This window comes from Chiloscyllium punctatum, chromosome 25 (assembly GCF_047496795.1).
Source record: "Chiloscyllium punctatum isolate Juve2018m chromosome 25, sChiPun1.3, whole genome shotgun sequence".
NCBI lineage: Eukaryota > Metazoa > Chordata > Chondrichthyes > Orectolobiformes > Hemiscylliidae > Chiloscyllium > Chiloscyllium punctatum.
Genome location: NC_092763.1, coordinates 52,335,346 through 52,479,524, shown reverse-complemented (window position 1 = coordinate 52,479,524; position 144,179 = coordinate 52,335,346). Strand labels below are relative to the sequence as shown.

General features: G+C 40.1%; 1 protein-coding gene across 3 annotated transcripts; it reads right to left on the bottom strand.

Annotated features, from left to right (window-relative positions):
- Positions 1-31,928: 31,928 nt before the first annotated feature.
- On the bottom strand, positions 31,929-137,091 carry smarca1 (SNF2 related chromatin remodeling ATPase 1). 3 transcript variants are annotated; one of them, XM_072595286.1, is made up of 25 exons: positions 136,848-137,091; positions 134,565-134,618; positions 122,348-122,434; positions 121,214-121,380; positions 100,893-100,993; positions 99,871-99,971; positions 93,055-93,234; positions 90,158-90,313; positions 76,679-76,810; positions 72,321-72,389; positions 71,779-71,888; positions 70,798-71,024; positions 69,137-69,258; positions 66,647-66,799; positions 64,423-64,555; positions 54,213-54,361; positions 53,401-53,517; positions 50,132-50,242; positions 45,199-45,312; positions 43,977-44,099; positions 42,745-42,877; positions 41,334-41,452; positions 40,456-40,668; positions 39,236-39,346; positions 31,929-32,958 (listed from the first exon to the last, which is right to left on the bottom strand). In XM_072595286.1, exons 1-25 carry the CDS (start codon positions 136,923-136,925, stop codon positions 32,887-32,889), a joined length of 3,132 nt encoding a protein of 1,043 aa, XP_072451387.1. In that variant the 5' UTR covers positions 136,926-137,091; the 3' UTR covers positions 31,929-32,886. The 3 variants fall into 3 exon arrangements, with proteins under 3 accessions (XP_072451387.1, XP_072451389.1, XP_072451390.1); XM_072595288.1 differs by having other exon boundaries at positions 134,565-134,615; positions 136,848-137,090; XM_072595289.1 differs by lacking the exon at positions 136,848-137,091 and adding an exon at positions 136,328-136,345.
- Between the last annotated feature and the right edge of the window lie 7,088 nt (positions 137,092-144,179).

The window sequence follows — 144,179 nt, the reverse complement described above, 5'->3', positions numbered from 1 at the left end:
CAGAGGACGAAGCGGTTCTCAAATCTGTTGGTATGTGTTTTCAGATTTTTGCATCTTCTGCTCGATGGAAGAGGGTGGAAGAGAGTATAACCAGGGTGGGAGAGGGTCTTGGATTATTTTGGCTGTTTTCCCAAGGCAAAAGAAGTATAGATGGAGTCGACAGAAGGAAGCTGGCTGTGTTCACAACTCTGTGATTTCTTGCAGTCTTAGGTAGAGCAGTTGCTGAACCAAGCTGTGATGTATCCGGGTAGGACGCTTTCTTTGGTGCATCTATAAAAATTGGTAAGAGTTATTGTAGACATGCCGAATTTCCTTAGCCTTGGCAAAACAGCAGAGATACATCATTTTTCTTCCAGTTGAAATTGAATCATAACTGATTTACAATCAAGTTACTTCAAAACTTCAGAACATATGAATTCTATCAATTGTCTGTGACAATTATAGGATTACAAAAGCAATTACACTCATTTAGCACTGTTAACATAGTAAAATATTGCAAGGTCCTTTATATTATCATTATGAAGAAAAGTTAGTCACTGAACCCCCACAGGGCGATATTAAGATATTTGATCAAAACTTTTGTGAAAGAGATGTTTTTAGGCATGTGTGAAAAGAGGAGAGACTGGCAAAGAAGTGGGAAGGCTTAAGGAGGGAATTTCAGAGCTTACAGCCTAAGCAGCTTAAGCTGTAGCTGCTAATGGTGGAGCAATTAAAATCAGGGAGAGCTCAAGAAAATCAAAATTGAAGGAACACAGATTTGTGAGAGGGTATGAGACTGTGGATTTTTATAGGAATAGAGAAAGATTAAGCCATGGATATGTTTCAAAAATGTTGAGAACTTTAACATTAAAATGTTGCCGGCCAAATTCCATTGAAGATCAGTGAGCACTCAGTGATGGACGTATAGAACTTGATACAAATTAGCGTATGTGTGGCTGAGATTTGGATGAACTCAAGCTTAAAGAGGGAATAATGCATGTGGCAGGCCAAGAGATCACTTGGATTGTAAAGTCTCATGATAATGAAAGCATGCATGGGATTTTCAGCAGCAGTATACTGAGAGGGGTCTTAGTGAGAGGAAGAGAGGCAACTTTACAAGAAGGAAAGTGGGCAAACTTGGTACTGGACAGGATATAGAGTCTAAAGCTCAGCTAAGAGTCAGACAATATGCCACAATTGCACGACGTCTGGTTCAGTCTCGGACAATAACCAGGAAAAGGGTTGGTATTTGTGGTAAAGGAACAAGATTCTGCCAAAATGCTTTGCTGCTTATTTCCATAACTCCACTTGCCCACACAAGTTTCTCATATCTATGGCAGCAATGTGTTGGCACCAATGTGGCAGCCACAGTGTTTCCATGTGCCCAATTGTATCTGTCTGCTGTCCAAGAGCAAAATGGGCAACTGGTAATTGAAAAATCATCCTGGTGACTTGGGAGGGATTTGACATCCCAGTATTAGTGCACTTAGGAATGAAATGAGAACCTGATGCATAATTTCATTCCATGTAATTACACATTTTAAACTGTTTAGTAATGTTGCAAAAGTGACATTGTAACTAAATATAAGATACTTGAACTGATTGTGATGCATTAATAGTTGAGAATATTAAACAGTTGAAATATTTAACACTATAGACATATTATAAACTCAATGCATTAAAAATGTTCATGTGAAAAACATTATACGGCTGTGCATAAATAATTTTTTCAAATGCTTCCACTAAAAAATTGTGTAAGTTACAGAAGAAGATTGTATCCATTGAACCAAATGGTTGTACGTGAAACTTTCTGATTTTTAGAGCTCTCAGAAACTCTGCATTGCTGGGATTTTGTAAGTGAAAGCTGAAGATGCAAAAAGTACCAACCATCCTGATCTCCTTCATAATTTACATGGCCAAAAATCACAATCTTTCTTGCTTAACTCTAGCAAAGTATCCCCAGCCAAGAATCACTTATATAACCTGTTAAACACATGGTATGCTATGTGTGAAAATAGACCATGAGATCCACTATGATTGAAACTATGTGAACCATGACACTCAATCAATGGATAAAACAGACTATGGGACCTATTATTTCTTCATTAAAAAAGAAATGCATTGCCTAGCTGGTATTTGCTTGCTATTAACAAACTCAAATACTTAATTGTACTTTGATTCATTTTGCTGCAATAAACAAACTCAATTCAATATTGGTTTAGATCTCATTTAAATCCTGAACGTAATGATTGTTTCCAACTTTATGGGGCAAATTTAAATGCTGTTCCATACCATTAACTTTAGTAGTCAGTGTAATTTGTTTACAAATTATTTTTCCATACACTATTATCGCTTTGTTATGTTTTGAAGTATTTTCCATTATGATAGTTTGAAGCAATATAAAACAATGTATTTTAGTGAAGTTATTATCTGCCACTCTCATTGGCATCAAATCTATACCCACCCCTACCCATCATCGAATTAACAATTGCAAATATATCACACTCCAATTCTCAAACTGCACACAATAAAAGTGGCATGTCCAGATATTTTCAATTTGCTATTTAATAAAATAACTTGTTTGCATTTCTCAATCCTGCTAGGGCGTAATGACAAAATACAACTGATCATTCTCCACATCAAGGTTATTTTATTTGCTACTGCTCCTCTTTATCTTCAAGCTTGTAAGGCTGGTTTCTTCTCTGTTCTGTTTTGCTTTTACTTTAAAAAAAATCCCAGTTGCTTACCCATGTCAAATTTTATTGTGTTGTCCAGCTGTAACTCAAGTAAAGTAAATGGATTCAATTTCTTTGAAGATCACTTGTAAGTTTACTTCCAGTTAAACTGATATATACCATACAGAATAATTGCCTGATACATTTTGAGTCTTGAGTACTACACTGTATAAAGCCTTTGGCCTGTGTCTTGAAGTATCATCTGGGGACTTGCTCCATTTGCATTTTGAGGTCTAAAATGGAGATCACTCTCAATTTGACGTGCAACACAACAATGAACCCTGGCAGCAAAATTCTGTTCTTTAAGTTGCTAGGTGGAGGCAGCTAAGGTGTTCCCTAGTCCCAGTTCTCTGCTTGCTGTTTGATTTTAGTCGGGGTCCAAAGCTGGTTGGATCTGTTCCTTCTGAATTTCCTTGACTCCCTGCCTACTCTCAGACTGTATATTTAAAAATACTGCTCATCAAAACTTGGTTTCTGTCAGGAGGCCATCTCCTATTGAAATTGGATCTTCATTAAGTGAGGGAACAAGACCCTTTGTTTTGGAAGCACATACATTCAGCATGTAAACTTAATTCTGTCTGGAACTGAATGTGAGCATTTTCTGGGTAAGAAAAGTGCCTACATCTTTAATTTTGTGCAAATCTGATTGAGCCTTATTTAGATTTCAACTTTTTTGTTTACATTAAAGTAAAAACTGCCATTTAAAATTCTGTAGCTGTGAGTTTTGAGCAGGTTTATTTTTAAAGGTGCATTGAAAGATCAGTCACATTTAGAGCCAGCTGAAACAAGATCTTCATTAAGTGATTGAGTTTTGCCATTTGTGTTGGCAGCATATACAGGTTGCAAAACTAGTGTGACTTGGCACTTCAGAGTGCAACTTAATATTGAAGGCTGGGATTGAGTATGTGTTTGGATTTTTTTCACGGACCTTGCTAAAGCCTTGGCTCAAATATCAACTAAACATTTGAACTCCAGACGTGAGAGAGATTGCCCTTGGTATGAAAGTCCTGTTTTATTATGAGTCATAGTCATAGAGATGTACAGCATGGAAACAGACCCTTTGGTCCAACCCTCCCATGCCAACCAGATATCCCAACCCAATCTAGTCCCACCTGCCAGCACCAGGCCCGTATCCCTCCAAACCCTTCCTATTCATATACCCATCCAAATGCCTCTTAAATGTTGCAATTGTACCAGCCTCCACCAGTTCCTCTGGCAGCTCATTCCATACATGTACCACCCTCTGTGAAAAAGTTGCCCTGTAGGTCTCTTTTATATCTTTCCTCTCTCACCCTAAACCTATGCCCTCTAGTTCTGGACTCCCTGACCCCAGGGAAAAGACTTTGCCTATTTACCCTATCCATGCCCCTCATAATTTTGTAAACCTCTATAAGGTCACCCCTCAGCCTCCGATGCTCCAGGGAAAACAGCCCCAGCCTGTTCAACCTCTCCCTATAGCTCAAATCCTCCAACCCTGGTAACATCCTTGTAAATCTTTTCTGAACCCTTTCATGTTTCACAATATCTTTCCGATAGGAAGGAGACCAGAATTGCACACAATATTCTAACAGTGGCCTAACCAATGTCCTGTACAGCTGCAACATGACCTCCCAACTCCTGTACTCAATACTCTGGCCAATAAAGGAAAGCATACCAAATGCCTTCTTCACTATCCTATCTACCTGTGGCTTCACTTTCAAGGAGGTATGAACCTGCACTCCAAGGTCTCCTTGTTCAGCAATACTCCATAGGATCTTACCATTAAGTGTATAAGTCCTGTTAAGATTTGCTTTCCTAAAATGAAGCACCTCGCATTTATCACTGAGGAGCTCTAGCAAAACTAGACTCAACTGAATAACTACAGAATTCTGCATAATTTTAGCAGGTCTGGCAGCATCAGTGTGGAAAAAGAAACCAAATTAATGCTTTTAGTCTGATGTGACTCTTCTTCAGAACTACAGTTCTTAACTGTTTCACTCTTCAGTTTGGAAAGAGTCATGTTGGAATGTTAACTCTGCTTCTCTCTGCAAACATGCTGCCAAATGTACTAAGTTTCTGCAGCATTTCCTGTGTGTTTCAGATTTCCAACAGTCACAGTACTTTGCCTTTATTTGAGTCAGTGGAAATCAGGTTGGAGTCATACCCAGCACAAAGAAAGATGATTGGCTGTTGGTGGTCAGTCATGCTAGCTCCAGGACATCACTGCAGGTATCCCTCAGGCATGTCTTAAGCCTAACCACCTTCAGGTGCTTCATAAGTTACCTTATCTCCATCATAAAGTCAGAAGGAAGGACATTTACTGATGGTTGTACAGTATTTAGCTCCATTCACTTCTCCATTGATATAAAAGCAAGTGATGCTCAAATGCAGCAAGATGTGGACAATATCCAGACATGGTCAGATAAGTGGCAAGTAACACTGCATAATTCACAACTGATCTTGGAGGAAGCTGTTTGGGAGAGGTCACAGCACAGAAACAGATCAGTGAGTATTTTTACATGTGACCTACAGAAAGTCTGCAGTAGTGAGTTGAGTCAGTTCTTTCTTGATTATATGTTTTATTGAGGTAAGTCTCTTGAGTAAACTTAAAAATATAATCTGTAAGTATTAAGTTAGCCTGGAGCAGCATTTGTAGAGGAATAAGACAGTACAATTTTCTGGGTCTGTAGATTGGAAGAAGCAAAAATGGCCTTCAGTAGAGTGATGTGCTCTTCTTGTCAGGTGTGGGAGTTTCAGGAGAGTTTAATTGTACTGAGGATTATATCTGCAATAAATGCCATTGGTTGCGAATCCTATCATATCGAATGGATTGGTTGGAGAGACAGTGAGAAGCAATGAGGAATTTACAAGAGCAAGGGGATGTGATGGATGGCAGTTATAGGAAGGGAGAAAAGTTGTACATAAAGTCACATAGATGGGTTAACTCCAGGAAAGGTAAAAGAGGTAGGCAGGCAGTGCAGATGTCTTCAGTGGCTATCCCCATTTCAAACAAGTATGCTGTTTTGGAAAATGGAGGGGGTGATGGATTCTCAGGGGAAAGTAACACAAACAGCCATAGTTCTGGTTTTGAAACTGGCTCTAATGCAATGAGGGGCACGTCGGGTTCTAAGAGATCAATTGTGTTCGGGGTACTCTCTAGTCTGAGGTACAGATAGACGTTTCTGTGGTCAGCAGTGAAGAATCAGAATGGTGTTTTCCCTCCCTGGTACCAGGATCAAGGATGTCTCAGAGAGGGTGCACAGGGTGGCACAGTGGCTCAGTGGTTAGCACTGTTGCCTCACAGCACCAGGGTCCCAGGTTCAATTCCAGCCTCGGGCGACTGCTCTGTGGAGTTTGCACATTCTCCCCGTGTCTACGTGGGTTTCCTTCGGGTGCTCCGGTTTCCTCCCACAGTCCAAAGGTGTGCAGGTTAGGTAAATTGGCCAAGCTAAATTGCCCGTAGTGTTAAGTGTAGGGGAATGAGTCTGGATGCATTGCTTTTCGGGGGGTCAGTGTGGACTTGTTGGGCCGAAGGGTCTGTTTCCACACCATAGGGAATCTAATCTAATCACAAAGGTGTGTGGGTCAGGTGAATTGGCCATGTTAAATTGCCCATAGTGTTAGGTGGATTAGACAGAGGGAAATGGGTCTGGGTGGGTTACTCTTCGGAGGGTTGGTGTGGACTAGTGGGCCAAAAGGCCTGTTTCCACACTGTAGGGAATCTAACAAAAAATGTTCTCAAGGGGGAGAGGGATCAGCAGGAGGTCATTGTACACATTGGAACCAATGACACAGGAAGGCAAAAGGATGAGATTCTGAAGGGAGAATATAGAGAGTGAGGCAGGAATTTAAAAAGGAGGTCCTTGAGAGTAGTAATATCTGAATTACCTCCAGTGCTGCAAGCTAGTGAGGGCAGGAATGGGAGGATAGAGCAGATGAATGCATGGTTGAGGAGCTGGTGTATGGGAGAATGATTCACATTTTTGGATCATTGGAATCTCTTCTGGGATAGAAGTGACCTATACAAGAAGGATGGATTGCACCTGAATTAGAAGGGGACTAATACACTGGCAGGGAGATTTGCTAGAGCTACTCAGGAGGATTTAAACTATTAAGGTGGGGGGGGGGGGGGGGGTGGGACCCAGGAAGATAAGGAGAAAAGAGATCAATCTGAGACTGGGTACAGTTGAGAAAAGAAGCAAGTCAAACAGTCAGTGCGGGCAGGGACAAAGCAGAGAATAAGGTAGGATTGATCGATTAAACTGCATTTATTTCAATGCAAGAGGTCTAACAGGGAAGGCAGATGAACTCAGGGCATGGTTAGGAACATGGGACTGGGATATCATAGCAATTACAGAAACATGGCTCAGGGATGGGCAGGACTGGCAGCTTAATGTTCCAGGATACAAATGCTACAGGAAGAATAGAAAGGGAGGGAAGAGAGGAGGGAGGGTGGCATTTTTGATAAAGGATAGCATTACAGCTGTACTGAGGGAGGATATTCCCGGAAATACATCCAGGGAAGTTATTTGCGTTGAACTGAGAAATAAGAAAGGGATGATCACCTTATTAGGATTGTATTATAGACCCCCCCAATGTTCAGAGGGAAATTGAGAAACAGATTTGTAAGGAGATCTCGGTTATCGGTAAAAATAATAGGGCGGTTATGGTAGGGAATTTTAACTTTCCAAACATAGACTGGGACTGCCATAGTATTCAGATTTTAGAGTCATAGAGATGTACAGCATGGAAACAGACCCTTCAGTCTAACCTGTCCATGCCGACCAGATATCCCAACCTAATCTAGTCCCTCCAAACCCTTCGTATTCATATACCCATCCAAATGCCTCTTAAATGTTGCAATTTTACCAGCCTCTACCATATCCTCTGGCAGCTCATTCCATACACGTACCCCCTATGCGTGAAAAAGTTGTCCCTTAGGTCTCTTTTATATCTTTCCCCTCTCACCCTAACCTATGCCCTCTAGTTCTGGACTCAATGACCCCAGGGAAAAGACTTTGTTTATTTATCCTATCCATGCCCCTCATAATTTTGTAAACCTCTATAAGGTCACCCCTTAGCCTCCAATGCTCCAGGAAAAATAGCCCCAGCCTATTCAGCCTCTCCCTATAACTCAAATCCTCCAACCCTGGAAATATCCTTGTAAATCTTTTCTGAACCCTTTCAAGTTTCACAACATCTTTCCGATAGGAAGGAGACCAGAATTGCACGCAATATTCCAACAGTGGCCTAACCAATGTCCTGTACAGCCACAACATGACCTCCCAACTCCTGTACTCAATACCAATAAAGGAAAGCATACCAAATGCCTTGTTCACTATCCTATTTACCTGTGACTTTAAAGGAGCTATAAACCTGCACTCCAAGGTCTCTTTGTTCAGCAACACTCTCTAGGATCTTACCAATAAGTGTATAAGTCCTGATAAGATTTGCTTTCCCAAAATGCAGCACCTTGCATTTATCTGAATTAAACTCCATCTGCCACTTCTCAGCCCATTGGCCCATCTGGTCCAGATCCTGTTGTAATCTGAGGTAACCCTCTTCGCTGTCCACTACACCTCCAATTTTGGTGTCATCTGCAAACTTACTAACTGTACCTCTTATGCTCGCATCCAAATCATTTATGTAAATGACAAAAAGTAGAGGACCCAACACCGATCCTTGTCGCACTCCACTGGTCACAGGCCTCCAGTCTGAAAAGCAACCCTCCACCCCTACCCTCTGTCTTCTACCTTTGAGCCAGTTCTGTATCCAAATGGCCACTTCTCCTTGTATTCCATGAGACCTAACCTTGCTAACCAATCTCCCATGGGGAATCTTGTCAAACACCTTACTGAAGTCCATATAGATCACATCCACCACTCTGCCCTCTTTGTTACTTCTTCAAAAAACTCAATCAAGTTTGTGAGACATTATTTCCCATGCACAAAGCCACATTGACTATCCCTAATCAGTCCTTAATTTCCAAATACATGTATATCCTTTCCCTCAGGATTCCCTCCAACAACTTGTCCACCACTGAGGTCAAGCTCACTGGTCTATAGTTCCCTGGCTTGTCTTTACCGCCCTTCTTAAACAGTGGCACCACGTTTACCAACCTCCAGTCTTCCGGCACTTCACCTGTGACTATCGATGATACAACTATCTCAGCAAGAGGCCCAGCAATCACTTCTCTAGCTTCCCACAGAGTTCTCGGGTACACCTGATCTGGTCCTGGGGATTTATCCACCTTTAACTGTTTCAAAACATCCAGCATTACTCCTCTGTAATCTGGACATTTTACAAGATGTCACCATCTATTTTCCTACAGTTTATATCTTCCAACTCATTTTTCACAGTAAATACTGATGCAAAATATACACTTAGTACCTCCCCCATTTTCTGTGGCTCCACACGAAGGCCACCTTGCTGATCTTTGAGGGGCCCTATTCTCTTCCGAGTTACCCTTTTTGTCCTCCTGATTTCCCTCTTAAGTATACTCCTATTTCCTTTATACTCTTCTAAGGATTCACTTGATCTATACTGTCTATACCTTACATATGCATCCTTCTTTTTCTTAACCAAACCCTCAATGTCTTTAGCATTCTTTAGCATTTCTTTAGCATTTCTTTAGCATTCCCTATACCTACCAGCCTTCCCTTTCACCCTGACAGGAATATACTTTCTCTGGATTCTTGTTTTCTCATTTTTGAAGGCTTCCCATTTTCCAGCCATCCCTTTACCTGCAAACATCTGCCTCCAATCAGCTTTCGAAGGTTCTTGCCTAATACCGTCAAAATTGGCCTTTCTCCAATTTAGAACTTCAACTTTTAGATCTGGTCTATCCTTTTCCATCACTATTTTAAAACAAATAGAATTATGGTCACTGGCCCCAAAGTGCTCCCCCACTGACACCTCAGTCACCTGCCCTGCCTTATTTCCCAAGAGTAGGTCAAGTTTTGCACCTTCTCTAGTAGTTACAACCACATACTGAATCAAAAAATTGTCTTGTATGCACTTAAGAAATTCCTCTCCATCTAAACCTTTAACACTATGGCAGTCTCAGTCGATGTTTGGAAAGTTAAAATCCCCTACCATAACCACCCTATTATTCTTACAGATAGTTGAGATCTCCTTACAAGTTTGTTTCTCAATTTCCCTCTGACGATTAGGAGGTCTATAATACAATCCCAATAAGGTGATCATCCCTTTCCTATTTCTCAGTTCCACCCAAATAACTTCCCTGGATGTATTTCTGGGAATATCCTCCCTCAGCACAGCTGTAATGCTATCCCTTATCAAAAATACCACTCCCCCTCCTCTCATTTTTACAAATACATTAAGGACAAAAGGGTAACTGGGGAGAGAATAGGTCCCATCAAAGATCAGCAAGGCGGCCTTTGTGTGGAACCGCAGGAGGTGGGGTTGATACTAAATGAGTATTACGCATCAGTGTTTACTGTAGAAAAGGACGTGGAAGGTATTGAATTTTAGATGGAGAATAATTTGTTAAGTGTGTTCAAGAAAAGTTTCTAATTCAATGTGTGGATGTAATTCTTAGAGAAGGTGCAAAACTTGACTTACTCTTGGGAAAAAGGCAGGGCAGGTGGCTCAGGTGTCAATGGGGGAGCACTTTGGGGCCAGCACAAGAATTCTATACGCCAGATCTAAAACTTGAACTTTTAAATTGGAGGAAGGTAATTTTGATGGTTTTAGGCAAAAACTTTCGAAAGTTGATTGCAGGCAGGTGTTCACAGGTAAAGGGATGGCTGGAAAATGGGAAGCCTTCAGAAATGAGACAATGAGAGTCCAGAGACAGTATATTCCTGTTAGGGTGAAAGAGAAGGCTGGTAGGTATAGGGAATCCTGGATGACTAAAGAAATTGAAGGTTTGGTTAAGAAAAAGAAGGAAGAATATATCAGCTATAGACAAGATAGATCAATGAATCCTTAGAAGAGTATAAAGGCAGTAGGAGTACTAGGGAAACCAGGAGGGCAAAAAGGGGACATGAGATAACTTTGGCAAATAGAATTAAGGAGAATCCAAAGGGTGTTTACAAATACATTACGGACAAAAGGGTTACTAGGAAAAAAAAGGTCCCCTCAAAGATCAGCAAGGCAGCCTTTGTGTGGAACCGCAGGAGATGGGGTAGATACTAAATGAGTATTTCACATCAGTGTTTACTGTAGAAAAGGATATGGAAGATATTGAATATAGGGAAATAGATGGTGATAGCTTGAAAAATGTCCATATTACAGAGGAGGAAGTGCTGAATGTCTTGAAACACATAAAAGCGAATAAATCCCCAGGACTTGATCGGGTGTACCCTTGACCTCTGTGGGAAGCTAGGAAAGTGATTGCCGGACCCCTTGCTGAGATATTTGTATCATCGATAGTCACAGGTGAGGTGCCGGAAGACTGGAGGTTGGTAAACATGGTGCCACTGTTTAAGAAGGGCGGTAAAGACAAGCCAGGGAACTAAACACCAGTGAGGCTGACCTTAGTGGTGGGCAAGTTGTTGGAGGGAATCCTGAGGGAGAGGATATACATGTATTTGGAAAGGCAAGTACTAATTAGGGATAGTCAACATGGCTTTGTGCGTGGGAAATCATGTCTCACAAACTTGATTGAGTTTTTTGAAGAAGTAACAAAGAGGGTTGATGAGGGCAGAGTGGTGGATGTGATCTATATGGACTTCAGTAAGGTGTTTGACAAGATTCCCCATGGGAGATTGGTTAGCAAGGTTAGGTCTCATGGAATACAAGGAGAAGTGGCCATTTGGATACAGAACTGGCTCAAAGGTAGGAGACAGAGGGTAGTGGTGGAGGGTTATTTTTCAGACTGGAGGCTTGTAACCAGTGGAGCGCCACAAGGATCGGTGCTGGATCCACTACTTTACTTCATTTACATAAATGATTTGGTTGTGAGCATAAGAGGTAAGGTTAGTAAGTTTGCAGATGACACCAAAATTGGAGGTATAGTGGACAGCGAAGAAAGTTACCTCAGGTTACAACAGGATCTTGATCAGATGGGCCAATGGGCTGAGAAGTGGCAGATGGAGTTTAATTCAGATAAATGCAAGGTGCTGCATTTTGGGAAAGCAAATCTTATCAGGACTTATACACTTAATGGTAAGATCCTGGGAAATTTGCTTAACAAAGAGACCTTGGAGTGCAGGTTCATAGCTCCTTGAAAGTGGAGTCGCAGGTCGAAAGGATAGTGAAGAAGGCATTTAGTATGCTTTCCTTTATTGGTCAGAGTATTAAGTACAGGAGTTGGGAAGTCATGTTGCGGCTGTATGAGACATTGGTTAGGCCACTGTTATTGTGAAACTTGAAAGGATTCAGAAAAGATTTACAAGGATGTTTCCAGGGTTGGAGAATTTGAGCAATAGGGAGAGGCTGAATAGGCTGGGGCTATTTTTCCTGGACCATCGGAGGCTGAGGGGTGACCTTATAGATGTTTATAATATCATGAGGGGCATGGATAGGATAACTAGATAAAGTCTCTTCCGTAGGGTGGGGGAGTCCAGAACTAAAGGGCATAGGTTTAGGGTGAGAGGAAAAAGATATAAAAGAGACCTAAGGGGCAACTTTTTCACACAGAGTACGTGTATGGAATGCGCTGCCAGAGGAAGTGGTGGAGGCTGGTACAATTGCAAATTTAAAAGGCACCTGGATGGGTATATGAATAGAAAGGATTTAGAGGGATATGGGCAGGGTACTGGTAGGTGGGACTAGATTGGGTTGGGATATCTGGTCGGAATGGATGGGTTGGACCAATGCTGTACATTTCTATGACTTTATGTCTGTAAGTTCTGTTCCAAATCTATCACTGTCCTGACTTGGAAATATGTCACCAGTCCTGGGTCAGATTTTCTGGATCAAAATCTGGAACTCATTTCCTAACAGCCTTGTGGGTTTACCTACACCAAATGGGCCATAGCATTTCAAGAAGGCAGGTGACCAGTACCTTCTTTAAGCTGATCTCAGGATGGTCAATAAATGCTGGGCTAGCCAATGACGCTCTCATCTCTTGAATGAATAATTAAAGAAAAACAATCTATTGAAGTGCTTAGTCAATGGTGTTCACTCACTGAAGGATGAGTGATGACCAATGGACAATTTCCTTCCAAACTCAGTCTCATAGTGCAAACCTGTCCACTCCATCCCCACCAACAAACAAATGAAACTCCATCCACTGTACCCTTTGACAGTGATCATTTTTTCCTTACTGCGCAGTTGAGGTTTGATTGGAGGTGGCATAATATCCCATTTGTCCTCCTGTGAATTGTCTGCCTGATTGTCAAAAATCTATCCCTCATCCTTCATGTTTTGTTTTGTGTTGCTGTCCCCGTCAACCAAATCAGCTTTCAAATTCCCCATGTTTCCATCCAATCCTTTTGTTTGACAACTGGTTTCCCAAGCTTGCCTTGCCTTGCCACACTGCCGTGCCCACTATATATTGAAGCCAGAATGATGGAGACTTATGAAAATGTCCACTCCACCCACTTTCCTGCATACTTCATATCATCCCATTTTGTAACAATTTTCTCCCCAACCTTGGCATCACCCCATTTCACTGTCAATATCCACTCAACATCACAGCATAATACAACAGTTGCCTACATTCCATTACATTGTATGGACTTGCTCCTGTTAATACCCTTGATGTTTACTACCCAAACTCCCAGGAATGACCATGGCTGAACCCAAGACTGGCTTGTGAGCACAACCGAGCCTCTGGGCTGATGTCTCCAACTGATTTACCTGTACTCTCTGGACTGGATTAGACTTGACCTGAAAGATTGATATTGCTGGGACTGGACAATTTGAGTTATAAGGCTGGGAATTGTTTAATTGGAGCTTTGGAGGTTAAGGGGTGACTTTACAGAGGTTTATAAAATTATGAAGGACATAGATGAAGTGAATAACAAAGGTCTTTTCCCTAGGGTAGGGGAGTTCAAAACTAGAGGGCATAATTTTAGGGTGACAATTACAACTTACTGTTATAACTTTAAGAAGAGAAAGATTTAAAGGGACCTGAAGGGCAAGCTTTTGACAGAGAGGGTGGTTCATATGTGGAATGAACTGCCAGAGGAAGTGATAGATGCAGGTACAGTTACAACATTTAAAAACCATATGCACAGGTGCATAAATAGGAACGGTTTAGAGGGATATGGGCCAAATGCAAGTACGTGGGACAAGTTTAGTTTGGGAATGGACAAGTTGGACTGAGGGGTCAGTTTCTGTGCTGTACGGCTCTATGACTCTGCAAGATTTTCTTTTTTAAAAATAAGCAAGGTCATCTGGGCAGCTAGATTTTCATAATTTTCCTCTAATTCAGCCTGTTCTTAGCAGGTCTTCCTCCAACTCAACTCGTGGAAGGAAGAACTGTTTCAAGCCAAAGCTTCCTGGGTCTAGTTTTGAACAAAAGCTACAGCTAAGTAAGCAGTTACATTATTTCTAGGAAGTCCAATGTCCACAATTAACTTTACTTGATCGAATTAAAGAAACCACTGCAGGTATGTCCACATAATTTTACATAAGTTCCTTTTTCCACAATCTTTCAAAAAAATGTCTTCCAAGCAGGTTGAAATATAAAGCATCTTTGTAACAACTGGCAAATCAAGTGAATGTTTCGTAGTGTCTAGCAAGCTCAATAGTTGTTCAATTTAAAGCAGTGTTCATGAATACAGGAATACAAGTTTAATGAACAGCAGATGATAAACAATGTTTTGAGTGCAAAAAGTTAAATTACCTTTACAATAATATGATTATCCAATGTATTGTGAAGAATTTGGTAAAGATATAATACTTCCTCGCAGTTTCAAGGACAGAAATGGACAATACAAAAGGGAAAACTGTGACCTTGGACAATCTAGGATTCACAGAATCTGTTTATATCAACAGACATTCAATTGATCTTAAGCTTGATACCAAGGTAATGCCAAGGTAAATATCCTATCATACTGGGCAATGACCATCTCCCACAAAAGATGATCACTTTGACAGTGAATGGCATTACAATTATTGAATCCAACACTTTCAACATCCTGGGGTTATCAATGATCAAAATCTGAACTGCACTAACAATATAGGTACTGTGGCGACAACAGTAGGTCAAAGGATCAGACTCCTGCAGTCAGTAACTTCCCTCCTGACTCCCCAAGGCCTGTCCACCATCTACAAGGCACAAGTCTGGACTATGATGGAACAGACCCCACTTTGTCCTGGATGAAAACAGCTTAAACTTGACATCATCCAGGACAAAGCCCAGTTGATTGACACCACATCCAAATTCACTCACTTCAAGGTCAACTAAATGTTCCATCTAAAAGAATGACAGTAGAAATCCACCAAGGCTCCTTAGATAGTACCTTCCAAACCCATGACCTTTGCCATGTACTAGGACAAGGACAGCAGAAACGTGGGAACACCTTATGTGCCACTCATTATCCTGACTTGGAAATATATCCGCTTTTTCACTGTCTCCCAGGCAAAATGGTAAAAATCCTTCCCTTACAAAACTGAGGCTGTTTCAACACCAAATTGAACTTCAGGCAGCTCATCTCCATCTTCAGAAGTCTTTAGATCAGAAATTCTTTGAGAACTCAGAAGGAGTACCATTAGTTCTATTAGAACAACTGGTATGGAAACAAACTGTTAGCAACCTATTGGTCTAGAAACAAGTCTCTATGAACCAACCCTGTCAAAGACATCCAGTAGATTTCATTGGGCTCCCTTGATGCAAAGTCTCATCATCACAAGAAGAAAGAATCGTTGAGATTGTCTACGTATGGGTGATGTGTGAGTTAATGGTGAAATGCTGGTAAAGTCAGTGCACTCATAGTCCAGAGACTCAGCCTAATGCTCCACAGCAGGTGGTGAAATTGGAGTTCAATAAAAATTTGAAAGGAGGCAGTGACGAACAAGCCAAAACAGACTCAACCGAAATGACAAGAACAAACGAGTGACCAAGATTGTGTCACCATTCACCCATACTGTGATGAAGCTTAAGATCAATAGAATGCCTGTTGACATAAACAGATTCTGTGAATCCTAGATTGTCCAAGGTCACAGTTTTCCCTTTCGTATGGTCCATTTCTGTCCTTGAAACTGCTAGGAAGTAATGCTGTGATAGCCAGACCAAAAACCCAGTGAGTTGGCACAGAACACCCACTTTGAGCACAGGCAGTATTTCACACTCGTGGATGATTTACTTGCATATTGCAAAAGACTACATATTTCAGGATCACCAGGAACTCCTAACTAATGTTGTTCAGTCTACAGACCTGTCTGACAAAGAACTTGGTTCAACAAAACGGTCAGTACCAATGACAGAGGTGAGGCTGATGAGAAGAAATCTTTCTGTAACATGTCAGATTTTTAAAAAATGATTTTACAAGACTGGCAATTTTGGAAAACAGTCCAAAGAAACATAGTAAATAGGAGAAGGTGTTGGCCATTTGGTTCTTCAAGCCCCCACTCTTCCATCCAACGTGATCTTCTATCTCAATGTCACACTCTGACTCTCTCCCTTTACTCCTGCACATCTTTAGCTTGTATGAACCTGGAGACAAATTAGAACATAAAACTCAGTAAAGTTTTGAGAAGAAGTCAATCCTGAGAAATAACAAGAATGAGCATAAGAACACATTTTTTGAGCCCATTCAGGAATTCCTAACTAATGTTGTTCAGTCTACAGACCTGTCTGACAACAAAATGGTCAGTACCAGTGACAGAGGTGAGGCTGATGAGAAGAAATATTTCTGTTTCATGTCAGATTTTTAAAAAAATGATTAAGCTGATTATGTCATAGAGGCACTTGGAAAGTTTAAACAAAAAGGCAAACTGACGGTTCAATGTCTTTCTGAAAAGGTTTATAAGGACAGGAGAGAAAAGGGTTAAATGTGATCACAGCAAGAAAAGCATTGAATGATGTTTTTGAAAAATTCAGCAAACCTCACCAATCAATGTCAAATCATCAGATCTATTGATATGAATTTCAAAGTCTGAGACAGTGACCTTGTTGACAATGCTTGAAAAGATAGAAAATGCAGCCAGAAAGTTTAAATTCAAGGCACCAGATAAAAGGTGGATAGATCAGCTGATCTGACCCTCTAAACATCCAGAAATACAACAAGCTTTGATTGGAAAGGACAAGTTCACAATATTGAAGACTGCACACACTGCCAGAGCAGATGAAGACATGAGTAGACAGATGAAGGTGCTGAGCATCCAATTGGCTAGCCGTCAGTTAGGACAAGATAAAGACAGTAGGATTTATGTTGTGAAATAGTAACAAAAAACATGTACAGAGACAAGAGAAGAGGTTCATGAGCTGTGGACAATCACTTGAGTTTATAGACTGAAAGGATATGTGTCACATATAGATCAAACTGCAGATCTTGTGAAAAGTATAGCTACTGGGAAAAGACAGAAAAGAAAGAAAGTAGTAAATAAGTTACCAGAGTCAGAGCAACAGGGTGGAATGAACAGGAAAAGAAACCAAAATAGCCAGACCCAGAAGATGACACATAATTGGAACCATACAACTATATGAAACAGTTAAATCTGAAGCTTAAGTTTGACATTGGAGAACAGAGTATCATCAGTCTATACCAGGAGAGCTTTATAGGAAATTTGAAAGAAAATGGATGCTGAAGAAAAAATATTCTGAAAGTGAGCAATGTCATGCTAACAACATGTGAGGAAATTAAGATTCAATAGCTAGGAACGATCTAGAGTGACACACACAAAACAAAAGGAGTTAACTGCACACTTTATATCTGTGAAACAGGGGGTCCTGCTATCATGAAATAGAATAATTGTGAAAAACTGCTGCTTCTCTCCATTAATCACGAGTTGAAAAAAGCAACATGGAGTTTTGAGAAGATTTGTAGCTCAGGTTGAGGTTTTGGATGTAGGTTTGCTCACTGAGCTGAAAAGTTCATTTCCAGACATTTCGTTACCTTACTAGGTAACATCTTCAGTGGGCCTCAGGCGAAGCAATGCTGAAAATTCCTGCTTTCTATTTATATGTTTGGATTTCTTTGGGTTGGTGATTTCATTTCCTGTGGTGAAGTCACTTCCTCTTCCTTTTCTCAAGGGGTGGCAGACGGGGTCTAACTCGATGTGTTTGTTGATAGAGTTCCAGTTGGAATGCCATGCTTCTAGGAATTCTCGTGTGTGTCTTTGTTTGGTTTGTCGTAGGATGGATGTGTTGTCCCAGTCAAAGTGGTGTCCTTCCTCATCCGTATACGGGGATTGTTATATATACATATATACAAATAAATAAGACCCTATACAGACAATGAGCAAAACTAACATCATTTACAAAATACCGTGCAAGGACTGTAACAAACACTACATTGGACAAACAGGCAGAAAACTAGCCAACAGGATACATGAACACCAATTAGCCACAAAAAGACATGACCCTCTCTCACTGGTATCCTCACATACGGATGAGGAAGGACACTACTTCGACTGGGACAACGCATCCATCTTAAGACAAGCCAAACAAAGACACACACGAGAATTCCTAGAAGCATGACATTCCAACCGGAACTCTATCAACAAACACATCGAGTCAGACCCCATCTACCACCCCTGAGAAAAGGAACAGGAAGTGATTTCACCACAGGAAATGACATCACCAACCCAAAGAAACCCAAACATATAAATAGAAAGCAGGAATTTTCAGCACAGCTTCGCATGAGGCCCACTGAAGATGTTACCTAGTAAGGTAATGAAACGTCTGGAAATGAACCTTTCAGCTCAGCAAGCAAACCTACATCCAAAGCAACAGGTAGCTGAAAGTTGTACATCCATTGAAAGGGCCTCCATCAGAAGTAAGACAGATCCGGTACAACTCTGTCCTCAGTGTTTCAATGAGAAAGTTGGATCCTTTGAAGATTTTGATTATCACACTGCTATTGATCCAACAATGATACAAGTGAGTTATTCCCAATGTAAAGTACCAATAGAAATAAAAGGAACTTTCTGGGTCCAGAAACAGCTGAACTGGAAAAGCAGAATGGTCATCAACAACAGCAACATCACTAACCAATGAGAAAACATCAGCAGCACCACCATCAATTGGTAAAACATCAACATCACCAGCAGCAGATCCAGAAGTAACATCAAGCATGACTCCTACGGCACAAGAAGCAACATGCACTACATTCCCTGTGCTTTGAGTTAAATCACAACTGACAGCAATGAATGCTGAATCTACAAGAAGGGCACAACATGCTGTCACCTAAATGCTACTGTGAAAAATGCTTTCTCAAAATAGAACCAGATAAAAGAGTCCTCTTAAATTATTCAGTTTTGATTATAAAAGTAGATAATTAATCTTATTCTTTGATTAGATATAACATGGAAAAGGTTAATGATTGGAACAGTTGCATTGTGAGGAAGGTTTTTCTTTAAGAAAGAGGGATCATTTTTTGTGCAAAGAAAGCAGAATTAACGTAACGTAATGGAATGTTAACTCTGTTTTCTCTCCACAGATGCTGCAAGACCTCCTGAGTTTCTCCAGCAATTTCTGTTTCTATTTCTGATTTCCAACATCTGTAATTTGTTTTGTTTCTGGGTTTATATTTGTTTTGAATTAGTTAATTTTATTTGATAGCATAGAGTATTTTATGACAGAATGTTTGCTTGCAATTTAGGGTATCTTAAGAGTTGCTTTTCCAAAATTACTCAGTATTGTATTTTATAATGGTTATGAATTTAAAACCTTAGCAAGTATATTTAAAAGACATAATGCTCTCAGATTCTTTGGTGAGTGTGACTCGACCACACAGATTCAGATGTCCTCAGTTCACTCACTAGAGTTAATTGATCTCAGCATGTGTGGCAGCAGTGACTCAAGAATTTGCTTTAGCATTCACCTGCAGTGGAAGTTAGAAATCTGTCAATATTGCCTCTCCTGATTGTTATATTGTGCCCATACTGGAAGTTGGCTGTGCGTGAGAGTCAGGCAATGGCAGAAATAGACACTGTGTGGGGTCATTGCAACAATCAAATTATTGCTGAGACTCTTTACTGCCTCCTATGAGAAATTGATCAGGTAGTACGATGAGGTGTAATGAACAATGCCTGAGCAGAACTTTCAGCAGGGGATGAGAATGGGCACTAAGCATATAACACAATAATTATGTTGTAGTGAGTTTTCTGAGAAACAAGATAAACAATCATTTTCTGAGGAAAGTATTTTTCTCCATTTAAGTGGAGGCCCAGTAATTGCTGATGACATACTTGTATTGTCTTTTAATTTCCATAAATTAAAAATAATTTCACTTTTGGACTCAAAATGATGAAAGGCTAGCTGCTGAGTGATTGTTTTCATTGATTCGAGTATCTAAAGTACAGAGTCACAGTCTTAGGAGAAGAGGAAACTCATTCAAGACTGAGATGATGCGAAGTACTTAATTCAAAGGGCTATGAATGTGTAGACTTCTCTACCTCAGTGGCTGATGGTGTCTCTATTATTGAACACATCTACAGCTTGGTCTCTCTGATAAAGAGATAGACTGTATCATTGGATATGGGGAACAGGCAGGAAGATGGAGTTGATGCTGAATATCAGCATAATTATATTAAAGGCAAGAGCAAATTACTGCAGATGTTGGAATCTGTACTAAAAACAAAAAATGCTGGAAATCACAATGGGTCAGGCAGCATCCATAGAGAGAGCAAGCAAATGTTTCCAGTCTAGATAATGCTTCATCAGAGCTGACATGAAGTATAGAGTGGGCAGCATTTGTGCAACAGTGGGAGGTGGAGGGTCGGGCGAGAAAGGGTGTTGATAATGCAGATTTAGTGATCGGAGTGTGAGAATGGCAGAACAATGCGTCTAACTGCCAGACAGGAAAGAACAGACAGTCCCACTAAAGTTTGGGGTGGGGAGAGAGGACATTGTGACAGAAAATGTAACAAGTAAAGTTAAAAGAAAGGGAAGGAATGGGAATTGGTTCACAATTTGAAGGTGTTGAACTCAATATTAAGTCCGGAAAGCTGTGAAGTGCCTAGTCTGAAGATGTGATGTTCCTCCAGGTTGTGCTGTGATTCACTGGAATACTGTGGCATGCCGAGGACAGACAAGTGGGCATGCGTGCAGGATGCTGTGTTAAAATGACCAGTTATGGGAAAGTCAGGTTCATGCTTGTGCACAGACCGGAGGTACTCTGCAAAGCAGTCACCCAGATTGCATTTGATTTCTCCAAGGTAGAGTAGGCCACACTGGGTGCAGAAAATGCAGTAGACTGGATTGGAGGAGGTACAGACGGTAATGCTGCTTCACCTGGGAAGACTGTTTAGGCCCTTGAATGATGAGCAGGGAAGAAATGAAGGGGCAGGGGTTGCACCTTCTGCAGTTACATGGGAAGGATATTGGAGCAAGCTCAATAAGCTGTACAGTCTACTCCTATTTCCTGTGTCCTCGTGTGTTCTTGTGCTTCATCCAGTTTATCTGGCTGGTAAATTGATACATTGCTGCTCAGCACCTATCTGCAAGTGCAGTAGTAAAAATGGCACCCTGAATGTATATTCTCATAACTCTTTCTGAAAGATATATTATTCTATAGACTCCTCATCATACTACTTGACCAATTCTCGTAAGAACTGATGAAAAAGCTCAGCAGCAACACTGTCTATTTCTGTCATGGCCTGACACTCACACATAGCCAGTTTCCAGTAGGAGCACAAGATAATGATCAGGAGAGGCAGTATTGGTAGATTTTTAACCTCTGCTGCAGCATGTTTTCTGTAGTAAACGATAGAGGCACTGCCGTCACATGTGCTGAAATCAATTAACTCTTTCACAAATGCTTACACAAACAAACAAACTTGGCCACTCCTTGAGAATCTCTTCTGCCTCCATAAACTTCAGAAAAGTCAACTTTAGAATTTAACAGACACAATCCTGGTATAACTGTCAAGACGGTATCAGTGCACCTGCTCTGACTGGTTCCAGCCTGTATCTAGGAAATAACTGTAACATAAATAATGTATTCAGTAATATTACAGGAATATCCCTAAAATTGCTGAGTATAATTGATGTGACATTCCTCCCCTCTTTTGGAGTGAGGCTTAAAGCAATTATATATAGGACCCTGTTCAGGACTCCTCAGTTTGCTTCTGCACCATCTTGCAATGAAACAAACATCAATGGGGCTGTATACATGTCTGTAGAGACAGTACTGGTGAATAACAAAGGAAACACTTAATGCAATAGAGACAACAAGATATTCTGCAAATACTGAAAATCACCGGTGATAAAGTTCCTTGGAAATACAGAGCATACAGTCAGCATCTAAAAAGAAAAAAAACATTTTCTATTTTTCTTTCCTCCACTCTGCACAGGGTGGTGTTGATCCCTGCCTCCAATGTGTTCTCTAATGCCTTACTCAGGAGGCTATTCTTCATGTGTAAGTCTTGACAGTGAGTGTTAGCATGCTATTCAACTGCTGGGAGAGATAACAGCCGAGCTCTTGTTATCTGACAGCTGCACACGTACTCTTTCTGGTAAGGGTCACTGGCTGGGGATCAGGAGCAAAAGTTCTGACTGATATTGCTTCTCTAATGTTGGATTCCGAGACCAGTTGTAGGGAAGATTCTGCCACTATAGCTAAGATTAGTTAACATAGAGCTATCCCGCCTGGTGTGCACTGATCCGTCAAAGCAGGGTGCATTTATTCCTGCTGTTTATATTTCAGATAACTCTTGTTTCTCTTTCCATAGAATATCCCAGACCCGCTGAGCTTCTCCAGCATATTGTGTTCATAATGTAGTCTTCTTGCTCCCTCTTGTGGCTTCTGGATGCAATAAAGTCAATTAACACCTTTCTCAAAATATTAAACCTAACTGACAGATAGGTTTGCATTAGTTATTTAAAAAATAAATGATCTTGGTTTGAATATATTATATTATGATATATACAAAGCCAATTGATTTTTACATACTAAGAAATTCAGATTATTTCAACTTGGATTTGGCACAAATATATATTGAAATCTCACCACCAACTTGTTTTGATTTTTCAAACAAAATCTACCATCTTTACAAAACAGTTGAATCCTGAACACTCCAGTGACTCTGTCTTCGTATGCAGCCCTTGATCATCCTCTGTATCAGCCATCTGGCATTTCTGCTGTCTGACTTTGTCAATAACAGGCCCATGCATTGATCTTACATTCTGCAGCATGAAAAGTATTCACAGATCATCCTGGAGCTGTACTGAAATTTGTTGCATTTAAACAAAATCTAAATTAATAATCTTTTTTTTAAATGCCAAATTTGTTATTTGAAATTTTTGATGTGCTAATGTGAAGACCATTGCACCTCTCCAGAGTATGGTTTACATAATTAACATTGGATTAATGAATTCTGGTTACTTTGAGTGTAAAACTGAAATTAGAATGGACTAGTATGGGATTAGAATCTGGACTGCACTTTGAAATACGATGGAAGAAAAACCCATACCCCACGGACACAAAGTGCGTAAATAAAAGCTAAACCTTAATACAAAACACACACAGGAAGTGTGTGTATGTGTGTACACGCACACAGGGGATTAATCTCACACACATTCCACATGACAGCAAAATCTATATAGTCTATTCTGCTATAACACGTGTTTCTTCAATGCAAATTGGCTTTAACACGATTGAAGAATTTAGACTGTTATTTGCAGAATGCAAACTTTCCTTATCTGTATTAGCTATAATGTGATTCCAGCCCCATTAGTTTAAATGATGTGGGTATTGTGCAATTTCTTATAATGTGAGATCGCATGAGAATGGGACTATCATGTTATATCAGAGCCAGTTGTACTACTAAAAGGACTGAAATTTGGGACACCATCACAACAGTGACATAGAGTAATCACCATCACGTATCAAATTAAAAAATGGAGGATGCCTTGTCACAACCAAAAATACGTTCCAAATAACAGCCATTCACTCCAGTCACAGAGGAGGAGAAAATCTTTTTAAAGAGATCAGCTTTGGGGCCAGGTGCGATGCATTTTGCAGAAATGGCATTAACATGAATACACTCATCTGGAACAGAGTAAAACAATCAATGAGGGTGCGAAGTGTTGACTATAATTTTCAATAAAACAGCTTTAGGAAATCTGCATATGATATTTTAATAAGAATCATCATAAAAGGGACAAGATTGAATGAACTGGCACTGCATTCAGAAAAAGGGTTATGACAGGTCAATCTGTCTCAGGGCCACAATTAACATCTGATGGACCAACTGTGGTAGTACTTTTTTTGTCATTCATGAGGTGCAGGCAGCATTGGTCAGGTCAGCATTTATTGGCCATCTCAAGCTGCCCTTGAGAAGGTGGTGGTCAGCTGTCTTCTTGAGCCACTGTAGTCCATGTGCTATAAGTTGATCCTCTATGCCCTTGGGGGAGGGAAGCCTAGGATTTTGACTCAGTGTCTCAGAAGGAACAATGATATCATTGGGGAAGGTGAAAGCTACCTTATCCCAAAGGAGTGAGAGAGCTGTAAAATTTATAAGTATTAGATAAAAAAGGTAATCTCCTTTACAGAAGCAGACTCGGTAACCACTTTGTGGAATACTTCTGCTCTCTCCATAGGAATGACTTGATCTTCTATTTCAATAAACCACCTCAATTCCTGCGAACCTTTCCTTTCTGGGCTTGTTACATGCTCCAATTAAGCTTAATGGAAAAGAGAGAAACAAAACTGAATTTTCAGTTTAGATATCTTACAGCTTCTAGGACTTAACATTGGGGATGACAAATTCAGTGTATGACCCCTGTCCTCCATTTTTCTCTTATTCAGCCACCCACCCCCAGCCAAGTTTTTATGATGTCCTATTAACTTTCATCTCAGCAGATCAGACCCATTTTCTGCTTTTCATACCTTCGTTTACACCCAATTCACATTTCTATTACTCCTTCACCACCAACACGACCTTTGTCTTTTGCTCTGGGCACCTGTCCCAATTGCTCCTCCCCCTTTATCAATATTAATAATAACCGTTCATTTCTATTGTTTTCAATTCAGAAGAAAGGTCATACTGGACTCAAAACATTAATGCAATTTTTTTTCTCCACAGATGCTGTCAGATCTCCAGCACATTCAGATTTCCAACATCCATAATATTTTATTTTTATGTGGCAGGTGGGGATTGGTTACACTCTGTGACCAGCCTGTATTCTCAAAAGTGCAATCATCCCTCATAGATTGGATCCCTATGCACTGTCTTAAAATGGCCCTTACGACTGGTTTAAGATACTCAATGACGATGCCTAAAATTCCACGTTTGATAATTTTCACCCATGTCACACTGTTTCAAGGTTCCTCACTCCCTCTGCCTATAAAACTACAAACCCAGAAGGAGTTTTAAGATTTCCTTAATAGGAGTTATTCTTCTTGTGTTTTGATAATTAGAGGTACTTTGAGCATTGAAATGTTTGCAATCAGAACTGAATTCACACTTAAATTCTTATTACAGGCTTATTGTCATTTTATAGTCCATATCCTGAAAAAAACCCACAGCTGATTGGCAAGCAGACAAGTCCTAATCAGGAAGTCAGTGTAACTCATTCAAGCAAGCCAAGTGATCAGGGTAGGTACCAGATCAATAACAAATAAGGGAAGGTCAAAGGCATGTTGTCAGAGTATTCACACAACTCCCTAGGTTAAATTGGGACACAGTACATATAATAAATTTACAAAGTTTAAACAGCATTCAGAGCTAAATTTCTGGACTCTAGATTTTGGTTTCTAGATGCAGGTATGTCTAATTCAGAGCAACAAATGATAAGGTTTGCTTAGTGACTAGGAGGGTCTACAAAGACTGAACACATGATTTTGTTTTTCTTTATTTACTCATGGGACATGGGCATTGCTAGCTGGCCTATATTTTACAGCCCATCCCTGGTTGCCCATAAGAAAGTAGTGGTGACTTGCATTCTTGAACTGCTGTGTGTAGATTAGAGTGGTGCTGGAAAAGCACAGCAGGTCAGGTAGCATCCGAGGAGCAGAAAAATTGACGTTTCGGGCAGAAGCCCTTCATCAGGAAAGTCCTGATTTTCCTACTCCTGTGCTTTTCCAGCACTACTTTAATCTTGACTCTACTCTCTAGCTCTGCAGTACGTACTTTCACCCTGCTGTGTAGACAGACCATACTGTTAACACCCACAATGCTGTTAACAGAGGGAATTTCAGGATTTTGACCTGATGAGTCATTAACAACCGAAGAGCTAAAAGATCCCCAAAAGATATAGATCACATTAGACCAAATCAGAGTCAGATCAAATTTCTGTATTTATCGACTAGAAGTAATGTAACTTATACAGAAGTCTACTGAATTCATTGACCACGTCATGCAGATGCAGAGAAAGCGTTGCTTATATAATTTTTTCAGATAGGAGCTAGCAAACAGAATTGTTGAATTGATGACTGCGTTCACCTAGCAATGGAAGTTTTCTAGCAATAGTTTTAAGTCAAACTTAGGAGTTACAATGTCGAAGAACTGCTGAGGCATGGATGATAAGTTCAAAGCAATCCTTGAAGGTCAAAAAGCCTACAGATCCTAAGTGCAAACCTATTTGTTGACACCACCTTTAGACCACCCAGAGCTAAGGCAGATCTGGCCTTCTGCATCCACCAAGAGAACAGGCAGCTTGTAATCAATTTTGCAAGACATTAGAATTAGCTTTGTCACGTGTCCTCAATGAGCACAGTGAAAAGCTTATATGTTGTCACTTATAGTGCCATCTTACGTTCAAAGGTACAGTTTCTTTAGTTACAAATTTCTTAGAAAATAGTGAAATAAAATGACCAGCACTACAGAAATAAAAGTTCAGAATCACAGTCTTCCAATCCAGACCACGCTGGCACTTAGCTTCCAGTCTGCATCATGCCCAAGCTCCAGACCAGGCTGGGCTTCACCCTGAGGACCATGAGGCTGGGAGATCGCTTCACGCCACCACAGTGGGCCGAGAACACTATGCCGGGAGGCCACCACAAAAGGTGGGGAGGCTGCCACATTGCTATGGGAGGCCACCGTGCTAAGCTGGGAAGTTGCCACACCACGCCACGTGATGCATAAGGTCATTTGGCAGAGGCAGTGCATGACAACAAAGGCTGGCTGCCACAAAGAAGTATCTCCAAACTACAATAAAAACCATGAGGTATAATGCATGAGGTACTCCCATGGAGTGAGACGATGTATACAATATGACAAATAGTAATGAATGCAAGTTTCACATGCTTGAACTTGTGGATAATACCAATGTCATCACACCATCTGAAGTGTTTGCAAAAATTCAAATTAACTGTTGTCAGAAAACTGCTGGCTGTTCATTAGTGTCTGAGATTGACAAAGGGCAAGTTCCAAAATATTATCCCTGCAAATTCTTTAAACAAATTTGTCCACAGCCATGGAAAGCCATTACAAAGTGTACAAAGATCATTCAACAATGATTAATCAAACCATGTGAAAGATTACCAATGCTGGAGTTTTTTTACATTTATACCTGGGATGTAGGCTGTGCTGGCTGGGCCAGGATTTAATGCTCATGCTTATTGTCCTGGGAAAGTTGATATTGAGCTCTCATCTTGAATTGCTTCCTTTCTTGGTAGTGGGGACATGTCAAATATTATTAGGAACAGTTCAAGGATTTTGACTCCAGTTGCGAATCCAGGTTCCTTTTTAAACACATGGAAGGCCACCAACAAATTCCATACAGTCACCATCTTCATGATTAACATGTTCCTTCATGTTCCCTTTAATCCTTCAACAAAATCATCTAAAGTCTATACTCCTGGTGATTGGCCTCTCCCCTAGGTGAGTCCAGATTACAGTGGTGCTGGAAAAGCACAGTAGGTCTAGCAGCATCCGAGGAGCAGGAAAATCGATGTTTCGGGCAAAAACCCTTTGTCATCTTTCTTGATGAAGGGCTTTTGCCCGAAACATCGATTTTCCTGCTCCTCGGATGCTGCCTGACCTGCTGTGCTTTTCCAGCACCACTGTAATCTAGACTCTGGTTTCCAGCATCTGCAGTCCTTGTTTTTACCTAGTTGATTTTAACCCTACTGTGAATTCTCTTGCAAGAATGCATGCCTTGAAGAAGTTTTCCTCCTCTCTCTACAAGAATCTCAGTGAGTCTCTCTCTCACTGCAACCCCCAGGTCATCTCCTCTGCCCTGAAGCTCTTCAACCATGTCCTGAAACAGACTCACTACCACAGCCACATTTGCTTTCTCAGTGCCTGCCTCCGTAACCAACTCATCCCACACGGACTCCGGACCACCTTTAAACCAGCAAAGTTCAGAACCAAACAGGACAAAGAGTACAGTCTACAGATTCAAAAACACCAGCAACGGTTCTCCTTCAAGATCCTTTGCTCCACACTCACAGCCATGCGCCGGCACCTAACCTCTCTACAGTCAGCCCTGCCACAGCTGAGGACCACACTCTCTCAGAATTGCAAAGGACCCGCTCTGTACTATATTCTCAGAATTCATACTCTCAACAAACAGTATTTCAACACCATCTCAAACATCAAAAACTGTAAGTACAACAAACTTTTCTATACCCACCTCCATGACCAGCACTCCTCAAATATTCCTGAACATTCCCCCGGCCTCTGGAACTGCTCCGACGCCATTAGCCATGTGGCTGCTGCAGCTACCATCCCCACGGTGATGGACAACATCACTTCCGCCCCCATCATGGCCGCATCCACAGCCACATTCCTGATGAAGGGCTTTTGCCCGAAACGTTGATTTCCCTGCTCCTCGGATGCTGCCTGACCTGCTGTGCTTTTCTAGCACCACTCTAATCTAGACTCTGGTTTCCAGCATCTGCAGTCCTTGTTTTTGACTTTCCCCTAGGTGAAACAGGTCTGGCCTTGACATAGACCCCTCATGATTTTATGAAGCTCAATTACATCATCCTGCAGCCTCTTTTCTTCTCAGGAACCCTATCTTATCCAATCCTTTCTCAAAACTGCAGTTTTCGATCACTAGCAACATTCTTGTACATAATCCCTGCACTTTCTCCACAGCAATTATGTCCCTCCTATTATACGGTCATCACAAGTGTCCACAAAGTTCCAGCTGTGACCTAACAAGCAATTTTAAGTTTCAGTTTATATCACTGCTTTTGTATTCCATCTCTCGTTCATTAAACTAAAGCATTCCATTTGCTTGTGTACCACCTTATATACTTGCCAGCTTTAAGGACCTATGCTCCTGCACTCTCTCAATCTACACTTGTCAATATCCATTGTGTACTCTGTCTTTATTTCCCTCCCAAATGCTTTACCTCAATTTTTTTCTGCATTGAATTCCACTTGTCATTTTTCTGGCAAATCCATCAAAATATCAATATAATTAATCAACAGCTTTAAAAACAATCTTTTTACATGCAATTAAAACAAAACAACATCTTCTGCTTCTTCTAAATTTTTAAAGGCGCACAGCATTCTCCAATTTTCTGGTTAGTTGTCTGTTCAACCATAGCTTGGATTTTTGTAGCACCCTTAACATAGGAAAATGTCCTAAGTGCTTCTCAGGAACACAATTTAAGACTAATCTGCGTTAGAAGATATTAGTAGAAGTTAAAGTCTTATGTTGCATTCTACAGGAGGCCAAAAGGGTGGAGCAGTGAAAATATTTAGTGAGCCCCATAGGTTAGGGCTTGTCTTTCAGAAGAGACATTTAATTGCTTCCTAACAACATTAAAATACATAAGACTAAAATTGATCTGGTCACTAGCACGGTGGTTTCTGTGAGATTAGCCGTCAGGTTCTGTTTCAAAGTGATTGATATACACAGTTCTTTAGGATATTTTGAGGCCATAAGTGGTGCCAATCAAATACAACTCTTAGTTCTTCCTAAGCGGGTAAAGGCATGCTCACCAATAACAGAATGAAAAAAATTATGTTTAAGAAGCTAGAATTGGAGGAGCCCAGAGTGTTAGGGCTGGGCTCTGCCATCACCAACAGAGCAAATGAAAGCTGTTCAACTCAAGATGCTTCTTGTGGAATCCTGTAGGCTAAGTAAGGGCTTAACTTGCTTGTGCAAATCACTACTTTTCAAAGTGTTTAAATGTAACATGCTTTGGAGAATGTCATCAGGAACTATGAGTAGAAGTCTTCATTTTGTTTATTTAATTTTCAGATTTTTTTTCATTACTGCTTAAAAAGCGACATATTATTTCCTGATATCTTTCAATTCCTTTGTGTGTACCAGTAACTGCATTTTTAATATATCCCATTCAATATGCAATTTTTACCTATTTCATTGCATGATGCACAAAATCTCACAATTGGCTTTCAGTCAGCTGCTATTAACGGTAGGCATCTAATATACCTGACAGTGCTGTGTGATGTTAGATTACTATAAGTTAGATAGGGATTCATTTATAATTGAAATTTATATTGATGCTCTGAGATTGATAAGTTTATCATAAAAGTAAAATGTTTATTTTCTTACATTTATAAAAGCTTGAAGTTATTTCAAAATCATATCACTCTCGCTGATTGACATTTAATCGAAAATTCAGAGGATCACAAACTTAATGAGATGCGCTGTATTGCATTACAGTACTGGATACTATTGCTATTTTCAGTTGAACAGATTTACATTTAGATTTGGCTTTTACACAAAGAATACCAGGAAATTGTCGAAAGTTAAAAATCACACAACACCAGGTTATAGTCCAACAGGTTTAATTGGAAGCACACTAGCTTTCGGAGCGACGCTCCTTCATCAGGTGGTTGTGCCAAATCAGGGAAATTGTAGCATTCTGTCCAATTATTGCACAATTTATGCTTTCAAGCTCTGTCTGAGAAATTTTCAGTTCTACAGAACTATTATATTAAAGATACAATTGTTGCTATTGACATTAGCTGTCACAAATATTTAGATGATCACGATTACACGAGACAGAGGAGTTTCTTTAAGGATTAGCAGTTTGACGAAGAAGTTCAGATTCTGTCACTTATCTGTGTGGGGAGTTTTGACATGAATGTTGGTATCGCTGTTGGCATCAGAGCCGATGAACTGGAGGGTGGAATCAGTCACATTTCCCAAGCCTTGTAGCTTGAGATCAATGTATTTTGGAAGCTGAAAGAGAAAAGCACCGATCGACCTACTGCCGTGGCTGGGTTTCCAAAATCAGGCCTAACTGTAATACTGACAATAATTAATTTATTTCAAATAGGTTTATTACAATCAGAAATGTATGATTTTACTGCCTAAATTTATGGGTGAAAAAAACACAAGACAAGGATGAATGAATGGAGACATAAGAATGAATGGCAACAGATTGCAGTTACAATACACACCTTAAACTAAACCTCATGACTACATTCACCCATGCCAACTTTGGATGAGGGCATTGCTGGAAATTTGCACATATTTTGATGCAGGATCCGATCACACTGTCTGTTTGCAAAACAGATTAAATTAGTTTATATGCTTGCATTACATTTCAAGTCAGAAACTATTTTGCAACACATCCCTAATCCAGACTACGTATACGCAAACAAGAGAAGCTCAGGATAAACAAAAGAAACCACCAAGGGAGTGATTCATAGGCCAGGGAAACTCTGATTCGACTATTGCACAGCCACAAGCCAAGATATTCATCTCCACAGAACACCACCTCAGTCAACTAATGTCATAGGAATAGAGCATCAGGCCATCAAACTTCCAGGAGTGCTTTCAGAGATGGCAAACTTTAACTGATACTTTTTTTTTGAGGTGCTATGACTGCTTTGGACAGTATCAGAGGCTGAGTTTATGTGGACAATGAAATTGCCTAACTGCTTATTGATCTGTGTACACTAGCCATTTTACTGGAACACTGAAACCAGCCAGTTTCTAACTGGAGTAATTGGTTGATCTGGAAGATATAGTGAAAAAAATGACCCTTTAATGCTTTCTCTCTAGCTGAGTAAGTAGACATGAAATGTACTTTGTAATCCTTGCCCCTGGTTCATTGCATGCTGATCTCAACTGTTTTTGCTAGACTGTGTCATTGGAGTCAATTGAGAAATTGGATAAGTACAACCTGCAGACATATCAACTAGGTCTATAATTGGGTTAGTAAGTGGGAGCCAGTTTAAACACTGTCTTCAAAGATAAATACATACGGTCAAGGGTAAAATAATATTGTGGTGCAGAAACTCAGGGATGGAGGAAATGACTTGGTCATCACTATCTTCTGTTATCTATGCAGCCTTTATTATACCACTTTTCAGTCTAAACATCAACAGAGATTTTCAGAGAGCCAAGTGAGAGGCAGTTTTCCAAAGGTCTCATTGGCAGTGCTGACAATGACACTCACTGATGCTTTTGCAGTTTTATACCCCACAGCATTGAACAGAAGAGGCTGTGTATACCTAACAGCTCTGATATCTTACAGTTGGAATATTTCCCTGCACAGAATGTTAATGAACTGGTACCTTGTTTCTGTACAGCAACAATTAGCCAGGTCAGAATGGAGCTGCTGGCTGAGCAAACTTTACAAAAACGTAGAATTCAAATGAAATTTTGAAGCACCAAAATTCACTTGTACAAAACTGTGATCTTCCGAGACAGCAGTGTTCCATTAGAAGTTAAACACATTCATTGAAACATTATTGAGCATTGAGATTTATATTTTATCAATAATATTTCATTAATTTACAGTTGATACTGTTAAACAAAATAAAAGGTAAACATCCAAGAAACAAGTTGCTTTATTTAAAATAGGGTTCTTTTGGTTAACTGGCTCAGAGGTCCTGATGAATACCTCCTTGAATACTTCAAATCCACATCTGTTTTGATTCTCACTCACGTAAAAGAGATTCCCTATGTTTTACTTTAAAAACATCCACCATATTAAAACACGTGCAAGGAGTGAACCATTCAAATACAAATCAATCACTGTACATACAACTGAAGGACTGACATAAAATACTGGAATGGAATAGGCTAAAAGGAAAATAACTAGGCATCCACAGCACAGGACGAAAGAAAATCTCAATTTCCAGCTTCAATGTGAATGCATTCATTAATCCATAAAATGTTTTAAACTGCATCAACTGAATATATTTCTAATGAATATACAATTGAGCAAAGGCAGCAATATGAAACTATAGGGTTAACCAAGATGTAGTCTTCATTTGAGGACGAAGCTTAATTCTTCATTTTCTTCCAATCCTTTCGTCCAGACGTTTCTGAAGTTGTTTCTGCCCTTCTCTTCTGTGCCTAACAGTATATAAAGAGTTGTTACAAACGGGATAATAAATTAAAAAATCTGAAATAAAAACAAAAAATACTGAAAAAGAACAAATACACAGGCATCTAATAGAGAAAAGGTACATCAAAACTTAGGTTAAAGAACCTTTGTTCTGTCAAAGCAGCCCTACTCGAAATGTTAACCTGTCTTTTCTCCTCAGACACTAACAGATTTACTGTGCGCTACAGAGTTTCAAATTAATTTCGCTTTTTATTAGTTCAATTTCACATGTAGAATATTAAAATCCTTTGTGCACCTGGCTGTCATTGGAAACAGAATTCCAATTGGAACCAGGGGAGTAAATAGACAAACTTGACTGCCCATCAGACTGAGCTTAAATGACTATTTCCACTCTAAATTACATATTTCCATGTCTGTACTCGAGTCAATCAGCTGAATCTTTTGTTGCTTTGGCTAAGTGTCAGTTGCATTGAGTAAGGTTACGTGACTTAGTGAGATCTTACTAAACTTGCCTCATTCGTTACCTATCCCGCCAAATTGGCATCTCTCTCTGACTACAGCCATATTTGCCACATGCCATTCCTTGAACAATTCTTCACTCACTGGATATCTGCTAAAAGACTGACATCCTGACTTCCCGTACCATCTTCAGAATGCTGCTGTGTGCTTGAAGATGCGCTGGCAATCTGGTATTGCCCAACCCCAACAACAATATGGCACAGCGGCCACATAAACAAGGTGCTCTCGGCAGACAGCCAACATGGCTAATACTCCCTCATACACAGAAGCCCGCTGTTAACCCATTGGACTACACAGTTAACGTATTCTTACCTACATCACAGCTAACCACCCTCTCTCAGTCACCGCTGCACTGCTCCCAATGTCCACTGTCAACCCACAGGTCTACTGTCCAGCATGGGGTCATCACATACAGGTGAGAAATCCAACAACTACAAACATGAACTTTTGTTTACAACTGGCAAAAACAAAAAAAAAGAACAGAAGCTGTCTGCTATACACCCAGTAACTGTCTATTCCATGGTGGTCTGCTGCATCCAGCTGTCATTTACTGGAACCAAATGTCAATCAGCTCCTAGCAGTGTCCAATGCAGCTGAGCTGTATCATTCACCAAGACAGCTTTCTCCTCTCCAATGTCCTCCTCCTCCTCAGAAAGCTGATCCCATCCTCTCAGTTCCTCAGCACTGAAAGAAAATCTCTGCACAGCACATTATTCTTGGATGAGGCAGCATCCAGGCTAGAATGAATGCACCCTCCCAGATCACTGAAAGCAGTGGAACTGCACCTTCAGCAGCTCTACTGTCAGTCAGCCCCACCATGGCCTTGGCCACAGCACGTGCATCAACTTGGCAGAAGTGCCATGCCTGCTGAGTGACTAAAACATCACATCAGTAATGGATCATCCTCCCTTTGCCCCTAGTCTCCCTTGCTTCCTTGTGAACAATCAAGGCATGGACCACCAGGACTGTATTCACCCCTGACCTCCGAGAGACTTCACTGAGTAGCCCCTAAACATGACCGACTAGACCCCTGACTGCTGTTTTTGCAGGTCCCTAACTGATGAGACTAGATTTGCCTGACTGCTAGTGCTGGACTTACAGGACGGACCATTGTTTACTTCCTGGACTGCAATCAGACAGGTGTCCTGATAAGTGGTCTGAGTAAATTAATGACCATTGCCAAGGCCTTCGATTGTGTGTAGGCTGTGCCCACAATTGGGACCCCTGACAGACACTGACTCTTGTTGACTGGACTGGAAACTAGCCCCCAGCCACCTTCCGACATAGTCATTTGCTTGAATATACTGGGTCTGTGTACTGACAGTCAAAACATGCCGTAGGTGTCAGACTGACGTCTCAGTAAAGTGTACAGCAAGATGTTCCCCTGAACCCCAAAGAGATGCCTACTGACAAGCATGACAAGCAGCCTGTGCCTGTGTGACTGTACAAAAGAGCATGTCATTATGGCAGTACTGACACGCTCTGGCTGAAGCAACAACGTGCTAAAAGGCGTGGCTTGGCATTGAAACTGGATGCTAAGTGCGTGAGTAATAAGAGAGCCACCAAGAGGCCCTGAGATATAGCCTTTCCAATCCATGAGCTGGGTGCCTGCCTGTAGACACAAACCATCCCTTCAGCAGCATGTCAATGCTGTTTGCTGATGTGCTCTGCAATACAGATCTGCCCTTCCTAAGCATCATAGAAGTGGATCAGAGAGGGGCCATGAGTATCCTGAGGGGTTGGTAAATGTCCTTGCACAGGGGATGCGTGCCAATGGATTGTATTATGTAGTGGGTAACACGAACGCTGTTCACAGCCAGTAGCGAGCTGAAGTTACCAGGTACACACTCTGAATTCCATGTTGAGAACTCTTGCTCTATAGTCTGCTTGGCTCAATTCATAAGATAGGAAGCTGCATATTGATAAAACAAGATGCGCAGTTAATAAGGTCATTAACAAATAATAATCCCCCTTAATAGGCTGCCTAGCAATAGCCTTATCTCAAATGCTCAAAAGATCCATAAAAGACAGCAAGTTCCTCCCAGCAGTAAGATCATCCTCGTTTGACTTCTCGTGCTATTCTGCCACAAATCTCAGGTGAGCCTGCATTGTTCATGGCCCTTTAATATTCTGCGGATTGGCTCAGCCCTCCTGCCAGCTTAATGAGTAATGGCACAATCAAGTGCAGAAGTAATTCATTGAGAAAACAAACTTCTAGGTATTGTTCATATGTTGCATTCATTCTAGCCAGTTTAGGACATTTCAGGCAGCAACTGATCTGAGCTCAATGAACTAGCAAATGGATGAGGGAAAAAAAACGCGAAAAGGGTTTCATTTTAAGATTTCCAACAAGAACCCCAACTGGGAAGTATGAATAGCTTGGACAATATCAGACATAATCCAACATAGTAAATGCTCGAGATGCTCAGCAGGTCTGTGAAGACAGAAACAGAGTTAATATTTCAAATCCAGTATGACTCTTCTTCAGACATAATTAACTGAAACAACAAAACAGCTGAATAGTCTAACTGACATCCAGTGGCTGGACTGACAAAACCAAAAGAAGGTTACGTGCACATAATATCAGGGGGGCTGGCACCAAACAGAGACAAGTATTCCAGCAAAAGCTAGGAGCTTCTGGTAAGGACTGAAGAAAATGGAAGAAAAATGGCAAAAGCTATCATTGCCACTTGTTTTACTTTCCTAAAGCTAAAGCAAAGTGGATATTTTAAAAATCCTTCAATGTTCTTCAGTATTTTTTATATGAGTGAATGCTACCAAGCCAGTCGACGTGGAGGAACTTAACTAACATCAGTAAGTATGCAATCATTAAAAGGTACTACAACTGCACATCAAGAACTCTTCATAACAAGTTTACTCTGCTAAAACAAAAACTTCACTTCAGCTTTTCTATGTTAGTGTATAACCTAAAGTGGCTAACTTTAAAAAAAAAACTAGCAATAAATGTTCACTGCCAGAAGCAGAGATTCTGTTTCTCTGATGGAATCTATATTTGAAAGTGTGGGAGAAAGGGTAATTTATGCAGCACGACTCTGTAATATGTTTCATGGAGGTGTCCTTTCAATTATTTTCCAAGTTCCTGAGGCAGAGAATGAGAATAAATACTTCACTGACATCTGTCAACATTCTACAAGGGTTCAAACAGTATTTTTCATTCTAGATTCAGATGCATTTTAACTCCAGAGAGCTCAGTTATAAAGTTGTGCAAAGAAGTTTAATATTATCCAAAATTATCGAAGCAATTTCAAACATCTTCTAACCTTTTAAATACAAACTCATTTATGCTTTCCATTCACACTTAGGATGAAATCCTTGCTTTTCATCATTGAAGTCAGTGTGAAAATAAAGTGAAGAATCTGGTTCTATTAAAGCCAACAAACCAAAATAGCCTCATGACGATCAATATTGGTACATGACACTGCTTTTTAAACAATTTCTTTTAAAATTTTGCTATCATAAAGCAAAGAATGTAAATACTAGAGAATGAAAGAGTCTCCGTTTAGGGGGAACTCAACGTGATCAATTTTCAATGTCTTTGCCTACCATTAACAAGATAGAAACACAATAGGGTTGGCAGTCTTAGAAACCTAGCACTAGGCACAGGCCATTTAGCCCATTGAGTTTGTTTCACTATTCCATGGGACTATGGCTATACTAGGATCTAGATCCATACCCTTGCCCATATCATATGGTACCTTCTATCTAGCTATCAATCACAGATTTAAAAATTAATAAATGATCTGGCATTGCTGTTTGTATGGGAAAATTTCAAACTTTTACAGCCCTTTGTCATAAAGTTATACAGTCAAACAGCACGAAAATAGACCCTGCAGTCCAACCAGACATTCAAATCTGACCTATTTCCATTTACCAGCATTTGGCCCATATCTCTCTAAACCTTTCTTACTCATGAACCCATCCGGATGCTTTTTAAATGTTGTAATTGTACCACCCTGATCACTTCCTCTGACATCTCATTCCATACACAGAGCACCCTCTGCCTGAAAATGTTACCCCTCACGTCCTTTTTAAATCTTGCTTGTCTCACCTTAAACATATACCTTTAAGGTTTAGACTCCCCCACCCTCGGAAAAAGACTTTGGCCGTTCACCCTATCCATGCCCCTCATGATTTTATAAACCTCTGTAAGGTCACCCCCTCAGCCACTGATGCTCCAGGAAAAAAACGCCCCAACCTTTTCCCATAACACAAACCCTCCAGTCCCAGCATCACTCTTGCAAATCTTTCCTGCAACTTCTCAAATCTAACAACATGTAGAAGGACCACCAGAATTGTACACTGTATTCTGTGTGACAAATTGTTTCCTGATTTCACTCCTGGAAGGTCTGGCTCCAAACTGCTTCTTCCATCCTGGACCCTCCAATTCCTCTCAATCTATTGAATCATTTCTCCTTAATAACCCTGCTGGCCTGCATGCCAGTTCCTTAGCTCCAAGACACAACAAGACGGGTGGCAGAAAAGCCCTCTCTCACTCATGGTGTATAGGCAATATTACTCATTAAAGGCCGTTAAAACTAATTGGAGGAAGTCAAACTAGGTCCAGTCAGCTTCTGTTTCCCTGCTGGCAGTAAGAGCCAGCTTAGATGCTTGGAGGTACACTCTCTACAGTAATCTGGGTTTGGGGTGGGGGGGGGGGGGGGAAAACAGGAAGACTAGTCCTCCAAGAAGGGAGGCCTGGAGTCCCTCCCAACTTGCCGAACTGCAGCAACAGCAGCCAATGAGGTAATTCCCTTGGCTCTCAGTGGTTTCCTGGCTGAAAAGGTCACATTGAAGATCTATCTCCCTTACTTCACTTGCATTCCAGCCTGCTCCTATTTTCAAGCTGCAAGCCCTCTGATTGGCTCTCCAGTTTCAAGAGATCATCCATTATTTTTTATTTGGATAGTTAGGCCTGCTCTCTGCAGGGAAAGTCACAATGAGCAATTATTTGCTGTACAGTGCAGTTTTATGATAATCTGACAACAAATTCCTGTGCAGGGACTCTGAGAAAGTTGAGAGGAGATTGCGTAATTGTGCTTAACATTACAAGGTGGTTTGATAAGATTAACTAATTAAAAAAGGTCTGGCAGCTATTACATTGCACAAATTTAAGATAATTATAAAAGAGCCTTTTCTTTCTAAACCGCACAGTTAGGATCTGGATGCATCTCCAGAAACAGTGGAAGCAGAATCAATCATAGCTTATCCGTAAGCTGCAAATTGAAAAAGAAAAATTGACAGTTAGCAAGCAGAGGGAGTGGGAATAAATAGAGGGTTCTTTCAGAGAGCTGACCAAGGTATGATGGCTGACTGGCACCTCTGTGTGCTGTAAAATCCCATTATCCTAATGCTCTAATGTGTTATAACTCCAATTTCAGAAAAAAAGCACCCTTTGCTGCAGGAGCGTAATACTTCATTACCACCACCAGTCATCTTGTGACCTCTCTGAGATTGAGAAGATGACATTCATGTCAGGAATTATATTGTCGAGACTAGAAACCTTCTGAGATTACCCAAAGCGATTTCGTGGAGAGCAAAGACAGACATTCATCAATAGTATTAGAAGGTTCAAAACTCAGTCACAGATTTAGCCACTACTGGAGGTAGGTGAGATGTTTTTTAAGCAAATGAAGTGCTCCCTCTTCTTGTGGTTCCTTGCATGAAAGGGAACTGCTTTCAGATCTGCTTGTCAAGACTATCCGCCACCTCGCTTTCTCGGTTTACTCTGAACAAAATTTTAAATACCGTTCCAGTTTTAGGTCCTCGTCGTTTCTTCTCAGCACGTTCCTTTTCTTCAAGTTCTGAGTTTTCTTTCTCAATTAGAGATATCAATGTATTGCAGCGTCTCTGGAGTTCCTGATGTAAGAAGAGTATGAAGAAAGAAGTTATCGTCATCAATATCAAAGGGCAATCTCATTGAGATATATATGACATTGCTGAAAGGTTAGACAAGGTAGATATTGTGTGGGATTTGTTTTCTGACTGGGAATCAAGAACCAAGGGCCAAAGTCTAAAAATTAGGGGTCATCATTGAAGGACCAGTTCAGGGCCTTGCAATTGTGGGTGAATCAAGAATGTCACCCATGGACTTTCTTACTCAGCACTTCAATGCAGAGATGGCAAGAAAGGGGTGAGTTTCCTATCAGGGAAGACTCACTCAATTACTTCTACTTCTTGTCACCTCCAGGAAGGGGAAAATTACATCCTATGTTTCTAATTACTTTGTCAGATTGGGACTAATGAATACAGCAGCCATTTTACAGTAAAATCACAGAAGCAGATAACTGTTCAGTTTTACTCTCACAGCTATTAGATTTAAAGAGTGTAATTCTAACTTAATTGAGCAAATTTACTTGCCTAACTTTAAGACCAAAATGGCCAAACGAAAGTTATCCCTATGTAAAATGAAAATATGTTATACCTGTTTATTTTGACCACTTGAAGAATACATTTATCACAAATTTGTAATCTGCTGAGTTTCAAACCTATTTATTAAATATATTACATTCAAATAGTTTTCTTTGAAGATGACTGTCATGTCTAAAAAGCAAACCAAAGCCACTGTTCTCAAAGGCACCTTCAGTCTTCCTGTGTAAACCTGTTCTTATAGGAAAAGGATTTTCCTATAAGAATAGAATTTTATAAATGCCACTAATTGTTTGTGAGTTGTGAATAAAACTCATCCAAATTAATAGACATTAAAAGATTAATAGGGTTTTGAGTTTGCTCAGCACCACGTAAATCTTACATACAAATGATTCCACCACATTTGATTTTTCTAAATGTACAATTTATAACTCTCCCCAAACAAGTACCACAATGGCACTTAATTAACATAGTGTGATCTTTGTGAGGAATCTTAGTGCTGAAAATGTGGGAGTTTGAATCTTTGTAGCATTTAAATTCAAAACTCAACAATTTGAAAACCTAGTGAACATTTTCAAATTAACTGAACATTTTCTTACCATTGCTGTCCTGGACTTGATAAACCAGTCAAACCTAAACTGTGGGGCATTGCGCACACATTGTCGCAGTTCCTCATACACATTTTCCTTATCAAAGCCCATCTTGTGCAGCATACAGATCAGGAAGCGATCTTCCTCTTCTGTATAATTCTTTCCTTTGTTAGTTCCATACTGAATACGCAGTTGATGGAAAGGAGCTTTATATCTTGCCATCTGAAATGAAGGAACAGACGGACACAATTTAAAACAACATACCAAGAAACATGTGCCACATCAGAATGTCACTCTTTTTCAGTAATACGAGGAATCAGATTACAAGATAATGCATATGCAGTGAATCACCCAACATCATCTTTTAAGCAACACTTGGCTTACAGAAAAAAATGAATATTGAACTCTCTGATTTAACAATGGTTTATATTATAATCCATTGGTAATTTTAAATGTAAGGATACAGAAAGTGCTATGATCTTCAAAATAGGTCTTCAGTGTATTCCACAACAGGACTAACTTTGCATGTGACTGCACAGCATGTCATCAATATTGCAGGGAATGTCAACCCAGATTAGAAAATTAGGGATATTAATCCCACAATCTTTTAACAGACAGATATGTACCAACACGTGAATCATGAAATAGTTCTATATTCCATACTGTCAATTTCACACATGCCACTGATGTTACATCAAAACTATGCAGTTCACAAGTCCTGTTCAAGCTGAGCACATCAATCCTCTTGCATACATTTATCACGTCTACATGAGTATGCCTAAAGTTTCACTGCCTGAGCACTCAAATGGATACATCATAAACAAAAAAGAATTAGAGTGAACACTGCATGACACTTAGTGGTATTAATTAAAACAAAAAAAAGTCACCTTTGCATCTAAAGCTTTCTTTATGCTAATCCGTCTTTGAATCCTTGACTCCCCACGCTCAATCTGGGCCATGATCTTCTCGATGTCCTGCAATTCATTGCAGCGTTCCCAGAAAACAGCTAAAGATTCAAGTATATGTAAAGAATGAAACAGCCTGCAACACTCAAAGAATATTTGACCACACAACAAACCTCAACTGCCCTAGTTCCCATTTCAATTTTCCTGCTCATCTCCCAGAATTTCAACTGAAAAGGGAGCTGCCAGCTTGTCAAATGTTCAAAGTATCAGCCTTCAATTTGGTGAGTGTAAAGACCATATTGCCTTTTTCTTATTGTGTGCTGAGGGCTAAACTGGGAAAAGGACTGCTTTAAACCAAGGACTGTGGAAGGAGTTGCTGCATGTTTTAAAATAAGCAATCGGAACTCATTGTGAACTGTGTTTATACTGTTGCTTGTTCAAGCAGTGGAGGAAGAAGTATAAGCTGCCATGACATGGCCATGTGATCAAAGCAAACCGCCCAGACAGAGAGAGAGAGAGAGAGAGATGACTGGTTTATGCAATAAGGTCCAGTTGTGGAGGCAAGGAAAATCACCGTCTGGTTTCTGGGCAGGTAGCCTGAGAATGTGTGAATAAACAGAGAATATTTCTCTTTCTTTCTCTACAGTGAAGTAACAAAACTAGAAAAATAGCTAGCTATTGTCTCCCATGTACCATAAGCAGTTGCCTCTATGCCATGACTAAACAATTACAGTATCAACTGCTCTGTGTCTGTACTATAGAACTGAAAGCAACTTGGAGAGAATGAGAAGCTTGAAGGTGAAAAAGACCTGGAAAACAAAAGAGACGCCTCTCTGAATCATGTGGACTGGTGCCATCGAAATGTGTTTCCCCGATATTTTTTCTCCACCCATAACATCCATGTCTCTGTATGTCTTTATATGTATGTGAAGTGGTTTAAGAAGGGGGCTAGAGTTTTAGCTTAGTGGAGTTCTATAGTGATAATTCAGTTTTATAAAGCTGTGGTTAAAATTAATTTTTTTGTGAAAGTGGAGTACTGGAGACTTTGAGTAACCCAATGAAAACTTTAGCTGGCATGATAATCCCAGGAATGGGGGCTTCAAATATCAGCGCACTTCCCAATTTGATCACAAAAGATTCTTATTTATCTTCCACTTTCTGTGACCCACGGGTAGGCTGTCAGAATGCTGAATGATTCAGGTTTCACTGTTAAAAGATTTTTAAAATAAAATACTATGGTCAATTTAAACAGGAAAATTTAAATCCCGAAGGAAAAGAATGCAAACCTACAAATATCTTCATCAACATGGTCAAACCTAGATTTACAACTCATGTTCAATGACCAAAACCAAAAGAAAATACCAATTCTGTCAAGAACTGGAAACACATTTACCAGAATACTCAATGACCTCTTCAGGAGTCTTCCCCTCAACTTCTCTGGCAATGTTATCAATATCATCTCGACCATGCTTCTCATTGGCTTTGATAAACTGATTGAAGTCCCGTTTGTTCCAAGTTGTAAAACCCTAGCAAACAATTTGCCAGTGGCAGTTTGAGTAATGCAACTTAAATTTGCACTGCAAGTTCATTACTACATATAAGCACAAGTGATCATTAAATGTAATAGGTAATTTTGGAGTAAGGATATTAAATATGGAGAGTTGTGACTTCCATTAATTTTAGTTAAATGTCAATGTATTTTGATCATAATGATCTCACAATACAAATAAATTAATTCCAAAAATATGCAAAACAAACTTACACAATATTTGAAGACTAATCGTATTAATTAATTAGTAGGATTAATATGATGGCACGTGATGGAAGGTTACAATTTGAACGCAGACCTCTTTTTAATTATTAAAAATTAATTAACAGCTCACTATGATAGGGCACTCAAGGAACACTCAAAATCAATTTCTATGCTATATATAGGAATCACATAGTTAGGGGAGATAGGTTTTTTCAAAATTTCAATGAGTTCACGCTCCCAGGATAAGGCTCACAAAGCATCTAGGTGCAACAGCCAAAAGCTGCTGCGATTCTGGTGGGTACAGACATTCAACTCATGGCTAAATTCCTAAACCAACAGAGACTAGATCTTCGGGTCAAAACGTACTACACGCAATTTCAACACACGTCAGCAATTTTACAGGCAAATTAATTCATATCTAGCACGTTATACTTTTGCATTTCCTACATTATGAGTTCCATTTGTTAACAGTGCAGGATTAACTATTGTGCAAACAGGAGGTTGATAATAAAAAAGCTTTACACGCAGCATTTAGTTAGTTCACTTCCTCAATATTATTTTTAATGGTAGCTGAGGAGTTTTTTTTCATGGTCCTAGTTCTGTGACAGTTGGCCTAGGAGTTTGTTTTACTGTTGTTTTGTGAACGATATGCAAGATACAAATTTTAAAAAATTGCATCTTCAACTTTGTTGGACAAATGGCAGAAGTTATTATACAAAAGAACTGAAAAATTTGTGCAGGTGCTATGCAAGCAATTATAGTATTTTATATTTATATATAATGCATTCTTAAAGATATTCCAGTTCCAATAGTGAAGTAGATGTAGATCAGCATTATCTTTTGTCTAAACTGCAATAGGCTTGGAAGTATACCTGTGTAAGAAGCTTCTCTTTCTCCTCAACTTCCTTCTGGTTGAGAGGCAGTGCATCATCAATTTTCCGCTGCTCTTCCTTTTGTACTTGAGCTGCATTGTGTAAGTCAGGATTCCGGGGGACCTGGAATCATTCCCAAATGGGCAGTAAGTTACATACATGCATTACTCCATATTGTTATATTCTTATAGCAGCATCCAACACAATGCAAAGAAAAAATTCAATTGGCTTATTTACTTATGAAAAGAGTTACCAAGTGCCTGAAAAGATAGGTTACCTCCAAATCTCAACATTGTATTAAACTGCATCCACATTTCATGTGTTCTTTTGATTCTTAAAGTTGTTTATTTGGAAAATAGTTGTACTTTCAATGTCACTTTTCTACATCACTAAGGATTCAAACACTGAAAAGATTACAGATTGTCATCCAAACACAATATATTGCATTTGAACACAAGGGTCAAGATTAAGTGTAATCAATAAAGATTAAGATTAAGCTCATTTATGTAACAAAACTACCAACCACAGATTAGGTTTCCATCACCAATACCGGTAACATGCAGAAACCAGAACATCAACTGGACCAGAGTTGGAGCTTTGAGCTGATAAGGGATTTGTCACTGAACATGTGTCTCAACTGCTCACTGTCTCAAATAATTGACCACAAAGTGACTTCCAGAAAAGCTTATTGGGAGAATGCAGAACTAAGTGAGATGCTCACTTGGAGAGCTAGATAGGCATGAGCTGAATGACCTATTTTTGTGTGATAACAATTCTGTGACTCCATGAAAACTTCGCCCAAGTTCAATTATTTAATACAATCTCGATAATGAGCATCCAAAGGTAGTAGTCACACATAGCAAACGAGCACACTCCATTTTTGTTGATTCAATGCAAGTGCACACTAATATTAACATGAAAGATGTGGTCAAATTTTAATGCATGGTGAAGGATAGAAACATCACGCAAAACGTACTGGGAAGCCATGCACTCTGCACCTCCAGAACTGACTGGATGTCTTCATTTTCTCTACAAATGTAAAGGGGTTTCAATGGGAAAAGAAAAAATTTAGTGATGCTGTTGATGTTCGTTGTACTAGAATGCAACACAGCAGCTCCAGTGCACTATGAAGTATTTCATAGAAAATCACTGAATCACTTACACCTCAATACAATGAATTTCAGCCAATTACTCAATTCTTAAGACATTTGCACTGCAATACCTTATAGCCTATACTTTTTCGATAAGACAGGATTTCTTTCTCCAGTAGTTCAAATAGGCGTGGTGGAAAAAACTGGAAGTCTTGAATACTTGGCTGTTTTGGAGGTCGAGGTGCCTACAATATATAATAACTGTAATCAGAATGGAAACATTCAGTACCTCTTTATCTTTTGTCTATTTGTAAGAGCTGCGCATAAATCTTTGTTATCTTTAATCATTTCCTTTTGCTCTTTATGAAAGACTGCTAAGAAAAATAAACATCTTAAATGATCATTCTCACGTTTTTAGATTACAACAAAGCAACCAAATAAAAACATCAACATTTCAATCATTAAGTACTTTTTACTGGATCAGGAAAAACCAATTCATCTTTAATGGAATCGTAAGCAATTTTCCTGGAAAGCATTTTGCAAGCCTAGTGGTGAGGTCAGTATGTGTCAACCCAGACCTTTGCCAAGATTGGTTTGTACCTGCCAAGTACAAGTAGCAGTAAAGGACCAGGCTGAGGGGGGGAAAAAAAGTCACATTTAGAACATAGAACAATACAGTACAGTGCAGAGCAGGCCATTTGGCCCTCAATGTTGCGCTGATCTGTGAACTAATCGAAGCCCATCACCCTACACTATCCCATCATCATCCATATGCTTTTCCAAGGACTGTTGAAATGCCCCTAGTTTGGCTGAGTAAACTAAGATTTGTATTTATGATCTATATAATATTATTCAGACAAAAAGACAACTTTTTACAGTCTAGAGAGATGAATTTTACAAATGAGGTGAAAGGACTGGGGGGGGGGGGGAATGAAATTTACAACAGAAGAAGCATATTTTAAGGAAGTTTCTGCAGTACCCAAGACAGTCAGCAAGATCAAATGGCTAAGGAGAATCACAATAAGCAAGTCTGCAAACTTGAAGTTGGATTATCTGTGAAGTCTAAGTCCACCGAGAAAGTTCCCAAAGCAAAGCAAGTTGAAGGTTTCAAAGATAGGGAGAGACATCTTACAAAAGGAGAAAGAAAACTGGGTGGAATTTTCCCCTCTATCAATCTGGCATGAGCACAGACCTTGTCATCGAGCGGCAACCATCACAGTTTCACGTGTGTCTCATTAAAACCCTGACTTGCTTTATTTTATATGCCCTTTCCAATTCTACTCTTTATTTCCCAAGAAGCGAGATGGCACAACTGCCCACATATAGTTCAGAGCAGGTACCTGGTAGCTGCAGCTGCAGTTTATCTATCCTGGCCTCATTTAACTGCTTCTTCACAACACATCCTTGCATGCTCCATGGTAACCTCTCATTCACAGTTGGCAGTGGCCAACCACCAGCCTTACCACATCGTCATGCCTGCCATCAGACTAGCTCATGCACCAGTTCAGCTCTTCAACATTTTGCTGTGGAGTTCATGGGCTCCCGTGAATTGTGTGTTTGCACAACGTTCAGTTTGCATGCTGGGACACAAATGCATCTACTCAGCAGTCACTTTATGACTGTTGGCTTGCTTTCTTAGCACAAAATTACCTTGCACTTAACTTGAGGCCACCTGCCTCTGTCTACTTCACACTGCTTTCTTGGCATGTCCTCATTGACTTACAGACTAGCCTTTACCTAGTTTACATTGCTTTTAAATACAGAAGAAGAGGCAGACAGCTTGTGATGCTGGCCAATATTGAACAGGCAAGTGAGTGGACATGTGCTGTTTGGTACCATGCGGTCAATGTCACATCCCCAGTATATGCCACAGTTTACACTGCAAACACACTGCAAGTGCTTCAAGCAAATGGCCAAGTGTAAAAGTCAAAGGGAAGCAAAACAAAGTGAAGTGAATAGGATACACAGGATGTACCGCAACAGTCAGTTCAAGCACTCATCTGATCCCAGTCCATGGGGTTGGCCATGGTCAGTCAGGTGCTTGGTTCTATTACAGTCTGGGAATCTGGCCGTGGTCAGTCCTGCAGTTCAAGTTGAACCAGTCTGGAAGTTCAAGTCGACAGTGTCTGTGGAGATACTGGTACAGAATAGAGAGGGTCAATGTTTCCTGCATTGAGACAATGGAAGGAGTTCAATTCAGATGTAAGAGGTTAAGCTTTAGCAGAAGAGTGAGTAGGAAACGCAAAGGTTAGGAATGTTTGCACTTTGGGAGGATGAGGTGGGTGAGAACGATTGAACGTACTTGACGATTGCACGTACTTGACGATTGCCACACTACACCTTGCAGTCTATGAGCCTTAGTTAGAGACATGTGCACAGTTAGAGTGAGTGGTGGTCTCTGAGTGAGGAGACGGTGGCATTTACCCTTGGAGAGTACAGATGATCATCAGCCTTCTTCCTGCACTCCTGGGTGACCCTGTTAGTTCAATAACGTGCTCTGGTGATCTCATCTCCTGTGGTAATTCACAGGAAAAAAAGTCAGCCTTGCTCTCCATTAAGATCTCCATGTCTCTGCGCCCATATGGGGAGCGGGTTTTCCTTTACTCCAGGCTATGCTCTTGGTGATAACAGTTGATCACTACAAAGTGAGGGGCAGTTCCTGGTCAGCAGTATCTGTACTGCAGCTAGGCTTTAAATATGGCACCAATGATGGGCACACCAGAGATCAACGACAGTGACAAGCTCCCTCCTGCCCCATAATTCCCTAAAAAGGCACGCAAAAACCTGGTTTCAATAATTGTAATTGTAATTGCAAGAAAAAAGTTGTTCTGAGCTGTGGCGGTCTGGACGCTAGAAAACTTGACAAAATGCATTAACTAAAAATGGGAAAATTCCACGCAATAACTCTGACTGAGTTGGAATTGTCTCTGATGATCAAAGGGGATTTTGAATTCTAACTTTTGTTAAATGGGGTAAAATGGTCAGTAACTGAATAGTCACTTGTTATATGTCACACACAAGTGGACTTGGGTCTTAATTTTTTTTTAAATACTGTTATTCTAGTTATTTTATTTCTTTATTTTTCAAATTTATCACTGAGATTTTGTACTTTTGAAGGTCTGTAATGCTGGAATTTTTACTTTTTTTTCTACCTTTTCCTAAGAATTTGTACTTAAGAATCTGTACATTTATACTAAAATGGCACCATAAGTGGCAACTTGTAAACTTTTCACTGTACTCATGAAAGCACATGTGACAATAAATCTAATTCATTCGTCCATTCAATTTGTCTTTCTATTGCTATCAGTAGACCAAAGAACTTTCAGAAATGGTTTACAAGACAAATTCTGGTTATCTTATGGGGAAGGGTTGGAAAGTAATTCTTTTCTCCTGGTAGTTAGAACAGTAAGAGGCAATTTGACTGAAAATTGAAAGATGCTGAGGCATTTTAGCAGATTATATGTCGACAGGAATTTCCCCTTTAAAGGAGAATCTAGTAATTGTGATCACCGGTTTAAAAATAGATTTAAAACAGAGATTAAGTGATTTTTTTTTAAGGTTGAGAGTCTTTGGAATTCTCTTCCTGAAAAGATGGTGAAAATAAAGTGTATGAATAATTTTAAGGCAGACATGTATAAATTCTTATTAAGCAAGGGAGTAAAAGGTCATCAATGTTAGGTGTGAATGTGGATTTGAAATTACAATCAGATAAGCCACATCTTTATTAAACGGTGAAACACACTGGAGGGGCTGAATGGCCTCTTGCTCACTGTTTCTATGTATCTTCATATTTATGCTGTTCAAATTGAAATTCCTGGAAACCCAAGACAAATGTTACGAAGAATGCTGAGCTGAGAGGATGTTCAAATAAAAATTAAACAAGACAACTTCATGTGATGAGACAGGGGAATGCCATGTCTGAATTCTTGCACCATGATTTACTTTCAAAACCAAAGATGTCTTTTAATGTTCCCTCAGTGTAGACATCAGTGCAGTATTTTTAATCATTTCATCAAATAAAAGCTTGTATTTATTCAATGCTCATGATATAGAAGAACTTTGGGGAATGCTTTAGAAGGAGATAAAAGAGTTGAGAGAGCCAGGGGACCAATGCCACAATCAAAGGCAAAAATGTAAGCAGGCTTTGAAAGAGGGAGCATTGACGAGAAAGTACAAAGGGCAAGAATATAGTAACTGAACAACCGTTCTGTGAATATTATTTACCCCAAGACCAAACACATCAATAGTCAACTTGCACATTTTCTGACAGGAAAAAAAAGTTTCTTCTGATATTCTGAGAGGTAATTCAAATAATCGTGTAGAACAGGAGAGGAAATTTACCCTGTGAGCATGATGCAACAAAATCACAAATCTCATTCTTCATAAAACTGGTTTACAATTTTCATACAGATAGGGCAAACTCTTCTCTATGCATCATCGTCAGCAACCTGCTACAGATGTGCATTCTCCAAGGAAATCAAAGAGGATAAGGTACCCAGGAAGTATACTATCACATGATGAAAGCTTTGTATAATTTGATAGTTCTAACCATCACAAACTACTAAACATAACCTTAAACACCATCATTTTAAATTCAAACTATCCTTTGAAAACATAAACTAAACAGAAGTTGCTAGAAAAGCTCAACAGGTCTGGCAGCATTTATGCAGAGAAATCAGAGATAACTTTTCGGGTCTAGTGACCCTTCCTAGAATTGATGGTAACCAGGAAAATGTCAGTTTATATGCAGGGGAGGAGGTAAGGAATAAACGATAGGCGAGGATGGAGCCCAGAGAAAGAAGAACAGTTTGACAGATAAAGGAGTGGATAACCAAAGGGCTAGGAGGGTGAAACGCTGTTAATAGAGACTGTTGGTGGCTAACGTTAGGTACCGATCAGTTCTGAGGAACAGTCACCGGACCAGAAACGTTAACGCTGATTCCTCTTCACAGATACTGCCAGACCTGCTGAGCTTTTCCAGCAACTTCTTTTTTTGTTTCTGAACTACAGCATCCGCAGTTCTTTTGGCTTTTACTTTGTAAACAGGTTTTTTCAGCCCGTTACCTTTGGTGCTCTTGGCTCACTGACACGTAAAGCTTCTCGGAAATATGCATCTACTGCATAATTGGCTTTCCGCTCTCGTTTGGGAGGTTCAATCCACTCCGTTAAACCTATCTGTTCATTTTTTTAAAAAAAGAACAATTTTATTAACACTCTGCATTTAAAATTGACAACAAGATCATTAAATTTGATATGCAAGCCCCACAGCACATAAGGCAACCTTTGAAGTGTCCAAATATGGTGACTGACATATACAGAGGAACCTCGATTGTCCGGGCATTCGATTAACCGAACGAAATACTCCCCGTCCATGTCCTTCGGATAGTCGAGGTTCCTCTGTACACTGAGCAGAAAATGTGAGCCACTGTTATGGGTATAGGTGGTCACCTGTTCAAGATGTAAATGAAAACCTGGTCACATATAATATGAATGTGGCAATGGTTTATTGAGTGCATTCATTGTACGATCAACTGAGAGAAAATTCTCTGATTCACTGGTATATCCTTTCCTAAAAAAGGCTAAAACTGTACACTGTATTCTATATGTAGTCAGACTGATACTATGTACAGTTGTAGAAACACTTCCCTACTTTTACGTTCCAATTCCCTTGCAATAAAGACTGAAATTCCATTGGCCTTCATAATTAATTGCTGTACCTTAACACATCACAGAATCATAGAGATGTATAGTACAGGAAAAATGCCAGTCAGCCCAGTGAGTCTATGCTAGTCTAAATTATTCTAATTATTCTAATCCCATTTTCTAGCGCTTGGTCTCAGCCTTGTATGCCTTGGCATCAGAGTTGCACATCCAAATACTTCTTAAATAATTTGTGGGTTTCCACTTCTACCACTCTTAAAGGCAGTAAGTTTCAGATTTCCACCACCTTCTTGATGAAAAAAGATTCTTCACATCTCCTCTAAACCTCCTCCCCTGAGCTTAAATCTATGCTCCTTGGCATTAATCAATCTGCTATGGGGAACAGCTCTGTCTGTCTTCCCTACCTATGCCCCTCATAGTTTTATACATTTCAATCATGCCTCTCCCTTCAGACTCCTTTGTTCTAAGGAAAACAGCCCCAGTTTATCCCATCCCTAACTCTCCATCCCAGGCAACATTCTGGTAAATCTCCTCTGCATCCTCTCCAGTATAATCACAACCCTCCTGTAACGTGGATTTCAAAACTGCACATAATACTCTGGCTGTGGGTTAACCAACTTTTATGCAGTTCCAACATAACCTTCCTGCTCTTAAACTTAATGCCTCTGCTAATAAAGGTAAGTATCTCTTATGCCTTCTTAACTACTTTATCTCCTTGTCCTCCTACCTTAAGTGACTGTGGACATGCACACCAAGGTCCTCCTGCTCCTCAGTGCTTCCTAAGGTCTTACCATTCAGCATCCCTTGCCTTGTTTGCCCTGTCCAATTGTATCAATTTAACAGAAATAGAGAAGATATGTGGAGGGAAATTATAGATGGAGCTCAGTATGTCGGAGTGCATTATGGTGCGATTAAAAGGACAGGAAAAATAGTCTTTATGTTATGTCTGAAGTTGAGTGATCTTTTGAAGTGTATATTTTTGCATATAGGTAGTATGTTAGAAATATAATTGTTTGCATATCTGAATGAGTAATTGGTCAGTTTATCTGCTTGCTAATGAATAATAACTCTGGAATAAAAATTAACAGCTAGGTTCATTAGCTCTCTACTGGTTTCTGATTCATGATCATTACCATCTACTACCAATGGAATGTAAATGATTCTGAGTTATTTAACCTCAATTAAATCTTGTTTAGTAACCAAACAGATGAGTGGTTATTGGAGCCAATGATGCTTTCACATGTGGTTAAGGTGTGACATCAACAAGACATGTTCTGCTCAATTTATTTATGGGTTATTACTACATTTATATTCCAGATCAAAAGCCAACATTCTGAAGCCAAGTATTTTAATTACTCAACTTTCATCAACTATTGTAGAATTCCATGAATGGATTAAGGATTGATCAGCAGAGCAAATAAAAAAAAGGTACACCCCTTTTATAGTGAAAGTGGCTGATCCAGATAGTCTGTATTTCCTTATTCAGTACAAATAACGCATCATAAAATTTCCCAGTTTCTATTTCTGTGGAACTCTGACCTTCAATAATACTTTATCTCCTACTACAACCTTTGAGCAGATTGTCTGAAAGTTGGAATGAACAGGCTTCAAGAAGGGTCTATTGGCAAATTTCAACAGAAATTTGCAACCTATGAGAGAATATTTTGGACAACAGATAGTTCTAAACATGAGAACTTTGGCTCAGCTCAGACAGCGATTTTTAAAGCCAGTAATTAAGCAAATACACAAAATGATCTGACATACTTTGCAACAAGGGATAATTCCACCAGCTGTCAAATTGTCAATATTCACAATATGTGAACACATTTGTGAAAAAAATCAAAAAAGCATTAGCACTACTTTGAAAGCAACGCTTTGAGGAAACTACAGAGAAGATGTGGAACAAACTGAAGAGTGGCACACATTCTTTGCATCACTAGAGGGAGGTTACATTTGAGGATAAGGTGGTTCCAAATCCACTATTGTGCAGAGGGTGGCATATGCTTTTCATGTGCCCATTCACACGGTTGTAGGAAGCATCAACAGTTGATGATGGGACTTTGTGAAAATGCTTCCTGCATATTACGGGCATTACCTGAGCCATTCATTGTTATCCCACCTGTTTTGGGAGGGGATTGCAGAAAATTCATTCTACAACATCCTCCGCCTTTTAATGACAGCATTTTTAATTTCCTGATGTTTTTCACATCATCCTGCATCCTATTCCAAACTTTCTCCCGACAGGTTCTACGTGACTAACTGCACCTACTTTCACAAACTTTTTTCCTTCACTAATTTGAGTGGGATCTTCTGTCAAATCACCTGATCCTGCTGTGATTCTAATCCCTCTTGTTGGGTCAGTGTGTTTAAATATGCAGGGCAGCCTGCCACTAAACTTCCTGCCATATACAGGAAACCCAGAACTGCTCAGCAGAAATATATCTATATGTGGCACAGCAACAAAGTTTTCTCTGTAAGGTGCCAAGGATCAGCAGTTAGATTTAAGTGTGCTTTGCCTGGAATGCTAAATATCAGAAATGGTCACTGAAATGGTGATAGTTTTAGCTTGCAGTACTGATATGCTGAAGGAATTAAAGCTCATTTTTTAAAAAAATTACATATTCAAAAGACGCTCAATAGTAGTATTAAACTCAAAAGTTAATAACACATACCTTCTGTTTCCCTCTGTAATCTTCACCTTCAAAACTATATAAACTTTCTGTTTCCATTGTAAACGATCGAAGAGAACTCTCACCAAGATTTTGCAAACGTTCTTTCAGTTCAGCTGTCTATAATGGAGAAAATAATTTTCTTCAATTACATTTTCAGGCTGCAGCCTAAGACCATCAATAGTCAGGTTCCAAATAAAATGATAGCATTAAAAAGATAAAAAATAGAAATTAAACATTAGAAAAAGGTGTTTCTGAGCTTTAGTCAGTATACGTAATGCTTTACATTAATAATTGAGTCAGGGAGAGAGGCACAGGAAATTCACAATGCCTAAAATCTGAAGGTGACTCCCCTGATGGCCTGACCTGTTAAACAGTGGACAGTTTATTCACACAGACCAAGAAAGGCTCAAGATTGATCTTTGGCCATTGTTAACTGGGCTAACAGCAGGAGACTTCTGTCAACTTCAGAACACCTGAATTCACAAGGAGAAAAACCACAAACGAATATTCCTGCCTGAATCACTAGCCAGTAACCCTGCTGGAAGTATGTGTGGACAGTATCAGGCTCAGACAAAATACCCTCCATCTAGAGTCAGGTAACATGTCAACATTGTCAAAGGTCAGAATCATGGTTCAACCTGCACTACTTGAAGAAAGAGAGAATACGGAATTTCCAAACATTGAATAGTTCTCTCCTTACATCACAACATTCACATAGAAAAGAAATACAGGGAACAAGTCATTTAGTAGCTGACCGTTAAGAACGAAACAAGCAGGAAAACATGGACTCATTAAATATTTGGTTGTGATACCTTCTTTTCTCCTCTCTCCAATATAGTGTCAATGTCCTCATCTGTTAGCTCACTGTCTTTGGTGGCAAAGACATGGGTTGCACCATGGCGAATCATCTGTAGCATTTCATCTTTGCCTAGTTTGTTGGTCTGTTGGTCAATCAGCCTGCCTAATAAAATAAAAAAATTGCCAAATGTCTAGATGTACTTTTGAAACAAATTGGATTTTAAAAAAAAACTCTAACTTGCTCTGATTATTTTACTCCATTAAATAAACAGTAACTCAATTAAATGATTTCAATCTGATTTCGGATAGTCAACATGGTTTTGTCAAGGGCAGGTTGTGTCTCACAAACCTCTGAGTTTTTTGAGAAGATGACCAAGTATGTAAATGAGGGTAAGGCAGTTGACATGGTATACATGGACTTCAGTAAAGCCTTTGATAAGGTTCCACATGGTAGGTTATTGGAGAAAATGCAGAGGCATGGAATTGAGGCTGATTTAGTAGTTTGGATTAGAAACTGGCTTTCTGAAAGAAGGCAGCAAGTGGTGGTTGATGGAAAATATTCAGCCTGGAGTCCGGTTACTAGTGGTGTGTCATAAGGATCTGTTTTGGGACCATTGCTGTTTGTCATTTTTACAAATGACGGCATAGGTGGATAGATTAGTAAATTTGCAGATGATACTAAAGTCGGTGGAGTAGTGGACTGTTTGGAAGAATGTTACAGGTTGCAGGGGGACTTGCATAAACTGCAGGATTGGGCTGAGAGGTGGCAAATGGAGTTCAATGCAGATAAATGTGAGGTGATGCACTTTGGGATGAATAACAGAATGGCAGAATACTGGGTCAATGGAAAGATTCTTGGTAGTGTGAATTTGCAGAGGGATCTTGGAGTCCATCTACATAGACTGTTGTTCCCATGTGGAACAAAGTTGCTACCCAGGTTGACAGTGTTGTTAAGAAGGCATATGGTGTGTTAGGTTTCATTCGTAGAGGGATTTAGTTCCTGAGCCGCAATATCATGCTGCAACTATACAAGTGCGGCCACACTTGGAATATCGTGTACAATTTTGGTTGCCATATTTTGGGAAAGATGTCGAAGCATTGGAAAAGGTGCAGAGGAGATTTACCAGGATGTTGCCTGGTCTGGAGGGAAGGTCTGAGAAGGAAAGGCTGACAGACTTGGGTCTGTTCTCATTGGAAAGAAGAAGGCTAAGAGGGGATTTGATAGAGACATACAAGATTATCAGAGGATTAGATAGGGTAGAGAGTGAAAGTCTTTTTCCTAGGATGATGACCGTAGCTTGTACGAGGGAGCATAGCTACAATTGAGGGATGATAGATTTAAGACAGATGTCGGAGGCAGGTTCTTTACGCAGAGAGTGGTAAGGGCGTGGAATGCCCTACCTGCTAATGTAGTCAACTCAGCCACATTAGGGAGATTTAAACAATCCTTGGATAAGCACATGGATGATGATGGGATAGTGTAGGGGGACGAGCTGAGAATAGTTCACAGGTTGGCGCTACATCAAGGGCCGAAGGGCCTATTCTGTGCTGTATTGTTCTAAGTTCTATGTTCTGAGAAGAATAAAAGCAAAACAAAAAGGAGCCTGTCAGGTAACTTCTGGATTACTGGCATGAAATAGTTCATGGCGATAATAATAACCATGTGAATATCTCTGCTAAGACCAGAGAAACAAAGTGCAAGTTCATTCACTTTCCCTTCATCCTCTCATTGCCAGACTTGTCTTCATTGACCGCAGTAACACATGTTATGGATACGAGTGCCGCAGTTGTACTCTATTACCTCACCCAATCAGCTTCACATGTGAGTACCTGCTGACTTCACCTGCATCATCTTCCAGGGCAGATGCAGTAACACAGGAATAGGAATAGGGCATTCAGCCCTCAAACCTGTTCCATCATTCACAGTGATCCTGGCTAATCTGTGGCCTAACTCCATATACCTTTCTGCCTTTGGCCCATATTCCTTAATACTTTTTGCTTAACAAAACTTTGTTTAGTATTTAAAACTAGCAACTGACACAGCATCCACTGCTGTTTGTGGAAGAAACTTCCAAACATCTACCATCCTGTGTGCAGAAGTGCTTCCTAACATCTCTCCTGAATGGTTAGGCCTAATTCTCAGACTATGACCCATTGTTCCTGAATCCGCACAAGTGGAAATAGTTTCTCTTTATCTACCCTATCTTTTCCTGTTAATATTTTTAAGGTTTCAATCATATCACCTCTTAACCCTCTAAATTCTAGAGAAAACAGCCCAATTTCTGTAATTTCTCCTAATAACTTTTAACCCCTGAAGTCCAGGTATTATTCTTTTAGACCTATGCTGTGTTGTCCCTCCAAGGCTAATACATCCTGCATCAAGAGTGTGGTGCTGGAAAAGCACCGCAGGTCAGGCAGCATCTGAGGAATCCTGAAGAAGGGCTTATGCCCGAAACGCGATTCTCCTGCTCCTCGGATGCTGCTTGGCCTGTTGTGCTTTTCCAGCACCACCTACCTAGCTCTGATCTCCAGCACTTCACCTTCTCCTAATATATCCTGCCTCAAGTGTAGTGCCCAGATCTGCTCTCAGTACTCCAAGCAGAGAGTCTAACTATGGTTCTGACCAGTTCCCATCATAATGCATACAATTTCAAGCAGGATTCAACAGATATCATTCATGGTGAGAATTCTGAATGCATCCCCCTTCTCTGGCTTATAGTGTACTGCTGGGAGAAAATGGGAAATGAGAAAAGACCAATTGTGTCATCTTAATGGCTACCAAAGCTGAGAATGACTAATTGAACACAGGTTGTGAGTTGTAGTGCATAGCTTGGTAGCACACCAAACATAGTGTCATTCAGGTCTGGATCATCAGGAAGTGAGCTTGGACGTTGTATAAAGTGTTTGTGTTACACACAGAATCATGGAGCTGTGCAGCATAGGAGGCTTTTGAGCACATTCAGCTTGTTTCAGTTTTATCAAAGAGCAATCCCATGAGTTTCACTCTCAATTTATTTCCAACAGTCTGGCAATTTCTTTCTCTGTCAGGTATTTAACTAATTCTATTTAAGACTATTGTTGAAACTATTTCCATCACACAGTCAGGCACTGCACTTCAAATCTTAACTATTTGATATGTTAATAAGTTTACCTCATGTCACTTCTGGTTAGTTTGCTAATCGTTGGCATCTGGTTATAGGCTCCTTAGTTATCAAGAAGATTCTCTTCATTTAATATATCAGAACCCTTCTTGACTTTTAAGATGTCTATTAACCTCCTCTTAACCTTTTCTGCACGAAAATGAAGAACCTTAATTTCTCCAATCAAATAACAGAGATATCTTTTGTCCGTGACCATTCTAAGGGAGGCCTAGTAGTATTTTCACTAGACTGTTAATCCAGAGACTTGGAGATAGTGAGGACTACAGATGCTGGAGTCAACAGTGTGGATAGAATGCTGAGCTGGAAAGAGCAGCAGAGGAGGAGGAGGGGAGTCAACATTTCAGATCGGAACCTTTCATCAGGACTGGTGCAAGGTTCCAACCTGAAACATTAACTCCCCTGCTTCTGTGGTGCTGCTTGACCTACTGGGTTCTTTCCAACTCAACACTCTATTCACTCTGTTAATCCCGGACCCAAGTAATGTTCTGGGGATCTGAGTTCAAATTCAGCCATGGCATGTGGTAGAATTTGAATCCAATAAAATAAAGTCTAATGATGACCATGAAACCATCGTCAATTGTGTGTATCGTCTCCATAGCATTTGAATTCTTCAGATTCCCAGAACTGGACACAATTCTCCAAATTAGGCCAGACTAATGTTTCAATTAGCAGAACCATCTGGCTTTTATACTCTATACCTCCATTTATTAAGCCTGGGAAAACTCATTTGTTAAACTGTCTTCCTACCTTCAAATATTTACACATGAACACTCCCAGATCTCGGACTTCATGTAACCTCGATAAAATGTTACCATTTAATTCACATTCTCTCTCCTCATTCATCCCACCAGGGGATAGCATTCACATTGAATTTCAATTGCAATGTGCACACCCTTTGCATGAGTTTATTTATATCCTCTTGAAACCTTTCATCATCTGTTTAGTGACTGCCAAGTTTTATATATCTGCAAATATCAAAAGTTATGCACCGCACCAAATCAAAGTAATATATATCAAAACAGTGATGACTCTACCAAACTGAACACTAGGAAATACCATGATATATCTCCCACCAGGAAAAAACACAGCCATTCACTATATCTCTCTGTTTTATGTCTATGCTGTTTTTGTGCAGTGTCACTTTGACTAACAAGCTTGATTTGTAGGACTTTATCAAGTATCCTTCCAAAGTCTAAATACACATCAACAGCACGAGCCCCTATCCACCCTGTCCATTAAAGCTCAATCAAGTTAGTAATGCAGAAGTTACCCTTAACAGATGTGTGCTGGCCCTCCTTTATTCATTCAGGCTAATGGATGATGGACTGTTAATTTTCTCCGAATTACTGCATCTGAGAGCTTTCCCACAGGTAACTGTAAATTAACCAGCCCTTAAATTCAAGGTTATCAGCTTCTTCCTTTTTGAATAAGGTGTAACATTTGCAGTCCTCTTGACAACAAATGCCGCCTTGTAACTAAGGAGGATTGGAACACTTTTAAAAATGTATTTATGAGATGTGGGCTTCGCTGGCTAGATAAGCATTTATTGCCCATTCCTAATTGGGGGTGGCACAGTGGCTAGCACTGCTGTCGCACAGCACCAGGCACCTGGATTCGATTCCCATCTCGGGCGATTGTCTGTGTGGATTTTGCACATTCTCCCAGTGTCTGCATGGGTTTCCTCCCACAGTCCAAAGATGTGCAGGTCAGGTGAATTGCTGAATTGCCCATAGTGTTAGATGCATTAATCGGGGTAAATGTAGGGTTACTCTTCGGAGGGTCAGTGTGGACCTGTTGGGCCAAAGGCCCGTCTCCACACTGTAGGGAACCTAATCTAATCTAATCTAATTGCTGTTAAGGTGGATTGACAAGGATCCGAAGGATTGACAATCTCAACTTCAACTCTGTCTTCCCTCAGCAACTAATGATACCTCCCGACCAGACAGGGTGACTTATCCATTTTAATTACGACCACTTTTCCTATACTACCTCTTTGTTTTTGTCACATTTCGTATCCCAACAATCTCCTTGCTTACAGTAGCTTTGGCACAGTCCTTTCCCTTGCTAATGTAAAGTCCTCAGTAATACATCAGCCATGCCTCTGCCTCCACTAATACATCTTCATTTAGGTCCCTTATCAGCACCACTGCTCCTGACAACCCTTTTCACTCTTCATATGCCGACAGATGACCTCTGAATTCACTTGTATGTTAGCTGCCAATTTACAGAGAGATGATGTGGTACAGTTAAGGGTAGTCAGGTTCTCCTGTAATAAAGACAGATGTCAAATAAAATTGACTCTGGTGGCTGTGAAAATTGGTGTTATGGTGCCAAATGTCACAGGTTTGATTATATCAAGTCTGTCAAAAGTAATGGAATTATGGGTGAATGTCATATTATATGATGCAAGTGCTAGTTGTGACCTGAATAAATGCAGCAAATTCATATCATCCAGTTCTTGTACAAGTATACAACTAGGTTCAAACATTAATTATGTTGCGAGTCAGGATTGTGTGTTTACTTATGTGTGTGTGTTGTGTTGGGGGTAGCAAAAGAAAGAGGGGAAGGAAGTGAGGAGAGGTAAAAGCAACAGAGAGAGAGAGAGAGAACTGAATGAACTTGTATTCAGGTATGATTCAGGAAGTTGCATCCCCATTCCTAGTTAAGTGTCAACAGCACAAGAACAATTCAATCAAGCAGTGTTTTGCTATCTCAATCAGCGGCCAGTGTGAGATAATGAAAATGAGGATGCTGATCTATAATTGTCAATGCGATGCAGTACAGCACAGGAAGTGCTTTGCATTAACTTTAATTGGGGTTGCTTGATGTCAAAACTGGATGTCTTCATGAAAAGTAATTTTCCCAAGTCACATAACCTACCTTGGTGAAAACAAAAGATAAAGTTGGGAGAATATGAAAAAATAGCAGTTTAGATATGTACTGTCCTTCCATATAAATCTCAGTACAGCACACAATGACTTGGTCAGCTACAAACTGAAACAAGAACATCAAGTTTAACAACTCTCTTTCCTTTATAAAGTGCAACTTTTTTGCATCCTTGTTTCCCAGCCCTGATCTTGTTGACAATTACTAGCTCCTACAGTGACTATGTTTATGGTAATGATGCTCTACCCGGTGAAAGTTTAAAGTTCAAAATCCAGGTGTGGTTACAATGCTAATTACAGAGTTGGTTCCCTATTTGCAAACAGGCTCCATTCTGGAATCCGTTTGCAAGTTGGAACACGACAAAAGACAATATAAAGGAGCTGTTCGTAAGTACAGCTCATATAAGTTCATTTTGGGTCTTTAAAATACAACCACAATCTCGTACTGGAATGTAAGGTTGGATGTTTGTGAATTGGTGCCTCATGTGTAGAAATACTCAATGGAGCAAAGTCAAAAGATTTTCATATCATTTAAATATTTGTCAATTTGGTCCAATTGATAGCACTTTCAATAAACAGTTCGGAGGTCTGTGTGCTCACTGCCTTCTCTAAGACCTGAATTAGACTGGTGCAGGTAAGACTGCTTGTTTGCAATTTTTGAGAAGATTTGTAGCTCAGGTTGAGGTTCAGGTTGTAAGTTTGCTCGTTGAGCTGATAGGTTTGTTCTCAGATGTTTCATCACCATGCTAGGTACCACCATCAGTGAGCATCCATTGAAGTGCGGGTGTTCTGTCTCGCTTTCTATTTATGAGTCTTGGTCTGTTAAGGTGGGAGATATCAGTTCCGGCTCTTTTTCTCAGAGGTTGGAAAATGGGGTCCAAATTGATGTGTTTATTGACAGAGTTCCTGTTAGAATGCCAGGCCTCTGGGAATTCCCATGCATGTCTCTGTTAGCCTGTCCTAGGATGGATGCTTTGTCCCAGTCAAAGTGGTGTCCTTCCTCATCTGTGTGTAAGGATACTAGTGAGAGAGAGTCACATCATTTGGTGGCTAGTTGGTGCTCATGTATCCTGGTGGCTAGTTTCCTGCCTGTCTGTCTGAGGTAGTGTTTGTTGCAGTCCTTGCAGGATAATTTGTATGATATCCGATTTGCTGGTTGTTGGTACAGGGTCCTTTAGGTTCATTAGTAGCTGTTTCAGTGTGTTGGTAGGTTTGAGGGCTACCATGATGCCAAGAGGTTGAAGTAGTCTGGTAGTCATCTCAGAGTTGTCTTTGATGTATGGTGGTGTGGATAGAGTCTTTAGACGTGTTGTGTCTTCTTGTTTGGGTTTGCTGTTTAAGAATCGGCAAACTGTGTTTATTGGGTACTTGTTCATGACTATGCTGTATAGGTATTTTTCTTCTTCTGCCTGTGGTGCTGCAGTGTGTTGTGGCCCGTTTAAGTAATGATATCACTCACCTTAACAGACCAAGACACACAAATAGAAAGCAGGACAGGACACCAGCGCTTCGACAGAGGTTCACTGATGATGTTATCCAGCACGGTGATGAAACGTCTGAGAATAAACCTACCAGCTCAGCGATCAAACTTACAACCTGAGACTGCTTGTTTGTTCGTCTGTTTTAATGTCAGTCAAGACCCGACAGGACCATTTAAAGATTGGGAGGAAATTCTCCTACTGACCTAACCAATAATTCCCCTTCAATCAAGATCACTTATTCCTCCATCTCACTGGGTTTTGTGGGATCTTCTTATATATAAAGTGGCGATCACTTTTGCCCATAGTACAGGGGACTGCAAAATTTGCCTTAAAAAGGGTAGTTTCTAATTGTTTCAAAACAAAGACTGAATTCTATTTATTGTAAAGCAAGTATCAATAATGAATCAAACTGAACAAAGGACTAGAAACATATTTCTCTTGCAGATGTGTACAATTTGTTCCTGTTTTTTGACAAGCACATTGGAGGCTGGATCAGATCCATTTATATTGTGACCTTATTAACCTCCTATTGCTTCTAGCTATAGGGAAAAAATCTGGTAACATATGACAAAACAACGTGCAAAATCTCTATTTTGCAATGACAAACTACAATGATGATTGATACATGTTTAGAATATTGCGTGCAATTCTGGTCTCCCTCTTATCGGAAGGATGTTGTGAAACTTGAAAGGATTCAGAAAAAATTTACAAGGATGTTGCTAGGGTTGGAGGATTTGAGCTATAGGGACAGGCTGAAGGCTGGGTCTGTTCTCCCTGTAGAGTTGGAGGCTGAAGGGGTGACCATACAGAGGTTTATAAAATCATGAGGGGCATGGATACAGCAAATAGACAAGGTCTTTTCCCTGGGGTGGGGGAGTCCAGAACTAGAGGGCGTAGGTTTAGGGTGAGAGGGGAAAAGTCCAAAAAGGACCTAAGGGGCAACTTTTGCACGCAGAGGGTGGTGCTAGTATGGAATGAGCAATCAGAGGATATGGTGGAGGCTGGTATAATTATAACATTTAAAAGGCATCTGGATGGGTTTATGAGTAGGAAGGGTTTAGAATGATATGGGCCAAGTGTTGGCAAATGGGAATAGATTAGGTTAGGACATCTGGTCAGTATGGACAAGTTAGACCGAAGGGTCTGTTTCCGTGCTGTACATCTCCATGATTCTATAACTAAGCCAATCTTCCTTGGTGTTTCTCAAAATGCATTCAATAATCCACCATTTTACAATAGGAACATATTGGCTGTGTAAGTGATAACATGAAGATCACTATTCCACTACAGGTAAGTCACGTAAATGCTTATGTTCACCAAATGGCAGGTGACACCCAATTCTGGGATTCCCATTCCAATTTCAAGCACCTTTTTTTGCTGGCATGTTATAAAGGTAAGGGAGTCAGCCTGTACACAGCACTGACACCCTCACTGGCTCCAAAGAGGTGGTGGGCAGTTCAAAGCCCACCGTCACCCCACCAAAATTTTAGTAGAGTCAAACCCTTCAGCCATGGCTCAGAGGAAATGTGACCCACAGTGGAACCCAAATCCTGGGTGGGCAAACAGTAAAAGGCAACCTGATGCTGATACCCTTTCAGTGACAGGCTTTTCAATATATAGCAATTTTTTTTCTGCAATACTTATATGTTGTATTATAAGAAAGGTGTGTGTTTGCTGCACTGACTGATTATAGGGCTTTGTCCTGGAAAGGTACATTAACCATTACATTGACCAGTATTATATGTTGTTCTTCACGGAGAGAAAACACATTCAAAACTGGAAAAAAAAAACTCTAGTATAATAATCTGAAGTGATTTAAATGCCCAAAATCCTTTAAATTGAAAACCTTCAGCAACTTTCAATTAGAGAATAAGGCGGCTACAATCTGTTGTTCTTAGACTGTTTTCATTGACAGGATATCTCATGTGGTTTGAAGGAGAAAAGTATTCGTTCCTTCAGTTTCAAGGTTTGTTTTGAAAGTTGAGCCTATTGTGAATGCTCGGCTGGACTTCAGAAGCTCATCAGAACATTTGATTGACTGTTTAAGATATTGTAAAGGATTATCTGCCTTAAACATGGTTTCAACAGATTGATCACTTTAAGGGATTTAAGTCTTTAAATTAATTTTGTGAATGACGTTTTTTTTCAAGTGCTTAAATAGAAGCTTAGTTCTTTTAATCTCCGTTTCAAAGATATGATTTTTAAAGTCTGCCCACAGCAGACAGTGGGTGAACGGCTCGGGAGGATATATAGGTGGCATGAGAGAATATAAGGGAGCATGGAAGTATCAGAGAATAGAAGGAATGGAACAGCATGGGGAGCATTGGGACCATGCAGGTATCTGCACTGGGATGATGGATGAGCCTTTGGGCCTGTGATATTTCATTCTAAAACTGAATTAATGTCCCAGTAAATAGGGAAAGGCATTCCAGCCTGCCAACCTTACTATCTACTATCTGCATTGCCAACTGAAGCCAGTAGACCATAATCTACAGTGCCCTCACCCCTTAGAATGACAATACAGCAAGTGGGGATATTTTTAAAGAAGACAAGTTTTCTAACTTTCCTTACGCGATGGTGAAAATCCATCCCAATGTTTCTAAGTCCAGAAGAGTGTTTTGTCACACTTGGGAATTCAACAGATTGGATATATTGGCTGGCCTAACTATATTTCCCCAGTCAGCGATGCAGTCCTACCTTGCTGAATAACAATGGAATCAAGTCGCAGTTTCATCTCTGCTCTTTCCACAATCCGCTCTTCCACGGTGTTGTCTGTGATAAGCCGAAATACACGAACTGTTTTCTTTTGGCCAATACGATGTGCGCGGTCCTATTTGTAAAAAAAAATTGTGCTGTTCTTTTAAGTGTCATATGCACAGAATAAAATTGCAGATATATGCAAAGTTCTGATAACCTCCCTGAAGTCTGTACATTTGACAGAATAATTTTATTCAGTCATTGGATACAGGCCATCCCTAATTGCCCATGAGAAGGTGGTAACATCTTGCTGAACGACCACAGTCCTTGTGGTTTTAGGATACCCAGAGTGCTATTAGGAAAGGAATTCCAGAATTCTGGCCAAAGTATACATAAAAGCCACAGAAGAACAGGTTAAAATCAACATCCTCAGTAACCCAAACAAATAAGACACTAACAAAACTAATCATTTGCAGTTGTAAAGACCACGTTCAAGTTTAAATCCTAGTTAGTATTGCTGGTCAGAGCAATACTGAGGGTAATCCAAACAGACTCAGCACTCTTCAGATACCAAGGATTAAAATTAACCCTCTTTACTCTGGTGCAGTGACTCGATTGCAGACACTGTACCCTTGAATATCCCTTCAGGGTATGATGAGGCTCAGTTGTAATATTGTACACAACAGAGTTAACTGTCAATACCATCTGTCTACACAGGAAAGTACTGGAGGAGACTAATATCTGAGGCAACATATTTTGAGGAAGGCATCAAGCCCTTTAGAAAAAGAGGAAAGACAAGGAAAGGAAGGAAATACTTCAAACAAACAATAGAAACAGTGCAACTGTGCACATAAATAATGAAATTCTGCTCTTGAAAACCTGAAATCTCTTTTGTAATTATCAATCTCCTTTGGTCTGATGAATTACAGATAATTAAGTTTCATTAATGATCCTAAATTTTCTTCAGTTTTAACTAATTGGGTAAGAGAACATAAAAATTATTATTTGCCAAATTGATCATATAGTTCAAGCCATGAAAAAACAGAATCTTTTGTGTAATAAAGGCAGGAAAAAGAAATTGCTACTGACAGTTCAGCAAACTTTGCAGAATCCCAATAGACTATTATACTGAAAATAGAATTTTTAAATAAGTTACACTTTCAATAACATTTCTGACCAAGGATTTCCTTGAGAAATATTAACTCAAATCGCTCTACTTTTGAATGCTGACAGATCAGCTTTTACTTGTGTAATTGCACCCTCTTGTGGCCATTTTGTATACATGGCTATGTAAGGAAAGAAGTGGCTCAGCACTGTATGAGTCAATTCTCAATGTGCTAAATTATAGTATCATTGAGATCAACAGCACAGAAAAAGGCCCTTCACCCATCGAGTCCTTGCTGGTGAAAGGCAACCACCTAACTATTCTAATTACCTGCAATGATCCCACCTGTGACATGGGTTGGGATGGGGATGTTCCTAGTTGCATACATTTGGTATGGATAAATTTCAGTGGAGGAATTATGAGGATATTGTTCAATGATAAATAAGCATGGCTGGACTGGCCTACAAAGGCGGTTGCTTTAACAGGTCTTCCTGGGAGACAAGGAAAGTACACTTGCGATTGAAAGTCTTTCACTGCATGTGCGATGATACTCGAGATATTTTTCACCGCTATCCTGGATAGTCCTGCTGTCCCTCTGCTGCAAGGTGAAGGAAAAGGAGAATATTTTGGACGGGAGCAGGCCCAGAAGTGTTTAGATCACTCACGATTTTACCCATCTCTCCTAAACCAAGAGGCATGCGCTGGCAGACTGTCTGTGAGCTTGAGCCACATGACAGGTGTTGGAGACTGCAGAAAGCTGTTTGTCTGACACAAGGAATCAGTTACCTAGTGAGGATATTGGAGAGTTTATTGCGGTTTTGGAAAAACTGTCCATGCATTCTCATTTTGGAAAATTTCAAGAGACAGCAATGTGAGGCAGATTTGAGTGCGGTTTTAAAAATGAGGCCTTTTGCAGGAGGTTGCCAACAATGCCAAGGTTAAACCTTCAACCGAGTTTGCCAAACAGCATTTTCAATGAATATGGTGGAGTATAACTCGAGAGAAGTTTGGAGTTTACAATCACAAGGAATCTGCTGAAGGAAATAAATACCAAGTGGGTAAGCCAAAGGGCCCATAAAAACTGTTCAAACTTTTCCGGAAAAATGCACCACTACATACCATAGCTTGCAAATCCACTTGTGGATTCCAATCTGAATCATACAAAATGACGACATCTGCTGTTGCAAGGTTGATACCAAGGCCTCCAGCTCTGGTACTCAGCATAAATATGAACTTCGAACTGTTGAAAGCATTGAAAGAATCTATTGCCCGCTGTTTAAATTAAAGATAAAAGAAAATCAATAAATACAATGGCAGGATTTAGTCAGTTCAGCACTTTCCAAAAAAACTCGAAACATGGTTAGAAGATTACTTTATCTTTCAAATGGTAACGGACCTACTGTGCATTTTCAAAATTTTATTTTCCTAACAAAGTCAACTGATGAGATTTGAATTGACATTTCCATCTCAAAAAAGGCGCCATTAAGAGTACTTAAACTCCTAAATATTCAGCATTGAAAAAAGTACAACAGTAAATAGTTGGTACAGGAGAGATCCATATGTACAACATTGAAGAAATTTCATGCAAAACATTAACTGGTACTTTTTTTCTCAGATAAGTTTCTGGTTTTATTTTAGCTTTCCACCTTTAATTTTTTTTTTCATTTCAGGAAGATTCAATTTTTAAAATTTCAAAGCAGAATTGATAGTCACATCAATTCCAGTCAGATTCCAAATAGGAGGGAATGAGGGGCAGCCATCGCTAAGCTAAATGTGCAGTCATCCAATGCGGACGGAATAGTGAGGAAGAAAATGCAGACAATCTGGAGGCTCTGGTCACAATTTTCAGTTTTTGTTTTGATAGGCAGGTGATGCTAGAAAAATAAAAGATTGCAAACATTGTAGGACCGTTTAATAAAGATGTCCATTCATTGCTGCTTTGGGGAATTTCAAGACCGAGCAATATGCAACACATTTAAGTGCAGTTTAAAAACTGAGGGGATTTGCAATAAGTTCCTGGAATTGCCAAAGTTAAACCTCCAACATCAATTGCCAAACAGCACGGTCCTTGGATAAACTTCATGCTTACAAGGCCAGATAGCCTAAAATTGATGGTGGACACAATAATCCAACTGAAATTTGAAAATGAATGAAAAATCGCTCTTCAATGACATATTTGAATTTTTTGAAAGGAGAAACTTGGTGCAAGTCTTGATGTATTTGACGTTGCGGCACATGAACGTTCATAAAGTGTTTAATGAAGTGTCGTAGAGCATACTTGTTTCCAAAACTGAAGCCTATGAGATTAAAGTGCTAGTGGCAGCCTGGGGAAAAAAAAATCAACGTAAGGAAAGTAGAGGACAGCGATGAAGTGTGTTCCCCAGGGGTTGGTATAAAAGCTAATACTCTTTTTGATATGCTTTTGATGTGTATTCATGACTTAGTGTAAAGAGCAAGATATATAATTCTGCAAAACTACATACAAATCAGGAGAGTAACCGAGAATGTAATATCTTGAAGGGCAGGCAGACATAGATTCAATTGTAATTGGATTAAAAGCTAATTCTATAAATACTTGGACGAAAAGATTTTACAGGGTTTTTTAAACTCATTCAAGGGATATGGGCACAATTGGCTGGACAATGCCCATCTCTGTCCTGGAGATGTTGCCTGTAAGCTGTCTTCTTGAACTGCTCCGGTCCACATTGATGAAATGCTGTTGGAGGAAGGGAACTCCCCCAGAATACTGACACCTCACAGCAGTGAAAGCGCAGCAATATAGTTCCAGGTCAGACTGGTGTGTGGCTTGGCGGAGAATCTGGAGGTGATAGTGCACCCATGTATCTGCTGCCCTTGTCTTTCTAAGCGGCAGAGGGTACAGTTCGGATAGTGTGGGAGTAGGATTAATTGTATAGTTCTACCAAAATGTGCGGGCTTAAAGGGTCAAATGGGATCCTTCTGAGTTATGTCATTATATGACATTAATGTTTACTGGTGTGCTTTCTGATGACAGGGAGCTGGAAGAAGGTTTTATGCAAGGAGACCCAGAAGTACACTTTATATTCCATGTACTGCATATCTCTTTTTTTTTGGAAGATCAGCCTGAGTGACTGACCTAAGAAATATGGGCATTAAACCTACCGCCCTGAGAGTCAAAGATTCTAGTGGCTTAACCGTGCTTAGAGACATCATGTAATCGAAGACTAAAAGGCATAATCCCAGCTCTATAACAATGTGACTCACCACAGGCAGTGCTGCTGAATTTACTAACTTTGTCTCCAAGCTCCTAAACTAGAGCAGACAGCTACAAATGAAATCAGGTGACACCAGCTGGAGTGCTCCCAGATGTGGATATCAAATGGTGACAGGATTGGGTCAGATTATTTAAGGGTATCACAAACTAGCCCTAACCAATTTCAACATTGACACAGGGCCTAACAGAGCTCTATGATGCAGAATCAACAGCAAAACACAAAATGAGGCTCGAACCAACAATTTTCTGATCGTCATGACCCAGATGTACAACAGACAATTCTACTACCTGTTAACTCATCAGTGAAAGCTGGGTTAGTACATATTACTTTAGGAAAAATGAGCATCATCACAGACCTCTCTTTCTTCATGGGGGGTTTGTCCATCCAGACGACAATAGTCATAGCCACGCCACATGCAGTAATCTTCAAGAATATCCATCAAACGGGTCATCTGGCTGAAAATGAGGACTCTGGAACCTTTAGGACAGTTATGAGAAAGCAGGAAATAAGTCTCAAATTGAAATAATCAGGTATCAGCAGCTCTGAAAGGGGTATATTTCATGATACAGAACTCAATCCCAGATGATAATAAAAGCTAGTTACAGAAAAGTACTTTTATGAAAAATAAGCAACGTGATTACACATGAGAGCTTTTTCAAATTATTTCATGGAATCTGACCATCACACTTATTGCCCATCCTCAATTAGTTCCATTTGCTATTTTCCAATCCATGGACATCATTCTATGACATAAGCAATTCTTAAAGTCAATGCAGCCAATAAATCTGCACCAATCCCTTTTAACTGTGGGCCAATAAATCCGAGACAGTTGACATTTTTTTAATTCCATTGATTGTTCCAGCATATTTTCAATTTTAATGTTTATTCCATTATGCCCTTGGTTCTTCAAAATTTCTGACCTGTTCTTTGTATCCTGTATCATGATGCCAGTAACAAAATATTTATTCAACATCTCTTCCATATCCTCATTCCCAATTATAATTTCCTCTATCTCTGCTTCTCGGGGACCTAAGTTTATTTTCACTAAACTTTTCTCATACAGTTGTAAAAGTTTTTAAAGTCAATTTCTGTATTTACTATTTACTATTTATGCTCATCTTCTAATTTCTCTCTTTTAAGCAAATTCGTGGATATCCTTTGCTGATTTTTAAAACTCTGAATTTAGGACTTGATTTTGGATTTAATTTTATCACTTTAAACTTACTAAAATTCAAAAATTCTGATTACTCCTCCCCAGATTTCTTTTACTTCAAGGTTAATAGTCATAAACGATGCCAAACTAAAAAACAACCTTTTTGGATGTGTGCACGTTTATGTCGAGTGGAAGATGGAAGAAAAGCATTGGAACAGTCACGTTGAAGTAATGCTGGTAAGAGTGAATGTTTCGGCAGTGGATGGGCTAAGGCAGGCCTGGAGTTGGGTGCAGTTATGTAAATAGAATTTGTTAGTCTTGGTGGTGAACTGGTCGTGTGACTAGAAGCCAATCTTGCAGTGTAATACGAGGTCAAGCTTACAGAAAGTCTGGCTTAGCCTCATTCACTTGCCAACTCATTTTTTTTGCTGAGAAAGTTTCCATTATCGACACTGGCACAAAAGAAAGTAGCAAAAGGCATATTTGTGGAATATTGGATGACAAACATAATTCACTCTTGCTGACTGCAGCTGCCTAAAGATTTGCAGTTCTTCTGGCACCAACTCTACATCTTTAAGTTACATAACTGAACCTACGGGGAGCCAAAAACAATGCAGCCTGCAAACATAGGGGTTTAACAAAACTGCTTTTGGGCTAGTCATATCAGGACCAGAGATGAGACCAAGAGCTTTTATTTATTGTCTCTACCTTATATAGGAAAGCTCAAAAGCCCAATGAAGGCTACATATATAAAGGGTGGAGGGTGATAACATTGATCATAGCTTTCATAAGACAGGAATTAGGAAACTCAACTAAGTAAATTTTCCAACTAAAATTAGCACCAGCGCTCCATGAATACCTACTCTGTTCCCTCAACTTGGGCAGCAGCTTATCCAAAACTACCATCTTGCCACAATTGTAAACAAGATGAGTGTCTGTAGTGTAAGGAGGACCAGGTTCAGCACCATCAAAGAGATACGGGTGGTTACAGCACTTTCGGAGCTGCATTAAGATGTTCAACAAGCGCATCTTGTCCATCTTTCCAGCAGAGTTTAGAATGTCAATGTCCTTCATCAAGATTTTTGTGTACCTGAAAACATTAAGAAATAAATGTACAAATTGATTGCAGTTTTAAAAGGGCAAAACAAAGCACAAAATTGAGGTTCACAGATGGAAAGCGGCTACTGGGACAAAGTACTGCAAGGCTGCCAGCGCACTTTGAACCCACACTCACCAACATAGAAAAACTTCAGGAGAAATGCAAAAAAAACACTGAAAATACTTCCATATTAACATCAGTTAAAACTGCATCAAATGTCTTGATTGAAGACAGGCTTTGTAGCCATAAAGTTTGAAGGCAGAAGTAATTTAGGAAGCTAATGTAAGAATGAGAAATTCAACCAGAAAATTGTCTCGTATGTGACTTGTCTTTACCAGCCTATTCTCTTCTCTTGACAGCTTTTTAACATCCAGTTGAACAAACAGACAAACATCGCTTTTAACATCCTCAAAGGGAGAGACCTCTGACACACCCAGCACTGCAATGTCAGCCTGCATCATGTCAACTCATGTTGCAAGGCCAAATTTTACCCAGAGGCGACAGTGCTACCAACTAAACAAGTCTGACACTGCAAAAACTTCTGTATTTCAAACTAGATTATTCTGCTTACTAATGCAGAGATTGCATTTGCAAGCCAGCAAATCACTTCCAGAAAAGCAGATTGTTTGGGTGCCATCCAAAAGCATTTTAAAAATATAAATCCTCAACAAAGTCATGGAAGTTACTGACTTCTCAAAACAGTGCTCTGGAACTTAGCAAGATTCAACAACGGATATTCACTTACCATTCCCTTTGCATTTTACTGAGACCAACGTAGATCTTAGTCTCTTTTTTAGGAGGCAAGCTTTTTTCAACCTCTGCTTTAATCCGCCGAAGTAAGAATGGTCGGAGTACCTTAAAGTTTCAAAATGAGGAACAGTAATGTTAGAAGGCGTAGAAAGTTGAAAAGCAGAATTTACCGACTGTTTCCTGTAGAGTGGTAAAGATGCAATAAACCTTGCCGGTCTGAGAGTGGATGGAATTGTAAAAGTTGTCATAATCTTATCAGACCATAGGTTTGCACTCTCATTACACATAGATGACTGCTGGTGGTTTAACCTGAGGGCTACTCATTTAAACAGAAAGGTGGAATGAGTCTTTGAAGTTCCAGAATTATTATGAAATATTGAAAAGCAGTCATGAACATGGAGAGATCTGGCCAATTTGCAAACTCCTCATCATCTTGTAATTCCTCAGTTTTTTTCAAAAAAATAAATTCTTTGTCTCACAAGCTTACAATACAAAATGCATGTAGCATGCCACTTGCCAGAGGGGTGATAAACTTACCGCATGTAAACGTTCCACTAGCTGCTGATCACCGAGGCAGTTGTTTGTGTCAAACCATGAGTCAAAATCCTGCACATGCCAAGGAAAAAGTTAGTCTTTGCACAGAAGTATGAAAAAGTTATTTAACAGTTGCCATTTTTGTACTATATTTTTTCTTTCAAAATCACTTGTCAGAATTCTCATATTCAATTTCTTCTATTTTCTTCCCTTCACACCCTTCACCTTTGTTGGAAGCAGGTCACCAATACAAAGACTTCCAAGTGGCAACTTGATTCGAGTTTGTTGCCGAAATAATCATTCATCTTCACCAACAAACCTGGATTAATGAGCAATGATTGGGCTTTTGGATACAGTATGGCATGTTAAGTTGGTTATGGTAAGTGCAGATCTCAGCATGTGTTGAAAAAGTAATCAGGATGTAGGATTGAGTTTATTTTTAATAATTGCTCAGTGTAGTTGTATGTAACGATCAAGAAGGTACGGTATTTTTATTTAATTCTATTTAATTCCAGCTAGTAAGACACTATTATCATACCATCGAGGCATTTGGCGATAGCTGTTAAGTGCAATTTACCACAGTGACCCAGTCAAACATAGACTCAGTGGTGGAATAGACCCACTTTTATGACTTGCTTCATTACAGGGCAAATGTGAGGACACTTCAATTGAAAAAGTTTTTGTTTTTCATGTTTTAAATTGGTTTGGCTTATTCACATAAAATGCCTGAAAGAGTAATTTATTTTAATGTATGCAAATAACACAACATAAATTTGGATTTGACATTTGGATCTTGCTAATCAACCGGTTCAGAGGTGTTATTATACACCTCTGGAACAGATCAGACTTGAACATGGGTTTTCTGGCTCAGAGATAGGAACACTATCAGTGTGCCATAACAGCCCTGGTTCTGAGTCCTCAAATTAGCTTGCAAGTACTTCTTTTGTTGTTTTCATAAATGTGGCTTTCAAGAGATTCTTATTACCTTCTTTATCTTTAAATAACTATTTTATAACTATTACTATAACTATCATAAGACAATCTAGCCTGTACAAATGGGAGCTCTTGTAAAACATGTGACGAACCTTATATTTCTGGAGAACAAAGGTAGTACAATATTTTTATATCGAATTATATCTTAGGGAATCAATTATGAGATTAATAGGAAGGGATATCATCAGAGGTGTGCAATAACATAAATTTTAAAATGCTGTGATAAGATCAGGAATTTCAGGATTTGAACACTTAGCATTAATCAAGGTACAGTAGTATATTGCCAAGTCAGAATAGGGGCTGACTTAGGGAGGAACTTGCAGTTTGTGAAATGCCTACATTCTGACTGCTCTTGGCTTTCTAGGTGGTGAAGGCCAAGAAGTTTGGGAGTTGCTGTAAGTAAAGCCTTGGCAAGATCTTGTAATATATCCTGTGAATGGTAAACATTGTAGTGACAGTGGTGTTACAGTTAAATAAGGGAATTATGAGGGCATGTGAGAGGAACTGACGAAAATAGACTGGAAGCAGAGCCTGGCAGGGAAGACAGTATAGCAAAAATGGCAGCAGTTTGTGGGTATAATTGAAGACACTACAGAGGCTCATCCCCGAGAAAAGAAAGATTATCCGGGGAGGGATTAGACAGCCATGGCTAACAAAGGAAGTCAGGAAATGTATTAAAGAAAAAGAGAGATCCTATAACGTGGCCAAGAGCACTGGAAAATCAGAAGATTGGGAAGGCTACAAAAACAAACAGAGGATAACAAAGAGAGAAATAAGGAAGGAGAGGATCAAATATGAAGGTAGGCTAGCCAATAATATTAGAAATGATAGTAAAAGTTTCTTTCAATACATAAGAAAAAAACGACAGGCAAAAGTAGACATTGGGCCACTTCAAACTGATGCTGGAAGGCTAGTGATGGGAGATAAGGAAATAGCTGGAGAACTTAATAAGTACTTTGCGTCAGTTTTCACAGTGGAAGACATGAGTAATATCCCAACAATTAAAGGGAGTCAGGGGGCTGAGTTGAGTATGGTTGCCATTACAAAAGAGAAAGTGCTAGAAAAGCTAAAAGGTCTTAAAATTGATAAATCTCCTCGCCCTGATGGGCTACATCCTAGAGTTCTGAGGGAGGTGGCTGAGGAAATAGCGGAGGCGTTGGTTGAGATCTTTCAAAAATCAATGGAGTCAGGGAAAGTCCCGGATGATTGGAAGATCCCTTGTTCAAGAAGGGATCAAGACAAATAATAGAAAATTATAGGCAAATTAGCCTAATCTCGGTTGTTGGTAAAATTCTAGAATCCATCATTAAGGATGACGTTTCTAAATTCTTGGAAGAGCAGGGTTGGATTAGAACATGTCAACATGGATTTAGTAAGGGGAGATCGTGCCTGACAAACCTGTCGGAATTCTTTGAAGAGGTGACAAGTAGGTTAGACCAGGGAAACCCAGTGGATGTGGTCTAACTAGACTTCCAAAAGGCCTTTGATAAGGTGCCACATGGGGGGCTGCTGAGCAAGGTGAGGGCCCATGGTGTTTGAGGTGAGCTACTGGTATGGATTGAGGATTGACTGTCTGACAGAAGGCAGAGAGTTGGGATAAAAGGTTCTTTTTCGGAATGGCAGCCGGTGACAAGTGGGGTCCCACAGGGTTCAGTGGTGGGGCTGCAGCTGTTCACGTTATATATTAATGATCTGGATGAAGGGACTGGGGGCATTCTAGCGAAGTTTGCCGATGATACGAAGTTAGGTGGACAGGCAGGTAGTACTGAGGATGTGGGGAGGCTACAGAAGGATCTAGACAGTTTGGGAGAGTGGTCCAGGAAATGGCTGATGGAATTCAATGTGAGCAAATGCGTGGTCTTGCGCTTTGGAAAAAAGAATACAAGCATGGACTACTTTCTAAACAGTGAGAAAATTCGTAAAGCCAAAGTACAAAGGGATCTGGGAGTGCTCGTCGAGGATTCTCTAAAGGTAAACCTTTAGTGGGCGGCACGGTGGCACAGTGGTTAGCACTGCTGCCTCACAGTGCCAGAGACCTGGGTTCAATTCCCGCCTCAGGCGACTGACTGTGTGGAGTTTGCACGTTCTCCCAGTGTCTGCGTGGGTTTCCTCCGGGTGCTCCGGTTTCCTCCCACAGTCCAAAGATGTGCGGGTCAGGTGGATTGGCCATGCTAAATTGCCCGTAGTGTTAGGTAAGGGGTAGATGTAGGGGTATGGGTGGGTTGCGCTTCAGCGGGGCGGTGTGGACTTGTTGGGCCGAAGGGCCTGTTTCCACACTGTAAGTAATCTAATCTAATCTAAAAAAAAAGTAATCTAATCTAAACATGCAGGTTGAGTCCGTGATTAAGAAAGCGAATGCAATGTTGTCATTTATCTCAAGAGGGTTGGAATATAAAAGCACCGTTGTGCTACTGAGACTTTATAAAGCTCTGGTTCGGCTCCATTTGGAGTACTGTGTCCAGTTTTGATCCCCACACCTCAGGAAGGACATACTGGCACTGGAGCGTGTCCAGCGGAGATTCACACAGATGATCCCTGGAATGGTAGGTCTAACATATGAGGAACGGCTGAGGATCCTGGGATTGTATTCACTGGAGTTTAGAAGATTAAGGGGAGATCTAATAGAAACTTACAAGATAATACATGGCTTGGAAAGGGTGGATGCTAGGAAATTGTTTCCGTTAGGCGAGGAGACTCGGACCCGTGGACACAGCCTTAGAATTAGAGAGGGTAAATTCAGAACAGAAATGCGGAGACATTTCTTCAGCCAGAGAGTGGTGGGCCTGTGGAATTCATTGCCGCAGAGTGCAGTGGAGGCCGGGACGCTAAATGTCTTCAAGGCAGAGATTGATAAATTCTTGATGTCACAAGGAATTAAGGGCATCGGGGAGAATGCGGGTAAGTGGAGTTGAAATGCCCATCAGCCATGATTGAATGGCGGAGCGGACTCGATGGACCGAATGGCCTTACTTACACTCCTATGTCTTATGACAGTGCACAGGTAGTGAACAGAGTGAATATTTAAGGGGATGGGATGCCGAGCAAGCAGGTTGTTTTATATTAGACAGTTCACAAGCTCCTTGAGGAGGGAGCTTTATGCACACTGATCATAGTCTCATCATGAGACAACATAAACTGATCCAAGCAAAGGAAAGCAAAGTAAACAGAATACATCTGCCCATAAGATGGGAAGAGTTGAAGAATAAGTTTGGGAGTTGGAATAAGTTGACACAGTTCTAAAAAGAGAAGGGCTTGAGGAATATGATGCAAGGTGGGCAGAATTATGAAAAAGTAATAGGTTGACTAGGACAGAAACAAGAATATAATGATCAATACTGTACATTCAGAACCAAAAGGTCTCAACTTACATCAGAAGAATTGAATACATCAGGCAACAGGAAGTTGAGCAAAGCCCACAATTCATGGAGATTATTCTGCAAAGGTGTCCCTGTCAGTAACAAACGGTTTGTTGATTTAAATTCCCGTACTATTTCAGAGAGCTGAGAGAAAAAGAAAAATTGTAATAATTGTATAAATACAAGAGTTAAAACAAATTTCAAGAATAATTACATGTATTCAATTAATCACACAACTTACTTTTCAAAAAAATGTGCAAAGATACAATGCCTACCACAGACTAGGATTGCTTAAAGTGTTTACACATAACAAACTATTCTTTAAACATGGTCACTGTTTTAATGAATGAATGATTTATTGTCACATAATCTAGGGAGATACAAAGAAAATGTGTTCTGTTGCCGCAATCTGGCATCATTTTGAGGTACAAAAGAATTTTAAAAACTTGAATACAAATCATCTTCATTGGCCAGGGTCCCAAACACAGCTCCAGGACCTCTGCAAGATCCCTCCTCTGGCCTAACGCTGCCAGGAGTCCCCTGTTCTGGGCACTGACACTACTGCAGTCAACAGCCCACGACCACCAAGAGTCCACACTCTGGGCCTATTGCAGCCAGGGATCCCTGCTCTGCCACCATTCCTTGCATTTTTGCATTGGGCCTACAAGTCAGGAGCCGCCGCCAACAGCGCTCTGGCCTCTCCGTGATATCGCAAAGATGAAGAAAAGGAAAAAAAGACAAAGGAGAGAAAAAGAATGTGGTCAGCCTGGAGCAGACGGCCTCAGCCTGAATATTACCCATGCTGGCACTACCATCTTGAATCAATGCAAGCAATGTACAAAATGCAGCAGCCAATTTGTGAACTTCAAGCTCCCACAAACAGCAATGTGATAATGATTAGATTTCAATCTATTGTGATGCTGGCTTAGGGATAAATACTGGCCAGGACCCTGGGAAGAGCTCCCCTGCTTGTCGCCAGAAGAACCTCTGGTGCTGTGCCACTTGGCTACTACCAGGGGGTCTGCTGTCATTGTGTGGTATTTTCTTAGCCACAGTAGTTTGTTTTCAACCTCTCTGTGGTATCCATCTTTTGTTTTGGCGCCTCTTTCTGCTGTTCTCCACTTTGCCCCCTCGAAGAGATCGCCATAGCTTTTTAGTTCTGGTCAAATGGCTGAGAATCATACTTTGTTTCTGGATATCACTTTTCACTCTTGAAGTTTGTAGCACCTCTTCATTTGTTTCATCGTCTGTAGATGGAATCTTTTAGCATACCTCTTAGGATCCACATCATAAAAGCTTCTGATTCCTTCCACAGATCTTTACTTATTGTCTAGATTCCTGAGGACACAGCAAAGTGAACAGAATGTAGCACCTCAAAGATTGCTTTCCACATTTCAAGCTGGTTACTAATAAATCCTTCACCTTTGCCAGATTATTTCTGATTATCACTGTCCTTCTTCAGACTTTAGTTTTGATTTCTCTCAAACCTTTTTAACATTCGTCCCAGACAAAGATCTCTACTTGTTCCATTTCAATATAGTTTCCTCTAATATATTTCTTTTGATGACCATTGTTTTATATCTTTTTCAGTTTTTAAATTTAAATCTTAATCTAAGCTTTGAGATTCTGCTTGCTGCATGATATTTTTTCACTTCTTCTGATTTTACAGGTGGTGCTGAGTTTTCGGTACACTGCAAACTTGTTATGCTCCTGCCTCCAAATTTTACCTTTGGAAGAGCCCACTGCTATTGAATATCTGTTCTGTATACTAGCTAATTAATTTTCAGCATTGTCATATATCTCTTTTCATTTGAAACATGTCTGACTATACAGCTTCTAGTCAGCCTACTAATTCATCCCAATATGGACTCTGGATAAATCTCATATCTTTGTAACATCAAAGTCACACACTTCAGCAATAAATCTATCAGATATTTAATTCTTTATATTTAATAGAATATTCTAAAAGGCTGTCCTTTGGTTAAATATTCTCTCTTCTCTCTACTCCAAGTCTTTTCATTAATATCTGCTTCAGACTTGTTATTGTTTCTTTCTATTATGGTTTTCAAGATCACTGTTGGAATATTGCATGCAATTCTGGTCTCCTTCCTATCAGAAAGATGTTGTGAAACATGAAAGGGTTCAGAAAAGATTTACAAGGATGTTGCTAGCATTGGAGGATTTGAGCTATAGGGAGAGGGTGAACAGGCTGGTGCTGTTTTCCCTGGAGCGTCAGAGGCTGAGGGGTGACCTTATAGAGGTTTACAAACTTATGAGGGGCATGGATAGGGTAAATAGGCAAAGTCTTTTCCCTTTTTCATGCAGAGGGTGGTACATGTATGGAATGCGCTGCCAGAGGAAGTGGTGGAAGCTGGTACAATTGCAACATTTAAGAGGCATTTGGATGGGTATATGAATAGGGAGGGTTTGGAGAGATATAGGCCGGGTGCTGGCAGGTGGGACTAGATTGGGTTGGGATATCTGGTCGGCATGGATGGATTGGACCAAGGGTCTGTTTCCATGTTGTACATCTCTATGACTTTAAAATGAGATGACTTGTTAAATTTGTGGTCCTAAACTGATTGCACTCAATTGCTTTAGGTTTCTTAGGTATCTTAACAAATAACGAATGTCTCAAGTAACTTTAAACATATCTTTTGAGATATGGAAATTTCTGTTATCTCTTCAATTTTTGTAAGAACTTTCATGTGTTGATGTTATTTCACGCATGTCTGAAGCTTTTCCTGTCTTCATCAATTTCAAAGCATTCTTTACCTCTTATATCATAATGTTTGGTCATTTGCCTCTATACTTTGAAGGATTCCACAATTTGGATCATTGTACAATGTATGTATATACTCTGTCCATCTTTTTGCTCCTCCGTCCTTTTCAAACAATATCTTACCACGTTTATCTTCTATGCACCCATTCTTTGTATTATCCTTTTCTTTCTAACAGCCAAAGATTTCACCTCCTAGTCTGTAGCTTTCATTTTATGATATATTTCCTGTTCCTGTACTTCATCAGACATCTTGTTAGACCAACCAACTCTCTTTAGTCTCCATACAGGTCGTTCTGCTCAAACGCACGTTTCATTAACACGAATTCGCCATAATGCGATTGACAAACTGGGGGCGCTGTTTCTACAACGCAAACTTTTAAAACATGCATTGGCTGTAATGCAATTATATCACCAATACTTTAAGCACGATTTTTCAATAACACAGGGTTGCACAAGAATGCAACCATCGCATTACAGAAGAACTGACTGTACATGCATTCAATATTTTTCCTCAAAGTCAAATGTAGCTTTTCTTCCCCATTTCTATCATCGTCACTAGAAACTTATGTCATTCATTTGTTTTCTTTTCCATTCTTCCGCAGCATGTTGTTAAGTTTCATGTTTGTTCAGTTTTCTCATTCCTAAGACAGTCTTCTTTTTAAAACTTTAAAGCCGAATATCTCTCTGATGTTCTCATCTTTCACCATATCAATGTCAAAGCGGTCACATATCTTTATTTTTCTTGGCATTTTCAATCTTGTGTTAATTTTTCCCACAACAAGACTGTGATCTGAATTGAAATTTGCACCTGAAATATGTGAATGCCCTTACACTGTTCCTATAACAGTGTTTCACATCACACAATCTATTTAATTTCTGTGCCCATAATCTGGACTTCTCCAAATGTACATTCTTTTTTTTTCCCACTCACGAGTGGGATGTGGGCATTGCTGTTTGGTCAGCATTTTTATTGCCCTTTCCCTCGTTACCCTTGAGAAGGTAGTGGGGCACTGCTTTCTTGAAATACTGCAGTCCACGGGCTTTAGTTTGACCCACAATTCCCTTTGGGAGGGAATTCCAGGATTTTGAGCCAACAACAGTGAAGGAATGGCGATATATTTCCAAGTCAGGAGGGTGAGTGGCGTTGGAACATGTCCAAATAACAAATGAAATCGGTGAGTGGCGAAATCAACATCTTTATTCAGCAACTGTAGTAGCACAGCTCCAGGTGACGATCGAATCCTGAAGTTCTTACAGCAGCTTCTTGATACACAGTTCTTGCAAATATTAAATTTCTATCACTATGGTTCTACATAATTTTATCTATCATACACAAAAGTTTGTAAGCAAGAGATTGTTTCAACATTTGCTAAGTGCTGGCTGTTACTTCTGATGGGATTAAGAATGTCTGTCCGATTTCCTTGCATACTTGAGAGGTATTAGTCCTTTTAGTTTTTAAGTTGGTAAAAGTATGAGACCTATGTGCTCTGAATAAATTAGAAATTATACGTGTGCTTAATAAAAGAATCAAGGATATTAAACGGATTATTGCAGCTGGGTCTTGAGATTTGTTTACTATTTGTCGGAGTGAGTTTCATTCATTCATGCAATTTCACAGAAGCACTGTTTTGACAGTAAAGGGGAGAGTGGCCTTGTTTATTGCATTTACTAGTTAGGGAAACTGTTTGATGTTCTGTAATCTATTCAGGTCCTGAGAGATGGTTGGTAAGGGCTGATTAATATTATAATTTTTCCATAATTTCAGGTAGGTGGTCTAGACACAGTGTGGGGAAGGTATTGTTTCTGAGTAGTCTTTGATATTTATTCAGGGGTAGGTTTTGATGTAAATAGGTCTGATAAGGGTTGAAGGTGTGAAGGAGCCGTAATGGTTTGGAAGGGACTTTTAATTTAGTCTTTGCAATAGTAAAATGCACTGCAAGAATGCCGTTTTATGAATGACTTAATGAAAATATGTTATAGTAAACAACGGATTAGTAAAGTATGATGAATTAATTAATGAATGGGAATACGTTATTAATGAATACAGTGAGCTGGTGAGTCAGTTAGTAAAGATATCTATAACACAATATCTCACAGTAGCTTGGAGGGGAGCTTGCAGGTGGTCGTGTTCCCATGTATCTGCTGCCCTTGTCCTTTGAGGTCGAAATAGTCGTGGGTTACCTTCGGATCTTTGGTGAATTCTGCAGTGCTTGCTTATTGATGGTGTTTGTTACTATTAGATCATTTTCTTGACAAAATCATATCAGTCTCTTGCCTCCTTTTCCTCTCAACCTAAGCTATGTCTTCTTGATGTTCCTTCACAGGGTTCAGCATTTACATTGCCATCATAATTACACCATCATTTCGTTTTGATTTTTGCATAACAGTAATTATTGTTTGCAATATTTTAGGTCAACTTGATAAGGCTGACAGTGCTTCAGTTTAACATCGTATCCAAAAGAAAGTACCTTTAATAGTGTAGCAGTCCTCTTGTGCTGGCGAATCAGCTCGCATTTTGTAATAAGTTGTGCAGTGATACAGGAAATGATAATCTCTGACTCAGAAGGTTGCAAAGGGGCCACAGCTAACACACAGCCATGTGTGTGTTGGTGTTTATTTTCCACATGATCAATAATCTTAATCACATGTACCTGCCTTTTACCCATATCCTTTTACTTCCCATTTCTCCAACTATCTTTGTAACTATTTGTAAATGTTGGCATATTTTACAATTAATTCCTAACCCTTCAAGTACATTCTATAGCCTGCGTTAAAAAATCATTCCTCTTGCTTCCTAGCTTAAATCTCTCAACTCTACTTCCCTAGTCTTGCCATTATCATCGTTGTCGACAATCAGCAATAGGTGTCCCATTTATGAAAGAAATGGGGGATATTAAGCTATAGCACAAGCACATAACCAACACAGTCCAAAAAGATTTAAGCCGGTCTGACGACAGACTTCTATTCTCGAGATAATTTTATTTCTTTTCAGAAATCACTTCCACGGTTGAGTCCCAATTCCCGTTCATTTGAATGTATCTGCCCTTGCTTTGAGAGTAAGTTAAATTTTTGTCATGTTCGGGGACATAATGGAAAAAAAAGTCTCAGTTTCTTATGAGCTACTGAACTAAGCAATTACAAAAGCAATCTTTGAGCACAGTACAACATTGCATCAGAGTCTATTTAAAATGAGAATTATCAAGAAAATTTACTTTGAAAATCAGAGCAAAATAACCAATGAAGTTAAGCATTTACAACAGACATCCTTTTAGAATCATAGAATAGAATCACAGAATCCTTACAGTGCAAAAAGAGGGCATTCGGCCTTTTGGGTCTGCAATGACCCCTCGAGTAGCCCACACAGGCCAAGCCTCGTAAACCCATATTTCCCGTGGCTAATCCACCTAACCTGCACATCCTGGATACTACGGACAATTTAGCATGGCCAAACCAACTGATCTGCGCATCTTTGGACTGTGGGAGGAAGCCAATGGAAACCCGCACAGACATGGGGAGAACATGCAAACTCCACACAGACAGTCACCAAAGGCTGGAATCAAACCTGGGCCCCTGGCGCTGAGGCAGTGGTGCCCTTCCTTCTTTGCTTGAAATATTACAATTGCAACGTAAAGAACTAAACTAAACTCTATAATTAACTCTAAGGTACAGCATTTCTTTTCTACGAATTTACCGATATTACAGAAAACTGTATTAATGTCTTGCAAACCCAAATCATTTTTTTTTCTCCTGTAGCACTTTAAACCGGCAAGTTACTTCACTGCAATTTCCAGACTGATCCTTTTGCACTGCCCTCTCACCACATTCAGGGGAATTGGTCTATTACATCCAAGATTCCCACAAATAAAACACAGGCAATTTGAAACATTCCACTACTGAAATTTTAAAAATCAGCCACAAAGTGAACCAATCGCAGAGCATTGTTTAAGAGCACAAAGAGAACAAAGAAAATTTACAGCCCAGGAACAGGCCCTTCGGCCCTTCAAGTCTGAGCCGATCCAAATGTACTGTCTAAACCTGTCAGTCAGTTCCTAAGCATTTGTAACCATCTGCTCCCCACCTACTCATGCATCTGTCCAGACGCATCTTACCCTCTACCACCTCTGCTGGCAATGCATTCCAAATGCCCACCATTATCTGTGTGAAGTACTTGCCGCGTGCATCCCCTTTAAACTTTCTACCTTTCACCTTGAAAGCATAACCTCTGGTTATTGAATTCTTCACCCTGGGAAAAAGCTTGTCTCTACCCACCCTGTCTATACTCTTCCTGATTTTGTAAACTTCAATCAGATCCCTCCTCAATCTCCTTTTCTCTAGTGAAAATAAACCTAAACTACTCAACCTCTCTTCATAGCTAGCACCTTCCATACCATGCACAATCCTCGCAAACCTTCTCTGCACCCTCTCCAAAGTGTCCACATCCTTTTGGTAATGTGGCAACCAGAACTGTACACAATATTCTAAATGTGGCCAAACCAATGTCTTGTACAATTTTAACATGACTTGCCAGCTCTTATACTCAATACCCAGTCCAATAAAGGCAAGCATACTATATGCCTTCTTGACCACTCTATCCACCTGTGCAGCAACCTTCAGGGTACAATGGATCTGCACTCCCAGATCTCTCTGCCCATCAACTTTTCCCAAGGCTCTTCCATTCATTGTATAATTCGCTCTCGAATTAGACTGGTCTAAATGCATCACCTCACATTTGTCTGGATTGAAAGCCATCTGCCACTTTTCCGCCCAACTCTCCAGTCTATCTGTCTCCTCCTGTATTCTCTGACAGTCCCTTATGCTTTCTGCCACTCCACCAATCTTTGTGTCATCTGCAAACTTGCTGATCATAACAACAGTGCCCTCTTCTAGATAATTTACGTATATTACAAACAACAATGGCCCCAATACTGACCCCTGTGGAACACCACTGGTCACCCTTCTCCATTGCGAGAAACTCCCTTCAACAACCACTCTCTGTCTCCTGTTGCTTGACCAGTTCTTTATCCACCTAGCTAGAACACCCTGCACACCATGTGACTTCACTTTCTCCATTAGTCTACAATGGGGAACCTTATCAAATTCCTTACTAAAGTCCATATATACATCAACAGCCCTTCCTTCACTTAACAACTTGGTCACTTCCTCAAAGAACTCTATTAAGTTGATAAGGCACGATCTCTCCCGCACAAAACCATGTTGCCTAACACTGAGAAGCTTATTCTTTTCTAAATATAAATAGATCCTATCTCTTAGTACCATCTCCAGCAACTTCCCCACCACTGACGTCAGGCTCACTGGTCTGTAGTTACCCGGAATATCCCTACTACCCTTCTTGTACAGGGGGACATCAGCTACCTCCAGTCCTCAAGGACATTTTTTTTCCTAGTCTATAACCAAATACATTTTCAATGTTGTATCATAATGAATTTGATGCATGGATCGGAATTGCAAATGTTTTGCTAAAACTCATGTATAAAGGAACAGTCATTCTTTGAAAACTGGTCAATTTATGTCTCTCCTGTTACGACAATTATTTTTTAATGTTCTACCTTTAAGAATCGTCGTTTGGAAATCAGGGATTGACCAGGATGGCTGCATAATTTTGCAGTAAGGAACTTGGTATTGACTGTTGGGAGACAAAAACACAGAGAAAGAAAGACAGAGAAGACTGTGCTATTTCCCGCCCAGCAGAAGCTGCCTGTGCTCTGCAATAAAAAGACTCAGTTCAAACTTGAAGAAAGCAAGTTATCCATCCTGCAGCAGTTGGAGACAACTCAGTCACTCTTACTTTTTAAAAACTAGTGAAATCTTCCAGAGAAAGGCAACTGAATGACTGACTAGTCGAAGAAAAATCATGTCAACATCGAAACTGGGAATGCAAAGAACTGGCTTTCCAGATTATTCTACCTCTGCCAATAGCTATTTTCCGTACTATTTCATCTCTCTGTGTGTAAAGGAGGAGTTTATGAAGTGTTCAGTATTTTAGTTCAGTTTAGTAATGTAATATGCCAATGGTTTATATCATTTTTTATTCAGTTGTGGGACATGGGACCTGAGCATCTCTGGCTGGCCAGCATTTTTGCCTGATCCTAACTGCCCTCAAGAAGGTGATATTGAGCTACCTTCTTGAACCGCTACATCTACATGCTGCAGGTTGACCCACAATACCATTGGGAAAGGAATTTTAGGATTTTGACCCAGCGAAAGTAAAAGAACGGCCATATATTTAGTGTCAATTCTGTTGAGTTTCATGGAGGTTTCTCTACATGAACCCTGTGAGGTTTCTCATGCCATCATCCCAAACAGTTCTTATTACGTACACAACAGCCCTATACTGTATTGCTTGTTAAATTCTCCCACATGCTACAGGCGGATGTACTGTCTGCTGCTGGGACCTCCAGGGGTTCCCAGCACTGGGTGCTACCTGTACACCGGTCAAACACTTGCAGTCTGCAACTGCCTTGCATAGTCTCTGGTAAGTGACATGTTGAACTGAGGGCAACTGCCACCTCACTTTGCCGACAGGGACCTGGAGAACCTGGTGGAGGGCAGGTGAGTCACAGTCACTATCAGCATGGCGGGCCACAAAATGTTGGTGCCTAGCATCAAAGACAGAGAGCTGGGTGTACGAGGAGCAAGCAGGAGTCACCAGCTAACCACTGAGTACCACATCCGAAATTGTCACCGTCTCGTTTCGATCCAATGGGTGGAAGACTGGGAAACTGCATGTCAATGAGGTTACATGACATGATAATTGAGGACGCTAATGCAGGCAAACAGGCCTCTCACTGTTCACTAGTGAGAATCTTGTCTTGGTTGTAGGATGGGATTTTTTGCTCTTGACATCGGGAATCTCTTTACCACTGACCTCTCACAATTCTGTCCATTTTCGCATTGTTAAATTCGAAAGTGAGGTGGGTGAGGTGCAGCCCTTGTAAGGATTGCTAGCCAAACATGGCAAAGCGCTTATGGAGAGTTAAACTGTAAACTGTGTTTGTTTGTTTTTCTATTTTTTAGTAAAAAGGACAATAATGTTTAAGTTTTTAACTTTAAACTTTGTTTTCCTTATTTTCTGCTCTGTAACTAAGATGCTGTACCTAAGTACCTTTCTACCCAAGATGGCACTGTAAGTGGTGACTTGTAAACTTTACACTGTACTCATGAGAGTACATGTGACAGTAAACTTTATAATAAAATAATTGAAGTCAGAAGACCAGTAGGATATCTAAAACACCAAAGCCTGACATCAAGAACGAAACATCAATTCTTCACATCTGGGAGACACCGGCCAATGAAATGGACAAAGCAATATCATCTGTCATCCAGCAATTTGTTTAGTATTTTTGCCACTATGTGTACCAACGTATGATCCCTCTTACTTCTTTTTCATCCACATGGACCTCTGAGGTCCACGTGCAGCAGAATCCCCAGGGCATCAATGTGGACTTCAACAGTTTCCTTATTTCCCCTTCTCCCACCTCACCCTAGTTCCAAACTTCCAGCTCAGCACTATCCCCATGACTTGTCTGGAGTTGTCCTACCTGCCCATCTCCTTTTCCACCTACCCACTCCACCCTCTCCTCCCTGACCTATCATCTTCATTCCCTCCCCCACTCACCTATTGTACTCTATGCTACTTTCTCCCCACCCCCACCCCCCTCTAGCTTATCTCTCCACGCTTCAGGCTCTCTGCCTTTATTCCTGATGAAGGGCTTTGCCCGAAACGTCGATTTTGCTGCTCCTTGGATGCTGCCTGAACTGCTGTGCTCTTCCAGCACTACAAATCCAGAATCCCAAATCCTTTAATAGCAAAGTTGTCCAAATTACACAATCCATCTATCGTACCATATATACTCTCCAATGGACTTTTCTTCTCCAGCTTACAGTATGGTAAACGTGGCTTATCAGGTCATCTTAAGTTGGAATTCATTCTTTGTTAAGAAACTGCAGAACCAGTTTATACTTTTGACCACATACACCCTGGAAAACACTCCACTGAGAGGTCTGTGCCACAGACAGGCCTATTATTGATTAAATACCTTACAGAGATTTTCTTTTTATTCATTTATGGAATGTTGTCAACATTTTTTTCCTATCCATAATTATCCTCAAGATGATCACAGCAATGCAACTCCTTAATGCTATCACTCATGTTGTGAAAGTATTCCCACGGTGCTATTAATGACTGAGTTCCAGGATCCTGGCCCATCCTTATAATGGAGGAAAGGTCATTGGTGAAGCAGCTGAAAAGGCTGAGCCTAGGACTTTGCTCTGAGGAATGCCTACAGTAGTGCCTTAGATTAATGATTGACCTCTTACCTTGTACTGATTGTGACTCCAGTCCAGGGGTCAAAATAGTTTATTTTTGAGACATTCTCAAGGATAATTCTCAAGGGCAGCACGGTGTTTCAGTGGTTAACACTGCTGCCTCACAGCACCAGGGTCCCAGGTTTGAGTCCAACCTTGGACGACTGTCTGTGTGGAGTTTGCACATTCGCCCCATGTCTGTATGGGTTTCCTCCGGGTGCTCCGGTTTCTTCCCACAGTCCAAAGATGTGCAGGTCAGGTGAATTGGCCATGCTAAATTGCCCACAGTGTTAGATGCATTAGTCAGAGGGAAATGGTTCTGGGCGAGTTACTCTTCGGAGGGTCGGTGTGGACTTGTTGGACCGATCGGCCTGTTTCCATACTGTAGGGAATCCAATCTAATCTAATAATTTTTGATTTTAAGAATAAATTTTTCTAGCTTTCTATCTCCTTCACTGGATGATGCGGACTTGTAACATTACCTGTAAGTCTGCTGAATATTCATAGGATTTCTTTCTTAACAGACAGCACAATACGAAAGATGGTATACATACAAATTATAAAATCATTTAAATTAAAATCTATAAATAATATGCACTAAATAATCTCTGATAAAAACAATTCTTCTATAGGATCTTTCCAAAAATTGGATCACACACACCGTAATCAGACCCTCTTCCTCACCATATACCATTTACAATATTCACTCCTTGTTTCAGCACAGCCAAATTTTTTTTGCTAAAATACCATCAAAAACCACATGCTCCCTTAGTCTAGATTCAGCAATGCCATCTTGAACTGTTTAATGTTAATGAAGGCTTGAACAGCCATTGTAACATTTTAGTTTGAGTCCCTGCACAGTACCAATATATTGTGACTTTTATGAACCAAACATTCTTTAAATCTCAAGAGGCAGTAAAAGCTTTATGTTTCACATAAACATCAAAGGCATACCCAATCTCTCTCAGGCTATTTGACGATTTTATCGAGAATAACGTAGCTGCCAACTGTCCTTCCTGCTCCTGGTCATCACTCAGGTCATACATGCCCTGACAACACTTGAGTTACACAACTATTTTAAAATCAAAAATTCAACAAAATACCTATCCAGACACCACACATTTCAATGCAACAGTTCAAACATAATTATATAGTCCCTGAGGTTTGACAAAGTGTACCATCAACATAATGTTTTTTTAAAGAAGAGACAATATTAAATAGCAGGTGCAGTTGCAGCATATCAAAGTAGCTTCTCGTGTCTGTGAACATTTTCTGAGCTCTCATTTGTGGTCTGATTTCTTTTCCATCTCTGCTCTCTTCCTTGCTGAAAATTGGACTTGGCCCTGATGGATACTCACCTCTCTGAGTACTCATACTTCCAGCCTCCTCCTAGATCTCTGCTGCTAACAGAACGCCTATCAGCTCCTCCAATCACCGGGCACTTCCTCCCACCTTTGGCGCTTGTCAAAACATAGATTCTGTCGCCGAAGTAGTAACAAGTTTCTGAGAGCGCCAATCTGTGAATGACTTGTGAGCAAGGGAGGAACAGAATCTCCGACTGGAGCAGCTCTTCACAGATTATGCCTCTCTCCTCTACAGAGAGATGACTTTTTTTCAAATGGATCTTTCTTGTGATTTAATTTTCAGGAGGAACCAAGGGTGTTGGCAGCAGGGAGAGGTGAATCTACCTGCCATCTTATGTATTTTGAACGTGGGTAATCAGGGGAAGGATTTTCACTCTGAATTCAATTTAACTGTCAGCCCCTTAATGCCACAATCTTTCAAATGATGCTCTCATGAAAATGCAGTCATTCTCACTTCACCTGTTCAGTCCAGCTCTTTTGTCTGTGTTGCTACCAAGGCTAAGTTGAGGTCTGGCATCGAATGCCTACTGGCAGAATCCAAATAAATTAGTTTTAGGGCTAAAAGGCAGAACCTTCCCCTCCTTGTGGTGTGACCAATGGCACAGAAGGTGATAAAATACAGAAAGAATGAGAAAACCAGAATCTCAAGACTGAGAACCATTTTTGTCTTCTTTAAATCAAGCCTTAAATAGCAACCTTTGAATCTCACCATTGAGTGGCAACTACCTATTTTCCATTACGCTATTACAATTATTATTATACCATTTCCATTTTCTGTCATTTTCAGTTCTCTAAAAAATTTCCATTAGGTTACACCTTAATCTTTTTTTCACAAAAGATACAAACAAGCCTGTTCATTATTTTTTTGCAACATAGCCTTGCAATGTTAGTGAAATCCCTTCAGCATTCAAAAATGTCCCCTGTCCCTTGGAGACCTCCCCTTCATTTCACTGTCTATCCAGTTAGTTGCTCAGATGAAGTTTACACTTAGGAATTAGCATCATAGGGTAGTGTTCTTACCTTGGATTTTTCATTCTTGATTCGATGAGCTTCATCAATGACCAAGTATCTCCAGTTAAACTTCTTGAAAACAGATTTTTCTTTTATGACCATTTCGTAAGATGTAATGCAGACATCCCACTCGCCTGGCATCATGATATCTCGAATAAAGGCAGCCTGGTTTCAAGTCAAAGAAGTCTTGATGAAAATATTATCATGGTTATAAATCTTTCATCATACCTTCAGTGCAGAGGCACAATATTTCTAGATGAAGAAAGGTACTACTGATTGTTTGATCCCCTCCATTTTCTCATCTCTTGAAGACACTCAGCAGTACTGAGAAAGGGATTTCCAGCTCCAGTTACTCAACACCCTGCAGTCGTTCATTCAAGTGGCCACTCTTAAAGCAAGTGATTTGTCATGCCATGACATCTCATGAAAACGTCCGCAAATTACTATCCAATTTCCTGCTTGACTACCACAATTTTATATTAAAAGTCCTAAGAGGTAATGAAAATGTCAACTTCTTAACAGATCTTTGCAATAAAAAAATCATCATTCATGCGTGATGCAAGGCAGCATGTGTTGGCATTAAAGTCTGTTCTATTACTGCAGTCAGACATGTATTCCAGAGCAGAGGTGAGGAGTAGATACTCTGGTTGATATTTTGCCTCCTCTCTCTCTACAAAGACCAGTGGGTGCAGCTCTTTGGCATTCTGACAAGCCTTCGCCAACCTGAGTCAGATGAACAATTGAACCTATGATCTTCTGTGCTATGCAAAGTTTATGGCATAGGGAAAAGGGCATTTTGATCTGTGGTGCCCACTTCAACTTAAGCCCATTGTCCTGTCCTTTTCTTTATTAATCTTCAAATCTCTTTTCATTCCATTTACACATTATCTCCTTAAGAGACATTATGGATTCAGTTCCCTCATCACTTCTGATACCCTGTACAATTTGTTTTTGGCAAACCTTAATTTATCATAATCTCCTGTGATGTTGAGTTCATGTCACACTACATGTAACCCATCATACTGTTCTGTATTTGTAAAATCTTCCTTACTGTCCTATTTTAACACCATCACCTTGATAACTCGTTATGATACCTCTACTTTAATTAGTTTGTTCAGTTTTGGATTATATGTTACTTTGATGAGACCCTCGACATGAGACTTTTATACCTATCGGGTTATTCCACCTGTTTGGTTTGCCTCCAGGACCATCTTATTTTAAATTTATTCTAATTATCTCTCTGCCTCAATTAATTGGATACTAGGTCCTCCCCCTCAATTACTATTCAGCTGCTGACACTTTACTCACACTGTCTGATATTTTTTGATCATCTGCAGAAACCTACTGTTCATTACTCCACTCACGTCATTTGTATGATCTTTTGATCTTTCTACCTATTGATCTCTCTGCCTATAAATTCTGTGCCTATATGCATTTCCTCACTTCACCTGACAAAGAGGCAGTGCTCCGAAAGCTTGTAATTTCAAATAAACCTGTTGGACTATAAACTGGTGTCATATAAGTTCTGATGTTGTCCACCCCAGTCCAACACCAGCATCTCCACATTTTCCTAATCTCTGTTTTCTTTATGAAGATAATCTTAGATTTGAGTTGTCTGGTTACGAACCTCGTGCATTTTTTTCCCCTCCTTGCCTGGTCAAAATTATTTGTAATTTTAGCAGTTTTCAATTTAGATTTCTGTATATTATTCTGAAAACCCAATGAAAGAATCTCAGTTTCTTTATTCCTTCCTTGTAACTAAAGCCCACTTCTGCACTTTTTCTCTGATCTTCCTTTTCTTCTCTAACATGATTCAATATTTTAAATGCAACCTAACAAATGAATCGTATTAGTTTAGCATTATCCCTTTAGGCTTGTACTCTACAACCCTAATTGTTAAACTAGCATTCCATTTTCTTTAAAAATATGTAGCTTTACTCACTAGATTTCAAATATTTGTATCCAATACTTGCTTGAATCTATTTATATCCTGTATATCTTAAAATATTAACAATTGGTGTATATTAATTCTCATACCTCCTCTAAAACATAGTTCACATTTCTCTACATAAATTACATCAATATCCTGTCCAGTTAAATGATCTGCTGAAATTGACGACCATCACCTTCACAATTTACGACACCCTCTAAGTTTACTTCATCTGCAAATGTTGATCTCTGAGCAAAGCAACACCTTTTCTATGCAACAGCAGCACTCTGATCAGCTCAAAAGCACTGGAAATCATTCAAAAGCACACTGTTTGATTTAACATCATTGTAAATACTCAAAGAAGTGTGAAAAGCTCCTACAGTTCTCAAGGGAATAACCGTGAATAAGTAATAAGCATATTCTTCAACTAAAAGAGGTTATGATTATGATATGGTAGACCTGTGCTTACATACACAAAATCATTGAGTTGGCAAGGGTGGTCTGAGCAACATTGATCAGTAGATCTCAATTTCAAATATTAGTTTGTGCTGAGTTTGTTCTCAGGCGGGTCAGTGTGAGGGAAACAATTGTTCTTACCAATATCTGCGCAGGAGCAGAAAATGTGTCAGCCATAAATTCCATGCTGACAGATCTAGTGATACTGCTGTTAAGCGTGATTGTGCTAAAATTGGGTGATTAGACAGTTTGACTCAGCAATGATGATTTCATGATCCCAAGACTGCCAACACCCTCCATCTCATTTCACATATGAAGAATGATTCATTAAGCAGAGCATTGGAGGTGAGAGTCAGTGTCTTCAAAAAAGTAGGAGAAAACTGAACAGGGGGGACACACACATGGAAATTTTTAGCAATCATGAATTTAACAGACTCCTATAAATATTAAATGGTGTCCCATAGAAAAGCATACACATACAGGGAGTATTCAGAAATATTCCGAAAATAAATTTCTTTACCCTTTGATCTTTGTCTCCAATAAGACAAACTGCACGAAGTGATGGAACCCAACGCTTGAACTCTTTCATCCAATTATGCAACGTGGACTTTGGTACCAAAACCATGTGTGGTCCAGGTGTATTTCTGTAATGTTTCAGGTAACCCAGCAATGCAATGGTCTGTAGTGTCTTACCAAGACCCTATTTTTTTAAAATAAAAAAAAGTAAAATTTTAGAAATGGAATTATTTTCAAAATAGTAAATCATTCCAATTTGCTAAATGAATTCTAAGGTTTAAGATCAAAACCAATGCAAAATATCCAACACATGAAAGTAAAGAAGTCAAAAAATGACAATCCTTCATTTTTATGATGAGAGATAGGAAACTATCATAGAGCGTACAGCAGAGAATGTTACAGCACAGTAAAGACCCTTCGGCCCTCAATGTTGCGCCGACCTGTGAAATTAATCTGATTCCCATCTATTATCCATTATTATCCATATGTGTGTCCAATGCCCACTTAAATGCCCATAACGTCGATGAGTCTACTGCTGTTGCAGGCAGGCCGTCCCACACCCTTACTCCTGTTGTTGTGGTTCTGTTCGCCGAGCTGGGAATTTGTGTTGCAGACATGATGAGGATGTCACCTAGACAGGGGACGAAACGTCTGCAACACAAATTCCCAGCTCAGTGAACAGAACCACAACAACAAGCACCCGAGCTACAAATCTTCTCACAAACTTTGAACCCTTATTACTGTCTGAGTAAAGAAACTACCCCTGATATCTGTCCTAAATCGATTACCCCCCAATTTAAAGCTATGTCCCCTTGTGTTAACCTTCACCATCTGAGGAAAAAGGCTCTCACTGTCCACCCTATCTAACCCTCTGATTATCTTATATGTCTCAATTAACCTCTCAATCTTCTTCTCTCCATCTAAAACAGCCTCAGTTTCCTCAGCCCTTTCATGTAAGACCTTCCCTCCATACCAGGCAAAATCCAAGTAAACCTCCTCTGAACCCTTTCCAAAGCTTCCACGTCCTTCTTATAATGCGGTGACCCGAAATATTTGCAACACTCCAGTTCCGACCTTACCAGTGTCTTGTACAGCTGAAACATGACCTCGGGGTTCCGAAACTCAATCCCCCTATGAATAAATGCCAACACGCCATATGCCTTCTTAACAACCCTATCAATCTATGTGGCAACTTTCAGGGATTTATACACCTGGGCACAGATCTTTCTGTTCATCTACATTGCCAAGAATTTTACATTAGTCCAGTACTCTGCATTCCTGTTACTTCTTCCGAAGTGAACTACCTCACATTTTCCACATTAAACTCCATTTGCCACTTCTCAAGCCAGTTCTGCATCTTATCTATGTTCCTCTATAACCCACAACATCCTTCGGCACTATCCAGAACTCTGCCGACCTTAGTGTCATCTGCAAACTTACTAACCCATCCTTCTACGTCCACCTCTCGATCATTTATAAAAACGGTCAACAGCACTGGCCCCAAACCAGATCCTTGTGGCACACCACTGGAAACTGAGCTCCAAGATGAACATTTCCCATCAACCACCACCCTCTGTCTTCTTTCAGCTTGACAATTTCTGATCCAAACTCATAAATCACCTTCAATCCCGAAACTCTGTATTTTGTGCAATAGCCTACTGTGTGGTACCTTATCAAACACCTTGCTGAAGTCCAGATACACATTAACCGCTCTACCTTCATCCACCTGTTTTGTCACCTTCTCGAGTAACTCAATAAGGTTAGTGAGACACAACTTACCCTTCACAAAACCGTGTTGACATAATCATATTATTCCTTTCCAGATGATTATAAATCCTATCTCTTATAACCTTTTCCAACACCTTACCCACAACCGAAGGAAGGCTCATTGGCCTATAACTACCACGGCTGTCCCGACACCCCTTCTCGAACAAGAGAACAACATTTGCTATCCTCCAGTCTTCTGGCAACTACGCCTGTTGACAATGATGACATAAGGACAAAGCCAAAGTCTCTGTAATCTCTTCCCTGGCTTCCCAGAGAATCCTAGGATAAATCCCATCCAATAGACAACAGGTGCAGGAGTAGGCCATTCTGCCCTTCAAGCCTGCACTACCATTCAATTTGATCATGGCTGATCATCCTTAATCAGCATCCTGTTCCTGCCTTATCTCCATAATCCTTGATTCCACTATCCTTGAGAGCTCTATCCAACTCCTTCTTAAATGAATCCAGAGACTGGGCCTCCACTGCCCTCAGGGGCAGAGCATTCCACACACAGCCACCACTCTCTGGGTGAAAAGGTTTCTCCTCATCTCTGTCCTAAATGGTCTACCCCGTATTTTTAAGCTGTGTCCTCTGGTTCAGCACTCACCCATCAGCAGAAACATGTTTCCTGCCTCCAGAGTGTCCAATCCTTTAATAATCTTATGTCTCAATCAGATCCCCTCTCAGTCTTCTAAACTCAAGGGTATACAAGCCCAGTCGCTCCAGTCTTTCAGTGTAAGGTAATCCCGCCATTCCAGGAATTGACCTCGTGAACCAATGCTGCACTCACTCAATAGTCAGAATGTCTTTCCTCAAATTTGGAGACCAGAACTGCACACAGTACTCCAGGTGTGGTCTCACCAGAGCCCTGTACAGCTGCAGAAGAACCTCTTTGCTTCTATACTCAATCCCTCTTGTTATGAAGGCCAGCATGCGATGAGCATTCTACACGACCTGCTGTACCTGCATGCTTACCTTCATTGACTGGTGGACAAGAACACCCAGATCTCTTTTTACTTCCACTTTACCTAAATTGATTCCATTTAGGTAGTAATTTGCCTTCCTGTTCTTGCCACCAAAGTGGATAACCATACATTTATCAACATTAAACTGCATCTGCCATGCATCTGACCACTCACCTAACTTGTCCAGGTCACCCTGTAATCTCCTAACATCCTCATCATATTTCACCCTGCCACCCAGCTTTGTATCATCAGCAAATTTGCTAATATTATTACTAATAGCATCTTCTATATCATTAACATATATTGTAAAAAGCTGCGGTCCCAGCACTGATCCTTGCGGTACCCCACTGGTCACTGCCTGCCATTCCGAAATGGAGCCGTTTATCACTACTCTTTGTTTCCTATCAGCCAACCAACTTTCAATCCAAGTTAGTACTTTGCCCCCAATACCATGCACCCTAGTTTTGCTCACTAACCTCCTATGTGGGACTTTATCAAAAGCTTTCTGAAAGTCCAGGTGCACTACATCTACTGGATCTCCCTCATCCATCTTCAGAGTTACATCCTCAAAAAATTCCAGAAGATTAGTCAAACATGATTTCCCCTTCATAAATCCATGCTGACTCTGACCTATCCTGTTACTGCTATCCGGATGTGTGATCATTTCATCCTTTATAATAGACTCCAGCATCTTTCCCACCACTGAGGTCAGACTAACTGGTCTATAATTTCCTGCTTTCTCTCTCCCACCTTTCTTAAAAAGTGGTACAACATTAGCCACCCTCCAATCCTCAGGAACTGATCCCGAATCTATCGAACTCTGGAAAATAATCACCAATGCATCCACGATTTCTCGAGCCAGCTCCTTCAGTACCCTGGGATGTAGACCATCAGGATCCAGGGACTTATCAACCTTCAGCCCTAACAGTCTCTCCAACACCAATTCCTGGCAAATATAAATTCCCTTCAGCTCAGGTCCTTCAGCCACTGTTACCTCAGGGAGATTGCTTGTGTCTTCCCAGTTAACACAGATCTGAAGTACCAATTCAATTCTTCTACCATTTCTTTGTTCCCCGTAATATATTCCCCTGTTTCTGTCTTCAAGGGCCCAATTTTAGTCTAAACCATTTTTTTGCCTTTCACATACCTAAAAACGTTTTTACTATCCTCCTTTATATTATTGGCCAGTTTACCTTCTTACCTTATTTTTTCTCTGCGTATTTCCTTCTTAGCAATCCTCTGTTGTTCTTTAAAAGCTTCCCAGTCCTCCGTTTTCCCACTCATCTTTGCTATGTTATACTTTATCTCTTTTAACTTTATATGTTTCTTAACTTCCCTAGTCAGCCATGGCCACCCTTGCCTCCTCCTAGGATCTTTCTTCCTTTTTGGAATGAACTGATCCTGCAACTTCTGCATTATACACAGAAATATCCGCCATTGTTCCTCCACTGTCATCCCTGCTAAGGTATTGCACCATTGAACTTTGGCCAGCTCCTCCCTCATAGCTCCATAGTTCCCTTTACTCAACAGAAATATTGTCACTTCCGATTGTACCATCTCCCTCTGAAATTGCAGATTGAAGCTTATTGTATTATGGTCACTACCTCCTAATGGCTCCTTCACTTCGAGGTCCCTCACCAATTCTGGCTCGTTGCACAATACCAGATCCAGAATTGCCTTTTCCCTGGTCGGCTCCAGCACCGCTGTTCTAAGAATCCATCTCGGAGGCACTCCACAAAGTCTCTTTCTTGAGGTCCAATACTATCCTAATTCTCCCAGTTGAAATTCCCCATAACAACTGTAGTAATGTCTTTGCAACAGGCTAATTTCAGCTCCTGATTTAACTTACATCCGACATCCAGACTACTGTTTGGGAGCCTGTAGATAACTCCCAAGAGGGTCTTTTTACCCTTAGTAGTTCTCAGCTCTATCCACACTGACTCTACATCCCCTGATTCTAGGTCCCCCCACGCAAGGGACTGAATATCATCCCTTACCAACATGGCCACCCCACCCCCTCTGCCCGTCAGTCTGTCCTTACGATAGCCTTGTCCACTTGAAGCCACGTCTCAGTTATCCCCACAATATCATATCTGCCAATTTCCAAAACAGCGTCAAGTTCATCCATCTTATTTCTAATGCTTCGTGCATTCATGTATAATATTTTTAATTTGTTACTGCCCTCACCCTTCCCATCAACTCCTATTTCACTCAACCTTACGGCATGATCCCTTTTTGAGTTTTCTGCCTCATTGATACAGTTGTCTTTCTTGACTTCCCTTGTTCTAACTTTCCCTCCAATTTCCTGCTTAAACATCCAGTTTGTCACCTCCCCCCCGCTACTTAGTTTAAACATAGCTGTGTTGCAGTAGCAAACCTGCCTGCCAGAATGCTGGTCCCCAACCTATTAAGGTGCAAACTGTCTCTCTTGTATAATTTATGCTTACCACAAAACATACCCCAGTGATCCAAGAATTTAAATGCTTGCTTCCTGCACCAGTTCCGCAGCCTCACGTTCAAGTCCATTATCTCCCTGTTTCTGGCCTCACCAGCCCGAGGAATTGGAAGCAAACCGGAGATAACCACCTTGGACGTCCTGCTTTTCAGCCTTCTTCCTAGTTCTCCGAAGTCCCGCTATAGTATATTCCTCCTCTTCTTCCCGACATCATTTGTGCCGACATGTACCACCACCTCTGACTCTTCACCTTCGTCCTTGAGGATTTCCTGCACTCCGTCTGTGATGTCTTTAACCCTGGCACCAGGAAGGCAACACAGCATCCTTAAGTCCCATCTGCTGCCACAAAAACCAAAGTCAGTTCCTCTCACTATGGAGTCCCCTATTACCACGGCTCTGTGCGATGTCCGACTCTTCCGCTCTGTTCTCCACGCCAACTTTTGATTGACAGACCTGGCCGCCTTGCGGACTGGCAGTGTCATCTGTCTCTACTGTTTCCAAAAGATTCAACTTGTTCCTGACAGGTACTTCCCCCGGGGTCTCTTGCACCTGTCTCCTCTCTGCCTTCCTCATCGTCTGCTCTCTTCTGGTACGATTGGTGTAATAACCTCGCTGAAGGTCTTGTCCAGAAAGATCTCGTTCTCTCTGATGAGCCTAAGGTCCTCGATCCAGCCCAGGGTCTTACCTATTTTCAAATCTTCCAAAATTGCTAAAACCTCCTCTTTGTCAACCGCAATCCCACCTAATCTAGTAGCCTGCATCTCCATGTTCTGACCAACATTGGAAAAGGCCAATGTGAATACTGACGAAAAGCGTGAATATTGACGAAAATGCTCTCGCAAACAAGTCATTATATCCTTTCTCAAGATGACATCAAACAATAAGCAATGTTAAAATTAAAAAGAAAATAAGCAAATTATGCATGCTTGCAACTTCTTCACATTAACAAATGATAGTCATGGCTACAATTCTGGCACCTCATGCCCCCATGAAAGCTTTTAGTCGCCTGTATATAATAAGGAAGACTAAGGCTGTGTCAGTACATCTTCTTGGTGCTGACTGACATTGAAAGCAAGTCTGAAGCAAGAGATGCACCTCTTTGTGTTACTCTGGAACTGCTGTAGGTAGACAATGATGTCTCTCACTCTCTGTCTAGCACCATATCTTAGAAGGGCATTGTCATCCATGGACTTCCAATAATTTGCTGCAGGATTATGCATGGCAAAGAGATATACTGTTGCTTTTTATGAAAGTGTTAACCACTACATTTTCCCTCTCTTATCACCAACCATCAGGCACCCTGGAAGGACTTATGGGCTGATAATCAACTTGTTTGATAACTTTACAAACACACCAATGACCATCAAGTCCTAACTTGAATTCAGCTTCTAGCGCAAAAGTAGGGATGTTACTGCTGTACCAAAAGACCTCCCTCCCATTTTCAATTATTTAGATTGAATTTTTAATTGTATTTTGTACCCGATGAATTGCATTCCATCAGGTTTAACATCACAATCAGAAAGCTTATGTTCAACATCGGTTACCTATGGTCCTAAGACTATCAGTTTAACTTCACGACTTAAAAGCAGACAAATTCATGAGCAATTCTGATCTTCAAAAGTTTGAATCATACCATTTCATCAGCAAGGATACCATTAATGCCATTTTCATAGAGGGAGATCAGCCAGTTCAACCCACGTATCTGATAATCTCGAAGTGTTCCTGATTTCACATCTGGAGTACAAAAAATTTGAAAAAAATATTTATTTTAATCCCATATTTACAAACTTGCAAAATTAATCTAGAATTTAATGTAGAAATTACTTAAAACCCCTCTCAAAGTATATATAATTGTAAGTGAATTCAGTTTATATAATAGTGCTATCCTCAAAAGATTGCAATAGCACATTATTTGGACCATAAAGCTTAGAATTCCATTATTTTCACTTGTTACAGAAGAATTGCTGGAAAATTAAGTTCCTTCTGGCAATAAGTTGCAGAAAAAGAGCTACTGCAAATACACAATAGAATTTCAAACAAAATATCAGTATGATGAATCTCTCTCACTCCCTGTGCACAGATCTCAAGGCAGTTAATCATAGAACAGTATGAATAATAACGGCCTTATGAAATTTAACATCATTACACCAGGTAATACAGTCAACTGAAATTCTGAATATCTATATTTTAGTATGTTTACTTTTTCCTAAACTAGTAAGAAAAATGTGCACATTAAAAATTAATCACTGCTCAACAAAGTCCCTCTTACACAAGGTCAGGCTATTGTTCTTCATTCAACACTCAAATCGTTTGCAGGTTTCAGCCCTTGAGTAAATGTGATTAGTCAATAGTAAAATGAGAACAGAAAAATGTGATTTAAATCCTGTTGGCAATGTGGATTCATTACAGTACTGTTGAATAACTTCAACTACTGTAAGTGCAGCAGCACCACTCACTGGCACTGAAAGGCTTTGCAACGGTTGAGACAAGGATGGATGGGACACAACTCAGGTCATAGACATATTTGGTAGATGTTTAAAAAAAAGATTCAGTTTATACTAAGAAAAGAACCCAGAAGGCTGATAGGTTGCCGTTTATGAAACTCTGGCCCTTACCAACCACGACGAATCCCAAAAATGAAATGGTCATACTTACAGGATGGTGACTCTTCAAATCGAACACAAACATTTGATGTCTTTTTGCTTTCAGAAAGTAGTTCCTCATCCTCCTCCTGTTCAGTACGCCGATGACGGTTGCTTGACATCAATAAAATAAGGATCAGTAAACCATTAGGGAAAATCAGAACTTTCCAAAAATATAATAGGATATTTATTTTTTTTTACAGCAGTATTTTTAATAAGACAATAATGGTAAATTGATAATCTGACAAGTCTTATTAGAGTCATTATAATCATACAACTCAGAACAGACTGTTCAGTCCATACAGGCAAAACTGAAGACTGCAGATGCTGGAAATTAGTCGAGAGTGTGGTGCTGGAAAAGCACAACAGGTCAGGCAGCATCCGAGGTGTAGGAAAATCGACATTTTTGGGCAAAAGCCCTTCATCAGGACATGTTGATTTCCCTTCAGTCTAAGCAGTCCATGCCGAACATACAAGCAGTTCTTCTATAACATGATGGCTGCATTCTTGTGAAACCCCGCATTATAGAAAAATTGCCCTTCCGTGAGAGCACTTAAAATGTTGGCAATGAAACTGCGTTATAGCCAACACGTTTTAAAAGATTGCACTTTAGAAACTTATCCTCAATTCGTCAATCGCATTACAGCAAATTTGTGTTACCGAAATGCGTGTTATAGCATAACTACCTATAATCCCAAACTAATCTACTCCCACCTACCTGCTGCAAGCACATATCCCTCCAAATCTTTCCTATTCATGTATATGTCTATGTGTCTTTTAAACATTGTTAAGTGTGCCCGCATCCATCACTTCCTGGGGGGGGGGGGTTAGATGAATGGGTTTGAGATTAACTATATGCCTAAGACACGCTAAAATCCATTAATACACTTTCAAACTAAACTATGGAAAGGCCTACATAAACAGAGTTGCACTGTAATAATTGCAGAAATCAAATTTGATTTCTAAACTGAAACCCTTTATTGAAGATTCATATCTGTAGTTGTTACTTGGATAAGTTCAAATTCCAAAGTGTCAATTGTAGCAATTAAATGATGAAGGCTCTCTCATTCATTACTCCTAACACCTGGTCCATTAGATTTTGTATTCTTCACATAGTTAACAGTTCTTTGGGATGCGGTAACTGTTTTTATGCACCTTACATTGTAGCAATTCCGCATAATTGTGCCAGATACATCCAGAAAAAATAACTTAAGAGAGGCCATCTGCAATTCAGGCTTAGATTTGGTTTGAAAATCCCATAACACTATTCAAAGTAAACATTTTCTTCCAGAATCCTCACCAACATTCCCGAAATCAATACCAGTGACTCGTTCATCTAGTTAGTTCTCGGATCATGTGTGAAAACAGAATTATTGCATTTACCTCCAAAACATCCATCACTCTTTGTGCAATTAATTGTATGTAAAAGAAATGTTCGAGAGATGTGATGTGGCAAGTCTTTTCCTTCTTTTGGAAATTTTGTTTCAAAATAAGTGCTGAAAGATGCTGTAGTATTGTGGAGCTGCATGGAACACGACCTTTATTTCGGTGCTTAAAAATGATAAGATATGGCAATTACATTGGCAATGTAGATGAAAAGTAATCCAATTTTAGAAATCCTCAAGTTTGGCAATTCAAACTCCTCTACGCTTTTCTTGTTGTGGCTTAGACTTGGGAGTCTATTTCAAGAGAGTTGAAACAGCAGGTTGAGCAAAGAACAAACGAAGAAGTTTAATAAAAGGTAGAGCTATTTTGTAAATCTACCAGCAGCTACCAAGAATGTTCTAAATGAGATTGTGATGGCTTGCAAACTTCCACCATACCTGACCCCAGCGCACCTTTAGAGTCACATTCTCATGTCATGATGGAATGTATAGTACATTCCAGCTTGTCTTGTAGGAGGCTGACGAAATACCGAGAGCCTTAGTGGAATTAGTCTAATAAAAGAAAAGTAGCAGTCTCATATTCGAAAGAGTGATATGAACAAGGGAGGCCATTTAGGAGGAGATGCTGGTGTAGTGAATGAAACAGTCATCCTGATGTCCAAGTTAATGCTCGATTCCAATCCAATCCATTTTTTTAAATGTTCCTTCAGAGGACGTGAGCATAGCTGGTTTGACTAGCATTTATTCCCATCACTAAATGCCGAGTGGCAAATTATAAGTCAACCACAGTCCCGTAGGCCTGGATTCACATGTCGGTGAGGTCAGGCAGATTTCCTCTCCTAAAGAATATTAGTGAACCAAATGGGCTTTTACAACAGCTGGAAATGGTTACATGGTCACCACTGGGCTAGCTTTCCATTACAGATTTTTGCTGAATTCAAATTTCACCATCTGCCATGGTAGGATTTGGAAATTAAAAACTATCCCAGTAATTGTGACTGTGAAGCCATCACTGATTGTCGTAAAGATCCATTTGGCCCTTTAGAGGATGAAATCTTCCATCCTTATACAATAACATGGTCGATTGCTTTTTGAAACAGCGCGGGGAAATCACTCACTTCAAAAGGAAGTTAGAGAAAGGCAACAATTGCTGGCCTTGCCAGTGATGTCCACATTCCATGAAGGAGTAAAAGGCCTCAAACCTATCTGAGCTCAACCATCCAGAACAATATCTCTTTTCAGATAATGTTTTCATCCCCAGAGATTTGTTCATAACTACTGCCTGATTACTTGAGAGTTTTAATAACCAGGGATTTAAATTTCCAATTCCTACTTTCAGAGGTTCACCTATTACAAAAAGAGCAAAGCAGGGAGTTGTTTCAGTGCCCAAGGCCACATATGTAGTTTGCATTTCCATCATAAATTTACATTAATATATAATGCTTTGAACTATTATTCCCATTCTTGAAAAGATTCATCTTTATATTCCTTGACTAAGGAATATAAAGTTATGTATGTAAGACTTAAATCACATCTAACTATTGGTTTGTATAAATGGTAATCTTATATTCTTAGCTCCCTGATTAGCCTTTACCAGTTTCTCTTCTGTTTTGTTTTTCTCATTTCTTTTCTCCCATGCCATAATCTTTAAAACATAAAGCAGGCAAAAACATTATTAATCATCCAGGAATATTTGGCAGGTGAAAGATCATTCACTTGGGCAAGCTATTACTCAACAGATATTGATATTTGTGTCACTGAGAATTTCAAATAAAACAATTGTTGATTTTTGTGACTCCAAAAAATCATTAAACTCCCAAAGTTCTATTGTATTGTGGAAATTCAACTCTCCTTCCAAGCTTTCCTCGACTGCATAGCTTCCTGGTTTACAGAATCCTTCCTTTATTATCACTTCTTCTCCTCTACACCCTGAAAGTATTGACCCTTTGTCAGCATGCAATACCAAGAGAACCAGCTGTTTTCGAGTAGCATGCACAGGAGTTACCATCTGCAAGAAGAGAATGATGACAGGCTATTCATCTGAAGGGAAGTTGATCTCATAGTCAACCTGTGCACAATCTAGCCGGGCTCACTGGACAGCAATAAGGAAATGAAAACGTTGGCCATTTTTATGCCGATTCACCTGGATGCCTTATGTTAACTTTTCTCTCTCTAATTTACGATATTCCTACAAGTAGCTGATACCCATGATGAGGTCAACCAGTCAACAGAAGCTAGACATTAACCCGTCTGCATAAAGTTAACTTTTTGTGTATTTCAGCACATATGCAACGTGAACATCTCTTCTAATACAAAATTTGCTGCATTTGGCAATGCAGACTAGTACTTGTCCAATCAACTTGAACAGGTATCCCTATACTAGGATAAATATATTGCATCTTCTCTTGAGGATGTTACTGTAATGGGGAAGTTGAGCAGATGGGTGAGTAATGGAATGACACACTACACAAACCTGGACATTCATAATCGAGCTCTGATAACGAATAACAATCACTGAGAAATATAAAAACCCTGAAATTAATATCTTGTACTTACACAGCATCACTTATAATTCATCTTAGAATTTATGGAATCTTATAACATTGTCTAATATCTTCTGTGAACACAGTTACCATTCACACATAATAGTTTGTGAAAAATGATGAGCAGAATTTAATGCCCTCCTGCTTGGCAGGGTGGAGCATTTAATCAAAATGAGGTAAATGGTGATCCCGTTATCTTCCTGCCTCTGCTCCAGTTGAGTTTATTGCTGAAAGGGCCCAGTGCGTTAGGAGACCCTTAAATAGTCAATTAATATTCCCTTTAGTGCATTATCTTGCTTCTACTGGTATTTACCAAGTGACTAGTGGGTGACTCACCATGTGGGAATCCAAGAAATTAAACTCAGTCTGTGTTACTTGTGGGCATGCCCTACCTCATTCAAAGACACTGACGGCCAAATCAAGGGACTCGTCATACCTACCACCTGTATTCATCCAAGACTACTTCACCATTCCAACCCTCTCCCCAACCAAAACCTTCCCACCCACCCGTTATCCGCAGCTCCCCCACCCCCACCTCTTTTCCTGAAGAAGGGTTATAGCCGAAACGTCGACTGCCACCTCTTGATGCTGCCTGGTTTGCTGTGTTCCTCCAGCCTCCTGCCTGTCTACTTTGGATTCCAGCATCTGCTGTATCTTCTTGTGTCAGATCAAGGGACCTCGCAGTGGAGAGGGGTGTCTTGCTGAATGTCACTCCCTTTGTCCATACATTTAAACCAGTTCCTTGAGCCACTTTGTGCCATTACTAATTGGTCCAATCTTGATTTGGGCGAAGAGTACCTCCACTTCCATCAGTATCACCATCGCCACAAGGCATTGCTGCTCAGTGAAGAGCCACCTACTTCTGACTGTGCAGCAGCTTTCAGCAAGTCCTCACCCAGTGTTCCCAATCCTGGGAAAGTCCTGCGCTGATTGGCACTTAACGTACTGAGGCTTCGCTAAAGGTGGTAATGCAGGGCTCTCCAGGTGGCAGGCATGCCCCATGTATTGACAATATATAAAAATGTCACCAAGATAATGCCGATGCTGCAAGTGGTCTCTTAACTGCATGGCCTAAGAATACTAGAATCAGGCGTCATTGTTTGAAAGTATCTAACCAATTACCCTGCCAAAATTTATTTTCAAAGTTTAACTTTGCATGACCTGTGAATATATATGTGCACAACTCTGCAATACATATATGTGCACTGTACAGCATACAATAAAGTTGAAGAATGCAAGTCCTGCAAGAGTAGATAGCATGCTATCATTCTTTATCTTTCACACACATATTGAATTAACACAAATCTAATAAGAAGAAGAGCTCTCCATACGGAAACAATACTAGCTATAAAACCAATCCCAGTACTTTCTTTCAATTTACTCCAGGTAACAACATTTAGTTCATGCAAAAACTGCTACGATTGGCAATTAGGAATATACCATGAGATGGAACTTAATGGAGATTAGCAGCATATGTTGTTTGGTCAATGGTCTGATATAGTTATTTCTCCATTTAAGACCATAAGACATAGGAGAGGAGGTAAGGCCATTCGGCCCATTGAGTCCACTCCGCCATTTGATCATGGCTGATGGGCATTTCAACACCACTTACCCGCACTCTCCCCATAGCCCTTAATTCCTTGCAAGATAAAGAATTTATCAATCTCTGCCGTGAAGACATTTAATTGGCTCCGTGGCAATTATGGATGAGTAATTGCTAAACTTTAACTAAACAACAAAGTTGTCAGTAATTATATAATGTGAATGCTATCTCGTTCTGACTACATGTTAGTATCTAGAGCATTAGGACAATAATTTGTTGCGTGAAGTGAAATTAAGAAGTGAGTTTGTGGAGACATCAGACGAGTTATAGATGCTGTTCTGTAAGAATGTGGCGTCAAATGATCATTGAAGTGGGCAATTAATTAATGAACCTTAATTAAGACATATTTTGACCTAATGCTGAAACCATTCTGGAGAGGGCCCAGAACATAGTAATTATAAAAAGGTAGGAATAATTCACTTAGAAAAGACCATTACTATTTTCCTTTGTTGTAAGCCATATTAGCAAATATCCTACAAAAGCCATTCAAATAATTATTCGTCAGGGACACGACAATGACTCTCAACATAATAATCACTGTGTTTCAAAGCAAGACCACTGTTAGCCAGAATGTAACAGAGTTCAAAATAAATATTTTACCCAAAAACACATTTACAAGATAGGTAATCACATAGAAAGCCATGGGATCCTTGATGCCCAGAGGCACAAAGTACTTTTATCTTGACTTGGCTTAGGCCACAAAGCCAGAAAGACTCTCATGGTTGTCAGCAATCATCAGTCAAAGGGCGGGACACGTTGTTATATGGCACCATGTTATGTCAATTTCATAACTGCACCACGTGCCAGCAGCTTATGCACTAAAGACACTGCGTGTACTTTAATCAAATGGCCATTTCTCCATCGATTGGGGTTCCCCCAGCATAGTAAGTCTATTATCAGTCCAGACACTTGGCTCAGTAATTTGGCCACTCAGGCAGTCACGGTCAAAATCCTCTCCTCATAGGAAGTGAGCTGCATAAAGCCAAGCATTCCATTGTCAATCTTGACTCTTTCTGCCTGACTGTGGGCTTTTTCCACCTGGCATGAGACAAAGGGAAAGATTGAGTGAGATGAAAGTGGAAGGCATAGCTTAGCAGGTGAAACAAATGTGGTGAGATGTCCCAAATGAGCGAGTGAGCAGCCCAGAGTTAGTCACTGGGAGGTTAGAGTGTGGAGAAGGTCAAATAATAAAAGAAAATGTTGCATGTGTTAGTGAGAGTGGTAAAGCATGAGCCTTAGTGGGATGTGTGTACCATTGGCAGAGATAGTGAGTGCGAAGTTAGAGAGAGAAAATGGTGGCCCTTAAGCAGGCAGGAGCAGAGAAGTACTTTGTCTTTCTTCCTATACTGCTGTATATTCATCTCGACAGCTGAGACCACACAGACCAGGATGCCAATCTTGGACCAGCAGGCAGGGTCGAATGTCGTGGCCTCCTCTGCCAGTCCAGGGGAAGAAGATAGCCTTCCTCATGAACCCCATCCTCCAGATCCCTGGCCACCCAGAGTGAACGTCACAATCCATGCTAGGCAGCCCCGAACTGACAGTGCTTGACATAGTGCACAGCAGCCTTTCAAAGATGGTAGGAGCACAAGGAATCTAAAGATATTGCAGCAGTTGAGAATGTCTGTCTACTGTGAATGAATCGGGCTAGCTTCAGCTGAGAGGAGTGTAATAGGGAGCATTAGTTAGCTAATGAGATGAGTTTAGGATAATAGCATGAAAAGCCTCACCATGCCTCGCTGAGAGAAAGCCTTCTTGAAAACTAATGAAAATTACGTTCTATCAGAATGTGGTAAGATTTGGCCAATTATCTTTAACTCTTGACTCCTACCTTTCCAGATGATGCAAGGGAAAGGGTTAAAATTGATTTTCACGTAACCTTTATTTAGAGAGAGCAAGGAATGTCCCAAACTTGTGCAAAGAGAGGGTCTCATACAAGGAACTAAACTTGTACCCAGTAAAAACACTGCTGCAATAGTGCAGATGTTGAGACTGCAAAGCTCTAGCTAGGGCCATGTGTGTAGCATGAACAATATCCTATATTTTTTTAATTTCATTTTCATTTGATTTACTACTGGCATGCGTACCATGCTACGGTGAAAACTGTTGTCTTATATGCTCTACAGGCAGGTCGTACCATACAAGTGCATCAGAGTAACAGAACAGAGTGCAGGATACAGTGTTACAGCTGCTGAGAAGGTACAGAGTGTGATCAACATTAACATTAAAAAGGTCCGTCCAAAATTCTGGTAACAGCAGGGAAGAATCATGAACAGCTTCTGTTTGTACGTGTATAGAAACATTTATCTTCTGCCCTATGGAAGAGGCTGCAGAGAGTTTAACCGCCGTGGGAGAGGTCTTTGATTATGTTGATTGGACAGAAGGCTGGTCTGCATGATGGGCTGAACTGTGTTCACAACTCTCCGTGGTTTCTTTCAGTCTTGGGAAGAGCAGCTGCCATGCCATACAATGATGCATCCAGGTACAATGCTTTGAATGGTGCATCTTTAAAAATTTGGAAGTGTAAGTGTCTTGATGGACATGCTGAATTTTCTTAGTCTTCTAAGGAAGTAAACGTATTTCTGTGCTTTCATGACTGCAGTGTCAACATGGGTGAACCAGGACATATTGCTGGTGATCATCACTCCGAGGAACTTGATGCTGTCCACCATCTCCATCTCGGTACCATTGATGCGGACAGAGGCATGCCCTCCATTACACTACCTGAATTCAATGACCAGCTCCTTTGTCTTACTGACATCGATGAAGAGATTGTTCTCTTCAAACCATTAAGCACTCAACGTTTTTCCTGAACTCCATCTTGTCAATGTTTCAGATCCGATCTACAATGGTGGTGCTATCAGCAAATTTGAAAATGGAGTTGGTGCAGAAGTTGACCGCACAGTCGTGTGTGTATAAGGAACAGGGGGCTGAGTATGCAATCTCGCGGGGATATTGAGAATTATCATGAAGGAGGTGTAGTCACCTATTTTTACTGAATGTAGTCTGTTGGTCAGGAAGTCAAGAATCCACTTACAGAGAGAGAAGCACAGACATTGGTCTGTGAGTTTGGAGATGAGTTTGTTTCAAATTATGGTGTTGAAGTGAAGCTGTAGTCAGTAAGCAGGAGCCTGACGTAAATATCCTCATTGTTCACATGATCCAGGAATGAGTGCAGGAACATAGGCTAATTGCAAATGATCAAGGCAATCTGGGAGGCTGCAGCTGAAGTAAGCTATGACCAACCTCTCACAGTACTTCATAATTTTTAGACTAGATTCTGCAGTATGGAAACAGGCCCTGCGGCTCAACAAGTCCACACCGACCCTCCGAAGAGTAACCTACCCAAACCCATTCCCGATATTTACCCTTGACTAAAGCACCTAACACTATGTGCAATTTAGCATGGCCAATTCACCTGACTTGCACATCTTTGGATTGTGGGAGGAAACCGGAGGAAACATACGCAGACACGGAGAAAACGTGCAAACTCCATCCAGACAGTCGCCCGAGGCGGGAATCGAACCCACATCCCTGGCGCTGTCAGGCAGCAGTGCTAACCACTGAGCCACCATGTACAGTCAGTTCTGCTATAAATGCGGTAGTTCCAATCTCATGCAATCCCATGTTATAAGAAAATCGTGTAATAGTAGCACCATTTAAACTAAAGGGGCTGGAATCAGGTTACAATCAATACACACTTTAAAACTTGGTGCATTCGAAACAGTGTCCCTAATTTGTCTATCGTACTATAGCAAATTTGTGTTAACGATACATGTGTTACAGCAGAATGACCTGTGCAGATGTTAAAGTCACTAGGCAGTGGCCATTGAGGCATGTTACATGATTTTTCTTTGGTACTGGGATGATGGTGGTCTTCTTGAAACAGGTGGAGACTTCAGATAGCAGTAAGGAGAGGCTGAAGATGTCTGTGAATACTCCTGCCATCTGGTCCACACAGGAACTCCATCCTGGTCAGTCACTTTCCGTGGGTTTACCCTTGAAAAGTTCGATCTAACGCATGAGGCAGTGACCAAGGATACATATGCACTTAAGGCTGAGAGGACAAATATTGCTTCGTTGCCCTTCTGTTCAAAGCATACATAGAATGCATTGAGCTCACCTGATGTACAACTTTACAATATAAAGGTAATTATGGTATCCCAAGTAGAGTCCATGTGGCAAACTGCTCAAGGACATTCGGGTATGGATGTACACCTGGTGGTGCATTCATTCATTCATCCACAGACGGCCTCAATTTTAATGCATAGTTTCCACATTTTGAATATAATTCAGAATATAATTCAAAATGTCAAACAAATGTCTACTGCAACTGTTCAGTTAAACTTTGTTAACTTAGCAGAGCTGACTTGTTTAATCTCAATTAAACCTCTAATACACAGACAACGTAAGAGAAAATGATAATTACACCCTACAGGATACCTCATAGTTGGCACTCTTTCCAAAAGGTTATCCTCCTCCCTGTCATGTAGGTTGGTGTCTCTGCCTGTGATAATTCATGCCTGTATGGATTGTTTAATCTATGCCAGCTTTAATCAAGCTGCTCTCTCATTATAGGCATTACCAGTAAGTGATTTTTCAGCAGTGAATGGTTAAAATGGGCTGAATTTCACTGAAAAATGGCCAAGTGTCAATTCCTGGGGATATAGAAATAGAAAAACATTTGGCCGATTGTGTCTACTTTGCCATTCACCATGACAATGGCTAATCGTCTATCTCAACATGATACTTACACGCTCATCCTATATCCCTTGACACTTTTAGTCTCTTGAAATCTACCTGCTTCTGACTCAAACATATTCAGTGATTTGGCCTCCACTGCCTTGTGTAGTAGAGAAGTCTACAGGTTCACCATCCCGCGTGAAGAAATGTCTGTCCGAAATCGCCTACTCCACACCCTGCCACTGCGACTCCTTGCTTCAAAGCCCTTGCACAGGGGATGCATCATCCCTGCATCCGGTCTATCAAGCCCTGTCAGAATTTTGATGTTCCTTAGAGAGTTTCCTTCCGTGAGCTCTATGACTTATCTCACACAAATCTCCAGTGCTCACCTTATTAAATATGTACCACATATACAAGGGCAAGCATGGCACTAACTGTATGCTCATTAATGGTGGAAGTAGTCACTATTGTTAGGACCTCTCAGAATCAATTTTCCAACTAGCTTCCAAGGTTCTGCGCATGGCGATTGTGTTGGCGCACCAAATACAGTATTGACTTCTGGTTCCAGACATCGTCGCTATGCAGGGACCCCAGAAGCCTGCAAGCAAATCAGAGGGAACGCTGCTGAAAGGTTCCCCGTGCTGGTGCCGTATCTAAAGCTCAGCCGGGTACCAGACTGAGCATTGCCAGTGCATGAAGTGGGAACTGAGTTTCCGAGGGCACGTAAGTAGCACAGGTGACATTTCATTGCAAAGACAGCTCACCTTCATATTGTCACCTGTTTGATCAATAGTTATTGTAGGTGCATCTACAAGGATCAACTTACACCAACTGCCCTACCCTTAACACCATGTCACAACCCTATCGAAGGCAGTGGTCCTCTTTCCCAAATGAACAGAGTGGCATAACATCTTCTCGTTGTCCAATGTGTACCTATTATAAGTTGGATAAGCTCCAAACAATTGAAAGCATTCACTTTTATTCAAAAGCAGCAAAAGCAAAGGGAAATAATGAAAAAAAAAGCTACGTTAGCTAATGGAAACAGACAGGGACTGCTTCCTTTTAAGGAGCAGCAGACTTATGGCCAATGAATAATTCCTTGCACCGAGCTCATATGTATTGGAACCGGGTATTAATTAAATCCTGTTGGCTTGTGATATCATGGTGAAGATAATGTTCCTCCTGGTCAACATCCTCCATCTTTCTTCTTTTTGCCTGTTCCACGTCTACAGAACACAGCGTGCTAGAATTAAGCAGCACACTCTGTCTGGATGTAGCAGCAAAGAGCCCCACCATGACCCAAGACAAACTGAAATATCTTCCATTGGCCCATCATCTACTACACAATTTTATTTATGCTGCCGCAGTTGGAGAGGGCAGGTCTTAGAGCCCGTGAACCATCCTTATAAGGCATCAGCTCTCGAATGAAGCAGGAACATGGAAGGTCTGAAAGAAAAAGACACCATGGTACCTTCTAGGGTACCTGGCACAGACTCCTAAGATCATTTCTACAATTAACAGAACAGTTTTCTACTGAAGAAGTCTACTGCATTAACGTGATGCTCTCAATGCAATCTGTTACAGCCTATAGTGCCCCTCTCCTGAGGGAAACAATTTGAAGATGTGTGATCTGTCATAGATTGCATTGGTAACAGCCTTAATATATCCATGGATTGAGGAAAGAGAGATCCCACGCAGGTCCTCAGTTGATTCATGGAAGCAGCCAGCTGCATGAAACCTTAACGCAGCTGTCATCTTGATGACAGCCAACATCAAATGGTCACCCACTCCTTCAGGTCACAAGTTCCACTACAGCTGCTGGTGAACTTCTGTAACTTAAACATCTTCAGTTTACAGCTGAAATGCACTTCATGCATCTGGAGGAAATCAAATCGAGAATGATATGCTCTGGGCCTCCTGTACGTACTCTGCATCCCAAGGAGACCTCCAGCTATAACCTCTTCTTGCGGAGGCTGTTGGGAAACTGTGTAAGATTGCTGCTGATCCTGGGCTTGCTAACAGATAGATTAATAAATTCTTGATCTCACAAGGAATTAAGGGCTACGGGGAGAATGTGGGTAAGTGGAGTTGAAATGCCCATCAGCCATGATTGAATGGTGGAGTGGACTCGATGGGCCGAATGGCCTTACTTCCACTCCTATGTCTAATGGTCTTATCTGTTCCTCTTCTATTTCTCGGTTTTCTTCACACTACGGCCACAACAACAAAACCCCCTGCTGTAGCTGGATCCACTGGTAATGGTTCTGATGAACCTGTGTGGGGAATCTGTTCGCTGAGCTGGGAATTTGTGTTGCAGACGTTTCGCCCCCTGTCTAGGTGAAATCCTCAGTGCTTGGGAGCCTCCTGTGAAGCGCTTCACAGGAGGCTCCCAAGCACTGAGGATGTCACCTAGACAGGGGACGAAATGTCTGCAACACAAATTCCCAGCTCGGCGAACAGAACCACAAAAACGAGCACCCGAGCTACAAATCTTCTCACAAACTCTGTGTGAGGAATATCAAAAAAAGAACAGTTCCTTAGTAATGTGAACACCCAGCATTCGTAATCCAAAAGACAGCTGAACAGAGTCCTCCACACAGTGGGACATGGAGGACTCTGTAGAGGCATTCTTTTTCACTGACTTGGGGAAACTTTATTCCAATGTACGCAGCACAAACCAAGCTCGCAAATACAATAGGAGATTGTAAGTGGAGTACGATTACTGGTGCCTTCTAGCCCTGGTCTTCCTGCATCCCAGCCCACCAACCTCATCACCCATGAAAAGCAGCATCGCACATAAGAACATGTTGGTGAATACTTCCAGTTCAAGGTAAGAGGAAATCAGCTCCTTGCCCTTGTGCAGCCTATCAGATTTCAGACTGTCCTCGTGAACTGTGGCCCACAGGTAAGAGTTCTAAGGTTGCCTGCAAAAATGACTGCATCACAGCTATTTTGTTCAATCCGATTCACATGCAGCATAAGGATGTCTTCGACCTGTATTGCGTAAATGCTAATTAATGCAATTGGTCCTTACAATCACTCGCAAGTATCGTCCACATGCTCAGACGCATAAAACATTTACTCCAGCAGATGTGGTCACAGCCACTTTCTGAGTTTCCACGTTCTCATCCAAATCTTTAATTTATGTCTTCATCTCCCTGAACCCTGGCTCTACAACTTAGTCACCCAACCACCATATTGCACTGCCTCCCTCCCCCACTCCCAGCGAAGCCAGAATGGTTGTTACCATTGATGACCCTTCCTCCCTTTCAGCTCCCCAATTTTATACGTTGAATTGCTTTCCCTTCAAAATTACTGTTTCTTCTACATCAAGGCATACTGCCTTCAAGCCCCATAAAGGACTTCCCAAGCTGTCTTACCACAGCATGGCCCCAGATACCCCATTGACCTGACCAAGGACTGCTCACCATAGACTTTGAGACAAGGCCCTTTGGCAGTAGCACACCCTGTGTGACTGCTGCAAAATACCTGGCACATATCCAAAATGACTGAGCATGGAGTGAGTAAGCAAAATGCCCTGAGATGCACCCTAATCAAATCAATTAGGTGGGTAATCGTTTGGAAGCGCAAAATGGCTGGCAGCAGCATTACAGTGCAAGGTGGATGTGTGCTCTGAGGTGCAGAAGTAAAGTCAAGAACTGCATCCTATGCAGGTCAGGGATGTGCCACGGAGATGTGGTGAGGCAGGTGCATGTCTGAGGGTGGAGGGTGCAGGTAGCTGCTGCCCATGGAGCATGATCTGAGATGTTGGGGTCTGCAATCCAAGTTGGAGACCAAGAAGGAAGCAGCAAACTGGAGCTTTGCTGAGTTCCATGTCAGGAATTGTTGTTGTCTAATTTCTAGCACACCTAACATGTGAAAAATTCAAATAATTACGGCAAGATTAGGTACTAATGACATGGAGATGCATGCAAGTAAGTCTGTCGCCTCTGACGAGTGAGATTCTTGCCTTGCTGTTGTTCAAACAAGGTTGCAGAATCGGACTTTATTTTCTCCGTGTAGAAAATCTCATATTTCCGATCTCATCTTATTTCTCCAACTGACTAAGCATTGCCAACGTTGTTCCGGAGAGCTGAGAAACTTCAGGCCCATGCCATTGTCAATTATAACCAAACAGCATGCAAAATTAAACTGTGATAAGTCACCAATTATTTCAACTTGAAGTCTGACAGACTATGATGAGTGAAACTGGTTTGTAAAGCATCCAACAATTGATATAGAGCAAGTTAATACCATTACTGAAATGAATCCACTACAATATTGAGTCTGGATTTTCCTCAAACAACATAAGCAAGAGGGTATTTTGGCAGGTTTTCCGGTTTTTTTCAGTTTTGAGGAAATATTCCAGCCAGCATGTTTTGCTAAGTCAGCCATTACTGGAAATAGAAAAGCTTCCAATGGTTTTAAAAAAAATTAAATCAGTGAACATATAAGACATTCATACGTTACACCACAAATATCAGTTAGCCATTAACAATTTCACCTTTGCACCTATAGTCCATCACTTCCATCTTAGTTCTTTTTCCTTCCCCTTTTGACTCTTCTCGTGACTTCTGCCCTACTCGTCACACAGCCATGTCATTTTTTTTTCTTGGCCCCATATCATCATTATTTATCTGCCATCCCATATATACTACCCCCATCCCCCAGCTACTAACGTGCTTCGATAAGCCCCTGCCAACTTATGTGCCAGTGGACTTTGCCTGAAGAACCCACTGAGGCTACTACCACAGCAACGTCAACTGTTCTACGGTTCCTTTGCTGTGGACCTTCTTATTCAGCTGACTGCTCAGACCCAATCTCACAAAACATTTTCCCTTTATGTACCACCATCCACTCCCATCATGGCCTTAAACTCACTCATTGATGACATACTTTGTGACTATGGCACAGAATGTTCCAGTTAGCCTATAATCAGCAGCAATAAAGCATTACTTTAATAAAGTCAATTGTTAAAACTAATCCAAAGGTTACAGAAATAGCTAACGCAATGCCAAAGAACTAGCCAATGTAAGATTTTCAGCTCTCACTAGGGCCAAAAGCAGAGGGAAATAGGCATTAACTGCCCTCCTCCCACCCAGAGAAGCTTGTCAGTTCACTGGCTCTATCTTGCCCCCAGGCTGTTTTTCACAGAGGTATTATGGGTGCGGCATGTTTAAGATAGGACTACACACCCTAATACAGCTGGTCCAGCTAAAAAAGGGCCAAGTAAAGCTGTTAAAGGAGAATTCAAGTTCCAGATTTCTGCAAATGGCAAATGCCCATTTCACTCCCTGAAGCCACCTCCCAGTTGTGAGCAATAGGCCCAGCATTCCAGGCAGGTTGAGAGGCCACCCCTGTTGGTCTAGGAGCAGAGGGCAGCCACAGGCCAGACTCCAGGTAGTTTCTCCTCTACTCCACAATACCCACAACCCTCCACAGCCCCATCTACAACAGCTATCGTCTGATTTCAAAATACATTTTCTATTTTACATTTACAAGTGTTGTAGAGATGTGCCCCAATGAGAACCTTATTCCTTACTAAGCTTTCACTGCAACTTGCTGCTCCTTTCAAGCTGAAACACCGCTGATTGGTCCTTCTCTGGTAAGCCAGTCTGCTCCAAAAACTATTTTATCTGGCCATGAATTGTCTACAGTCTAAAATCAGAATGAATAACTGTTTCTCTTTAGCAAAAGCAAATTACTGTGGATGCTGAAATCTGAAACCAAAAGAGAGGGGCTTTGACAAAGGGTCAGTTAGACTCGAAACGTCAGCTCTTTTCTCTCCTTACAGATGCTGCCAGACCTGCTGAGATTTTCCAGTATTTTCTCTTTTGGCTTCTCTTTAGCATGGATTTCTTGTCTTATGAGTACATAATTTCAACCACTGCAGTACACGGTGGGTTGCAGGTTCCCAGGTTGTGTTACTCTCCAAACAACTTCAGGTAAAAATTTATCAATGACTTCACACTGCACACGTTCTCGCAAATTTTCCTGATTTTTGTCCTGTGTTCTTCAGTGTTAATAAGAAGAGAAAACATTTCAGCCAAACACAAATTTGCTCTTTTGACTTAGTCAAAAATGGTAGCGGAAAACTTGGCAATCTAACAACATCCTTCCTATAACAGGGCAACCAGAACTGAACACCATCTCAGAAGAGGTCCCACCAACATCCTGTACAACCTCACATGGCTTCCCAACTTCTGTACTGAAAAATCTGAGCAATGAAGGTAAGTGCGAGGAGGTTCTTATCTGGAACAAGACAGCAGTCAAGTACAAGTTACGGACACTGTGGCAAACAAGAAACCTAGAGGATCCTTCTGTCTTCATCGAATCCAGAGCTGTTCTGCCTTTCTCTACCCAAATCCTTATGGTATTATCAGATTGAAAGAAGCTTAGTATGACTTCAGCATTAACCCTTTCATGTCATTACCATATGCAACATCGCCTTTCAAGCTTTTTTCTTTATAATTCACATTTTTTCATTCCTGTACCTAATTACATTTACAAACCTTATCATGCCTGAATGGTTCACAAATTCAGGTGCCCTGGAGATTTCACAATTCTTCCAGAATTTATTCACTTCAAACTTGGAAGTTTATAGGTCCATGACTCTCGAGGACTACTGGCTTTGATTGTGTTCTGCAACCCATGAGTTCTGTATCCCTTGAATATTCTTCATGGAGAATACGGTTTCTACTCAACCGTGCAATTAATCGATTCTCTCATGTTGAGAATTTCTGTCACAGAGGAACTCTTTCCTGCTGAAACATGTATTTACTTTTTGCAGTATTGTGGATTTCAAGGCAGGGCAATTTCATCAAAAGTATCCGGAATCTCTGTGCCAGTTGTTTCTTTTTGGGGTCCTAAACTTGTCACTTCAGCAGTGGCTTCAAGGGATTTTATTGCAGCCCAATCTGTAGAAGCAAGTCTTTATTCTCAACCTGCAGGTCAATCTGTGCTGTAACATGCAGATTCAGTGCTTAAACATGCTGACTCAATTTGGTCCTTGTTTTAACCACCATTCTGCATTCCCTCCCCTCCAACCCCCACCCATGCCCACTGGAAAGCCAAGAATTGGATATGCGCTGCAATTCAAATCTGTCAAAACAGTTTGTTTCCCAGGTTGTGTTACTCTCCAAACAACTTCAAGTAAAAATTTATCAATGACTTCACACTGCACACGTTCTCGCAAATTTTCCTGATTTTTGTCCTGTGTTCTTCAGTGTTAATAAGAAGAGAAAACATTTCAGCCAACCACAAATATATGAACAAGGAATTAAAGTGAGCCACTCAGCCCCTCCAGCCTGTTCCACCAATCAATAAAATCACAGCTAATCTGATTTTAATCTCAATCTGCCAGCTGCGGGTGTCCATGACACTACTGGTAAAAGTGACCACCAAACAGTCCTTGTGGATTTGATGTCCCACCTTCAAACTGATACCATGTCATATTGTGTTGTGTGGCACGATTAACATGCTAAATGGGACAGACTTCAAACAGATCTAGCAACTCAAGAACGGGCATCCATGAGGCACTCAACAGCAGCACAATCATACCACCAAGCCAGGTGATAAACCCTGATTCAATAACGAGTTCAGAAGGGCATGCAAAAAGCAGTATCAGATAACCTAAAAATGAGATGTCAACCTAGTGAACCTACCAAACAGACCTACTTGTATGCTAAACAGTTGAAGCAGCAAGTAATAGATGGATCAGATCTAAATTCTGTGGTCCTGCCACATCCAACCATAAATGATGGTGGATAACTAAACTCACTGGAGGAGGAGGATCCACAAATACTCCCATCCTCAATAACAGAAGAATCCAGCACATCAATGCAAAGACTGAAGCATTCGCAACTATCTTTAACCATTACCGTCTAGTGGATGATCAACCTCCTCTAGTGGTCCTCAGCACTGCAGATACCAGTCTTCACCCAATTCAATGGCTGAAATGATTTCTTTTCAAATCAACACTGGACAGCACAGATGACAGAAATCAGTAGAGTTTGCAATTGGTTTCGGCTGACAAGTGGCATGTAATGATCGTACCATATAAATGCCAGGCAATGACCACCTCCAATGAGACAATCTAACCACCCACAATTGAATGGCCATCACTGAATCTCCCATGATCAACATCCTAATGGTTACCATTGACGAGAAACAGAACTGGACTGGACTCGGCATATAAACACAGTGGCTATTATTTCCTAGCTCAGAGGCTAGGAAAACTGCAGTGAGTAACTCACCTCATGACTACCCAAAGCCTGTTTACCATCTACAAGACACAAGTCAGGAGTACGATGGAATACTCCCCACTTGTCTGATGAGTGCAATTACGGCAACATTCAAGAAATCTGACATGAGCCAGGGCAAAGCAGCTGCCTGATTGGCGCCACATCCACAAATATTCAGTCATTTACCACAATGCTCAGGGACAGAAAGTGTTTATACTATCTACAGGATGTCCTGCAGAAGTTTGCCAACGATCCTTAAACAGCATGTTCCAAACCCATAGCCGGTGCATCAAGGAGGACAAGGGCAGTAGATATTTGGGAACACCACCCACGTGCGGTTTCCCTCCAAGCCACTCACCATCATGACTTGGAAATATATTGTCATTCCTTCACTGTTGCTAGGTCAAAATCCTGGAATTACCTCCCTAACATCATTGTGTCTCGACCTATGGCAAATGGCTGCGGCAGCTCACCACCACCTTCTCCAAGGACATCTAGGATGGCCAAGGAATGCAGTAATGCTTACATACCATGAGTGGCTAAAACAAAATCTGCTGCTTAATGTCTGCCCAAGTTGCTCTTGTAGCTGTCGTCAGAAATTTCCTCTAAGATCACTGGAATTAGTTTTGTGCTAATAAACTGAAACCCTAAGTGCACCACTTATGAGCATATGGCACCAACCCAGCAGTGGCCGTGTAGATTGTTACCTCAATCTTCTTTTCTGACTAGATCTTCAGAACCTACATGGTATAATTTGGTAGAAAAAAAAACACTGAGCAATCTAATGAGAAGAGATTCTTGTCTTAAAATAACATGTTGTCTATAACATGATAGCAATCAGGTACAAGTGGTACTGTTACAAAGACCTCGATGATAGACCCATCTTTCTCGGGATCCAGAGATGACCTGATATACACCACACAAATCCTAAGACTTGTGAGAGAAAGTATTGAGGAATATAAATTACTATAGGCAGTATTTGCAATAAATATTTAACGCATTGCTAAGGCATTTTCCCAATGTATCTGGAACATTAACACCAACCCAATCAACATAAATGTTCTTCTTCTTTTGGAAGTGACAATAGCTTTAATTTTTATTACAGATCACAAAAGCCTCACATGGGTCTCAGAAGAAATTTGCAACAGATATTCTCATGCTTATTGCCTCACAATTCATGTTGCCTCTCCCATGAAAAGTAGAATGACCCAGACCTCAATCTAATAGCCAAATTAGCTTTTTAAATACAATAAAGGAGCATTCAGGATTTTGTTACAATCATAAATTCCAATGAAACTGTTATATTTCTCAAGTATTAATCTTACTGTTATTCATGTGATTGTGTTTCTTTTTTCTGAGCAAAACTACAGCTACAAGCCACACTCAATACCATCAACTGGGTTCAAAGCAAATAGTACAATCCACCTCAACAATAACTGTCCACTGCCTTCAGTTACACCACTTCAATAGTTCATGCTCAAATTATTGGCATTTTAAAACTAAAAATTACAGTCACCCTATTGTTTTTCTTCTGAGTCAATAATGGATTGCCTGGAAATATGCAGCAGTTTGATAATCAATTGAAAGCAATAAAATAGCTTACTGTTTCGGACAGACACAGACCATCATAACTGGGAACAAATGAAGAAAAAAATTTAGGTCAAAGTGGGGAAGATAAAGCACAGAATAATGGTAACTTGTCCAATGTCAGTACATTCTGACAAGAAGAAACAGCTTCAGGATTCAACTTATGAAAACTAAGGAGTTGAAAAGTGCTGATGCACCAAATCAGTCCAACTGTGAACAAGCACTAGAAAAGCGGACAATTAAAACAGTTTGAAACAATTCCAAATTTTGATCAATAATGGAGCACTTACTCGCCAACTGAAAGTAGTGACTGCTTTTCATCTTGTTTTGTTCGAGGTCTCCCCAGTTTTAGCTTGAGTGGAGATGATGGGGTTTTCTGAGCAGCTGGCTGGATAAAATGTGCAAATAGCTCAGTCTGTTTTAAAAGGAATTCAAATCTTTTGGTCCGGTCCATTTTCTGTTGTGAAGAAAATCAAAAGAATGATCTTCATTAAAAAAATGTCACCTTTGCACAAAATAAATGTCAATAGTAAGATATGGGTGGAACCAACATTAGCTCTGACAAAGGAAGAGGATTTCCCTTCCCCTTGTCACCCTCTGTCCCCATTCTCTGACAATGGCCAAACAGTGTTAATGTTCAGAGTTCATGCACAAATGAAGACCTAAAAAAAAGACAAAAGCTTATAATAATTTCATTTAACAGGGCCACAGCAGTCGGGTCATTTTATTTCATGACAAAGTTTTCATGGAAAATTATTAATCAACAATTCAAACTCAAGATCAGAGGAGTCATTTTTGTCCCCCCAAAAATTTCTGATAAACAGTTAGTTCAAATGAAACAATTCTGAATTCAGAGTCAAATGATTGCCAAAGCAGAAGCGCTTCGCCACAGCAGCTCCCATGTAAAACTATCATTCATTCTCCCAGGTGACTGGAACTCCCCACAAACTCCCAGAATGAGGGATCTGTCACCCTACTCCATCTCCTCTGTGATACTCTCTCCCTCCTCTGATCTCTATGGCCTATCTTGACCACCCCTCTTCCCAGCCGCACCAGATCTTTGCAAATACTCCTCCAAAATGTCCATGCCCCCTCCCACCCAGAAGTCTGATACATAATTTCCTCTTCAAAACATCTTGGCTGCAACATGGTAACAGAGGCCTATTTGTCAGACTCTCAATTCATTCATTGCTGCCATGATGCAGACTTCAGAAACTTTAGCTGGTCCTGCCACTCAATTCGACAGGAATCCACTTTCTCACAAATGCAAAACTACTGCCACCTCCCACAACTTCCTCAAATATCAGAATTGATGACATGCAAAATATTTTGCCCAGTAAAATTCTGGGAAATAATTGGAAATCATAGAGAGGTAACAGGATAGCAGATAATGGAGGTCTCCATATTCATAGACTATGTCTTACCATTTTCTCTTCATATTCAGGATCAACATCATTCCCTGGGTTTGTGGTCTTCAGAGGCATTTTAAGTTGCAAAGGTGAAACGTAGCTCTAAAAATTGGAAACAAAATAAAATCAGTCTCAGGGTACATATTATTTTGAAACTTCAGTTTCATTCTTTAAATTAAGGAGATTATTAAACTATAACAGATCACTTAATTTGTGCTCAATTGCTTACTAATATTTGCAGAAAAAGGAAAGCCATATCTGCAAATATTTCACAAATGATCTGAGCTGAGCAACAGTGAATCTCTGAGCACCATAAACAATTCAGAGTGATTATTATTGTTGGGACTTTCCTACTTGCATAGATTAAAAGGTTTCATTTCATTCTTTTAAAATATTCAAAAAACAAACTTTTGATGTAAAACAATGCAGCAGACATCAACTAAGGGCTCTGGAAAAACTGCACATGGTGCATAAAACATAGTCAAATTGCTGCAATAAAGATCGACAATGGTTCTGCCTTCTGTACCTTTAAGTATAGCTGGGCAATTAAACACTTCTGAATTCCAGAGATATTGCAGAAGCAGGAGGCAGCATCCAGCTTCATCTCCATAATACACGCCGCAAGCTCATTCCATCTAACACAAGTTAGATGTTTTTGTGATTTATTTAAAGTAAGAATTCTTGTCTGACAATCTACCCACTTCACCAGCATCTAGGAATTCTTCCCTTCAAATATTCAAAGGAAAGGATATAGACCACAAAGAACCGCTTGTTATCCTTGAATAAAAGCAACATGCTACATTCTGAATACTCAGAGGAATTGGCCCAAAGGAACATACTCATGCTATCCTGGCAGGCATTGCCAGAACATTAGTTACAAGTAAATTTGTCAATTACTGCATCTATTCCAACTGCTTCAATCCCACATGACAATAAGTTGGCTCAGGAATCTCAGCTCATCAGGTTGCTGCCTCTTGTAGAGTGGCCTCAAGACTTAAATGTCTGCAGCTATTCAAAGCAAATGTTCTGTTTAACTGCATTTTCTGTTGCTGAGTCACTTGGATTTGCTCCCCAATGAAATGGTCTTCCCTGTTGAGGGCAGCTAACTCAAATAAGCAAAGAGTCAGGGATCAGACTTGAGTCTTTCCTGGTTTGTAATCATCAGCAACTTATTGTGTGACTGTAACCTTACCTCCCACTCAGCCCCTGAGCTATTCGGAATTAAGAGCAATAAAAGTTGGAAAAAATATTTACTTCACATCCCCATATACGGTGTAGTGATATAATGTTAAGGACAGCTGTTTATAAAATAATGTAACAGAAATTGCTGGTTATAAACAATAGGCCATCAATATGTAAAAGAAAAGACACAAAGATCCTTTTTATAGAAGACCAAGAACACTAACTTAAAGCCTCCCTGACAAGATAACCTGTCCTTTCTCTTTAAGGAACATGAATGATTAACTGTGTAACTCCAACATTTTCTCCTTTTACTTCAGCCTGGCAGTTTGTAATCTCCATTGCTTATTCACTACGGTTGAAGTCATTCCTGCTGTAAGCAGCTCTGGTTAAGCCTTCTTTTGCATCTGGTTCAATTCTACTACCTATCAATATTACCTACTTTGAACAGCTCAAAGATTTTCCAAGTAAAAGATCGTATCTTCTCTACATTTGTCTAGAATGGAAAAAAAGGGCCAAAAGAAACATGCTCATTATAATATCAAATTGCTTAGTCTCATCTAAACAACACAAAACACTTTAGACTACCTTTGAGTCGTTGTAACTTGATCCATAAATTGGATACATTATTGTTCTAGTAGGCTTTAACTTAAATAGCTGCAACAGAGCCAATATCATTAAATATATATTATTTTAAATGTATTAGTCATTTTCTGCAGTCCACTAAAAAGGGCTCAAATTATATATTGAAACTGTGTTTAATATAAAGCCAATCAGATTTAAATTACATAGGATTTTCTCATGCTTTATAACATCTGGGATTCTCAAATGTCTTGACTCCCAATATCTAATATGATCTAAGCATCAAATAATTTAAGGCAGCTGGAGATCAGTGGATAAAATCTGCCTGTGGCAATCTTCTGAAACCAAACAGCAGTAATTATCCCAAATAGGTGAGTATATACTTTAAAGGAAACAGATTATGATGTTGAGGGAGTCTAAGTAGGCAGGGAAATAAAAAGCAAAAACATTTCTAGAAATACACACAAAGTATCACAGGACCAATCATAGATTAAGTAAATCAAATGTCCAACAGAAAACAGAGAAATGCAACAAGATGAAAATAGCTGTAAAATGACAGAAGGTAAAACAGAAATAATACTATCCTGGACTATCTGAAGATTCCACTGGCTGAAAACAGGCAGAGTTCTTCAATGTATAATCACAAATAAATGCTACATTGAGTTAATTTCAGCAATAATTGAACTTTAAATAAGGCTGATACAATCCTCCTGCAACAGAAATACTTTCATACTGAGCTGTATTTTTAAGAAAGCGTTTGCCAGTCAATTTCCAGGAGGGGATATTTCTTGGTTTTGCAGGTACAGCAAGTAATTCGGGAAACAAGCAAAAGTGAAGCTTCACAATTAACTCTCAAGCCAGAGATAAGATTGCAGGAAAATAAACTCAGTTATAAAGTCAGGTAGATCTCCCCAGCCCCTTGCAAGAATGGTGAGAACAGGAAAACAAGATTCTCAACATCAAGAAAAAAATTTACAATTGTCCACCGAAGGCTTAAATAGATGAGAATCTTGCTAGTGAGAGGTGAGGGGTCTATATGCATGCATTAACATCTCCTTCTGACCTTATCTCACCTCATTTATATTCAAGTTACCATTTTTCCATACAATGGAGAGAAAGCAGACTCTCAATTTCCAACATTAAAGTCTCAGCGGGACTCGATTGGTGCTCGCTGCCATCTTCTGCAGGTCTCTGTCATGGTTAGCATTGCCCACTCCTCAGGGCACACTCCTCGGGCAGTGACTGCCTGCCAACCTCTCCCTTGTCCACCAAGGATGGTATCAAGCACATACCAGTCTCAGCACACCAACATGGCAGCGCCAACTCACTTACAAAACAGTTCACAACTTCAATGCCGTGATTTGGAGCTCACAGGCACTCTTTCATTGTAATGTTGCTGCTGAGCCACTTTGATGGCAGAGATAGGCACCTATCTCATGACTCAGTAAAAGATGCATCCCAGGGCTGTTAGCTTACTCTCAATGTTCACTCCCTTTATTTGGATGCTTACAACATCTGTGCCTTCCTTTTCTGCGCATTGCCACAATGTTCAGGACTTAAAAAGCTTGCATTATTTCTGCCTTACCTTGCCTTTTAATGCAGACATTAAGCCAGGGAACTTGTACTGTTTGCCAGCAATGAATAATCAAGCAGATGAGCTTGTTACTGTCTATGCTACACAAATTTAACATCTATGCCAGCAGCCTACATGGCAAATGCATTAAAAAATACTTTAACCTAATGGCCCTATCTGAAAGGCTAAAGGGAGCAGCTCTCAGTCACATCAAGAGTGACTGATTTCGGTCAGGGATCCCATGTTAGTCAGTCTAGGGCATCATTTGATCTTGGTCCAGTGGCTTGAAAAGCACAGCAGTTCAGGCAGCATCCGAGGAGCAGTAAAATCGACGTTTCCGGCAAAAGCCCTTCATCAGGAATATTCCCGATGAAGAGCTTTTGCCCAAAATGTCGATTTTACTGCTCCTCGGATGCTGCCTGAACTGCTTTGCTTTCCCAGCACCTCTAATCCAGAATCTGGTCTCCAGCATCTGCAGTCATTGTTTTTACCCAGTGGCTTGAACACAGTCAGCTGCTTGGTGCATTCTGAATCAGATATTCTGTAGAATTCCAACTGAGGAGTGGGCCATGACCAGTCCTGCAGGTCCTGTACAGCGATCAGTCAAGGTTCTGCTCACTTGTCAGTCAGGGCTGTCCTTCATATCTGGTTACAGCAGTGGGCCACGATCATTCTGGGAAATCTGTGCTCTTAAAGGTAAGGGAGCCTAACAGGGACCACTACTGTCATTGGAATATTGGTAAAGTCAATTGTAGGAATTGGAGACAGCTTGCTGCAATGCAGAGGGGATAATATTGTAAAGGGTGGGGGGAGGGGCCAACTCCTTACAAAGAGGGGTGGAAGATGATAAAGCCTTGGAGGCCACAGGTCACTGCAGGAGGGACGGTCACAACAGTCTCCACTGCCCTAGTATCACTGGTATAATCAATTATCTGATCATTGTATAGTGTTCCATAACAGATTTTCATTACAGTTTTCATAAATATAACAGCATTTTCATTAAAATATAAGAACTAGGAGCAGGAGTAGGCAATTCAGCCCCTTGAGCCTGCTCCACCATTCAATATGATCATGGCTGACCTCATCTCAGCCTCAACGCCACATTCCTGCCCGTTCTTCATAACCCTAACCAATTACTAATTATAAACGTTTGTCTCTTCATCAATTTTAACCAATGTCCCAGCATCCACCACACTTTGGGATAATGAATTCCAGATTCACGACCTTTTGTGAGAAGTAATTTTTCCTCATCTGTTTTGAATCTGCTACCTCCTTACTCCAAACGATGATTTCTCATTCTAGATTATCCCACAAGGGAACATCCTTTCTATGTCGACTCTGTCAATTCCCTCTAGCACCCGATATATCTCTATTAAATCTTTCATTCTTCTAGATTCTAAAGTGTGTAGGCTGAAATTGCTCCATCTCTCTTCCTAAATCAAACCTTTAATCTCTGGAATCAACCTAGTGAACCTCCTCTTAGCTGGTTCCAATGAAACCACATCCCACCTCAATCAAAAGGACCAACATTTTACGCAATATGCCATTTATGGTCTCACTAATGTCTTGTAAAGTTGCTGCAACACTTCCCCACTTTTAAACTCTGTTCCTTTAGCAATATGTGCCAAAATTCCATTTTGCCTTTCTTATTCTCTACATTAACTGCATAATAATTGTGTTTCATGCACAAGAACATCCATATCTCTCTGCATCAGAGGACTCTGAATGTATCTCCACTTTGGATAATAAGTTGGTTTTCTGACCAACATGTATAAACTTTCATTTATCCACGTTAAGATTTTTCTGCCAAATTTGGGCCCACTCACCTACCCATATCTGTTTGCAAATTTCTTTATTTCTTCCCATTATTTTCTCCATATTCTCCTAAAATAAAAGACTAAATGAATGTATTAGAATTTCAGTAAAATATTAATGCCGGGTATGCAAATGCTTCAAACAACTGGTCTATTCATTTATATTGTGAAGAATACACCTCATTGTCAAAATGTGAATTAAATTTGAGATCATTTTGAGGTGTATCATTCTGGGATAAAGTAAAGATGGTTACATTTGATCAACCTTACGCAAGAAGAATTGTAGCTTAAGGTAATCTCCTTCCCTTATGGCACAGTTATTAACACGATGAAGACAAGTGTCAAAAATGCAACAATGTTTTTTGATATTTAGGAGAAAAATAATGACAAGAAATAAAATTAAAAATTTTATGGAAGCCATCTCATCATAGAAGAAATTGCTAAAGTCTCACTATTCAAGTCCTGTTTTGTTTGAACAGAAAAACATGTGAAATCCAAACAGAATTAGAACATATAGTCTATCGAGCTCACTCTGTCAGTCAATTATGGATGAGTTTGGTTTGCCAGCATGGTTACTCACCACAAAATCCCTTAGCCTCTAACCTGGTCTTGCAGCCACAATATCTTTATGACACGTCTAGTTCAGCTTCCAGTCAACAGTAACTCCCAGGATGTTGATATAGGTCCTACCCATTTATGCTGTCACCCCTGGACCCAAACAAAATGTTCTCAACATAACTGATGTTCCAAGTTTCAAATGACCCTGCTGAAAGTGAGATTCATTATCTGACCCCACTCCCCTGCCAGCACAAATGGGAGCTGCTGAAAATGTCAGCTGGATTCCACGTCTGAATCCCACCTGTGATTTGAAAGGCCTCGAGATATGGCCACACTGCACAAAAAATCTGGCCAGTTGTTTCAAGCTACGTGTGAATAAACTTCAAAAGCATAAGGTGCTGAGACAAATGTAGATTTTTTCAATTGGTGACACTGAGGCAGAACAAAATGTGATTGCCATCTTATGAGGGCAACTTTTTTTTGCTGATGTTGAGATCATAACAAGATTAAAAAGATAGACAAATAGAACAATTGAGGGAGATTTAATTTTGTGGTTGATTAGGCAGGATGTTGGCGTCAGCAGGGTTTACATAAACAAATAGGACTTTAGAATATGAAATTATAAAATGTGGCAGCTGCTAACACATTTTAATCAATAATACATATTAATCAATAACTAGATTGTGTACATTCACAGTTCCTTCAAAAGCATTCAAATATTTTCATCATAAAACTAAGAGGAATACATACCAAGACCAAGCTACTTTCATCACAAAAATGAAATTTGAAATACATTTCTTATGAAAATTAAAACGGCAAGAATAGCAGATTTAGAGATGTAACTATAGCAAGTAATTAAATAACTTTAATTGATTAATTGACACGGTAGATATAAAAGTAACAGCTGGAAATGGCATGTAGCTGGGTTGAAAGACTGATCAGTTAATAAACTCCATCCACATAAAAAGATGTCTTGGTCTCTACTTCACTGCAGAATGATACTGATAGGAGAGGAGGTTGTCTAAAGGTGAAGTTTGGAAACTAAGTTCTTTTCTTACAGAAAAATGTAATTTAAGTTACTTTTGAGAAGAATGTGTCTAAGTTGTTGGAATACAATTTCCCACCAACATGCTGTGAACCTAGTGATCAATTGAAAAATGAAGTAGAAACAGACACAGATTAGAATGTTACAGGTCAAACAAAAATGCAGTTAGTGGATCAGGTGTATTCCCAGAATTCGAGGCCAAGAATTAAACACTGAGTAAGGAAATTGACAGTTATGGACAAATGTATAAGATGGAAGGCTTGTTAAATGAATGCAAATATTGTCATACTTTGACAAATCTGGAAAGTCAGTTAATTATTCCTTAGTGGAATATATTTGAAATTCTACCTGCTTCATGGTTTGGGAATGATAATGAACCAGGTAAAAACAATGACTGCAGATGCTGGAAACCAGATTCTGGATTAGTGGTGCCGGAAGAGCACAGCAGTTCAGGCAGCATCCAAGTAGCTTCGAAATCGACGTTTTGGGCAAAAGCCCTTCATCCTGATGAAGGGCTTTTGCCCGAAACGTCGATTTCGAAGCTACTTGGATGCTGCCTGAACTGCTGTGCTCTTCCAGCACCACTAATCCGGAATTGATAATGAACTGCCACCACTAAAAAAGACTTGTGATTCTCTAAAATAGCTTGGGTAAAGGATTTCATCAGCAAGTGTAATGAAAAGTGAAATAACTTTATTATTGAGCAGGCCATCAATGTAAATGGCCAGAATGAAACTCACCTGCGAAAACATTGCAAATGTTTTTGGGAAGTCAGCAGATTTAGTTTGCACAATACAGACACAATTGTATTCCTTTACTAAGGCCTATCTTCTTGAACCAAAATATTAAGAAGGTGTTGGCATCAGTGATAGGAAATTAAAGAGAAAAGGGATAATTATCTTAGGACGACATCAGCATTTTTCTCATCATCTTCACAAGTTAAAAATCATACTAAAAAAGTGCAGGAATAAGGGTTGAGGAGTACTGTGTATTTATCAAAATATTACCAATAAATGTGAGAAAAATTTAAAAGAGAAGATATCATGAATCACAGTGAGTCTCCAATTAGCAAGAAACTTAATAAAGTAGGAGCAATGAACTTTAGGAGTCTAAGGAAAAAGCATATTCATATTGCATTTTGTAGGCATAACAATTACTTTTTGTCAATTTATAATAACATACACTTTTTTAAAAAAAGTAATAGTGAACAATGCATTGGAAAAAAGTGTTTAGGGATTGGATTGGAGGCATTGGCTAAATTCCTAAATGGCAATGGATGGGGTGAAGCATGGGAGAGGAGGACAACAAGCACGAATGTGTGGAAATACTCATGTAGTCATCAATTAAATGCTTCATAAAATCTAACAAGACATCCATGTTGTAAACTGTCATGACACAGATAGTCCATGTAGAGAACTGCAAATGGTTGGGAACTATAGTCCATATTAAATGGCTTTTGGAAGAAATCCAAAAATTCCTTTCAGTAATGAGTGATCATCTTGGCTTGAGAAGAGAACCCAATTATCCCCTGTTTTTCTGAGGATTTGAATGCCCTGCATGCATCATGGAGAGGGGCGTTCATGAAGGTTTCAGAGAAAATTTGAGAAGCTTATGGAATTAAATAGACCCAGCAAAAAAAACTTTTAATCCAGGGTATAGTACAAAATAGAAGGGCAGAATGAGATGGAAAGTATATTAAGGACATAGGCGGAGATGCAAAAACACATGAATTTTACAGCACGGCAACCAGCTTTGGTTGACCTCAAGATTAACTGGCAGTGCTTATACACTTACAGAAACTGAAGAAGAAATGGAAAATAATGAGGTATCATACACTTTGCATAATTATGTGAACCAGCTTATGGCAGATGGGCTGACTAAATATGGACAAAGTGGAAACAGAGATGCAGGACAAGGCTGTTTGCCTTGTCAAACATTGGCACTAAAATACTATATGTACCAGAAAGGACCATTGAATCTGGAGATGCCATCATCACAAGAGTAGCAGGGAAGACAATTTGAAAATATAGAAACTGTTTGAATGTGCAAAATGAGGAAGAGATGGCAAGATCCACAATTAGTAAAATGAAGTAAAGATGCAGCACACTTTCCAAAAGTGGACTGGGAAGTCAAAATTGCTGAAGCAAAAGGTTGCAAATTTGCAAAAGGATTCGTGATCATAGGAGGTGAAGATCTTATAGTAGTCCAGAACAAGATTGCAGAACAAGTACAAAATCAGAAATCACTAGAAAAGATCAGCAGGCCTGGAAGCATCTGTGGAGAGAAAACATTCTGATTCCATTGAACTTTTTTCTGCTTTCTTTCTACATATACTGCCAGACCTGCTGAGTTCTTGCAGCAATTTCTGATTTTGTTTCTGATTGCCAGCATCTGCAAGTCCTTTGGCTATTTGTTGAGTGTTTAACCCACTGTCACATCTCTTCCAGCTATGCCCACCTTGAAGAAGTTTGGCTCCGCTCTCCATCAGAATTTCCATTGTAATCTTTCTTTGTTGTTCACCATCATTTCTTTCATTGCCATTCCTGATATTTGATCAGTTATTTGCCAAAACTCTCTTCCACAGCCACATCACATTCCTCAGTAACTGCCTCTGGCTCAGACACACCCCATGAGGATTCCAACTCCGGTTTCATCCTTTGTGCTTTGAATCCAACCGGATCATAGGATCTCCATGATGTACAACGTTCCTCAGACACCTGTTCTCGCTGCATTCTGAGAACCACACTCAGTGCCATGTGTTACCATATGCACATTCTCAACCTCTCTCTCCAATACCATGATCTCACACTGGCTCAGAGCTGCCCTGCCCTCCCAATTCCACTTCATCCTCTGACTTGATATTCTAACAAGAAATGTTTTCTTTTCCTTTCAGGCATTAAGGAACACAAGATGCAATAACCTAAGATACTCATGCCTGTTTGGAACCTACCTTCCCTACTCTTCCCTGCGACCCCATCCGTTCCCCCAACCCCACTTCCTGTCGTGTATTTACTATTCCTCCTGACCATCTGCTTTCTGATGTTGAATGTTCTGCACTCAGCAAAGGTCTCAGTTTTATCCCTCTGCATCCCCACCTTAATATATTTTTGGCACGACATGACATTGAACTCTTCTGTTGTCTTCACCTCTGTGCCGATTTCTTTGGGCAAGAGTCCTCTCCCTGTCCCTCAACTCCTTTCACCCACCTCCAACATTCTCCCTCCACCTGGACCTCCTCCCTCTGCCCTCTTACTTGCAATCAACTGGTTCATCAAGAACTTTTGGTATGACACTGGTCATCTAAATTTCTCTGCTCCTCGTGCCCCCTTACCCATTTCAACCTATCTCCCTCTGAACTGACTGCCAGGCAGCCAGACTTATCTTACAGATGCACAAGCAAAGGAAAAGTGCTCCCTGATGGGACATACAAGGCTAAAGCCAGTAAAGTGCCTCAGGGTTCTAAAGAGAAGCATGGTAATCCAGACGTTAGAGTGGATTCTCCTCCTATAAGAAAAGTACTCTTAAATATTTTCATGGCTCTTTTAAGTAACAAACCTCTGCGAATTTAAGTTAATCAACTTAAAAGCTGTATTTTTGCAAGCTGGAAAGTTTCAAAAGCAATAATTTTTAAAACAACCTGAAGAAGCAGGTGATTAAAAAGTGAAGATATGGAAATTGAATTAATGTTTAAGTTGAGTGATTCAGCCAAGGTCTGGTATTTCAGTTGAGGAAGGGTCACTGGACCCAAACCGTTAACATTGATCCTTCTCCAGATTCTGCCAGATCTACTGAGATTTTCCAGCAACTTTTGTCTTTATTTCTGATTTATAGCATCATTTTGTTTTTTTTTTATAGTATTTCATTGTTAGGACATCTCACTGAAATTTAGGCGCACTCAGCTTCATGTAAACCCAGAAATGTTCTATGGGTATCACCAAGAGAAACTGGCAGGCATCTTTATGATGCACATTGATAATTAATTTCCTGTGAGGAGGTTGTGCAGAATTTGTGCAATGCATGGGAGATAAAAGGAAAAGGGAATTTAAGATTGGGAGTCAGGCTTCAGGGATCTTCAAATATGTTGGGTGAAACGTTAAGCAGAAAATGTTAGGAGTGACTTTAGTTCAACAGCCTTAGTTGGAAGGTATTAACTGAATCCTGATAAACTGGGCCAGATTCTCATAGAAAGGATTTCAGGGCCAGAAGTAGATACCCTACCAATGCACTAAAAGCTCTTTTTCATGGACTGTCTGGATGTCTTCAAAAGTTTTAGATAAGAAGAGGGGAATCTGTAAATATAGTAGTTAAGCAAGCACTCAAGGTTAATTTATCAATTAATTTACTTGGTTGATATAAAGTAGAAGCATTAGGACTTTTCTAGTACAGTGGTATTGTCTGTAACTCTGGACTAGAAGGCTTTGTTACCAGTTCAAACTGCTCCAGATATGTGTCATAACATGTATGAATAGGTTAACTAAAAATATCTACAATGCAAACGTAGGTGGGAAGGGTGTGTGTAAGGAGTTGTAAGGCGAATAGTTAATTGATTATCTACAAAAAGAGATGCCTTCACAGGACTTATGTTGTAAAGGTAGTTACCGTAACTCTGGGCCAGAAGGTCCAGGTTCAAGTCCCATTTCAGGATGCAAGGAAACAGGTCACAATACATGTAAAATATTTTGATTGAAAGAAAATGGAGAGATGATTAGTCCAGAACTAGAGGGCATAGGTTTAGATTGAGAGGGGAAAGATATAAAAGAGACCTAAGGGGCAACTTTTTCACACAGAAGGTGGTACATGTATGGACTGAGCTACCAGAGGAAGTGGTGGAGGCTGGTACAATTACAACATTTAAAAAGCATTTGGATGGGTGTATGAATAGGAAGGGTTTGGAGGGATATGGGCCGGGTGCTGGCAGGTGGGACTAGATTGGGTTGGGATATCTGGTCAGCATGGACAAGTTAGACCGAAGGGTCTGTTTCCGTGCTGTACATCTCTATGACTAATAATGAAATGCAAATGCAAATAAATAAGGTAATCACCACTGAATAGCAAGATTCTGAACTCAATGTTTAAAGCTTAAGGGGGAAAAATAAATCAGTCATTCCTTTTTTGAAATCAAGGTTCTCGCTTTTTCATTCTCACCACACTTTAACAGCTTTCTGGCTATTGTCTGCACCACACCAGGGAGGGGATTATTCACTCATTGTTTCATTTAATCATGCAACCAATGAGCTTTGAAACCAGTTTTTTTTTAAAAACTGGGAAAATTTGGAAAAAAGGATAACAAAAATAACTTCATAACAAGTTATTCAACAACAAAACTCCGGCTGCAAAATGGTTCACCTTAAACTTGAACTAAATTAAAGACTTTAAATACAGAACAAGCTAAGAAGTCCACAGATGTCAACAATTTAATAATAAATGTTATGCACCTATACATACCGGAGTGCACAGCCCAGTGTGATATTGCTTACATACCTGCACATTTGAAGGTTCTTGTTTAACTTCAAGGCCAGCCTGTTCACACAGCTGCTGAAAAACATTAGTGGCTTATTACTTCAATCATATAGTACAGCAGCTATAAACTTAACTTCTGTGCAGTAAACTATGTGTATATCACACACATATATAAAATAGAGATAACCATTTTTTGTAAGTTTGCACTTTGAGTTAATAACCTATATGTTTTCTGTGTGTCTCAAGTTAATCATTAACTTACAAGTACCATATACAGTGGAGTAAAAATCGATTTTGTGTAAAGTCAACCCCATATTTTTGGTCAAATGATCTGGACTTTTCCATAAATCTCATGTAAAAGTCGACCCTAGTTCTTCACAGATCACAAATCAACATGTTTTTCTTTACTCATTTGGAGATCAATTGGCCTTCTGCTAATGATATGGTATTTTGGACTGTAGCATGAATTTCAGCCCCTCAGAAGTAATATCCATGTAATAAACGGCCCATAAATTTAACCTTAAAGTCTAAAAAAATTCAACTTTTATATGAGTATATACGGTATTTCAGTAGCCACAGTAATTTCTTTTAAACAGATCTGAAGCCTGGTTTTAGGTAAATGATGTGTCCTCATGTTTTGTTAGTGACTCCTGGAACTTGTTTCTTTTTAAGCTCAAATCGAAACACCTACAGCTTTGAGAGGGAGACTGCTGACTTCAGTTTTCCTTTAAGTTAGGCAGTCTTAGGAGGTCCCTGATTGGTAATGGATGTATAGACCTAATGAACCAAAGAAGAAGAAATAAAGTGCAGTACTGTTCAGCTTAGAGTGAACGCTAAGTATTAGTCCCAGGCAACGAGTGATAACACAAAACCCCAAATGCATTATTTAAAGCTGACTCTGATTAAAGGGATGGGTGGAGCAGGACACTGAGTTGTGGGAGGAGTTATTGGTCTCCTAATACTTGAGAGAAATGAGAAAGGGATGTTGTTGGACAGTACACAAGGAGTCAACAAAATTTTAGGACCTTGAAGATAGAACATTGGGATGAAATATGCAGAGATGCTCCGAGACATGAAACCATTTGAGGTTTCAGGTGTGAAAAGGTTCCTGGAATATTTGAGTACTAAATATTTAATTATAATCATTTGGGCTTAACACTGAGTCATGGTAAACTCATGACTGATCCCATCTCCTTCGTGGTTATATGAGGGGAAGAGAAATTAGAGAAAATACAATAAAAGTTCAATGGCGCTCACTAAAGTCACTTTGTACAGCCAGCTTTGTTCTTGCAATGTCCTGAAAGGGGAATAAAGATGGTAGCACCGTAACTCACATTAAGTTTTAACTGTTGCATTATTAAGGAAATAATTTAAAAGTCTCAGTTGAGAATATACTATGCAGCTCATCAAAAAACACCCCTCTAACAGACTTATTCTGCCTTCATACCACAGCACGTATATAATTTGAGTATGACCAATGTTTCTGTTTTTGATAACCAATTTGGTCTATTACAAGTGTATGTCTATTATAAAAGATCATTCGCTGTACTTCAAAATTAAGTCTTGCTTTTCCTGAGAGGTGCCGTGTATTTATTGTCCCTTTGATAAGTTTTTTTTTCCTGACAAGATCCATTTCCCCTGTAACATTTTGTTTTATTTGGTATCATTCGAATTATTTATGTTTCTGCACCAACTCAATTTAACATCTTGTGCTCTCTCAACAACCTTTTTATGTGTTCCCATTATAGAGCGGGGAAAAAAAATAAAAAGTCAGTATTGCCAACCATATTCGTTTTCGGTATGTCAAAGGATGGTGTTTATATTTTCCCCTCAGTTGAACCAGAATGTTCCTTAGTGGGAGGCGTCACACAATGCACACTGATACACGTAAGTGGCCAGCGTTGACGTACAGTAGAGCAAAGGCCTGGGTTTGCCAGGCTTTGTCCCTCCTGCAGCTCACCCTTGCCGACATGACACCAACACGGCCGGCCGGCCTGCACACAACCTGAGGCCCAAAACATGGAGGGAAGCTGAAATATTTATATAAACAATGTCCTTTTTTTTTAATTAAACTTCTCCTCGTACTTCCATCGGGAAAATAAACAGTCTCGGCGCCCTGTATGTTATTAATCAAACAGAAGCCCGCAGGTTTTGAGAAGCTGTGTGGAAGGAAGCAGTGTCCTCAGGGCGAGCAGCAGCGGAGAGTGGACTTTTCCCGCCATCGAACGTTGCTACTCCCCCGACGTTCCATCGCCAATGGATACAAAGTTGGAAACAATGAGCCGGTACTTGTTACACACTCACCCGCGGCGTGTCCCCCTGGCCAGAGGTACCAGCCGCTGCCACTGCCGCCGCCGCCGCCTCCTCGTCCTCCTCACTCATCCCGCCGACACTTTCTCTCTGCTGCCTGCGTGACAAACAACAACAAACCAGCAAAAGGGTTTCAGGCTTTCGCTCGCACGCAGATCCTCCTCATCACGTTGTTGTTATTGAGGGGAGAGGAAGAAAAACCGTTCTGTCATTTTCCAGAAACATCGCGAGATTTCTCATCATTCCGCCAATCATTCGGCAGATTCCTATGCCAGTCTGTGAAATATTTCGAATATGAGTCCCCCCCCCCCCCAAGTGATCAGCTACCAGAAACGACCTTCTTCTTTCTCCCCAAAAGTCAGGGAAATGGTTACTCGTTTCATATCGTTAAGTCAATGATTCAGTCTCCTAGATTGGTGCAGAAATGCGCTCTTTTTGGGCAGCAGTTACTCCCGATGTCGCAATGAAACAAACTTGGGAAAATGCCTTGGTGCAAGAAACGACATCATTCTCATGATTTTCTGGTGTAAGATCACTTATCACAGACTGTATAGCTTTTCATATGCACTGTCCACAGGCAATCTCCAAGCTAAAATATAAAGCAGGCTTTTTTTTTGTTTTGAACAGAAGATTTGTACTTTGATTTGTAGTGGCTTTCTGCTGATTGTGGTGAAGGTACTTGTAAAAGCCCTATTTTATGGAGTGCAGCAAGTGAACAACATGGTTCACAACAATTTGCTACGTTTAGATAATACTTTCCCAGTTGGCCTGGGCAAAAGAGATTGTCACAACATTGTTACCACTCATTAAGTTGATAACTAATTGGTTTACTTTTGAAGAGATTTATGGATAAATTAAAATTCCAGCATTATTTGTTTGAAGAATCAGGTACTCAAACACTGAGAATGAACTAACTTCCATGTTCATGTGACTAATATGCTAGACCATTCACGCCGAATCAGATGGCAGGAAAAATCTCCAATATGTAATCTCCTAAATAGGAATCATATATTCATCAGAACAACAGGTATAATGCAAAAATATTGGAGATTTTGCCTTTATTTACCTGTACATTAGTTATAGAACCCCAAAAGAGGTTGCATATATGGTTGGGGATAGTTATGGCACACATTTTATATGTAGTCTAATCAATTTTGAAGCTTAAAGCTACAAGATTGTAATTTAAGAACCAATCTATAAGGGTACCAACCTGCGTTAGGATTTCAATTCACTTGAAAGAAGCTCTGAATTCAACAAGTTATCTTAAATTATCCTGTCCTGTCTGGATATATTGAAAAATGAATTTATGTTGGCACCTAATGTTGCAAGTCTGATGATACATATGTTTGTGATATCATCAAAATTCACAAGTTATGCAGTGCTTTGCAACTGCTTGCTCGGCTTATAGCAGACTGTGATAAATTAGTTAGCTTTTCACCCACTTAGTACTGATGCAACAGTGTCATTAACTATGACATGAGTTCTCCTAGGTATGTTATTTTACCTGACAATGTTTGAACATATACTTCAATTGTTTTTCATATTAGTAATTAGTGGTTAACAGGGGATTTTTTTAGCTCCCTCAAAGGCTCTGTGAATCTTTTCTGATACTTAGTATTCTACATTTTTTAATGACTTCAGGTAAAAGGAAGAGTGTTTGAAAATTACTTGATTTTAAAATAAATGTACTTACTAAGAAATATGGTCACTGCTTTTTGAGAAAAGGTAGATTTTAAAATGAAAATCTATGACCAAGAGATACAGACATGAAATATGATCAGTAGGCTATTCAGCCACTCAAGCCTGACCTTGTATTTAAAATTATCATGGCTTATCTGATTGTGGACTCATTTCCACTTACCCTCCTACCCCTTTAGCCCAAGATTTTCTCCACCACCTTTTCAGAACTTATTTTTAATGGGGATGGGATATCTGTCAGGGGAACATTCTGCCAGCTACCTGCTCTTTTACAACCATTTTATTTCCTACTATTGATGTATATATGACATTGTATCTCCATGCAAACTGAATAAATACATCTGAAATATTTTCCACAATAATTTGCCTTTATATACCATCTGTAGCATAGACAAATGTTCCAGAGCACATCGCAGATGTGAAAAATTAAGACACTTCAAATAAGTGGGCTTAAATTAAACTCTTAAAGGATGCAAAGAGAGTTAGGATAAGATCAGGACGAGAATGGATGAGGGTGTGTATCATAAGTAAGTGTAAAAGAACAGTTTGTGTGTTTGTAAGGGTAGAAAAGTTTATTGAAATAATAAAGATTTTAGTTAGGTGAATTTCAAACATTCGAATTTCTATTGCCAAGAAATGAATAAGGTGAGGTTAATGAATGAGCAGGACTTGATGCGTGACATCTACAAGTAACAGAGTTTTGGCTGAACTGAAGCTTATGGAGGATGGAAGCTGACCAGAAGAACATCAAGGTAAGTGATCTCTGGAGGACGTACGACTGGTTTTTTTAAGGGTATGGTCTGACATAGGACTTGGGGGTAGACAATATGAAATCTAGTGGTCTTTGTGATGGGGAACATATAAGGTTGGAACAATCTAATTTGATCCTAGTTAAGTTGCCAAGGTATGATAGAATTGCTGTACAAAGTTTATGGCCAGAGCCAAACACATGCACGTTGATCTTTCCAATTGAGGCAGGGAGAGATTGAATGAAATGATTGGTATTTATGTAGCAGAGGTACCCATGGCTATGGATGATGTCACTAAGGGGCAGCTTGTACAGCAAGGACTAAAGATGTGTGATTGGTGTTGCCTAGGGATGATACTTTATTAGTGCATATGAAAATCATTACCAGGAATTGGTTGCAACTAAATAGATAAGAATGGAATTAAGAAATTCAGTGCAGTCCCATAGAACTGGACACCAGTGAAGAGGTGTCAGAGAATGAATGTTCATTAAATGCTACACAGGGATCAGTGAGAATAAATACAGGCAACAAATAATGGGCACTGAGAAGGAGAATATAGGGTCTGATTTTGGTTTTGTCTCTGGAAAGATGAAGTTTGCTTGGAGCAATTCAAACAAGAAGTTACTGAGACGAATACAGAACTGGGATGCAACAACAAAAGACAGGAAATTAAAATTTAAGGCAGAGTTTTCTCAGAGGACAGTGATGGATAAGATTGACAAGGTGAGGAGGAAACATGGGGAATAAACTGATTCAGGATTGGGGTTGAGGCAAGACATTCAGTTAATCAGTATGAGACAAAAACAGGAAAGGCAGTTGAACTAAAGGAGTCAAAGAAATCCATGAGCTCCCCATTTACTGTTAGACATGAAGGTGGAGACGACAGGGATTTAAGGAGATTGTGGTAAAGATAAGGAGTCAAAACAGAAGTTGCTGGAAAAGCTCAGCAGGTCTGACAGCATTTGTGCAGAGAAATCAGAGTTAACATTTCAGGTCTGGTGACCCTTCCTCAAAGCAGAGTGTTAGTAGGCTGCCCAATCATTCTGCCACTCAATGTTGCTTTGTACAGTGGGACAGGTAGCAACCCTCCAGCATTATCCTGATAACTGCAGGCATTAAGGATTCTCTTGGAAATCACTTGGGTGAATCAGAAGATAAAGCACTGTAGTATTAAACATATTCACATTTGCTTTTAACCCATTGGACATTTATAGAAGTGTTGACAAGGCCCAAAGGCTAACAAAGAAAAGGCTGTTTAATTGACTGATGGATTAGGGCAGGAGGTACACCAGGAACATGACCAAACAAAGTTAGCAACTAGAAAAGGGAGAAATTAAGACTTTTTTTTGTACGTGTAAAGAAGCTGATTGTATTATCTCAGTTCACCACAGAAATCAGAGGTCAGGATAAGTTAGAAAGGGATTTTTTAGTAAACTCCGAAAAAACTGTGGATGCTGGAATTCAGAAACAGGAACGCAAATTGGTGGAAAAAGCTCAGTAGGTCTGGCAGCATCTGTGGAGAGAAATCAGTGTTAACATTTCGGCTCCAGTGATCCTTCCTCAGAACTCCAGAATCATGTTTATGTTACGAAGGGCTCTTGGACAGAGGGGTGGGGTTGGTTCTGTGGCATAACAGCAACAGTTCTGATTCTACCAGGTTCTTGTGTGAGGGGCTGTCAGTTTCCCTGCGCTTACATCTCAGCTTTGGAGTAAAATCGAGGGTTTTTTTTAAGTTGAATTATTTCCATTGCCTAGTGTATTCCGCGATAGGAAGGGTTTTGTAATTAGTGGTTTAAATCCCATCGTTACAGTAGTTAACTGTAAAATCAAAAGCACAAATCCCTAAGCCACTCGTGGGACTTTGCACTTTCCAAATCGGCAAAAGGTGCAGAATTCCCAAAAGGGCTTCTATTTCCTGGGTTTTCGCCGACTTTGTTGGGTAGTGGCGGTTCCTTAGGTTGACCGTGAGGTGGCGCCGCTTAGACAGTCAAATCGTAAAACAATGACAAAAACAAGATCCAAGGCTGTTGGACTTACCTTTATGTTTTGAGAAATATTTGACACTGAACCGCATTTGAACAGTATGAAACTAACATTTATTTAAGTCACATTAACTAGAGGTCGACATGAAAATGCTGTTTTATTGAAAAATGGAACTTTGATTAAGATAAAGCTTACACTTTCTTAGAGCATCTTTTAGCCCTTCAAACATTATAGCCAAAGAAGTATTATTGAAGTGTAAATTAAGAAAACAGGAACCATGAGCCTAGAACCAGTGTAATGATTTGGCCCCAGTGAGCAGTGTTGGTTCACAGCTGTATAAATCCCGGCAACATCCTTGTAAATCTTTTCTGAAATCTTTCAAGTTTAACAATATCTTTCCGACAGCAGGGAAACTAGAACTGAACACAGTACTCTTAAGTGTGGGCTCACCTATGTCCTCTACCGCTGCTAAATGACATCCCAACTCCTATACTCAATGCACTGACCACCACCCTGTCTACCTGCAACTCCACTTTCAAGGAGCTATTCACATGTATCCCTGGCAACACTCCCCTGGGCCTTACCATTCAGTGTACAAACTCTGCCCTGAATTATCTGACCAAAATGCAACACCTCACATTTATCTAAATTAAATTCCATCTGCCAGTCCTCACCAAGGTCACCTTAAAAATCTTTCTGGTCTTCATACAGCAATGGGACACTCTAAGCCCACTATCACCAAAAAGCCTTTCTTGCTTTTTAAAAATAAAAAGTACAGCAGATATATTTATAGCATGTTCACGTGCTTAATGTTTTAGGTTTTATTAACTTGTAGCCTAGAAGGATTACACCACCAATCACCAAGTTACACATCATCGTGAATTATGGACATTTGAATTATATCACCATTACACTCTCACTAGATCAAAATCCTGGAGTTTTCTGCATAACCATGGGCATGCATTCACCATACAGACCGCAGTTAAAAAAAGAGCGCTCCACCGCCTTCTCAGGGGTAATTAGACTTAAGCAATAACATCTGACCTTATTATCAAGACTCACATTCCTAAATAGGTACATTTTAAAAAGAAAACTTCCGGGACCGCCGTAGCAAGTCAAATAATTCTGTAACTACTTGAATGATACTACTTGAAGCAAAATCTGTCAGCACTATTTAATCTATCCATCCTGTTCACATACCTGACATAGCTCTAGACAAAATTATGGTTGACTGCCTGCGTGACTGCAATACCCAGCCTTGGTTTCCACAACTTCTGTGCAACATTTGGTGCAATGGATCATGTCATACCCTTCCATTGCCTTTCCTCTGTGATCAACTTTATGGCTCTGCCTTAATTGATTGTACTTTCATCCACCTGACACATATCCAACAATGGCTTAATTTTCTAACTTCCTATTTTCATCTTTTGAATCATCCAAGGTTCTAGCTTTTGTTCATCTCCTTTATTCCACTATTATTGCCATTCTGCAACACTGGATACAAAATACCCAGTCAGCTTCAAAGTGTATGCTAATGTCACATTACATTACCTCCCTATTAGCCGCTTTAACCCACACTGCTTTGTTGTCAGGCTGCCATCCAACAATTTAATCTTCAAAGGTCTGAAGTCGCTGTGTATAAATTCTGTACTTTGCCGCTAATTCCAACTCATTACTTTTACTTGTGTTCTGTTTCGCTTTGTATTGAACTTTAAAACCAACTTCATATACATGACAAACATTCCATCTGTGAAATATTGTCAACTTCTATCTTTACCCCATCTTCGCTTCTGCTAAATCCCTTATCCATGTTATCATTACATCTAGATTCAATTATTCCATTTCATCCTTTCCAATCTCCATCATTCTATCTTCACAAATTTGTCCAAAGCACAGCTGGCCATGTTCTGTCCCCTGCTTCGACAGCAATTGTTCATGACCTCTATGCTCATTGAATTACACTAATTCCTAACCTAATATCTGAATTGAAACCCATTGTCCTTCCAGATCAGATATCTGCAAATCTTGCATTAAGATTGATTCAGTTAATTAACATGTTGATTAGGAAGACTTTCTAATTTGATTGAATTTTTGAACAAGATTTAGCATATGAGCGTAACTAAATAGAAATTGCAGCAAACTGAAATAGACATAGTGTATGAAACTATTAGTAAGTTGAGTTGACAGTCTGGTAGCATTGTAATGGAAAGGTGCATTGATAATGGTGTTAACAGTGCCAATTCCAACACTATTCTTCCAAAGTTGTGATTTGGGAAATCTTGAGAGAAAGAAATATTACATGATGACCAGAATGAAGATTTCTGGTAGAAAAATGATAAGTGTGAAGATTTGAAATTGTAAAATATCCTAAGAGATAAGAAAATATAACTGTTCACGTATTACCCTATATACAATTATTCAACTTGTCACTTAACCTCTATAGTTATGGTTGTACATCAAACCTATGATAATCTTATTCAGTGAAGAATATGATGGTGGGAGACATTGGCACTCTTAGGATGTCTAATTAGTCTTGCACAGGGCTGAAATAAGCTGTTAGAGCACTTAGTTCACAAACTCCTGAGTAAAATGTTGATACCAGTCTCATAAATCTGTATGTGTTGGATTTGTAATACTTCAAAAATAAAGGGTGTTGATCAGGCAGTTCGCCGTTCTTTAGTCCATGATCTTAAATTATACTAACAAATCAGAATTGTCCAACAGAGAATTCATGACAAGAACTTTGTGAAATTGGTATTAATATATTTCAGTGGATTGAGAAGTGGTTAATTGCATGTACACAAAAATTGCTTATCAATAAATGTGGATCAGCTTGGAGACCAGTTACCCAGTAAATCCTACAGGGATCAATACAGGGCTCTTTGCTATTTATGAC

What these genes read in the sequence shown, in the direction of transcription:
- smarca1 (XM_072595286.1), bottom strand. Translation starts at nt 136,925, where the DNA reads ATGAGTGAGGAGGACGAGGAGGCGGCGGCGGCGGCAGTGGCAGCGGCT. An exon ending in AAGAACCTTCAAATGTGCAG is followed by an intron (nt 122,435 to 134,564) that starts GTATGTAAGCAA and finishes TCCAATTTTTAG; the next exon opens with AGCTACGTTTCACCTTTGCA. An exon ending in TCAAGTCCAGGACAGCAATG is followed by an intron (nt 39,347 to 40,455) that starts GTAAGAAAATGT and finishes TTCTTACATCAG; the next exon opens with GAACTCCAGAGACGCTGCAA.